Source organism: Neolamprologus brichardi, chromosome 15 (genome assembly GCF_056152115.1).
Source record: "Neolamprologus brichardi isolate AB-2024 chromosome 15, ASM5615211v1, whole genome shotgun sequence".
In the NCBI taxonomy this organism is placed as follows: Eukaryota; Metazoa; Chordata; class Actinopteri; order Cichliformes; family Cichlidae; genus Neolamprologus; species Neolamprologus brichardi.
This window is the reverse complement of record NC_142118.1, coordinates 30,980,999-31,125,177: the sequence shown is the minus strand read 5'-3', so window position 1 is coordinate 31,125,177 and position 144,179 is coordinate 30,980,999. Positions and strand designations below refer to the sequence as shown.

Sequence of the window (144,179 nt, the reverse complement as noted above, 5' to 3'; positions counted from 1 at the left end):
CAACACGATGAGGGTCTGTGGCGCAGACATACTAACATCACCGTTTGGCTCATAACACAGCCGCTTTAGTGATTCAGTTACTGTGAGCGTGTTACTGCACTTTTAGTTAGACGGAGCCGATTATGCGAAACATCGCCGTACTACCTCCCATCCAGCAGGCCTGTTGATGTTCATGTTACACAGTGACGGCTCGTAAACACACTGTCCGTGAAATGAAAACACCGGGGTGTGACGTTAGCTCAACCTTGTAAACAGAGTGGGGTATCTGCTGCACGCAGCAGGTTCGTGTCATGTGAAACGGACAGATACACCTACAGACACGAGGTGCTTCTAGGAACTAAATGATTACCGTTATTCCTGTTAACCAATGAGCTTTAAAATATCTGTGCTCTCTAATACTCGACTTGTTCCCATGTGTGTATGTAGATCCCGTGTCTCTGTGGCAGCGCCCCCTGTCTGCTATGTCGATGCTGCCCCAGTGGAAATAATTCCACAGTGACTCGCCTCATCTATGCCTTCTTCTTGCTTCTGGGAGTGGCTGTTGCCTGTATCATGTTGATGCCTGGCATGGAGGGCCAGCTCAAGAAGGTACGCAGTGTTCCTGACGTAAAACTAGCCTTGGAATAATGCCTGCATATCTCCTGCAGCACAGAGATGTCACAAGTTATGAAAACACTCTCATGGATATTTTAGTTTGCTAAGGCTTTAACAGGATTCTGCAGTGAGAGTAAATATAGTTTGGTTCATTGCTCCTAATTAAGACACATAGTCCTTGTTTGCTGTTAAGTAGCTTACCAGTTGTTAATCACCTTATTCTCCTAATGAGCCATACCTGCCCGTTCCAACTCTTAAATACTTAAATATGTGTGATATTCACACCAAGAGAACTGTACACGGCTGTGAATGTACTGTGATCTTTCCTCTCATGTGGTAACTGTTTTTATGTTGATCCCTGCAGTGGCCTCAATCCCCTTTTTTCTGTTTGTGCAGTTTTGTTGTATAATATTGGCTACATTATTATAACAAAATAATCTGGTGGGATGTTTGGAAAAAAGTTTTAACTGTGTTCAATCGGCCGTGTTTGGAAGCTGCAGTGCTGTGAAAAACCTCATTCTTTGGGTTTTTTGTTTGTTTGCGTTTTGCGTATTTGATTTGATTTTTTTTTTTTTTTTAAGGCATGTTTCTCAACTAAGCAAGTGAGACAACACTCTAATACTAGAATAAAGTCAGAAACACTAAGATAATATGTTACATTTGAGAACAGTTTAGTGGAAAATGTCAAAAACGAATAAAAAGGCATTTCAAACCATTAATCCGATTCTTCAGTGCTGTTTAGATGGGCGCCACCTCTTGTCATTCATCATCAACACGTTATACTCAAAATAGACACCAAAGAGGAAAAACCCTTCCGATAAACCAATGTTAAATATGTTATGGAAACATGTTCACGAATTATTAAAATAGGACAAATGAACATCTGAAAAACTCAAACTGTAACTGAACAGTGTGGCACTGCACCATGAACGATGCACACTCTTTGAAAATTCATGACAATGACTTCAATAAAAGTTCAAATCTAAAATAAGAAAACAACAATTTTTTCCGTTTATTGAAGTCTGGTCGCGGGGGCAGCAGCAGGGGAGCCCAGACCTCCTTCTCATTACCTCCTCGAGGTTATCCGGGGAAACATCCAGCCATTGGTGTGTCCTGGGTCTGTGCTGCGGCCTCCTCCGATAGGACGCGCCCAGCTTAGACACCTTACCCAGGAGGTGACAGCTTTAGCCATCTCCTTTTTGTGTAGAGCTGCAGCTACTCGACTCTGAACCCCTACATAATGATCCAACTCCTCAGCCTCGCAAAGGGAGAGACCATCCGCCCTTCGAAGAAAGCCAATGTCTGCCGTTTGTATAGCTGTCTCAGTCCAGGCCTTCACTATTAGAATAACAGATTTTTGGTGTTTTTCAACAGTGCTCCATCTAGTGGCAGATGGCTGCATAACATTTATGACCCAACAATTTACCAGCATTAGGCATTAAATCTGGTACCAAATAGTGACAACGATTAGTCGGCTAGTCGCAAACATCACTAATTTTTCACATTTGAACATTGACAAAGATGATCCAAGTAAATGTAATTTTTTTTAAATGATAATTTGATTTAATGGAAAAGCTACAAATGCTCTAATGGAAAAGTTATTGCCCCTCAAACGTAATAACTGATTGTATCCTCCTTGTTTTGTGATAACTGACGGTGAATGTACCACATCACTGTGGAGGAATTTTTGCCCCCTCTTTGCAGAATTGTTTTAATTCAGTGACAAAGGAGGATTTTTTTTTTAAAAAGTTCATGACCTTGGTTAAATTTAAGTCCAGGCTTTGACTAGTCAAATGGTCATTGGACTGGTTCTTATGTAGCACTTTTGTACTCTACCTGAGCACTCGGTGCTTTATTCAACTTGTCTCTTTCACCCAAGCACTTTTTTCTACGTTTTTCTATGCTGGATCTATCTAGTTCTATTTTTTTCCATTTAGCATTTACACACATGCATCCAATGAATGCGGCGGAGAAAAGATTGGGACTGGGCCCAAGGATATTTGGCATGCAGACTGGAGAGATGGAACCACCACTTGCTGTTGTGCTTTGGGTCATTGTCCTGCTGCATAACCCAAGTGTGCTCAAGCACTTTGACCGCTCTATAAGAACCAGACCAATTTCCATTTTCAAGATAGGTTTGTATGGCCTTGTGCAAGCAGTTGTGTTAGTGACATTAAGCAACACTAATTGTCTTAAAACTAAAGCAACTAAAACAGATTCAGTTCAGATAACTTTTCTCTTAATAAATGAAATCATCATTTTAAATTGCTCTCTATTGACTCAGGTTATCTTTGTCTAACACTGAAATGTGTTTGCTCTAAAATATCTAAGTGTGACATATCTGACCAAAAAAAAAGTTAGAAAAGAGGCAAATATTAGCTTTGATGTATCCAGTGGTGGTGTATGACCGACATGTCGTTTGAGTACAAAATGCAACATGTTAAAGGATAATTTTGGCTAGCTCATGTCCAGCCTGCACTTGACAGGTGGATAATTGACCTGTGGGATCTCTGTGGATTTCCTTTGGCTCGCAGTACAGTGCCTCTGTTGCATGCAGTGGCTCCTTTGCCCCTTCGTGGCGGGTGCTGCACTACGACACACTTGTATACATTGTCTCTTTTTATGTTGCTCTAGATTCCAGGTTTCTGTGAAGGAGGGATGGGTTCGTCTATTCCTGGTGTGGAGGGACATGTGAACTGTGATGTGCTGGTTGGCTACAAGGCCGTGTACCGTGTTTGCTTCGGAATGGCTATGTTCTTCCTGCTTTTCTCTCTGCTCATGATCAAAGTCAAGAGCAGTAAAGACCCCCGTGCTGCACTCCACAACGGGTGAGTCAGCATGTCCATCTTCCACATCATGTCTGCTATGACACAAAGTCAGGTTTTATTGAGATTTGATGGATTGATTACCTGCTTTAAACATGCCAAACATATCGTGTTATTAGAACATGTGACAAGCTGGAACGTGTTCTTGTTATAGATCACATCAAAACCAGCAGCAGGGAGTGAAAGGCCATCTTTACTGCGGAACGTCCCACTTAGGACTGCAGCTAGTGATTATTTTCATGAATATAAGAAGTATCTTCAATAAAATTCAGTTTTATTTAAATAGCACAGCACCAGATGTGTTGCTCACAGTTTCCTGATGTCCATCATTGCACATTTAAAACATGTTACCATTAATGTACTTGAATGATAACATCTGCAAACGTTTTCAGCAGTAATCTGATTGTTAATTTCTTTATGTTCTGTTTGTCAGGTTTTGGTTCTTCAAGTTTGCAGCAGCTGTTGCCATCACTGTTGGATCCTTCTTTATCTCAGAAGGGCCCTTCACTACTGGTAACTGTTTTTGATTCACTCTCACTTAGTCCAATTGATTACATTGATAAACAATACATTGATCATTGATTGCACACACACACCTTGTTTCATTTTACAGTGCACATTAAGGGACAAGAATAAAGAAATGTGAATGTGCCAGATTAAGGCTCTCTACTCGTCTAACACTAAACTGGAGATTTCATTATATTAGTGTCCTTTGTGTGACGTTCTTTCTCTCACTCTGATCCACAGTGTGGTTCTACATCGGTATGGCGGGGGCCTTCTGTTTCATCCTTATCCAGCTTGTTTTACTCATCGACTTTGCCCATTCTTGGAACGAGTCCTGGGTGGAGAAGATGGAGGAGGGCAACTCTCGCTGTTGGTATGCAGGTATGATGACAAGTGACAGAGGATACTCGTGGAGATGACTAAAGAGCTCTGTCTTTGATCTAATAGATTTGAAGTGCAGACAAAAATGTTTTGGTCATAGCTGGAAAAATAGGATTTACTTAAGACTTATTTTTATGTTATTAATTACAACAGTCACAAGAAATAATTAGGTGTACACTTGGGTGTATTTGTTTTATATGACAAGTAAACAACTGAAGGTGGTGTTTCCATCAGCTGGAAAAGCTTAACACAACTCTATGTTAATGAGGTTTCTTTGTTTTTGTATGTTCACAGCTCTGCTGTCAGTCACCACAGTCAGTTACTTGCTGTCTCTGGTGTCTCTGGTCATGTTCTATGTCTACTACACCCACTCTGATGGCTGCACTGAAAACAAGGTCTTCATAAGCATCAACATGCTCCTCTGCATCGCTGCCTCCGTCATGTCCATCCTGCCACAGATCCAGGTTCACACCACTTCTCTTTCATTCATACAGACGCACATTTTGTGTACATTAGATGACCCGACATGTTCAGCTTTTATATGTAGTAGTAAGATGCATTAATCATATTAACATGACAGGATATGTAGTGCTTTATTATGAAGTGATGTTATGCAATGTAACACTAAAAGGATAATGGCATGAATTATAGCAAGATGAGTCAGACATGAGATGATGGAGTCATGGGGGTGTCGCCTAATATAATTCAGAATGTGTCATTTATGGAAGTTGTTGTTAGAAAATAGAGATAACTGATGTGTGGTGTGTCATGTACAGGAGTCCCAGCCCAGGTCTGGCCTGTTGCAGTCTTCTCTGGTGACACTGTACACCATGTACCTGACCTGGTCTGCTATGACCAATGAGCCTGGTAAGAAAACAAAAGCTTTTCAGCCTGCTATGGTTTGCAGTGTGTACTGGTATGTGCCCATAACTGACCCCCAGACCCAGGCCTAGCCCCACACACACAGATACACATCCGTCCACATCTACCCCATGCTCTGACGTGAACAGACAGGTGCCCGCCCAAAGCCAGCAGTGATCCCGGAACGCTGCTTTGAGAATCAGTTTGACACCAGCGGATTTCAACTTTATTCTCAAACTGATCAATAATAGTTTTTATCTAATGTGGGCCTAATACTATCCAGAAATGTTTTTTCCTTTTCTTTGGGTCCAGTAGGTGTCGTTCTTGATTGACGCACCAACACAGTGTTGACACAGTAAGGCCAATGTTGCCACACACTCCGTGTGAGGAGGATAAGTGTAAATTAGTTGGGAAAATGCCCTCAGCACTGCACTGGTAATGTTTAAATGTGTATTTTTGGGATGCTTCATGCTGCATCGATCTATTGTGTGATTTATCAGTTCCATTCTCTCCACATGGTCACACTCTACTTGTGAATATGGGTGTTTCTATTGGTCCAGATAGATCTCACAAAGAAAACTGTTGTGTTAGAGCAGCTGGACAAAGAATAAAAATACTGCAGTGTACAATAAACAGAGTGCCACAGGTGCCTAGTGCGGACGCTAATAAATGCACATGCAAAGATTTACAAATACAACAGGGATTTTTAAAAAAGTAAAAACAAAGTTGGTTTAAAAAAAACAGTAAAATTAAGACTGAGGTTTTGCAGAGTAGTGCAAATTGTTTTGATAAATATGTCCACTATTAATCTAAGAAACTGCTGCATGAAGGTATAATACAAAAATATGTGTGGGATGGTTTGGTTAATAGGTGTGATCTGCTGTCATAGAACAAGTAGTTACTGTACTGTTCTCTATAACAGTAGGAATGATTTTCTGAAGTGTTGTTTGAGGCAGCAGGGTTGAATCACACTGAGGAAGAATGAAGGAAGGAGCTTTGCTGCCTTCGAAGTGTGGAGTGATGCTGGCTTGTCCATGATGGAGAGCAGTTTGTCCCTCACCAACTCAAAGCCTATGGACTCTGGCGCTGATGCTTTCTGCCAGCAGACAACAGCAAATTAGATGGCCAGACTGGTAGATCACCCCCAACACATTAAAGGATCTGAGCTTCCCCTTTTTATAAACAGCATCAATGTAAACTACCAGTAGCTCTCCACTGTTTCCACCTCCTCACCCATGATGTTGATGGGCCTAGCTGAAGACTTTTTCTTTTGGAAGTCAACTGCCATCTCTGTTGTCTTGATTACATTCAGAACGAGGGGATTTCTTCCTCACCAGCTCTCTGTACTCTGACTCCTGCCCACCCTTAGTACATCCAACCAGTGTAGTGCCGATGGTGATCCAGTGCTTGTTGTTAGGAAAACTGCATACAGTCCTGGTTGGGACGATCCTCACAGAAATGTATACAGTCAGTGATGCTATAGCTGTCATTTCTATTTGGATCAAAGAACATGTCTGTAGTGTCGAGAGCATTCCTGCAGGGCATTGCTGTCTTCTACCTCTTCACTGGGATGGTGGCAACAGGAAGGAAAGGAAGTACAGGAGCACACTAAGAATATAGATGGATAGAACACCTTCCTAAATGCTAAACGCTACTGATATCACTGACATGTAGTGCATTTGAATAGACTTCAGTGGCTGTGCCGATGACGGTAATTAGATAATTAAAGAATCTCTTCTTGTCTCTCAGACAGGAAATGTAACCCAAGCCTTCTGGGCATTATTGGGCTAAACACCACAAGTCCTGGCAGTCAGGACCATGTGGTTCAGTGGTGGGATGCCCAAGGGATTGTGGGATTGATCCTTTTCCTCATGTGTGTCCTTTACTCCAGGTAAGGAACTCCTTAATTATCTTTGTAATTCTAAACTTGCAAACACCCAGACAACTAAATGGTTCATTTACTAACCTGCAGGCTGTCTCTTTGTGGATAGCACAATTCTAACTGTAGCCCTCTGTTTATTCGTCAGCATCCGCAATTCATCCAATGCCCAAGTCAACAAGCTGACTCTGACCAGTGATGAGTCTGCTCTCATTGAAGATGGGCCTCAGACGGACAGCTTTGAGGAGGGAAACGGCCCCAACAGAGCTGTGGATAATGAGAAAGATGGTGTCACGTATTCTTACTCTTTCTTCCACTTCATGTTGTTCCTTGCATCGCTCTACATCATGATGACACTCACCAACTGGTATAGGTAGGTTTCACGGTGTAGGAGACCTGTATAAGTCTATCTTTGTACTTTATATTTGTTATTTCATGGGTTTTGTCCACAATAAGTTTAAAGTTGCGCAGTCTTCAATAGTCGGAGACGTTACCTTTGCTTTGCTGTGGATTTCTCACCTCATATGTGGGGTTTAGGTCCAAATAAGACGCGTTTTGTGTTTCTGCTAAGGTATATTATCTGGATAGAAGCAACTAGTCCACTTTGTTTGTGTGTATCCGCAGCCCTGACCTCAAGTATGAGGCCATCACCAGCAAGTGGCCGTCTGTGTGGGTGAAGATCTCCTCCAGCTGGATCTGCATCGCACTCTATGTGTGGACATTGGTGGCTCCACTGGTCCTGGTCAATAGGGACTTTGACTGAAACTGCACACTGTCCCACTGTTCCTCCAAATATTGAAGCTTTCACCTGTGTTTTGTTACTGCAAATTAAGAAACTTAGTAGTTAAATAACATTGCATGAGTCAGTGCTGAAGGATTGTTGTTTATTGGCTCTGGTGACTCGCTTGTATTGCTGAGTGTAGCTACATAACCAGAAGGTGATGAACTAGTCAGGACATTCATGTGTTTTGTTTTGTTTTTTCCAGCTGTGACTTCAGCCCATTCTCATGAATCCTTAACAGTTCGTTGCAGTCGTTAGTATATCCTGTTAAACCCAGTGACGACTTGCACGTTTTTCTTTGAAAACTCGACGTCATGTTAACAGTAGTTGTATCTGAAAAGGTTCCTATGATCCTGCGTGCACATCAACTCTGCACTGTAATGTTCTGTATGCCGTTTCCTGTTTAAAAAAGGGAAAAAATGTTTTTATTCTTTTGAGTTGTGCATGAGCAGCTGTGACATTTAGAAGCAAGAGTAGGTTCCCACTGGCTCCATCACCCTGCGTGAGCAGTGTTGTGCATACGTGTTGGTGTAGATAGTTCTTCTTTATATTGCACATGTCTGCACACGCTCAGCTAATTGAGTAACAAGATGCATTCTTGTTTTTGTTGCTTCTGACTTGCTTTTTGATAACATTTGTGGTTTTGACTGCTTGACAAGCTTCCTGATAAGTTCTTGCGTAGCGCATTAGCTTGTTTCAGACATATTGTGGATGTGTTTGACTCTCATCTGTGATATTTTTTGTTTTCTTCTTGACCTAACAGTATATTGTAACTGATTTAATAAAAGAAATATGGGCGGGGGGAGTCAAGTCTAATTTGTTGTTTGTTGTTTAGCTGGGTTGTACACAGTTGTCAGCTTCACCATTATTTGGTAGGTCCACCAAAACACTCATTGAGCTCTGAACCTAAAGGTATCCTGTGCTAATGTGTCACACAGTGTTCAGTCATTTGTTTCCTGAAAGGAAATCTCATCTCATCATGCTTAATACCATTAAATCCAAGCTGAAATCACAAGATGAGATGGCAGTAACATGAAAAACCACCAGGGTAGTGGCAGGAAACTCTAAAGTTCTTTTTCTATTTACAGAAGTTTACATTTATCTTCAATCTTGCTCACTTCTTTGTAGTTTGCTTCCAGGCAGCTAGACCTTCCTGTATTTTTTTTTTTTAAGTGCTCATCAACAACAGTTTTCCACTTTCTGGATATCTTGCAGTGTTCTTTCAGTTTATGCAGGCCGTGTACCAAAAGATTCGGGTGGAAATCTTTTGTACCAAATATAATCTTCATCTTAATACAGTACTGCGCTCTGCAGATAATATTAATTTTAACTGCTGTAATAAACGAATGTATCAAATAGAGGACAAATAAAGTTCATCTCTTCTCAGTGCTTGTATGTCAACATTTGCAAAGGATTTCTTTTGTTGCAGTGAGGTGTAGGGTTCATCAAGTAATTATCGAGTATTCCACCAATTAATCAGATAAATCATTTTCTTATTAATGAACAATAATAAATATTCAAAAGGTGAAAATTTCCATTTTAGATACATCTGTCAAAAGAAACAACCCACGTCTATCTACGTGCCCTAGTTAAATGTAACTTCAATGCAAAAATATATAAATACTTGAGTACATTCAGAGGTCAAATAAAATAAGCAATAAACACAAGCATAAAGGCATAAAAATATAACCTGTCTCTGACGGGTTTCTGACATTAATGGGGGCAAAGAGTAGATACGTACAGTGGTTGGGATTTGGCTATTCCCCTGCCGCTCCTCGCTTCAACTATTTCCACTGCAGATCCCACAGATCAGTCACCCGTCCACTCACCAGCTTGAAACAAGGAATAATCACAGTTTGCCTTCTCTGCTCAGCACTTTTATACTTCCACATAACTGCATCCAAGCATGTTCCTGGCATGCTCGGACACTTTATTTCACATGTTACATTTTCTCATGTGGTTTAAACCTAAATTATTTTTCTATGATTAATCTTTAGCTTAACAACTTACAACTATTTTTCACACAGGACCAGTAGGATTGGATATTTTTATTCCTCAACAAATAAAGTCATTTAAATTGCTATTTGTATTTACTTCAGTTCAATTAAATTTTTTTTACAGCACCAAGTCACAATAACAGTCATCTCAAGGTGCTTTATACTGTAAGGTACCCCCACAATAATACATACAGAGAAAAACCGAACAGTCATGTGGCCCCCTATGATTAAGCACTTTGGTGACAGTAGGAAGGAAAAACTCCCTTTTAACAGGAAGAAACCTCCAGCAGAACCAGGCACAGGGAGGGGCGGCCATCTGGGGTGAGACAAGGAAGACAGGATAAAAAACATGCTGTGAAAGAGAGCCAGAGATTAATAACAAGTATGACTCAATGCAGAGACTATTAACACATAGTGAGTGAAGAAGAAACACCCTCCTCCACAATGGGTTTCATTTAATATGAGTGACTCAGTTTCATGTAGTAACGCAACATATTATTAAAAATGTCAGTCAGTATTCAGTATTATGTCTGTATTATTGTTTCTACTGAGTAAGTGCATTTCAGAAATAGTTTTCTAATTATTTTTAGGCAATTTGGGATGTGAAAAATAGAATTACAAACACCAACAAATGGACATCTTTTATATTTTATTATTTGAAATGAATCATCTGTCATGTACACCACTAGAGTACACTGAAAAAAATAACCTGTGGGATTAACATAAAAAAACATGTAGATTGGTTGCACGCAATTAAGTTATGTTTTGTCAACCTTAGTTTTTTATGTTCCAATTGCATACAATTATTTATACATAAAAACCGTATCCAATAAATAAAATTCAGTTAAGGTTGATCTCACTGTATGTACTGTACTTTTTTTTTTTTTCAATCAAAGCAACCAACAAAAACATTTTGAACAATGACGTGTATTTTTCAAAACAGTATACAGCTGTAACAGCAGTCCAGATGATACATGACTCATCTGAATGCATCTCTTGAAAAACATTCCAAAATGTACCTCACAAACATCTGCTGAATCCTGAATTCAACATTCTAGGGCCTATGACAAATTTAACATTGAATTTGAAATCTCTTTCACGCCTCACTAATACTTACACTGTGGAAAACAGGGCGTTAGAATATAGTTATCCTTCTTTCAGCCTGCAAACAATCAGATCCTACAGAGAATCCTTCTTATTATATACAATGTGCACTTATTTTTGTAAATTTATTGAACTTCTTTCTTTGAAATAAGAGCAATATTGGGCAGACAATAGTTTACATCCATACAGTATCCTCTTGCAAATATTAGAAGAAATACGTGATAACATAAAAATGACAATACCATCTCTTTACATCATCTACTACTACATCTAGCTACTATAGTCTATGCACAGTCTTTGATGACCGTGAACTCAACTCACATTGCTATGTGTTTAAATTACATTCTGGTCAGTCATTTCTCAGTACATACAATATGTAGCTAAATGAATTTATGTTAACTTGATTACTGTGAGCATGGAGACATTTCTCCATTCAGACCATAAAATGAATATCTTGACTTACCTGGGTGATCCCAGCTATCCTGCTTACCAGATTGGGCAAAGCCTAGCACTATTCATTTGTATACAAGGGAAACCTGGGGGTTGCACCTGACTCACAAGTTTATCAGGCTAATGCACTTAACTCTGTCCCAGTTCTTAGGCTACTTTAACAGGAAACTCGTCTTCTTGCTCAGGGCTCAGGGTAGTGTAGATGACAGTGGGCTCCAAGACTCTAGGGCAAAGTGGAGGTGGTTCATATGGTGTTTGATTGTCTTTGTTTCTGAATTGCTTGTAGACTCGTGGGTCCTGGACCACATAGGTTGACGAGGAGGAGTAAAAAACCAGGCCCAAGATAATGATGAAGAATGACAACAGATAGAGGCCCGAGAACTGAAACACAGAGACAGAGCTATCATGTGACGTTCAATATATGCATACATGCAATATTTTATTTTCAACCTATTCTAAAACTAATGTAAAGATGCACATTTCTTTTAGGATAATACTGATTAATAACAGTTCATCAGGATTGGTTGTCCTGACTTGTCTTTTATTTAAATCTTATTTAAAGTCTCATAAAAATCTATTATATCTGTTTTTATTTGATAGTGCATGGTAGAAAATGTAGGGAATCAGTATTATCCAAGAAAGCAGTGTCAAAGTGAGATCTCTGCTGTTGGTATTAACACTATATTGCCAAAAGTATTCACTCACCAATCCAAATCACCAAATTCAAGTGTCCCACTTACTTTTATGGCCACTGCTTCTACAAACATTTGTGAGAGAATGGGTCACGCTCAGGAACTCAGTGAATTCCAGTGTGGTGCCATGGTAGGATGCTACCTATGCAACAAGTCTAGTTCTGAAATCTCCTTGCTACTAAATATTCCAAAGTCAAGTGTAAGTGGTATTAAAACAACTTGGAAGTGACTGGGGAAGACGGTAACTTATTCACAAATTGGTGGTGTCAGCAGATGCTGATGCATATAGTGAGAGGTCACCAAATTCTGCACAGTCAATCACTACAGACCTCCAAACTTCACGTGATCTTCAGATTAGCTCAAGAACAGATTTCTGTGCAGCTGCATCCAGCCTTACACCACCAAACGCAATGCAAAACCTGCATGCAGTTGTGTAAAGCATGCTGGACAACTGGACTTCAGTGCAGACAGTGAAAAAGGCCTGTTCTCTGGAGTGAAGGCATTTTCTCTGGAGTGACGAATCTCGCTTTGCTATCTGACAATTGGATAGATGAATTTGGGTTGGTGGTTACCAGGAGAAAGATCTGACTGTACTGTGCCAAGGTTTGGTCGAGGGTGGTGGCACTCTCACTCGGTGTTGGTCCAGTGTTGGGAACAGTATCACTTCCTGTTCCTGTTACAACACGGTGTAGCTTATCTGTGTAGCCCATTTAAGTAAAAACTCTTGGAAAATGACTTATTTCCTAGTGTCCCAAAGCTTTATTCAAAGCACACTCTTTGTTGAATAATTATATTTACAGTATTCATTCACCGTGTCTTTAGGGATTCATTACATTAGCTTAGCTTTTAGCCAACTTACTAGCAGTACAGTGTCTTCAACTGTCCCTCCTGCACCTTAGTCCTAGTAGTTCCTACACAGAAACCCCTAGTACACCAACCATTCACATCTAAAATCTTTCCCCACTCTGTGGCACACCCGCCAAGGAACAAACTGTGGTTTGGGTCATTCTGTTTTGAGAAACGTGCCGTTAGAAACACCATGTCTTCCAAAGGCCAGAACAGGGACATTCAATGAACCCTGAAACTGCTGGCTAAAGATAAACAGATTTGGTAAAATTCTAATTCACATTGGCAGCAATTAAAACCTGGATACATCAATCGGAGGTCAGTAAAATTAATATTGAACCAGTGTGTAACTTTACCAAAACAATGTCAGACTCTGTAGTTTTCTCTCGTCCCCTCCTCAGTCGAACCAGGAGTGACATGTTTAGTCACATATTTTCCTTAAATCGCTGGCTGTCTGAGTGGTGTCCAAAAAATGATGTGAGCTTTATAGATAATTGGGAAACTTTCTGGGGAAAACCTGATCTTAGCATGGAAGACAGCATCCATCCCACTTTGGATGGAGCAGCTCTCATTTCTAGAAATGTATTAAAGCCCCCAAAAGATGACTATCCAGAGCTGGGACCAGGAAGCAGAGTTGCAGTGCTAAAAGCCTCTATGCAGCTTCTCTCCTCCTGTTATCTTCCCAAAAACCCATCCCCTTAGAGACTGTATCTGCTCCCAGTCCAAGAAAAAACAAACCAAAAATCAGCAAAAGACAATTTAAACATAAACAAATCACAAAGAAAGACCAATTTAGTATCTATAACTGCACCAACGAGTAAAACTGTTAAATGTGGATCATTAAGCATTAGGTCTCTCTTTCTGAGCCCAGGCTAGAAAACAATTTAATAATTGATCAGCATATTGATGTACCCTGTGTTACAGAAAACTGGTTAAATGAATCAACAACCCTGAGTTATACTAGCTCAGAATCCTCAAAGCACAGGACGAGGAGGAGCAGCAGCCGCAGCCGCAGCCGCAATATTCCACTCCTTCTTATTAATCAACCAAAGACCCAGACAGAGTTTTAATTCATTTAAAAGCCTGATGCTTAGCCTTCTTCACCCTAACTGGAAAACTCAAAAACCAGTTTTATTTGTTATCTATTGTCCACCCTAGCCCTTACTGATTTAGTTTTCAGTTCAGATAAAATAATTATATTGTAGGTGATTTTAACATCCATGTAGATACTGAAAATAACAGCATAAACATTGCATTTAATCTGTTATTAGACTCAATTGGCTTCTCTCAAAATTTAAAAGAACCCACCCACCACTTTAATGGTAAATGGTAAATGGACTGGTTCTTGTATAGCGCTTTTCTACTCATCTGAGCACTCAAAGCGCTTTACACAACTTGTGCATTCACCCATTTGCACAAGCACATTTTTCTAAGTGCTTTATAGCTAACATTCACACACATTCATACTCCGATGGATGCATCGGAGAGCAATTTGGTGTTAGTATCTTGCCCAAGGATATTTGGCATGCAGACTAGGGGAAGCCAGGAATCGAACCACCAACCTTCCGATGAGTAGATGACCTGCTCTACCACCTGCTCTACCGTGACCTGCTGCAGCCACCCCCGGTGGCTCACACTCTAGATCACACTCTAGATCTTGTTTTAATATATTGCATAGAAACTTTACGTTTAAAAGTGTTTCCAGAAAACCCTCTCTTGTCTGATCATTTCCTAATAACATTTAAATTTAGATTAATGGATTACACAGCAGTAGGGGAATATCAGAGTAGATGTCTTTTTAAAAGTCTGGTAAGTACGGAAAGAATTCCTCCACCGTTCTCTTCAATGTTATATACCAACACAGAGAGCAGCTAGCTAAATTCTACTCCCACAGTGATTGATTATCTCGTTAATAATGTTACATCTTTGGTCAGTATGACCCTGGATACTCTGGCTCCTCTGAAAAAGAAAACTTGGCTCTGTTGAGCTTTAACATTAACTAGTAATAACTAGTAGAATCTTCCCATTGAATTTTTTTTGTGTCTTCCTTCCTCTGGGGAACTAAAAGTGCCCACCAAAAAACACATGACATATCAATGGAAAGCATAGGATGTCCTCTATTTAGTACATCAGTACTTAGTAAGGTACACTACAGGTCAAAAGGTTCAGAACACCCCAATTTTTCCAGTTATTTCTTACAATTCAAGTCGTTCAAGTCTAATGAATAGCTTGAATTGGTACAAAGGTAAGTGGTGAACTGCCAGAGGTTAAAAAAAGGTAAGGTTACCAAAAACTGAAAGATAATGTTTATTTCAGAATTATACAAAAAGGCCTTTTTCAGGGAACACAAAATGGGTTAACAATTTAAAGCTGTTCTGCAGCAATAGAGGTTCATCAAGCCTTGAAAGCTGTTCATACTAATTCCTACAGCTGTTCCAACCTTTCACTCTGAACACTCTGACAGGAAGAGGTCTGACAGACCCAAAGCCACAACTGATAAACCACAACAGAAAAAAGAACAAGATGGTAAGCTTGAAAACATGGAATGACCAGCACAGTCTCCAGACTTAAACCCCATCAAGCTGGACAAAAGAGTGAAAGCAAAGTAACCTACAAGTGCCACACATTTATGGGAACTTGTGCAACAGATATGGGAAGAACTTTCTGACAAATATTTGATTGTATTGTAGAAAGAATGCCACGAGTGTGTTCAGCTGTTATATCTGCAAGGGTGGCTACTTTGATGAGTCAACAGTTTAGAATACTTATTTGTACTGTGCTTTCCTTTCAATTCAATTCAATTCAATTCAATTCAATTTTATTTATATAGCGCCAAATCACAACAAATGTCGCCTCAAGGCGCTTCATAGATACAGAGAAAAGCCCAACAATCATATGACCCCCTATGAGCAAGCACTTTGGCGACAATGGGAAGGAAAAACTCCCTTTTAACAGGAAGAAACCTCCGGCAGAACCAGGCTCAGGGAGGGGCGGCCATCTGCTGCGACTGGTTGGGGTGAGAAAAGGAAGACAGGATAAAAGACATGCTGTGGAAGAGAGACAGAGATTAATAACAGATATGATTCAATACAGAGAGGTCTATTAACACATAGTGAGTGAGAAAGGTGACTGGAAAGGAAAAACTCAATGCATCATGGGAATCCCCCGGCAGCCTACATCTATTGCAGCATAACTAAGGGAGGATTCAGGGTCACCTGGTCCAGCCATAACTATATGCTTTAGCAAAAAGGAAAGTTTTAAGCCTAATCTTAAAAGTAGAGATAGTGTCTGTCTCCCGAATCCAAACTGGAAGCTGGTTCCACAGAAGAGGGGCCTGAAAACTGAAGGCTCTCCCTCCCATTCTACTTTTAAATACTCTAGGAACAACAAGTAGGCCTGCAGAGTGGGAGTGAAGTGCTCTAATAGGGTAATATGGTACTACAAGGTCATTAAGATAAGATGGGGCCTGATTATTTAAGACCTTGTATGTGAGGAGCAGGATTTTGAATTCAATTCTGGATTTAACAGGAAGCCAATGAAGGGAAGCCAAAACAGGAGAAATATGCTCTCTCTTTCTAGTCCCTGTCAGTACTCTTGCTGCAGCATTTTGGATTAACTGAAGGCTTTTCAGTGAGTTTTTTGGACATCCTGATAATAATGAATTGCAGTAGTCCAGCCTGGAAGTAATAAATGCATGAACTAGTTTTTCAGCATCACTCTGAGACAGGATATTTCTAATTTTAGAGATGTTGCGCAAATGGAAGAACGCAGTCTTACATATTTGTTTAATATGTGCGTTGAAGGACATATCCTGGTCAAAAATGACTCCAAGGTTCCTCACAGTGTTACTGGAGGCCAAGGTAATGCCATCCAGAGTAAGAATCTGGTTAGATACCATATTTCTAAGCTTTTCAGCGCCGAGTACAATGACCTCAGTTTTATCTGAGTTAAGAAGCAGAAAGTTAGTGGCCATCCAAGTCTTTATGTCTTTAAGACATTCCTGCAGTTTAACTAATTGGTGTGTGTTATCTGGCTTTATGGACAGATAGAGCTGGGTGTCATCTGCATAGCAGTGAAAATGTATGCTATGTCTTCTAATGATGCTGCCTAGGGGAAGCATGTATAATGTAAACAGAATTGGTCCTAGCACTGAACCCTGTGGAACTCCATAATTAACCTCAGTGTGTGAAGAGGACTCTCCATTTACATGCACAAATTGGAGTCTATTAGATAGATATGATACAAACCACTGCAGTGCAATACCTGTAATACCTACAGCATGTTCTAATCGCTCTAACAGGATATTATGGTCAACAGTATCGAATGCTGCACTAAGGTCAAGAAGGACAAGCACAGAGATGAGTCCACTGTCAGAGGCCATAAGAAGATCATTTGTAACCTTCACTAAAGCTGTTTCTGTGCTGTGATGAACTCTGAAACCTGACTGAAACTCTTCAAATAAACCATTCCTCTGCAGATGATCTGTTAGCTGTTTGACAACTACTCTTTCAAGGATTTTTGATATGAAAGGAAGGTTGGAGATTGGCCTATAATTAGCTAAGACTGCTGGGTCTAGAGATGGCTTTTTGAGTAAAGGTTTAACTACAGCCACCTTGAAGGCCTGTGGTACATAGCCGATTATTAGAGCTAGGTTGATCATATATAAGATCGAAGAATTAATCAATGGCAGGACTTCTTTGAGCAGTTTTGTAGGAATGGGGTCTAAAAGACACGTTGATGGTTTGGAGGAAGTAATTATTGAAGTTAACTCAGAAAGATCGATTGGAGAAAAAGAGTCTAACTTAACATCAATGGAACTAAGAGTAGCTGTAGATAATATTACATCTGTGGGATGATTATTGGTAATTTTTTCTCTAATGATAAAAATTTTATTTGTGAAGAAGTTCATGAAGTCATCACTAGTTAACGTTAAAGGGATGGTTGGCTCAAAAGAGCTCTGACTTTTTGTCAGCCTGGCTACAGTGCTGAAGAGAAACCTGGGGTTGTTCTTATTTTCTTCAATCAGTGATGAGTAGTAAGCTGTTCTGGCTTTGCGGAGGGCTTTCTTATAAAGCAACAAACTATTTCTCCAGGCTAAATGATGATCCTCTAAATTTGTGACACGCCATTTCCTCTCCAGATTACGAGTCATCTGCTTTAGGGTACGTGTTTGAGAATTATACCACGGGGTCAGGTACTTCTGATTAGAGACCTTAGTTTTCACTGGAGCTACAGTATCCAGAGTCGTACGTAGTGAGGAGGTGAAATTATTAACAAGATAATCGACCTCTGTTGGGGTAGCGTTCAGATAGCTGCTCTGCTCTGTGTTGGTACAGGGCATTGACGATGATAACAGTGGCTGGATTATATTCTTCAGAGTTCAATCAGACATTAAACTGGATAATTTTCAATAACAAACTGGACAAATTGACTGGTAGTGTAGCTCAAATAAGTCAAAAGATTTTGACCAAAATCAGACCCCATGTTATCTTAAATGGTATGGTACCTCATAGTACCATATCACCCCAACAACCCCAATCACTCTCACACTGGAAACTTACTTGTTGTTCCTAAGGTATTTAAACGTAGAATGGGAGGCAGAGCCTTCTTTCAGGCCCCTCTTCTGTGAAACTATCTCCCAGCTTGGATTTGGAAGACAGACGCTATCTCTAATTTAAGATTAGGCTAAATACTTTCCTTTTTGACAAAGCTTATAGTTATGGCTGGGCCAGGTATCCCTGAATCCTCCCTTAGTGATTGCGCCATAGGCCCAGTATTTCTCCTTCTCTCAACCCTTGTCACTCACTATGTGTTTATACACCACTCTGCATTTAATTAAGCATTATTATTCATCTCTGGCTCCCTTCCACAGCATTTTTTGTCCTGTCTTTCTCACCTCTATAAGTTGCAGCAGATGACCTTCCTGAGCTTGCTTCTGGTGGAAGTTTCTTTCTGGAGGTTAAAAGCTTTTCTTTCCACTGCCACCAAAGTGCTTGCTCATAGGAGGTCATCTGATTGTTGGGATTTTCTCTACATTATTGTAGGGTCTTTACTTTAAAATATTAAGCACCTCGAGGCAACTGCTGTTGTATTTGGTGCTATATAAATAATATTGAATTGAATTGAAATATGGTGTGGGGTTGTTTTTCAGAAAGTGAGCTTAGCCCCTTAGTTCCCAGGAACTCTTAATAGTTCAGCATACCAAGACATTTTGGACATTTTCATGCTCCACACTTTGTGTATTTGCGATCATTCTCTTGCTTATACATCCACCTTCATTTTATCATCATCATCCTGGTAGATGGCAGCAGCTTTTTATCAAGATCGTCTCAGTACATGTTTTCTTCAATTATATGAAGCATACCAATGATCTATGCTGAAAAACAGCCCCACATCATGAGGTTCCCACCTCCAAACTTCGGTGTTGGGATGGCGTTTTTGAGGTCATATGCAATGTCTTGACTTCTTTTCATGTGTGGATTGTATGGGTTGTTATCGACATCTAGTGATATTTCATGTCAATAGCACCATTAAAAATATATTTACTAAGAACATAGATGAAGCTTTCAATACTTATTTTACCCCCTGTACTGTGCTAAAACAATCATCTGACAAATAAACTCTCTAAAGGCATTATTTAAGCATTTCAGCTTCCAGTTTTGGGATTACCTGTTTTCCCTTCTAGTGGGCATGGTTAATGGCAACTAAGCTATTGATAGTTTCTTATATGCTACAACTAAGCTACAACTTAAATAAATGTTGCATAAAGACCGTCAGTTACGAGACTTCCGATAAAAATTTACTATAAAAAATGTTTGTTTGTTTTTTTCTAAGGTTGTAAGAAAGCAGTTTCCAGAAAAGTTTCCATTTTAAAATATGCTTTAACACATTTTTACAACACATCTCAAGTTCTCAGCTTTGAAGATACATTTCTCATTATAGCAACACCGAATACAGTAAAGATAAACTCCGTTTTCCTTGTATTACTTCTGGAACCTGTGTGAATGTCCTGCTGCCCATGTCACCAAACCCACTGACCCTCCACTATCAGACCTGTGCCACCTGCCTGCCAGCATAGCTCTTGCCTTTTTTGTGTTCACCTCATCCATTCTTAACTTTATATCACTTTTTATGAGCAAAAAAAGATTTCTAAGTGTGACAAGTATCATTAGCATTTTCATAAGTCACAACAGTGTACATCATTTATACCACAATGCAGTTTAGTTATTTTAGTTTTAATCAACTAAATCAATTAGTCTAGTCAAACTAAATAGTGCTTTACTGTATATATATATCTTTTAAACTGCACATCATCACATAAATGATTCCTGGCAGTTGATTACCTTGTAGTGAAAGAGAAAGAGGCCACAGAAGAGACTGTAAAGGTCAGCTGTGAGCAGAGACAGATTGACTGAGGTGGCACTAGTCCTCTTCATCACAACAGGCATGAAGCTGTAAAGGCCAAACATGAAGGCACTGAAACCAACATAAAGAAGACCTGTGAACACACAAAGAAGTATCGTTTTTAATAGGATTTATTTTCATTTCATTATAAAGTGCTCAAATACAGTAGAGAAACTCTATGTAAGAACCAGTCTATGTACCATTTACCATAAAAGTGGTTATTGTGATCTTATGGATCATGCTATGACTTATTGCTAACTCTTCATTCCCAACCTACACTGTAGAGATGCAGGAAAACACATTTGTGTACCAAAATTTTTACATACTGAGGCGTAGTCACAAGCCCTTTTCTCCAGACAAACCAAGGCAAAAAACTTTTATGGGATTTCCTAACACATTTTGTGTCTTTTAAGTGAACAGGGTACTTCTCCAATACTTTTCATTTTAGTTCAGTTGTATTTATATTGAACCAAATCACAACAACAGGTGCCTCAATGTGATCTATATTTATGTTCTAGCCTGATTCTACCAGAGGTTTTTTTCTATTACAAGGGAGTTTTTTCTTCCCAGAGTCTCCAAGTGCTTGCTCATAGGGGGTTGTCGGATTCCAATACTATGTGGTATTTATTTTACAATGAAGTGCCTTAAGGGACTGTTGTAAATAGTCTCTATACACATATACAGTTGAACTGAACTAACTTGAATGTGATTCCTGCCACTTTGACCAAGATCCATGTGAGCAGATCTGAGAATGAGAGGTTTCAGGGTGTTTTGCCTCCTCTTTTATGGCTGATGTACCTACCATCAAAATGCCATCTTGTGTGACTGGCAGCAGCCACTAGAAAGGGCTACCTTATAATGCAAGCATGTAGCTTGAACATTTCTTCTCAGAAGCCCATCCCTTGATAAAGCACACTAGTTCCATCTCTGACTCTGTCACTTACAGAGGGGAACTGAAGAGCGTGCAAATCTTTGAAGTCTTATTTGTGAGAAAGCTTGAGAAAGTCTGATAAAGTTTGAGAAACAAATGCTTTGACTTTTTATCCTTGAGTGATGGTTTCCCATGTTTTCCTAAGTGATGAGCTTCATTACATACTTCAATACGAGGACCCATGCGCTTGGAAGTGTGAGTAAATGCATCAACTGCATTTTCTTTGACCTCTAGGTCAATACAGAGATGCTGTAGGTCAGCATCTCTGCAAAAAGCCACATCATCTGCAAAAAGCAGAGATGAGATCCTGAGACCACCAAAGTGAAAGCCTTCCGCCACTTGGCTACGCCTAGAAATTCTGTCCATAAAAACTGTGAACAGAATCGGTGACAAAGGGCAGCCCTGGCGGAGCCCATCACCCACCAGGAACAAGTCCGACTTATTGCCGGCTATGCAGACCAAGCTCTTCGAAAGCGGTCGTATAAGGACTGAATGGCCCGTAGCAATGGGCCAGACACCCCATACTCCCGGAGCACTCCCCGCAGGACATCCCGAGGTACACGGTCGAATGCCTTCTTCAAGTCCACAAAACACATGTAGACTGGTTGGGCAAACTCCCATGCGCCCTCGAGTATCCTCGAGAGGATAAAGAGCTGGTCCAGTGTTCCATGACCAGGACGAAAACTGCATTGTTCCTCCTGTATCCGAGGGTCAACAAACACACACACAACTGTGTGTGTGTGTGTGTGTGTGTGTGTGTGTGTGTGTGTGTGTGTGTGTGTGTTCAGGGTCACCTATCTGCCAGTTCCAGGATACTCTTAGAAGCTCTTTGTGTTCCATGATAGCCCTGCAACAAAGCATACACAGAGATTTAATAGCACTGGCTTATTTTTACAGAACCAGAGTTCCTTTAGGGTCTTGGCGCTTGGTGCACAGTGGACAAAGAATGTTTATTCTAGTTTAGTATGGCCAAACCCACTTTCAGTGCTCCCAAAAAAGTTGATTCTGTTTATCTGGACGTAACATAACAATTTGCATATTAATGATCAAGAAACTGACCTCATGGCCCATTGTTTGCCAGTGGTGCTAGTTTCAGTCATTATACAAATGTACTCATTATACACTTGGAGAAACCTGCAGTCAGCAGAGACTGAAGAAGTCACTTGGATGAGTGACAAAACGTTTCTCCCACTGAAAACACTATGTTCAAATGAACAGAATCAACCTTTTGGGATTTCCTTACCTGGATGATTGAGCATGCATCAAGACACTTTCAGTGGTGTTTCGCTTTTTGTGTAAAGGTTCAAATTGCAGATAAATGGGGTGGTTGTAGCTCAGGAGGGAGAGCAGGTCATCTGCATACCAACTGGAAGGTTTGGTGGTTTGATTCCTGGCTGCTCTATTGTGCATGCCATATATACTTGGGAAGATGCTAACCCCAAGTTGCTCTCTCCAATGCATATACTGGAGTATGAATGTTAGATAGAAAGCACTTACTTAGAAAACACATAAAAAAAGTGCTTGTGTGAATGGGTGAATAAGTTAAGTTGTATAAACTGGTTTGAGTGCTCAGGAGGAGTAAAAGAAGTTCTATATAAGAACTAGTCCATGTGCCTTAAAGTTTTAGATTTAATTTCCTTGTGAAAATGTGTCTAAAATACCTGATAGGAATGAGTGGAAAGGCCAAAGTTACATTCAGAAAGTGTTGTTCTTACATCCTCTCACCATTTGTACCTGTAATGTACCTGTATTATCATTATGCATTAATACTTAATTTTTTTAAGGTTAAAATGTATTCTCTTAAAGGCTAATAACAAATGCTGTAAAATACACATAGTTCAGTTAAAAGTACAATATGTCTAAAATTTGATTAAATTTAAAATTCAACTTAGAAATTAAAGAAAAATACATCAAAACTGTGCTAATTATACCTAGCTTGTTACTTATTAAATTTTGACCACTTGCATTTATGAAGCATGTTTCTCCTCCACACAAACTCACAGCTGAATGCCGCTGAAGAAGGATCCAAATAGTCCCAACATGCCCAGGAATTCAACACGACTCAAGTTCTTTACAATAAACTCTTCGCATACATTGGATATTCCGTACAGCATAGCTCCTCCCAGAACTAGCAGATTCCCAAACAGCTTCTGCTCTCCTGGAAAGATTCAGGAAGAAAGAGAGGAGGAATCAACACTCACAAATGACCAAGAGGCCCCAACAAACTCATAGCACCCACACATGCATTGTTTATCATATCAAATTACCAGTGGATCTGTGCCTTGATGAGCTGCTTGCAATCAAATGTAAATTTGTTGAGTGTCATTTTTTAAGTATTTATGTGTACTTGACAGTGTGTACTTGGTACTTGCCAAAGCCTTGCTGTCCACCAAGAAGAATGTCAGCTCCTACCATGCAGCCAATGCCAAGCAAACATAGACCTGTCCCGACAAAATGGACAGTCTTGTATCTCACTAGGAGAAAGAACCAGGACAGCAGCAATACCACTGGGATGACAAAACAGTCTAAGAGCTGAGAGAAAGAATTGTGCACAGAGAAAAAAATAAACAGGTTGATGATTTCTTTTTCGTTCACACCGGAAATGTTGTTTCATTCTAATCAGACTTATCTTTTTGTTACTGTTGACTAGTGACTCCATTACTGTGTATTCTAAACAATGCAATAGGTGATTTCAGTAGAGTTCCTAGTGGTCTGTCAATGCAGATTAGATCTACATCATTGTCAGAGGATACCAATTTAATGTTTAAGAGACCCAAAGAATAATAATCAAAGAGAATAGAACAGAATAGCCCTTTATTGTTATTGTAGATGTACAATGAAATTGTGGGTGACCCACACAAACTGTGCAGGAATATAATATAAATAGTAAGACTGCAGGAATAATTATTCATCCATCTATCCATCCATCTTCTTCTGCTTATCCGGATCTGGGTCGCGGGAGCAGCAGCCTAAGCAGAGAAGTGTCCATTTGATCAGGTGGGTGTAGCTGGTGTGGATCCCTGCCTCCTGTAACCACCTTGGGGCGGGCCTACCATTCTCTCAACTGGACAGCACACCTAGAGTTAGATCTGGACAATCAATGGAGGCTATTTATGACCAACTTCACTGTCACCTCACCGGCAGTTCGGCAACCCACCTAAGCTGGTAACAGGCTCAAAGGCCGTTAAAGTTTCCATTTATGACACCCCATACTCCTGAAGCACCTCCCACAGGACACTACAAGGGACATAGTCAAATGCCTTCCACAAGTCCACAAAGTAGCTCGTCCAGTGTTCCACGACCAGGATGAAAGCTGCATTGTTCCTCCTGTATCCGAGGTTCAACTACGGTCTCTCCTTCACATCACCCTGGCATTGACAAGCCTTCTGGAACTCAGGGCAAACCTCATCCACTCCAGGGGCCCTGACACCAAGGAGCTGTTTAACTGCCTCAGGGACCTCACCCCCAAAGATAGACAAGTTGTCCCTCTCGTCCCCAGACTCTGTTTCCTCCGCAGAAGATGTAGCAGTGGTATTAAGGAGGTCCTCAAAATATTCCTTCCACTCCCCGAGAATGTTCTCAGTTGAAGTCATGAATGCAATGAGTATTTCTTATTCAGTCACCTTTCTCACTCATTATGTGTTAATAGACCTCTCTGCATTGAATCATACTTTTATTATCTCTGGCTCTCTTCTGCAGCATATGATTTTTCTTGTCTTCTTTCCCTCTCCAGAACCAGTCTCGGCAGATGGCCGCCCCTCCCTGAGCTTGGTTCTGCTGGAGGTGTCTTCCTGTTAAAAGGGAGTTTTTCCCTCTCACTGTCGCCAAAGTGCTTGCTCATAGGAGGTCATATGATTGTTGGGTTTTTCCCTGTATGCATTATTGTAGGATCTACCTTACAATATAAAGCACCTTGAAGCAACTGTTGTTGTGATTTGGTGCTGTATAAATAAAATTGAATTCAACTGAATTCAACTGAAGTCGGCAGTGCTCCACTCGCACTATACACAGTGCAGGTAGAGCACCACTTTCCCCTCCTGAGTCGCGTAAACATATCGCAATATATATCGTGTATCATGAGAGGGCCAAAAAATATCTTGATATTAGATTTTCCTCTCATCACCCAGCCCTACTTTATTCTATACACTTTAAGCACTTTGCATACCTTGCATCCTGTGCTAATTTAAATTCACTTATTACATTTCAAAGACATGCATGTCTTTGAAATGTGGGAGGAAGCCAGAGTAACTAAATTCTGAACTGCAAATCCCACATATCCAACCAAGGACCTGCTTGCTCCGATGCAGCAACATCTAGCATGGCACCACCATGCCACACTGGCGAAGCAGAAGTCAAGGTATCCTGATTCTTCACTGATTTTCCATAATGGAACCCAAGGGCTTTTTTATTTAAAAAAAAAAAAAAAACTTAAACAAGCTTTGTACCATAAACATCAACATTATTTTGTCAGACTTCACAAAAACTCTATGGGTACTATGAGGACAGCTGGCTTTAATGTAATGTCTGCAAACATGCACAGAAGCACTCACGCATACCAACCTGTACACTAGACAGTGTAGTGTACTGGTAAGCCCTAAGGACCAAATAGTTGGCCTCAATGTCTATGACACCCAGAATCATGTATTTCCACCAGCGCTGCATTAGAATGGCCAGCAAGTTCCCTTCCCCTGGTGAGAAACATAGAAAGGGACAAAAGGAAAGAATCTCACAACAGTATTCCAAACATAGGGACAAGATAATTTACTCCATTACAGCACATGTGCACACACACACACTCACACACAAAATCGTGTTTTCATATCTTAGTGGGGACATCTAATTGACATAATGCTTTCCCAGCATCTTACCCTAACCATCACAAATGAAGGAATAACCCTAACTGCTTAGCCTAAACCTAACCATAAACATATTGTAACCCTGACACTAAAACCACATTTTGAGTGTCAAAAAGACTTCATACTCTTGGGGACAGGCATTTTGTCCCCATAAGGGCTACTGGTCCCCACAAGTTTAGTAATATTCAAATTTTTGGTCCCCACAAATATATGTAAACATTGTACACACACACACACACAGTCACAAATGTCCTATTTAGTCAGTCAGCCAAAAATATTATTTTCTGTTTATATTTTGTGAAGATGTTGCAAGTAGTTTATACCATAAGATCACATATGAAAGTCATTTCCACAACTTTGTCATTATCAAATAAAGTTAGTATCTTGCAACACAGAAGTTTGCAATAAGTGACAGTGAGTCTTTCACATCAATGTGAAAGATCAACAGGACCCTAAGAGTCTTCATCAGGGACTCAATGGGGACGTGGCAGACAACACTGGAGGCCAACTTCAAAGTCATGGCACAAGTCGCCATCAAGTGCGGGATGTACCAAGGAGATGCTCTGTCCCCACTGCTATTCTGCATAGGCCTGAACCCCCTCAGTGAGTTCATTAACAACACTGGCTATGGATACCGACTATGGAATGGAGCAGTTGTCAGTCACCTCCTCTACATGGATGACATTAAGCTGTATGCCAAGAGTGAACAAGACATCGATTCACTGATCCACACCACCAGGATATACAGCAGTGACATCGGAATGTAGTTCAGACTGGAGAAGTGTAGTCAGATGATAACAAAAAGAGGGGAAGGTAGTCAGAACTGAGTGGATCAAACTACCAGAAGGCAACATTGCAGACAGAGGACAGGTACAAGTACTTGGGGATCCCACAGGCAAATGGAGCCATGAGTTTCAGCACCACAGTCCAGGATGAGACAACGAACATCCACGAATACATCAGCAAGACGGCCCCAACCGACAGCGTGCTTAGTGAATACCTCAAGCAGCAGAAACCCAAGGAAGAGGAGGAACCATCATGAAGGACAGGCCCCTGCACGTTATGCACAACTGCAAATAGTGGAGGTGGCTGACATCCAGAAATCCTGCCAGTGACTGGACAAAGCTGGACTAAAAGACAGCACAGAGGTACTAATCATGACAGCACAGGAAGAAGCTCTGAGCACAAGATCCATAGAGGCTGGGGTCTATCACACCAGGCAAGACCCAAGGCGCAGACTGTGTAAAGATGTCCCCGAGACAATCCAGCACATAACAGCAGGGTGCAAGATGCTAGCAGACAGGGTATACATGGAACACCATAACCAAGTGGTCGGCATAGTATACAGAAACATCTGTGCCGAATATGGCCTGGAAGTCCTGAGGTCAAAATGGCAAACTCCCCCAAGGGTGGTGGAGAATGACCGAGGGACTTCCAGATACAGACGGACAAAATGGTGGTGGCTAACCAACCAGACATAGTGTTAGACAAGCAGAAGAAGACGGCCTTAGTGATAGATGTAGCAATACAGAAGGAAGGCATGAAGGTACATGAGAAGCTTGAGAAGTAACAAGGGCTCAGAGAAGAGCTCGAGAAGATGTGGAGGGTGAAGGTAACAGTGATCCCAGGGTAATCAAAGCGCTCGGTGAAGTGACTCCCAAGCTAAATGAGTGGCTCTCATCAAAATAACTAATGTCCACTCTTATTGGAGTGGACTCTGACCACTAACCTCTAACTCAGCATCCTCATCCTCCTGGACCTTTCTCTAGCCTTCAAAACCAGTTTCTCATCTAACCGGTGCTTTACCCTCTTGCTTTCAGTTCTATCTCTCCAACACACAATAGTTTGTGAACAGTAAATGGACATAAAGCACTTTTCTACTCTATCTCACACTCAAAGCACTTTATACAAGTGCTTTCTAACTAACATTAGCACACATTCATACTCCAGTGGATGCATCAGAGTGCAACTTGGGGTTAGTATCTTGCCCAAGGATATTTAGGATTCAGACTGGAGGGTTTGAACAACCAATTAGCAGATGACCTGCTCTACCACCTGAGCTACAGCCACCCAGTCTGTTACACGTCTACTCCAGTTAACCAAGATGTGCCTCAAGGTTCTGTGCTTGGATCCCCTGCTCTTCATTTTGGTATTTATTTGCAAATCTAGTTTCATTTCAGCTTATCTGGTTAAATTCTGTCATGCCTAGGTTACAGTGTAAGTTCATGGCTTATCACGTTCCCCTTGTGTCCCACCCCTGTGTTTAAGTCTCCCCTATTGGTTAGTGTGTCTGTCTGTCGTGTCTCATGTCTGCGTGGTTCATGTTGTCAAGCTCATGTCACGTCTGTGTCCTATTTATAGTTCCTGTTGTATTTTGAAGGGGTCTTGTGTTCCATGATGTCATTAGGTTCATTCTAGTCAGCTGTTTCCTCGTGTGTCTCCACTTCCATTGATCACCTCGTTTGTGTATTTAAGCCCTCTGTCTTCTTGAGTTCAGTGTCTTGTGTCTGTGCTACCCATATCATGTCACAGTTATCATAGTCGTTATCTTGTTAAAATCATAGTGAGAATCATAGTTCAAGTCATAGTTTAAAGTCATAGTTAAAATTTGCCCAGTGTATATTTAGGTTTTCTCTCATTTTGCCTTGTCTTATGTTTGTGAGTTTCAGCCCCAAAATAAAGGCTTGCTTTTTGTTCAAGTTTAGTTTTGGTTCCTCATCTGTGTCTCCACCTGGGTCCTCCTCACACACTCCACACAGTCTGCCTCCGCAGGCCGTGACAATATTAACATAAAAACAAAACATAAAACAAGCCTGATGGTACTCAAACTGAACTTGAATTAAAAGTCAACACAAAAAAGACTGTATAGACTCTGATATTCATTGACATAGACAGTTGCCTCATCTTCATTATTATCATTCTTATTACAATTAGATAGCTAGATAGAATATTGATATTGATTTATGCACTCACACATCTTAGCTTGTGGCTTTACCTTGCTTGACTGCCAACGTGGTAGTGTACACCAGAAACAGCAGGATGTAGTTGAGGAAGCTCTGAAAGACTGGAGTGTTAGCGTGAAAGTCATTCGCCAGGTATTTGCTTGTCAGACTTAAAGCGCAAATTAACAAGGACAGGACCTGACCCAGGGCCAAGGTCACCAGCAGGTCCCTGTGGAGGACAGCACACACGGACAAAAAGTCAGATTTATCACTGAGCATGAATGGCAAGGATTATTATAATCATAAGGCAATAATATACTCTGACATTCTCTGCTTGTTACATCATTCTCTGTCATATGAGAAGACTTATAAAATGAAATACCTGAAATCATACTTACTAATGCAATAACAGTTTTTGGCCACCAGGAGTACTTGACTGTACCAAGAAGCACACATTGACCCACAATATTTTGTCAAAAGTATACGCTTGTCCACCTTCACAAGTATGTGAACTTTTTTTAAAAAAGAAAACCTGTCCTGCAGTCAGTATTGTGATCTGAGTGCACAGTGGTGCCAAACACATTTTGCTTTTGCAAGAACAGCTATACAGAATCTCTATAGGCTCCTCTTGTTCATGTGAATCTTTTATCTGTTTATTTGTTTGTTTGTTTTTGTTTTATTTCAGACATTACATTATATGTGGAATAGTACAACGGCGTCTAAGGCAAGACAGGCAAGACACCAAAACAATAAAAAATACAACAGCTGGGGAGGTAGAAACAAATAGACAAAAACAGAAAAAATAGTTTGTTTAAAACAAACAAGAATTCCTTTCGCTGGAGCTTGTAAAAACAACCCCAGACCATAATCCCCAGTTTACACCAACCACTGCATCCAATGCTTTATATTGTACTTAGTGATGTAATGCTTAAATGTAGCTGCTTGGCCATGGAAACCAAAAATGATCATCACTTGATATCTTACTGTTTGTGTCTGATAAGGTTGTCCACTGTTGGAATGACAGAGAGTGAATCAAAACAGTACAAGGAAGGCAGCTAAAAATTAGAAGTAGAATAGAACAGAATTAGAATTGAACTTAACTTAAGCCTTTCTGTAGGTTACTACAAGTGACTCTTTCACTTTGTCACGTTGTTTTCACAGCTGAAACGTTGATGTGTTGCACATATAAATTCGAGCTAGTTTAAGCTAATAGACGACACCAATATAGGAGAAATATGCTTTCTCTTTCTAGTCCCTGTCAGTACTCTCGCTGCAGCAGTTTGGATTAACTGAAGGCTTTCCAGTGAGTTTTTAGGACATTCTAATAATAACGAATTACAGTAATCATGCCTAAAAATAATAAATCCATCTACTAGTTTTTCAGCATCACTGTGCACAGGGATATTTATAATTTTGGAGATGTTTCGAAAATGGAAGCGAGCAGTCCTACATATTGGTATTGGTAGGCATGTAGTAGGCAAATACAAAGGGAGTTTGAAGGATGCAGTGAGTGAGGCCAGTGAGTAGAGGTGACGGAGGCTTTAGCAGACACGGGGACTGGACAGCAGCAATTTAGCGGAAAGATAAACGCAGCACGGCAGCAGACACCGACCCAACACAACTTGTCTAGCCCTGGACAACGAAAACGACAATAAAACGAAATGCATTATAAATGTATTAACGCTCCTTCTCGAATGCTTTACCCTCCACACACAGCTCTTTGCATGATGCTACGATGACATCTGTTGCTCAGTATGCAGCAGAATCTGACGGGTGTGATGGCCAGCTTGTGTTTGGAGCGCAGAGTGAATGTAAATTGTTCAGCGCCATCACGATCATCTTACCTCGTCAAGACCTTTCTGATCCGCTGGTAAAGGCTTGCGGTGCCCGTATCTCTGGGAACACCCTCTACTGTCGACACAAAAGAAATCATTCTTTTACCGAGCGTGCGGATATCAGCGCATTGTGCTCGGAGGAGTACCGGAGGAGAAGGAGGGGCGTCGGCAGAGAAGCTGCGGAGCTACTGGTCTCTGTCCCGCGGGCAGCAGTGCACAGGTTGCAATGCACATCGCAGGTGATACAAAGCAACGACGCTGTTTCTACTTCTGAATTTAGAAGTAGAAAATTAGAGATCATCCCGGAGCTGACCTCTAATTTGATGACCTCTAACTGCACAAACCTTTTAAGATTTATTAAAAACTTATTGGTGTGTGTCATCTGTCTTTGTGGACAGACAGAGCTCTTTATCTGCACAGTAATGAAAATATGCCTTCTAATAAGGGAAGCGTGTATAATGTAAACTGAATTGGTCCTGATATGGGACCCTGTGGAATTCCATAATTAGTCTTAGTGTGTGAAGAGGACTCTCCATCTCCGTGATCATATTAGATCTATTAAATGATTCAAACGAGTATAGCCCGGTACCTTTTAATGTCTACAGCATGCGCTAATCGCTGTAATAAAATGTGATCAACTTTCGATCACTGCACAGAGGTCTAGCATGACAGGCAGAGATGAGTCCACAAGATCATTTGTAACCTTCACTAAAGCTGTTTCTATATTGAATGTAACCCTGGAGAGTTACTAAGGGTTTCAGTGTATTATGAGCAGAGATGGGCAGTAATGCATAATCTGATTACTTTTTTAAAGTAATGGGATTACTTTCTTGGAGAAGTAATAGTAACGAATTACTATTTAAAAATAACAACCAATAATTATGAGTGAGGTTAGTAAAACGTGATAATGAATGCAACATTCTAAGTAAAATTACTGTGATGAGAAATAATGAAATAGCAGGTGTCTATGATCTCCAGATGGTATGTGAAGCATTCATTGATGACATAGGCCAAGCCACCCCTCCAGGATTCTTTGAAATGATTGGTCTGGGAAGAAAATTGTGTAGTTTGGCATTGCTCCGCTTCCTTAAGAATGGCTTCTTGGCAGCAACCATTTAATATGAGGCTTCGAAAACATATGGATCACCTGAAGGGTCAGATCCATCTCGCAGGTCTTGTGCCAATTCCTTGCAGGATTTTTTCTGTTTCTATATGTATATCTCAAGGACATGGCAGTAAGCACCTTGAGATGACTGTTGTGATTTGGTGAAATAATAAAACTAAAATGCAAAGAATGCTAATATGCCAAGTTTTCAGTTAAAAGCTTTGATGCAAAAATACTATTTGATGCCCATCAGAATGTCACCTTTGGCATTTTTCATAGCTGGATTTATGCTTGATTCAACGATCTATGCTAAGTGACTTTGTACCTAACCATTTTCAGACTAATGTCCAAAGAAAAACTTCAGACAAACTATTACTCAAGACCACCTTAAAAATGACAAACAAGTCTCGCTGCACTGAAGCAAAATATAAAGAACTGAGTCGTGTCCAAGCACACAGTGAGTCGAGGTTAAATCATAATAGAAAGAGTTCATTCTGTCATAAAAGGAGCTTTCTTTTCCTCTAAGAGTGTTAACAGACACAAAAACACATTCAAATACACACAGTGCATTTCTTTATTTCAGACCAAAAACAATGTTGAACAACCGTCTGTATGTGCATGAAACAACACTACACATGAACGTGACTGCAAGCTGGAGGCCACAGAGACAAACAGAGCTACAGGAATTTCTCATATTTACACATTAGCCACTCTGCTGTTCAGCTCCTGTGCTGCATGACCTTAAACTGCTGCTATATTTCCTTGTGATGCAGTTTGCACACAAAGATTTGTTTTTTCTTTATAGTCTATGTGAAGGCAATTTTTCCATCAGCAGTAAATGACAGCTGGAGAAAGAATGAAACAAACAAGGGTGTTAGGACCACTGAGTCTGTGGAGACAGTCTTACGTCAGTGCCATTTTTTCTTGTTTTACCGAGCATGTTCCATGAGTCCTGGAATGTGAATTCATTAGAAGACAAGCTGGTGGTAAAGATTGGCTGGCTATGTTTCCTGGTTTCCATATATTTGAAATGTCTTGTTGTATTAGAGGTCCAGCAGATGGGCATAGCTGAGCCGACGAGTAATGAGGGACGGTAGTCATTACCTGTCCGGGATGTCCTGGCTGTGTAAAGCCCACACTTGTTTATTTAATAATCTCTTTGCTGCCTCACTGTCCAAGCCGCTGCTGACAAGCCCCGTACCGCTGCAGGGCACCCAACAAGTCCTCATACGAGACATTTCTGTGGGATGGCAGGGAGCTGAGGGCACAGAGTAGGTTACACATTGAACATAGTGCGCTTCAAAGTGAATTCAGTTAATGACATCAATTTCAAAATTCAAACAAACTTTCATACTTCATCGTCATTATTAAAAGTGGTCCATCTAAACATGCAAATTCTGAGACGTAAAGAAGCTTACATGAACTCTGTGAGCCTGATGTGCCAGGGAAGGAAGCCCAGTGTGCTGTTTACAGGACCAAACTTCACCACCAACTCAGGGTCTGGAATATTTTTTGATTCTGAAACAAGCACAAAGAAAGCGAACATGTTATCAAGACAATCTTTTGTCTCCTATTTACTGAGAATCTGCAAGTTCTGACTATAGAATGAACTCAAATCTGAGAGTGGCTCCCATTCAGCAGTACTCATGTAGCTGTCACTCAAGATCCACAGCCACACAGGTTAAAGAAAATTTAGGTAATATACATCCACTCTCACTGGATAATAAACTTCTCCACAGTTATGGTCATTTTTGGTGCCATAAATGTGTCCAATCCCTGGAATTTTAGAAAACTTGAGTCATTATTTAAGTTAAATTGATTTTCTAGAGGTTGTTTGTTTTGCATTTATTTGTCTCCAATTGACTGAACTGTGGCATTGGATAGTCTAATTAAATACAGAAGCCTAACCAGTGGACTGGGATTCTACTGTGGCAATATGTTGTGTAATACCTCTGTTACAAGATGATTTATTTCTTAAAATAGCTTATTGTTTTTTGGATATTATTTTGTGTCAAATAACAAAAAGACATTTTGACTGCTACATCTGTGCTTCTTTGTCCTTTCCAACACTCATATATTACATGGCACACATTCACTTTTCTCCTCTTAGTATTTTGTTGGACATATTCATACGACACTTTTCCTAGGCCTCTTTACCCAAGAGGTTCAACAGTGGGGAAAAATGCCCAGGAGAAACATTTTACAGCACTTCAATGTCATGTCCATCTCTTGCATGTAAAAGTACAATCCCATGACATGGCCCAGCTAACCTGGATCCTCTACAGGTTACGCTCCCTCTTTAAGCTGTCCAATAATGATTAAATTCTATTCAGTTTTATTTATACAGCACCAACAACAGTTGCCTCATGGCACTTATATTGTAAGGTGACCCTACAATTATGCAATAATGCAATGCAATAATAAATAAAGATAAAGAAAACCAAAAACGCCAACAATCAAGACACGTCTTAATTACTTTTAAAACACACAGTGCACACATCCACTGGATCTTGAAATTCTTTTGCTTTCAACAGTAATGAGTTAATGAACTCCATGACACACTTCTAATGATTAGGGAAAAGAAGCCTTCTAAGACTCTTTCTTAATAAGCACACACAGCTTCAGTAACCCCCTCTAGCTTTATTAAGGGCTACCAAGGTGTTCACAGGTTGGTGAGCAACAATCTCTCTAGTGTGTTCTGAAAAACATCAAAGTATGTTTACACATGCACACAGGCATAAAGTGTTACCTCTGAGAAGCAGGTCTAGCATGGAAACATTAATGTCTTTGAAGCTCCTTTCCTTGTTTTCCACAGAGCGGCAGAGCTGCTGTGCTACATGGACAATGCTCTGCTTCCCATCGTCAGGAGACAGCACCCTCACTGTGGGCCTGCAGGACACAACTGCAACAAAGGACACATAAAAACACATTAAATTAAATATGACTACTAATGGTATTCTTCTGCAAATACACACCCAAATTTTCAACTTTGTAAATATTTTTTTAATACTGTAACCTCACTAGCACACCTGATGTAGACTACTGGAGCACACTGGTGAAGTATGGATTCAGGGATTTTAGGATTACACCTGGGAAACATATTGTTGGGTAAACTGAAAAACTGCTGGGTCAATATAATGATGCTTCGGCTTCAGTCAGACATTACCTCAGTGGAACAAGCCAATTAGTGACATTATTTATTTATGTTACCATCTATGTTCATTTCGTTGACTAATAATTTTTCCACAAAGGAACTACTTAAAGAAAACTAAAATATGTGGATAAATACTACGATGAAATGAACTGACACTTTCTGACTCACCTATTCATAATGCAGCCACTCACACCGACCATGTAACTTCACTGGATTAATTTGTGGCATTTATTACCAATCCAAGTCTGAATAAAAAGCTCTGACCAGCCAGACCAGTGGACTCGTAGCTCAAAACTTGACTGGGTCAACTGGGTGTCTGAAATTATTTCTCTTCCTCAGATGTGACAGCAACTTTACCAAGAACAGCTGAAACTGCCCCATGAAATTTTACCTGCTACTACTATCTGTAGAGAATCTGATGAACCCAGAATTTCCATTATTTTATTGTCTTAATTTGAAACTGCAGGACCAGCTCATCATGGCTTAACATTGACTTCATTTTTTTTTCTTGACACTGTGTGAGGACAAAAAGTTCAGCCTGTACATACATTACATGAAAAGTTTGAACTTGAGAGTAAGTGGCTCAGGTGTGTGTTTTTGCACAATTACGTAACTACTCATTTAATTGTCTTTCTTTTTTTTCTTTTTTTTTTGCTGTGTTCGGTGGTTGTAGAAATGGTTTATATTAGCATTTAGCGGAGATTCTGAGGTTTCTGTGGATATCAGACATGTTGATATTTGCATCAAAGAATTGACGTTAAACTGCAGTTTAACCCCTTAGCCCCCAGTACCGGGGGCTTTGGGGCTCTCCAAGGTAAAGGGTGTCTGAAGTTTTATAAGTGGATTCTATCTAACCTAATGAAGAACAATACAGAAAACAAAAATGAGGTTGTGGGCACTTCCAACAAGTGGACACAGAAATTTTGGAATATAACTACTTATATGTAACAGAGTCACAGAATTTAATTACAAGAAAAACATTGATCTGGAAATATACAATTAAAATACAGTTACTAATCAAAATGTTGGTATTACAAGTTTAAAAGTTCTTGTTGGTAAAAAAGCTTCCAAGTACGCCCGAGTATGTAATTGTATGAACTTAAAATCAAAGATATCATGCCAGGTTCTTACCATTGTGCTGGTGTTGGTCACTACCACCGCTCAGGAACTCCACACTGTGCATAGAGCCATCAACACCCAGCAGATCCTGTTGCTGCCTTTTTATTTCCTCGAGAAGACGAGAGTTGTTCTTCTGAAAAACACCTGGGTTGAGGAAAAGTACATCATTCAGTTCAGATTGATGAAAATCAGAGTTAATTCACTTCACCAAGTAGACCTAAGACAGAAACAGTAATTGTGAAGAAACATGACTTTTGGATTGATAGAATCTATTTTCTTTAAAACAAAGCAAATAAATCCAAAATTAGGGGCAACTGTGGCTCAGTCAGTAGGGTGCGTGGTCTACCACTTGGATGGTCAATAGATAGATTGGAGAAACCAGGTATCAATCTGCAAAATACTGAATCCCCTAATGCATTCATCTACATGTGTTTAAATTTAAATATGATCAACCTATCTCTAATAATCGGCTATGTACCACAGGCTTTCAAGCTGGCTGTAGTTAAACCTTTACTAAAAAAGCCATCTCTAGACCCAGCCGTCTTAGCTAATTATAGGCCAATCTCTAAACCTTCCATTCATATCAAAAATTCTTGAAAGAGTAGTTGTCAAACAGCTAACAGATCATTTGCAGAGGAATGGTTTATTTGAAGAGTTTCAGTCAGGTGTCAGAGCTCATCACAGCACAGAAACAGCTTTAGTGAAGGTTACAAATCATGTTCTTATGGCCTCTGACAGTGGACTCATCTCAGTCCTGCTAGACCTCAGTGCAGCGTTTGATACTGTTGACCATAATATCCTGTTAGAGCAATTAGAACATGCTGTAGGTATTACAGGTACTGCACTGCAGTGGTTTGTATCATATCTATCTAGTAGACTCCAATTTGTTCAGGTAAATGGAGAGTCTTCTTCACATGGTGAGGTTAATTATGGAGTTACACGGGGTTCAGTGCTAGGACCAATTCTGTTTACATTACACATGCTTACCTTAGGCAGTATCATCAGAACACATAGTGTACATTTTCACTGCTATGATGATAACACCCAGCTCTATCTATCTATGAAGCCAGATAACACACACCAAATAGTTCAACTGCAGGAATGTCTTAAAGACATAAAGACCTGGATGGCCGCTAACTTTCTGCTTCTTAATTCAGATAAAACTGAGGTTATTGTACTCGGCCCTGAAAATCTTAGAAATATGGTCTCTAACCAGATTCTTACTCTGGATGGCATTACCTTGGCCTCCAGTAACACTGTAAGGCACTTTGGAGTGATTTTTCACCAGGGTATGTCCTTCAATGCACATATTAAACAAATATGTGGGACTGCTTTCTTCTATTTGCGCAACATCTCTAAAATTAGAAATATCCTGTCTCATAGTGACGCTGAAAAACTAGTTCATGCATTTATTACTTCCAGGCTGGACTACTGCAATTCATTATTATCAGGATGTCCAAAAAACTCCATGAAAAGCCTTCAGTTAGTCCAAAATGCTGCAGCAAGAGTGCTGACAGGGACTAGAAAGAGAGAGCATATTTCTCCTGTATTGGCTTCCTGTTAAATCCAGAATTGAATTCAAAATCCTGCCATTAGAGCATTTCACTCTCACACTCCCGGCTTACTTGTTGTTCCTAGAGTATTTAAAAGTAGAATGGGAGGGAGAGCCTTCAGTTTCCAGGCCCCTCTTCTGTGCAACCAGCTTCCAGTTTGGATTTGGGAGACAGACACTATCTGTACTTTTAAGATTTAATATAAAGCATATAGTTAGGGCTGGATCAGGTGACCCTGAATCCTCCCTTAGTTATGCTGCAATAGGCATAAGCTGCTAGGGGACTCCCATGATGCATTGGGTTTTTCCTTTCCAGTCACCTTTCTCACTCACTATGTGTTAATAGACCTCTCTGTATTGAATCATATCTGTTATTAACCTCTGTCTCTCTTCCACAGCATGTCTTTTATCCTGTCTTCCTTCTCTCACCCCAACCGGTCGCGGCAGATGGCCCGCCCCTCCCTGAACCTGGTTCTGCCGGAGGTTTCTTCCTGTTAAAAGGGAGCTTTTCCTTCCCACTGTCGCCAAAGTGCTTGCTCATAGGGGGTCATATGATTGTTGGGTTTTTCTCTATATGTATTATTGTAAGGATCTACCTTACAATATAAAGTGCCTTGAGGCGACTGCTATTGTGATAAAATTGAATTGAAAATTGAATGTGTGTGAAAGTTAGATAAAAGTACTGTATTTACGTCTGTGTGATTTAGTAATCAGACAGACACAATGTGGCATGTTGTATGAAGTGCTATAACTGAGGGACAGGTAGAAAACCGCTAAATAAGAAACAGTCATCATAGTGGAGACTTTACATTATTTGGCAATGACAAAAACTACAATCTGTGAGAGACCCTAAGGTGAGGAGCTTGGTCATTAGAGAGGGATGGAATAGAGCCGCTGCTCCTCCATATCAAAAGGGGCCAACTGAGGTAGTTTGGGAATGTAAAATAACTTCAGTTAGAAGGCACTCTCCCTAATTCAGTCAAAACGTTAATATCTGTTAGCTTTACGAGATTTGTCATTTAGCGAGAAGGGGACAATAATTTCAACAATTTGAGGCTAAAATGCTCAGCTGCAGTATAACCTCCGCTTAAAGTTAAAAAGCAGAAACATAACTGGAACTGGGGAAAAAAAGTAACAAAATGAAGTCTTAATGCATGTTCAATCATCCAGGTAAGTGAATCCCAAAAGTTGATTCTGTTCATTTGGATGTAGCGTTTTCACTCAGAGAAACGTTTCGTCACTCATCCAAGTGACTTCTTCAGTCTCAGCTGACTGCATGTTTCCCCAATCTTATAAACAGTACATTTGCACAATAACTTTTTATAAGGTTAGTGAAAATCTGCAGTCAGCTGAGGTCACTGTCACTGTCAAGTTACTTGGATGAGTGATGAAACGTTTCTCCTACTGAAAATGTGACGGCCAAATGAACAGAATCACCCAAAAAAATGAAAAGATGAATACAAGTTTAATAGTTAAATATTGCGCAGTTGTTTTAACGTTTGAATAGTGTCTGTAGCTGAAAGTATGTTGAAACAAAATTAGGACTTGGAAGTGGTGGAAAAAAATACAGATTTTAATACTAAGCGCATTAATACTCTCTAAGACTGGAATTATGATTTTTTTCACTTAAGAATCTGTGTGTGTGTGTGTGTGTGTGTGTAAGAGAGAGATATGAAGATATAAAATATGGGTTCAGTAACATCTGCAAATCATTGCATTCATATCGGATGAACTTGTCCAAATAATATCCAAACTACACTAAACTACGTGTATAGTTTTTTAAAAACAACAATTTTAAAGCTATTTTTGATTAAACTGATTTATTATTTTATGAACTTCACTGTATAAAAGCACAAGCAGCAAACTCAGCTGATAGGAGTAACATGCTTACCGTGATTATCATACACGCTAACATAGGATATGCCGACAGCCATACACCACACCACCACGTTTGCTATGTCCGGATAACTGGGCTCTTCTTCCGCAACCAACAGGCCGATATGGACCGGTATTTTCTTCAGGAACTTTCCGTCAGACAGACACCGTGACCGGCCACCGCCGGTGCGCTTTTCAGTTATCGGTTTAACATTAGCATCTGGGCCATGATTCAGATTATTCTGAAAGTCTGGAAATCCAACTAGAGATATCGGCAACAGCAGGACGGTCGCTGCTCGCTCCCACAGCCGGCCCTTCCAGCTCTGGATGCGGACGTGGAGCCAAGAGAAGAGCGCTCTGTTGACGTGAACAAGAATCAGTAATAGCCGCCATAACAAACTGTACATAAGCGCCATTCGTGTTCGCATTTCGTGTAGGGGGAAAACCCCGGATAAAGTACAAGAACACGACCACTTTATTCTGTTATATTATCCGCGTAAATGAGCTCAGCAGTGCTTATGGCTCATCATGACTGCAGCCATCTTGTTTTCTGGTTGGCAACCTCTGAACTCCGAACCCCGCGTGTGATACACGTAGCTCTCGGATTGGACAAGGTAAGCGAGACGCTGCTGCGTATGCGTTTGACTACAGAGAACCTATGGAGTAGTGATGTGTCGGTCGCGAACGAAATGGCTCTTAGAGCCGGATGTTTGATGTGAACGACGTACTTTATATTTAATTGTATTGTGGTTTGCAGTGTTTTGTGTTGTTTCACTTTAAATTTGTAAAAAGAAAAAGCTGAAAATTTAAATAGTTAAAAGTCGAAATGTGAATAGTTGGTTTTTGTATTATATGATTTATTTATTACATTTTATGTGGAGTGAATAAATAAAAGTATATTTACGGTGGCCCCTAGAGACAAAGCATGTAAAAACTGCAAAACACGTAAAAACTCCAAAACATGTACAAACTCAGAAGCACATAAAAACTCAAAACACGTACAAAATACAACAGAAGTGTGCCAGGATGCTAGGGCGCAGTGTTGAGCTTTGTTACCTAGTGGCTACACAAGCCAGCAAGTACCAACGACCGGATTTGGTGTGTGGTAGTAACAGGTAAATGAACTTTTTTTTTTTTTAAATTATTTGAATATATATGAGTGCTTGTGTATAAATACACAAACAATACACACATGCTTTCAATTGTGTCATTTAAGTGATCTAGGTAGCTCTGTTTTGGAAGTTCAGTTAATGCTAGAAATGCTGTCTCTAGGGGCCACCGCATATATTTATATGTGTTTATATATAAATATATGCGGTTTATATTTATATATAAACATATATAAATAAAACAACTTCTTTTTTTTACATTAGTAATTCCTTTTGTGCATAATTTTATATTATTGTTAATAATAAATTAATTAAAGCAACAAAACAACCTGAAGAGCCGGTTCGGAGCCGAAAGAGCCGGCTCTTTTTAGTGAGCCGAGCCAAAAGAGCAGGTTCTCTAAAAAGAGATGGAAATCCCATCACTACAGTGTGGTCTGTTGTTCATTAATGTAAGTCATGGAATTTAAATTGTGTCGACTGGACTCAGTTTTCAACTCATGCAAGTTTAGATAATAAACAGCGTCTATTTTTCAAAGTCACGCTATTCAAAAATTGGATAACTTCAGGATCAGCTTTGAAGTTATCTGGATAAGTCAAAAATCCTGTTTCATGGGCCTCTATACTGTGAAGAAAGGCTTTAAGCTTATGTGGGTAACCGCAGGGTTGACCCTGGGTTTTACTTTACAATCACTGTACATTTTCTATACACACGAAGAAACAGTGATATTTCTATATGATTCTTTAATGTCTTTCACTGTACTTACAGAGAGAACTTTGTACCCACACTGCGCTACTACTGGCTACCCTCACATATTCAGTTTTTTCACCAAATACATCGTCTAGTACAGCGGTCCCCAACCCCCGGGCCTCGGACCGGTACCGGTCCATGAGTCGTTTGGTACCGGGCCGCGAGAGTTGAGGCTCAGGTGTGAAATGTATGGTTTTCAGGGTTTTTATCGGTTTTCAGCGTTATTTTGTTATCGTTTTTATCGTTAACTCGGTTTTCCTGGGTCTTTTCACGTGTGTTCCCATCCCTCGTTTTATGTATTCTCCTTTGAACTTGTACAGTATCTTAACTCAATTAAGAATTCTACTAACCCAAAAGCTATAAAAACTATTGGTGTTTGTGAAAAAATCAAGATCTTTCAATCACTTTATTCTTTGGCTTGATCAGTTAGTTTCCCCCAGCATATTTATATTGTTGTTTCTGAATACTGTTCTCGTATTTGTTTATCTATGCATACAATTCTTTTGTAAGTACAACACCATTATTGTGGTACTGTTTAATTCCATTTTGTATTGTACTGATGTTTAAATAAAGGTTTGAGAAAAAAACCCCACGCTTGATATTTGGGGAAATCGACGGTGCATTTGGAGTATGCATTTGAAGTACACTTCGAATTGGGACAGCCGTCGTCGCGTGGCGGTGACGTAATCACACTTAAAATACTTCAAGCGTGCAGACCCTGAATTGGGTCACAGCCTATGTACCCTCCGGATTTGTTGTTGACATCGCGAAAAAAGTTCCAAGCGACATAAAAGGGGATTATTTGAAAGTTTTTCAGTTCAGCTAACTAATGAACTTTACCTGCGGGGCGCGCGATAACGGTGAGAGCAGCCAATGCGGCAGCCTTCAGTCTGCTGCTGAAAAACTCGTTTTAACGGCGTTAGTAACGGAGGCTTCCTCAGCACCTCCTCCTTTTAAACGCCTTTCAGCGTTTTCATTACAAGAAAGTAGATCATATTAAACATAAAATGTTCTTGTATAGTGTCAGTGGGGTTTCCCAACCAAGCCTGCTTCAAACTGCGTATGGGCATGATGTTGTCCAACCAGGGGAAAGCATCAAAATTATATATATATTAAAACAAAAGGCAAACAAACAAAAAAAACGTATCAGAAGTATAGAGAGTGGCTGCAATGGTTAATTCTCATTTTTTAAACACTCGGTTTCACTCAGTACCTGTACAAACCTGATGGACCGTGATTGCTATTTATTCAGAGCCAGTCTGCACAGTAGTGATTTCTTGGGCTAGAGTCCACCACGAGCACGCCCCCTGCACTTTTTAAATCGCTCGAGAAATCTTTATACCCAAGGTTGAGCATAAAAAAATCGAAAATAAATAATAAACACAATTACTAAAATATCTAAAATGACACAATATGTGAAGGATAAGAAAACTCCTTAGCTATATCACAGAAAAGGTGGGGTGACGTTAACAAAAACTAAAATAATTGAACAGTGCCGCTAATTTGAGGGCTTGCTTGTCATTTCCATGTTTCAGTGACTTTTTAGAATTTTTAGAACATGTTCAGCGCCATCTTCTGCCTGTACAGAACCTGACATCATTGGGTTGGTTGGTACTAATAGACTTACATTAGTTTATGTTAGCTAACTAGTAACAGAACCAATATTCCAGTGTAAAAGAAGGAGACTAAAACTAAAAAGCCATCTAAGGGGTCACTGTTGTACCTTCTCTGGCTGCAACTATAAGTTTTATGTTTAAAAACCAAAGATATATATTTGCACATTTATTGCACATTTTGCACATTTAATATGCACATGCATATTTGCATATATTTCCTCTGCTGCCACTTGTTTGAAATTGACTAACACTTTTCTATATTATCACATATATTACTGCTTTATGTTAGTAACATTACAATGCCCAAATATTTCACATCTTTTTTCTTTTGTATATTACATATCAACTACAGTGACACTACAGAACTAGTATCTCACTTTTATTCAGCTGTAGACCCTGTGCTTTGGAGAAGTGGCCTAAAGGGATCTGGTCCTTATTTTCTGAAACAGGTTGGTATCATCTGCCAGTTGACTTATTTTTGCCCATCACATTTAACACTTCAGTTTGACTGTTTTTAATCAGAATAGACAACAATTCTGCAACAATGATGAAACAAAGTGGTGAGCTACTAGAGCCTTGCTGTTAACCTCAAAACTTGGACTAATGCCGTGTCTTAGCAAAAAAGAGCTATTGATTCCATTATATAACATCCTATAACATTAATATATTTGTAGTGGGTCTATGAACCAAGTGTTTCTATGTTTCTCATGTTCTCATTTGGTAAATGTTAGTTTCCTTGTACTTCCAAATGTAATCATTTGTATAAACATTTTTATTTCTAGTTCTGAGTTTCATTCATTTAGTCTATTCCCTTTTGTGCCTCTCTGCGTCATCTGTCACGTCTACCATGAGTTTTAAAATCTGTCTCTGTGTTTAGTCATCTGTTTCCTAGTCGTGCCTCTTGCTCCCTCTGTTCCCTATATTCAGTCTGACTCTCGGTGTGTATCTCGTTTTATTTTGATCGTACCTTGTCCTGAGTTTAGTGTGTTTAGTTTTCCTGCACAGGCTCCCTGTTCCACCAAACCCTGGTTGGACCCTAGTGGATGTTAGGTGTGTGCATGTGGGGATACACAAATATCCCATAATGCCCCTACAAATAAAATATAAGGGCAAAACACATAGAGTCAAGTCAGTGGTTAGTTTCTGCCTAACGCATCCCTTAAATCTGGGAATAGGTTGCCCGGGGTTTAATAACCAGTGTGTGGAGATGCATTCATGACTGATATGGGCATGTAGTGTCTGCACTGCGCTCAGCAGTGACATAAGGTCGTCTAACACTGACTCTGTGGAGGAGGAGAATCAGGACTGGCTCCAATAATTAACACCACGAGCAGTCACGTGATGACATTCTACCCTTCAGTCTACACTACACTTGGTCAGCTTTTGATGGTTAAATGGTGCACCCTGTACTGGGTGACAGATGGATTTTGTGTTGATTAGAGGCAGACTGTATCAAGTGAGTTGTGACACTTGCACCAAAGAGGAACACACTCAGTTGTTGGTGCTAAAAAGCTCAAGGGAAATTATTTTCTAGGAGACTCATTGTAACCGCATGGCAGGGCATATGAGGTATGACAAAACTCTGGAGCGAGTAATGGCACAATTCTTTTGGCTTGGCATCCAGGCAGATGTACACCAGTGGTGCGTATCCTGCCCAGAACATCAGCTGATGAACCAGCCAGTCATTCCAAAAATGCCTTTGTGCCCGTTACCACATTCATGTTCATGTTTTGCACACTAAAAGAGCCAAATGAATTACTGGGCATTAGATCTGTTCCTACCCCCCACAGCTTCTTTCCGCTGTTTGGAAAGAAGCTGAGGAGGGTATTAGACCTAACTAATGTACTCCCTCAGAGCCGAATCTGCTGCTGGGTTCTCCTGATCTGACTCTTTCTGTTTCTGGATCATTCAAAGACTTAAATTCTGAACAGATCTGCAGTTTAAAACCTGTTATACCTGCCCTGGATTAAACTGTAAATCATAAGATTATGGAAACTATGCTAGTCTGAATGACTGAGGATAATATAATGGACTACATATCAACGGTAACAAAGTCTGACAAATATAGTATTTTTGCACCAACACTATGAATCCTAAAGAGCTATTGGCTGAAAACCTATCTCAGCATAGTTTGCATTATGTTCTTAAAATTTTAGGAAAACTGGACAAGTAAAGGACACAAGAGCCTCAGGCCTAAAAGACTATCCAGAGCAGATGAACAGTATCTGAAAGTCATATCCCTAAGAAATGGGGAAAAATTCCAGCAAAGATTTGATTTAGTCCCTCTAGTTGATTCATCTACTGTTTGCTGAATCCTATTGAAAAATGGTCTCAGTGGAAGGGGCTGTAAGGCAAAAAATTATTTAGAAAGGGAAATGGGGAGAAAAGGCCAACATATACAAAATTACATAACAACTGGAGTGAAAATTTTAAATATTATCAGTTTGTATGGAAGACTGGAGACCATGAAATACAATCTGGAAAGCATTTGATTGGTTTTAATTTTTGGAATAACAACGATGCTAAAGACACTGGCAATGCAGTAAATGCATAGATAGAAAAACACGAAATGGAAGACTATCAGGCATGGATTGGCCATCAGTATTACTGAAACAGTGTGGGATCATTCATCAGGAACCCTGGAAAACGATGCTTAAGGAAATTACAAGAAACCTTGCCTTAGTCAGTTCAGGTTGTGTTGAAGGTGGCCATATTAAATGTATATAATGTATATAATATAAATGTTGACCTTTTTTGGCAATCAGAATTATAATCTCAGTGTAATGTTGTGCCAAACACATTCATCTTTTCTAAGATGAGCTCTGTAAATTTTCTATAGGGTCCTCTTGTTTATTTATTAATTTCCATTAGCGTTATATCAGTTATTACATTACACGTGTTGCATGTCAAAATGACAGGCAGCAGCGAACAGCAACATCACGGAGCGCGAAATTTCGGCATCCGACTGAGGTAAGTGAACGAACCAAGAGTGGAGTGACACCGCATTTTCCCATCATTCAGCGGGGCGTCATGGCGGACACTAGAGAAAAAGCGCTGCAGGACTACAGGAAGAAATTGCTGGAACACAAAGAAGTTGATGGGCGACTAAAAGAATGTAAAGGAACATTTAACACTGATATTTGCATTCGTGCTAGAAATTCGTGTTGTTTAGTTGACTGGTTACTTGTAGATGGACAGGCAGCATTGACTAGCATACCAGCTAGCTAGTGCTTTGTCATGCAGTTAGCTTCTTGGTGGAAATGTATGGAGGCTACCGGGTCTCGCTACCAGCGTAGGAGCATAAACACGACAGTGATACAGTTCGTCCGTTCATTGGATAATTCATATTTTAAGGCCGGTTAATCTAAGAATGTGAGGTCATTATTTGTTAATGTTATCAAGAGCTATAAGTAGAGCTAACGTCTGACTTTTCACGTTGATGCAAGCATTAGCTATAACAAACTGTTCCAGTTAGCTCTTAGTGTGTGTGTATGAAACATGTTGACTGTCCGTTGTTTTCCAGTGAGAGAGCAGCTGCGAGAACAGACCAAACAGTACGAGAAATCGGAGAATGATCTCAAGGCTCTCCAAAGCGTCGGTCAGGTAAATATACCGTGTGGAAATTAATCATTTGGCTTCAACTAAAGACTGAAGGTTAACGTTGTACATCAGTGCATTCACACTCAAGCAATGCAAAGAGAAGACTGTTCACTTGTTATCTGATGACAGAAATCTGAAGCCAGTGACAGTAATTAGATGTGCGATATTTCTGGCTGTTGTAAGTCAACAGACAGAAACAAGCAGTTTCCACCAATGCGCTAGAGTGCTAAACACTTTCAGCTGACTAAGCTGCTTTGTGCTACAGGTGAGAAACTAACAGCAGACAATATCAAAAGAGTGATTTTTCTTTTCTCCTTTTCCCCTTTGTGTCCCAGTTAAATAACTAATAGTGAGGCTATAGTACATGAAGCTAATTTCAACACAAACAGAAGGGACCTGATGTATTTTTTTTTATTAGCTAACTATTTGTCTTCCCTGCAGATTGTTGGAGAAGTGCTCAAACAACTCACTGAGGAGAAATGTAAGTCTTAAATTCCCATATATTATAGCAGAGGTAGAAAAGGCTGATTTGATTTTATACTTCTCTTTAGTCTTCTACTGTCAGGCTCATTATGCAACACCTATGTTGAAGCCTGGTAATCAATGGAAATAACAAATGTGAATCTGTGACATGTGTTACAGTGTTAAACTCAGGTGTGTGGTTCGTTTGTTTTTTGACTGAAGTCATCTGTGTTTTGCTCCTAAATTACAGTCATTGTAAAGGCTACCAATGGACCCCGATATGTGGTTGGATGTCGCAGGCAGGTAAGGGTTGATCACATTCTAGTGTTTGTGCTGTCTTGTAATGCAGAATTTTCTTCAGGGTTTGGAAGCCCTCTGTAGTCACATCTGAGAGCTTTGAGTGCTAAGTCATTTGATTTTCATCATTTATCAATGATGAGGAAATAAAAATAGGTTTACAAAAGACTCTGTACCAATGACCAGTCTGTTTCTTTGTGTACAATGTTGTAAATCAGCTGGAAGTACTCCATTATTCAGCACTGAGTTATGTAATTTTTTGAATCAGCAGTGGCAGTCTAACTTTATTCTTGTATATTGGGTTAATACAGCTAAAGAAGAAACACACTTCACAATGTTTACATTGTGACATATTAAAAATGATTTATTGTTTAATTTTCACTAATCAAACTTTCTCAACAAATGCTGACTTGACTGTATAAAATGGAAACTCTTCCAGTTGGACAAATCCCAGCTGAAGCCGGGGACCAGAGTGGCTCTGGACATGACTACGCTTACTATCATGAGGTAAGGTGGATATGATTATTATTTTGAATTGGTTCACCAGAATCGTGTCTCACAGCACTAAGAAAAAGGTTTATAGAGGCTGGGGTCTAACACACCAGGTAAGACCCCAGGTGCAGGCTGTGTAAAGAAGCAGTGAGATCCAGCACATAACAGCAGGGTGCAAGATGCTAGCAGGCAGGGCATACATGGAACACCATAACCAAGTGGCTGGAATAGTATACAGAAACATCTGTGCCAAGTGTGACCTGGAAGTCCAGAGGTCAAAACGGAATACAACCTAGAGGATGGTGATGGCTGGTGGTGGCTAACCAACAGTATTACTATTACCATAGTAGTGGACAAGCAGAGGAAGGAGGCCATAGTGATAACAACACCAGGAAGAAGGAACACAACAAGCTCAAGAAGTAATAAGGGCTGAGAGAGGTGCTCAAGAAGATGTGGAGGGTGAAGGCAACAGTGGTCCTAGAGCACGTGGTAATCGGAGCACTCAAGCTAGCGACCCCCAAACCTGGCGAGTGGCTCGAGCAGATCCCAGGAAATGTGGAGCTTCCTAAAAACCCAAATTAGGAACACAGCATCTTTTATCAGGTTGTTATTCAAAATAAGCTACCATAGTAATTCAGCCAGGAAAAAAGAGAGCTGCTTTGATGACACAGGAAAGCTCTGACTGAAAGTTCAACAAAGTGCTCTCCTGCTTTGCAGTACGGCCCTCAGCACTGATTAATAAACAATAGATTTATCACAGCACACAGGTTTGTTTACTTTTACATCTCTGAATTAATAAGTCTGCTGCAGTGGGGAAACTCCAAATGGGTTTGCTTTATTGTCATTATATGACATAATGAAATCACAGTTGCAGCTCCCTTTAAATATCAGTATAAATTAAATAATTTTCATACTAGTTGTGGGGGCTTTCATCGACCTGTAGGGCTTGACTGAAGGCATTAAGCTGAACAGATGATGAGCTGGGTGGGAGGAGTCAGGATGTTTTTGGCTCTTCTGCATCTGGAATTGGCGATCTCCTCCAGGAAGGGCCAGAGAGCATCTGACGATCCTCTGTGCTGTGTTTATGACGCTCTGCTGCTTCCACTGTACCACACTGAGATGCAGTAAGTAAGGACAAGCAGCTTCTGATTCAGTCTCTTTTTACTGAGGATTGGCACAAAGTGCTGACCCTGCATCGCCTTCACTGCCATTGCCCGTGTACTCTTCAACCGTGAGAGATAATTTATGATTGCAACTCCCAGAAATCGTCTCTACCCAGTCTCCATAGAGGGTATAATCCCCTGCAGTCTTACGGAAGGCAACGAGGACCTTCCTGGTTTTTGAGGTGTTTAGAAGCAGGTTGTTGGCTTCACACCACTCTGTCAGCAGCCTCATTCCCCTTTGTGATTAGGGATGGGCACTGGTATCCGGTGCCATTATATCGGTGCTTTCATTTTTCCTGCGATGGAAAGAATTTTTTGGGATTCTAGCCGATCATTTTACCTTTCCAAGGACAGTAGGCGGGCTGAGGTACGTACATTCTTTTAGAGCAGAGCTACGGATTAAAAATGCCCAAGGCAAAGTGGTCAAAAGTCTTGCTGTACTTCACAGCAAAAGATGCAAACTCAGCAGCCTGCAACAAGTGCTTTAAGGTGATGCTGTGCAAAGGAGGTAACACCTCAAATCCCATGAAACACCTGGCGACGCATAGGGATTTTTTAAAAGCCGAGAAACGCACCGTATTTGATAGCTTGCTGCGAGACCTCACACCGAGCACATCTACTGTGGGTGTGGTGTCTGTTATCGGACCCGGAGTCAGCAACATCCCCCAAGAACCAAAAGAGGAGAGTCCTGGACCCTAGCCCTGCCAGTGTAGCAGAAATGATGACGGATGATGATAGCAGCAGCAGCCGTTCTTCTCTGGGCGAGTAGCTTAATGTTGTTCGTGTGTAATTTACGTTTAGTAGGTTAACCACGTTATTAAATTAATGCACGTAAGGTGAACTAGCAAACAGCGTTGTAGTTACATGCGGCTGTCTTCTTGTTTGATGGCAGATACTCCCTTCACCCTGGCCAAAAAGGCTAAAATGACCAAAGAAAAAGTGGAAAACAGCTAAACACGAGAGGTTTTTGGACAAAGTTTGTGTTTTTTCCATTGTTTAAGCACTGCTTCCAGCCAAGAGTGATACCATATATGCCCTATACCTGCAGAAAAAGTTAACATTGTTATCTTTTTACAAAAAAACAGCTAAACATGAGAGGTTTTTGGACAAAGTTTGTGTTAAGCACCGGCACCGTTTCAAAAGTACCGGGTTGGCACCGGTATCGGATAAAACCTAAACGATACCCATCTCTATTTGTGCTGAAGCCCATCGGGGTGGTGTCGTCTGCAAACTTAATAAAAAGGAAGCTTCCTGAACTTGGCTTATGTGATGATGCCAGTGTATGTGTGGCCTGTTTTTTCACAGGTACCTGCCCAGGGAGGTGGACCCTCTGGTGTACAACATGTCCCATGAGGACCCTGGCAGCGTCTCCTATTCTGAGATCGGAGGCTTGTCTGAACAGATCCGTGAGCTGAGAGAGGTACAACAAAAATGAAGTCCTCCTCAACTCTCGTGTGCTCTGCATTATTGATCTCAGTGTGACTGGCTCCAGTGTTATATTACGTTCTGTTTGTATGATTTCACCTTCACCAGTCATTGTTTTACATTATATATTTAAATGAGTCTACAATAATGGGGCTGCTGCTGTTTTCCTGCAGGTTATTGAGCTCCCACTGACCAACCCAGAGCTTTTCCAGAGAGTTGGCATCATTCCTCCTAAAGGCTGTCTGCTGTATGGGCCCCCAGGTAACTGTCATTTCCTGGTGTTTTCACATTACAGCGCCAAATCACAGCAATAATTGCCTCAAGGTGCTTTATGTTGTAAGGTAGACCCTACAATACAATGCTTTATTCTCTTGAAAACATTCATAAACCTATGAATATTTCTTCCTAATGCCCAATGGCATGAGGAAGAGTACATCTAACAGCTAGGATCAAGTTAGAATACAATGTTTTCACAGCTTGCCTAGAAATCCTGTGATTTCACTCACTTTAGTCCAAAGAGTCTTCTGTTTCTTCTTGTCTTTGTGTTAAAGTGAGGCTGAATAAGCTGAATTTTACTCATTTGTCACTGTAGTGTTTCAAGTGCACCTGATTTTAATCACAATTAGAGTTCTTCATTGTTTTTCATATGTGAAAAGTGACTTTGAACCTACAGCTCTAGTTAGCCTTGGGTTGTCAGTGCAAGCCAAAGTGCTGTACACATTAAAGGCTACACGCTCTAATCACACCTCGATGCAGTGTGGAGCAAATTGTTGCCTAAGCTGAAAATGTCAGCCTTGTCTTGGTTTCAATACACCTTCTTGAACTGATTTAATCACACCAATTTTCACTTAACGCATGGTTTGAATACGCCAATAGGCTTCATCATACATCCATGATATGTTTGTTTTATGGGTGCAACAATTTTTTCCCCCACTGATTCTTTGTTGGGAGCATAATGTAATCAGCCGTAAAAGCCTGGTGGGGGTGTTGTTGTCAGGAAGACAGGCGGGTGGCATGGACACCCAAGTCTGTGAATGTGATAAATCGAGTAGAACACGATGTAGTATCTTTGAAATCCTACCACCAGTACTTCTAATGGTCAGTGATGATTTGTTGTGAAACAGGCACTGGAAAAACTCTTCTTGCTAGAGCTGTGGCCAGTCAACTGGACTGCAATTTCCTGAAGGTGAGTCCCAGCAGCTCCATCAAAGTGTACTGCCACACTTGGACACAGTCACTCAGCTTATTGTGTGTCTGTGTGGCTGCTGTAGGTGGTGTCCAGCTCCATTGTGGACAAGTACATTGGTGAGAGTGCCAGGCTGATCAGAGAAATGTTCAACTATGCCAGGGACCACCAGCCATGCATCATCTTCATGGATGAGATTGATGCCATTGGTAAGTCAGTGTCAGCTCTACAGAGAAGGATAGGAAATGCTTTATGCCATATTTGGGAAATTCTTTTGTTAAAGTAGTAAAGCCGTATTTCCAAAATTCAGATCATACTTAAAGTTAAGACGTACTGAAAACAGGAGCTGTCTTTTTATTTGCTTGCTTGTCTCCAGTTTGAATTAAATTGAAGTACTTTGTAAAGCCATGTCACAGGTGTGAGCTTCAATACTGACACAGCAAGCACAAAGTTCATTCAAAAAAGAGTTGTGTACTGAGTATTTATTTACAGGGAAATTGTTAGAAGGGTGCTTGAGATACTTGTGTTATTCCCTGTAGGTGGCCGACGTTTCTCAGAGGGAACCTCAGCTGACAGAGAGATTCAGAGGACTTTGATGGAGGTAACAGAAGCACCAAAACACCACTCAGCAGCACTCTTTGTTGTTTGAATATAAACAGCAAATATGGAACAGTGTGATCGCCTGTTTTGCATCATGCTTTCATGTTGCAGCCAGAAGGTGCTCAATCCACCCAATACCCCAAGTGTCCAGCTTAGGTGCCTTTATAAAAACTAAAAAACATTTTATTGGACTTCATTTTCCATTCTACAGAATTATATTGTACTTGGAGGGTGTCCTTAGTTGTATCAGTCCCTGCCAATAATAACTGCCAGTTATCAGTTTATTGTAACTCTGCAGTCACATAGTGACTATCTACAGTAAGAAACATACTAAACCAAATGAATTTGAAAGCAAAGTACAAATGAAAGTATAATTGACCCTTAGTGAGTAAGGATGCACGTTTTTACCCTGCACGAGAAATAAGCTCACACACAAAATCTCCATCAAATTGATGCAAAGCTTTTAAAATGGACTTGTTCTTATGCAGCGTGCCTCATTCGCCCATACGTACAAGCACTTTCTATGTTTAAGTACTTTCTATATTCCATATACTGGAGCTAGTGTCTCGCCTGCTTTCCCCCCTGAGCTACAGCATCTCCACTTATGTTCTGCCATGTGTGACATGAATCAGAAGTACTCCAAATTTCTGGGCTGGTACTCACTATGCTATCCACAAACCACACATTCCCATTTTTCTATACAGGAGACAAGTTTACCTGAAAGTAAAATTGTGTGGTTACAGTGTTGTAAGAGAGAACGTCTGTGATCCTAACATGAGCAATAAAAGCGTCCCGATACTCCGAGTCTGTGAGATTAAAAATGCTTTTGGCTGCTCACAAGCAGCACATCAACTCACCCTAGATGCCCTTCCTGACGCAGCCACCCAACCCACCCCACCCATCTGTTGTTATTATAACAGATGTTAACACAAAGACATTAACAGCACAACACGCTTTTCAGTCGTCTGTACTGGGTCTGTTTAGGCAATAAGACATCACGTCAGTATGTCGGTTGTTAATTTGAAGCAGACCTTTCCAAACATTTGTTGTTTTTAACTTGACTCTTGTAGTCACCAGTAACATGGTTACCGTTGCAGTGGACAGGTGCTTAATCACACAGAATACATGACATGTCTGTGTGTTTTCAGCTGTTGAATCAGATGGACGGCTTCGACACATTGCACAGAGTCAAGATGATCATGGCCACCAACAGACCTGACACTCTCGACCCTGCCCTGCTGCGGCCTGGCAGACTGGACCGCAAAATTCGTAAGAACTTCTCCTGTTCAGCTTCTCTGTCAGCTCTATGTGAGCCCACGCAAGAAAACCACTTTCCTTTGTCTCTTCCTCAGACATTGAACTGCCCAATGAGCAGGCTCGTCTTGACATCCTTAAGATTCACTCCAGTCCTATCACCAAGCACGGAGAAATAGGTGAGTAGACGAGCATCACCTCAGTCCTGCTGCACTTATCCAATTGTCAAACGGACTCTGTGTTACTTTGGTAGTTTGCTCATTTAAGGTGCTCTGCCTGGAAGTTAACTTGACAAAAATCCCTCAGATGAACAACAGGTTGCTTTCCTCTTTGCTGCCTACTCATGACTACTGATATCTCTGTTCTTTGAAGGCTTTTGTTAATGTATTTGTTGCAGAATAATCGACACATGACCTCCGTTTTCACGGATCTAACTGTATGATTACTTTCAGATTTTGAAGCCATTGTGAAGCTGTCAGATGGTTTCAATGGAGCTGACCTGAGAAACGTGTGCACAGAAGCAGGTCAGATGATCATTCCATATCAGATCTATGATGAGTTCTGAGAAGCTCTTCTCTCACATGGCTCTGTGTATATTTTCAGGGTTATTTGCCATCCGCTCAGATCGTGAGTACGTAACTCAGGAGGACTTTATGAAGGCCGTCAGGAAGGTGGCGGACTCAAAGAAGCTCGAGTCTAAGCTGGACTACAAACCTGTATAACTTGTCTGTCCTTTTCTTTATTTTTTATTCCTCTGTCATGGATTTGCTGTGTTAAAGTTTGTTTGTTGGGAAGCGGTATTAAAAGAAAAAGGAAAAAAAATCCCTCCACCTTCAAGATTGCCAAAAGTGACTTTCATAGTGATGTTACCTGCTGTTTCCACTTATTAGTCGAACCCGCCTCAGTGTTTACACCACATGAAAGAGGCTCTGTCTTATAATCCACACTTGTATAAAACGGCTTTATGTCCACAAATACAACTGTTGCCGAAGCTGTGTTTTATTTCCATCGTTCAGTTTTCTTCTTAATTATTCACAACTGAAATGGAAATTTGACAAAAACATGCTCCTGTTAACTAATCACATCCACAGATGACCACAGAGGTGTTCAGTTTATGTTTTAGTCTGCTTTTAAACTTTTTCAACCAGTCTCTGATTTTTATCTAGAAGGGTGATATTAACCTTTGAAATGCATATTTTAAGATGGCAGCAACTGGGACTGAATAATATGGACTAAACTTTATGGATCCATGATGAAGGTCCTACTTGATTTAATTTAGTGTTATTTGTATAGCGCCAAAGCACAACAACAGTTGGCTCTTTAATATTGATTATAAAGACCTCACAATAATACAAAAAACCCAACAGTCAGATGACCCCCTATGAACAAGCACATGGTGAAAATAGGAAGGAACAACTCCCTTTTAACAGGAAGAGACCTCCAGCAGACCATCTAATGCAGAGTGTTGTATAAACACACAGTAATTGAAGAAGAAATACTTGGTGCATCGTGGGAAGCCCCCAGCAGCTGAGACCTATTGGAGTGTAAATGGATCCAGTCCTAACTCTATGCTTTATTTCTAAAAGTAGAGAGGGTGTCTATGGAGGGCCAGGAGGGACAATTCATGAATTAATTTTAACAGTCAGCCTCACCAATCACAGTCAGGGGGCGAGGTTAACGCTGGTCGAGTCAATACCATTGCTTTGGCCTTTCAAACTAACTAAACTATCGAGTCTTTCTCTCATGATGTTCGTATGTGTCATGCTCATTTCAGTCACCAATTCTGAATTATAGCTAACATTAAAAACATGTTCAAGAAGGAGAGAGCAAATAAATCTGATTAACATCTGATCTTTGAGTTTTTGTTCAGTAATCAGCATGACCTGTGTATACACACATAAACTTTATTAAAATGGATAACATTGGTGTCCGTCATGTAGTAACTGTTTGGTTTAACTGTACCAGGCTTGTTAGTGAAACACAAACGGACTAATATTTTATTGTGAATAATAATCATGAGGCTAAACAGGCAGTCCAGCTGCTGCCTCAGAGCCCTGTACACCATGGAGCGAGGACAGCATCTTCAGGATATCTTTCCATTATCTGGAATCGCTGACCCCAACACTGGGACCAGGATGAGCAGTCAGGAGCTCTAAGTTAACCCAGGGTTTCCCAGCATGGGCACATGAAAGCATCAAAGTAATCTAATGGTCATATCTGTGTTCATCAACATAAACTTATCCTTATTACTGCCAACTATTCCAGAGATGGGAAAACCTGCATCGTAAAGAACATAAAAATATAGCAGTCAAACGCAACACTTGTAAAAGAGATGAATGCTTCAGTTTGTTGCAGGTCAAAGTCAAATGAATGCGATTGGTTGAACGAGTGTTCGTGATGTGTGTTCTTTGTTATCTGCATTATTTTCATCAGCGTAAGAGACTCAGCAGCAGATTAGAATCAAGTACAACATTCATACATTTAATAAATCACCAAATTAATACACGCATGTTCCTGTGACCATGCAACGCACGGATTTTAGTACAGCAGGCTGCACACTGCTCATATAAAACATATTCCCCCATTATATTGTCACTTAAAACATGCTGTAAATAAAAGACTGAGTGAAAATATAAAAACAAACATCAAACATGGGCTCAGTCTACGTTTGATATGATAATGCCATCCAGAGTAAGCAAACAAGAAATTAGAGGTCATCAAGGTCTTTGATGATTTAATTATCATGGAAAGATAAAGTCGGGTATTATCATAGAAGTGAAAATGTATGCTGTTCCTTCTAATGCATCAAAGTTTTGCTGTGTAGTTTGACACAGAACTCAGAAGATGGAGCTGGACAATGTTCCAGAGTTTAGTTAATGAGCATCAACAGTGAAACTAAACTCTGGCAAGCAGTGATGTAACAAGTTACTGTAACCAGTTTCCATGTTTTTAGTCATCATGTTTAGTAATTAATTACAATTATGTTATTATTTAAATTACAATGGCTCTCAGTTTTTTTTTTTACCCTGCATGCTCACACTAGTCAGCTGAATCAGCTCGTTTCTGGGAGGTGGAAAATGAAGAGATTGACAGCTTTGATGAGTGCAGGTCTGGACAATCTTTTTATTGAATTAAAGGACAAGAAAAACAAAGCCAACAATAACCTTGTAGCTTCCACTTCCACCTTTTTCTACCATAGAATCACCCCGGCCATCACTCTGGGCTGTTTTTCTGTTCATATGTCAAAAGTACAACACAGCTTGTATGCATGTTGTGCAGAACTGCAGCTTTAAATTATTAACTGGTAACTATAAGACAATTATGGAATAATATAATGTATTACTTTTAGGAAGATTATCAAGTAATATCTAATCCATTACTTTTGTGAGTAACAACCACAACATAAGCGGTCACAGTGATGCCACTTTCAGCAAGAGGAGCGAGAAAACATCACAATATTACTGTGAACACTCCTGTTTGCTGAAGAACTGAGTGAACGTAAGGAACTGTTTAATGTAACAAAAGTACTGCAGAACAACCCGAGAACATCCTTCCATGTATGGTGGAGGCAGTGTCACTCTCCTAGAAAGGAAACTATCCCAGAGGCTAGCTGAAGCACTGCAGAAGTTGGGTAACGCCGTAAAGTCCTGGAGAATGTTTTAAAGAAAGCCACCAGACCTTAAAGGAGCACAGACAGGTCTGATCTGCTGCTAACCAAAACACCTGTCACACAGGCGACAGATCCTTGTAGTCATCTCTTCTATCGTGTTCACCAGTTCACTGACAGTCATTGCTCTGTGTCAGTGCAAACGACTCCTGGACAAAGGCTCTACAGATGGGGCAGTGCTGGAAAAAGGACACGCAGCTGTCACACATGCAGGCGTGTCTGCAGGGCAGCAGCACCCTGTTCACTGCTGCATTCTGACACACCACACAGTCTCTGCCCTCCGTCCCCTCTGACCAGTCCTCCTCCTCCATCACTGGGATCTGATCCTCACTCTGAGTGTCACTGGGTGTGAAAGTGTGCCCCGAATCAGCAGACCCAGACATCCCCCCGCTGTCAGCAGACATGAAAAGAGGCTGCAGGAGACAAGAGATAGGGCCTTGTTACAGCAGTTTAAGAAAAACCCAAGTGCTTGGCAAACTGGAGATTTTCACACGTGTATTGACACTGACAGAGACGACACAAAATATGTAACATTTTGCTAGTCTAAAGCCACAAGATCTGCCTGATAGGCATCTGCAGTAATCTGCATCAGGATGAGAACTGCAAGAAGAGTCAGTGAATTCATCTGAGTGTTCATCCTGCAAGTGACGGGAAAGAGAGCCTGCTCTTTTGGTTTCTAAGCAGCTCGTCAGAGGTTTTGTTAGTTAATTTATTACCTAAACTTAAGTAAAATGATGTCTCTAATTAATGACTAATGTTTATTATATATAATGACTTATTAAAGTACAAAAACAAACATTCATCTCAGTTTGCCAAAAACATACAATCCCTGATTATAAACTTTGAATTATTTACAGTGAAACAATAAAAGACAATCAAACAACTAAATAAATGTAACTGCTTAAAACAAAAAGAAAAAAGCTCTTAGTCCCATTGTTGACTTCAAAGAGACACATTTTGTTCATGACTGACACACCACTACATCATGATACATTTTCCTTCAAAGCACACATTACAGAAGGCAGGAAGCACTGCATTAATGAAACCTAATTTACCACATGGAGCCTTGCTCTAAAAAACTGTCACATTTAAGACCGTCCTTGAAATAACTGTTTAAACCCAAAATTTTTAGAGCCATAATGTGGCACTACAGAATAGTAACCAACCTCCTGATGTTTGTATTGTCGGTAAAATAAAAAAGCTGCTTTTTTGTTGTGCTGGCCATGGCTGCAGCAATGACTCTAATGGTGAAAACCAAGGAAAGACTGTCCACTTTCACTCTTGGCCTTTAAACAAGTGCTTCTTGATTGCTGGCTGGCTGCACTGACACAGGAGAATCCAGGAGTCACTGGGATTTATGCTTCAGTGGGAAATGAAGTCATAACTGCAAACCCCTCTGAAACCATGGGTGAAAAATAACTGAACAAAGCCAACAACTATTCCGTTTTGTTCTTCTCATGCATTTCTGGCTAATTTTTCACCTCAGTTTTTGAATTTTTCAGTGACAGAATAACAATGGTCTCAGTATAAGGAATAATAAGAATAAGAATAATAGCATCAACCTAGAAATAACAGCAAAGTCCTGACAGTTTGATGAAACTTACATCAGAATGTACAAAAAAGTGGACCTTTTATGTTATTTTTGACATTTAATGGTGTCCTTGAAATCAAATGCATTATTATTATTATTATTATTATTATTATTATTGAGCAGCAATGCACGCAGAAAAAGATGTGACCAACCTTTAACTCGTACATGCTCCTTTGTGAGGTGAGGAGGTACTGGAAGAGAATCCGTGCAGAAAGCTTGTATTTGTCATCAGGAACATGAATAACTATGACACTAGCCACCTGAAAGAGAAAACATTTACAATCACTTCTACCAGTTCACCATGTAAATCTGCATTTTTTTTACCTCACTGTGAGTGTTGCTGTTCTCTGACTGACGGCTGCTCCCACTTTGACAGACTTTAAGTTTTCTTATTAGATAAAACTCATCGTTAGGGTTGGATCAGACTGCTCTGCCCACTTTCTCTACCCCCACTCCCCTCTTCATTTTGACCACACTGTTACCCTGAGTGAAGGCAAGAGGGTATCGTGTTGCTTCACAGCAAGAAGTTTCCTGGTTCAAATCCCAGTTGGGGCCTTCCTGTGTGGGTTTCCTCCTCACAGTATAAAGATCCTTAAGACAAACTGGAGATGTTTATAAAATAAATAAATTAAATGATTAAACTCACAATGTCGTTCACGTGTCTGTCTTGTGCCTCTTCCAGGGTCAGCACAGCCACGAGAGGGTAGCGCTGTCTTGGCAGTGGTCCAAAATCAGTGATGCCCTGATCAGCGGGGATCTGTGTGTGCCGCTCCGCTCTATCTTCACTGCTGATACTGAGAGAAGGTCAAAGACACTAACGGCAGGAGGCATGAATACATGCTTCATGTCTTCCTTCACAAGGCAGACATGAAGCATGAAGCTCAATGAGTCAAAGAGCGGAAATATTAGAAATGATTGCTTTGACTGATGACTAATAACACAAACTTTGCTGCCACTGGCACAAGAATGTGAACAGACCACATGTAACAATTAGTCCAGTGCCAATCACCTGAATGGACCTCAAAGGTTCCTACAAGCGGAAACAAGCCACATCTCCACTGTGTGATCCCAGGGACTATGCTGTTGGGGGGCTTTTGTTACCGTGTCCCAAGGCAAATTGGCCAGATGAAGAGAAATTCAGTGAACTCCTATGAAGGGAACTAAACCAGGGGACCAGTCTACCCTGCCCAGAATAGGATTACTAGAGCTACACCCTGCCAGGCCTGGAGAAAGAGCTTGAAGGAGAGTGTCTGATGACCGGACCCTAGCCCACTTGGTCCAGCTGGGCGGAAAGGAGCCCCAAAAACACAACATGGGCACGCCCACCCCCTCCAGGACACAGCGTTGGGGTCAGGTGCAATGTGTTTCAAGGGGAGGGCAGGGGCACAGGCCCTAGCAATTGGATGCCCGGCTATCAAGGCTGGCTGCTGTGACATGGAACAGCCTGAGCTAGTGCGTAAGGTTGAGTGATACTGGCTAGATATAGTCGGGCTCACTTCAATGCATATTCAGGTGCCGGAAGGCTTCCACTTTGGTAGCCTGGGCCTCATCTCTGCTTTTTTTAGATGATGTGGTTCTGTTGGCTTCATTAGGTGGTGGTTGCCACGAGCTTGCACTAGAGTGGTTCACAGCAGAGTTTGAAATAGCGGGAATAAAAATCTCCCATTCTAAATCTGAGGCCAGAAAAGGGTGGAGAGCCCACCCTGGGTCAAGGACGAGTTGACGCCCCAAGTAGGGGAGTTTAGGTGTCTCTGGGTTTCGTTCAGGAGTGAGGGAAAAGGGGAGTGACAGACTGACAGACAGTGTGAAAAAAGAAAGAAGAAATTTCTACACTCCAGCTCGACTGAACAACACAATTTTAGATCTCACAGGTCAAAGATCAAGTCTAAACTGTTTGGCAGAGGCATACCACTGAGATACTTGGTTAGCAACAAATAGGATACTGGAATTTCTGGCAATAATAGTAGTGGAGGTTCAGGGCTTCCTGGAAATGCTGGTGGGTGCTGAGCATCATGCCATGCTGGTGGGCATGTAGCACTCCTTGTAGGGTACTGACCTCACAGCCCCAGAAACAGCTCAGGACACAGGACTCCAGACAACAAGGTCTCACCAGCACACCGTCTGAACAGAGGCAAAACAGAAAAAGGTTCAGTGTTCCACAGCATCACCATTTAGAGTTATTTCCATTGAACAGCACACCGCAAATCAAATTGATAATTATATAGACTACACAGAAACATTCTCTTGGCAGTCAATAGATTTACAGTTTTTTCTATTTAGTACATCCAGCTGGACACCATCCTCTGGAAACACACTAGAATAGGAGGGTTAACAGATGTTTCTGGATGCAGGCATGGAAGTTTCACATCCCCAAATACTTTTGGGCCAAAAAATACCTTTTCCCAGTAACAGCATTATTTCATTCCTCGTCTGTTCTCACCGGTAACACTTGCTGATCCAGAACCCAACTCCAGGGCGAAGGGATTGGTCACCTGAACCATCTGTTTCTCAGCGGCTGGTAAGCTGGGCTCTTGCTCATCATAGCTGCGAAGTATAACTGGAACGTCAAAGCCAAACCTACAGAAAAGAGGCGAGAGTAAGCAGAGTCTCTCTGTCTGGTGGTGTTCTCGCTTAAATCTAAACCGATTCGGTTAAATGCAGAGGGGTGCACACACTGGCTGGCTGTGTAGAAACATGCTCTTCTGAATTAACTGCTACTATGTTGACTGTAGTCTAGAACATGACACAGTTATGCCTGGAAATGTTTCTACAAGCAATTATCAACAATCAAAAATCCAACTCAAGTGCAGATTCTGAACTTTATTGTAAAAGGATTGAACAAAAATAATGCATTGAGGAATTACAGTCCTTTATACAGAGACCCAAATTTTTAGAGCTTCAAATGCAGGTCATATGAGCAATTTGTTATTTCTTCATCAGCTAACCAGATACAACGTCTGAATTGTTTCTAAGTGTTGCATGTCCATTTCACAGAATAACATATTCAAGAATAACAGGCAATTATTAGGTTGCAAAATGAAAGAAATTCAGGTAATGAGCAAAAACTTCAGAGGAAGAAAAACCAATTGTCAAGGAGAAAAAATGACAGATGGCAGAGTTCCTCAGTGTAAATGCCAGCCATTCACCATTATTATCACTGCCATTGTGTACACTGCTCCCAGTGCTAAGGCTATTTCTAATTAGGCACTTGGAGGACTACACGACAGCAACATTGGGCTTCTACCTAAACACTTTAGCAGCTTTGAAGTGATTGGAGGGGATTTTAACCACTGCGCTCCCCAAGTTCAAGCAATACAACTTTAAAACCAGAGGGGTGAACATGCTGGACTCTTGGTGTACACAAACCACCAACACGCATACAAGGCAACCCCCTGACCCCACCTGATCATCTTTCCATTATGCTTGTACCTGCTTACAAACGTCACTGAAGCACAGAAAGCCAATAACAAACAGAGGATGCAGCCTTAGCACTTCTACTTTAGGCACACTGAGTGAAGCCTCTCGGAGAGACCACATAAACATCCAAGAGTATGCGAAGACAGTAACGAGCAACACTGCACAGTGTACAGAGGATGTCACTGTACGTAAGAACTTCACTACATGTGGCAATCAGAAAACCTGGAAGACCACAGAGGTGTGCTCCCTGCTGACACATCACTGCTCACAGCACTCGGTATTAACCCACTTGGACAGTAAAGACAACCACGCCAGACTCCTGTACATTGATTTTATTTATTTTTTCTCCTTTGGGCGGGGGCTCAGAAAAGAATTAAATGGTGAGCCGCGCTACTAGAGTCACATGTCATATTTACTATCATCTACAGGTCAAGGCCTCTGACAACGAATATTATTTTGAAACATCACTAGCCCATTATTTTTTTCACCTCGTTGTTTGTGTGTGTGTGTGCACACATTTGTGAGGTTGTTCTAGTAATCTTCATAATACCCACAGCCCTAAAGTGCACCCCGATGAGACCCAGAAACCAAACTTAAACAATGGTGAGTACACTAGCGTAGATAACTCCAGGTAGTGTGGTAAGAACATTTTCACACCCATCAAGCTCACCCACATCACCGGAACACAAACATCATAACAAAGCCCAGAAGTCCCAGATTGATCGCTCAGTGCAGAAGCTATGATTGTCTGGCAGCATCACCGAGGAAAACAAATCATCAAATTTGTTATTGCCCGTTAGTTCCAGTCTTAAGGCAGTCATTAGTGACTGTAAACATTATGATTAAAGTATCAATGTGAACGATACTAAACTCAGATTTTTAATTATGATAGTTTCTCCAGTTAGTTCTGAAACCGTGAAAATTAATGGACTGTAAAAAATAGTTTGGATTATTTTAATTAAAGGTCAATGCAGTATTTTGTTCAACACAAAATAAACAAGATGATTGATAGACATGTTACAGCACGCTGCGTCTGACCTACATGCTATGTTATATTATGAAGGCCACATTCAAGTCGTTAATATATAAAGTCGAAGGGTACCTGTGTGGTGACAACGAATGTAAATTATATATCAAAGTGTGGCTAACTATATTAGCTAAATACAACTTACCAGCCGAGGACCATAGCAGCGGTTACAACGAAACAAAGCGACACCACACTAATATAAAAGAGCGGAGAGTACTCGTAGAGTGTGGCTAGAAACACCCCTGCCATTTCACATCAGCTTCAAGAATAAGCGTGTTTATTTAAAAAACCTCATATAACACCTTGGGTTCATTCCAATAATCCATCTTGCTTAGCAAGGTTCTCACTGAGACGTAACCCGGAAATAGCTTCTTCTTCTTTTTTGTTTATAGTATGTATTGGTGGTTGTCAAACAGCAAAATGGTGCATTACCGCCACCAACTGGTGTGGAGTGAAATATCACAAAAAATTGAGAAAATGCCTGAAAAAAGAAATTTGAGAAAAAAGGCAGAAACCTAGCTTTTTTTCTCAGAATTCTGGAAAAAAAGATGTGCCCACTTTCATTTTTCCCCCAGTGACTTTAATCCACTTCCATAATTTTAAACAGTCTGATAACTTTCATTCCCGGAAGTATCTCTGTGGCTGTCATAGTAAGAAAGAGCTGTTCATATTCTCCAAATACTAAGGAAAGAAGCATCAGCACTTCCTTTAGCAGAGGATACACTGGACCACCCTTTATGAAAGGGGAGGAGAAAACGCCACCCCATAATTCATTGTGACGGATCATCCGACCATTCACGAAAATAACAACAAAGTAGCAAGAAAGTTGCGCATATCATGTAAATGTTAACTGCATTTTCCATTCATGCTAAGGAGGGATAAGAGTACTTTTAGAAAGTGAGTTCTGGCCCTGTGATTTATGACCGCAGAAGCAAAAAAAATCATAATGGAATACTGCATTTTGTGTTTACTTGTGTTATCCTTCTCTAATATTTAAATTCGTTTGATCATCTAAAACTTTTAAATGTGGAAAATACACCAAAAAATATGAGATCAGAAAGGGGGTGAAAACCTTTTCACACCAACTCACAAACCTCAAGTCCACACCTGACGATACTGGCTGTCTGGGAGCTCCTCCCTGAATCACCAATAAAGCAATATGGGATAGGCAGGCTCTCGCTTAGACCAACAAGAGAGCGGGGAGAATGGCTTTGAGCTGACCAGTGGGAAACGTAACTGATTTTACGGCCTTCTGAGGATGAGGTTTTATGTTCCAAATCAGTCAGACAAACGGGGATTTCAGAAGGTCACGCTGGGAGATAAGCCTCTGTGATGACCAAAGCCAATTCAGAGCTGATTAAAACAGATGGTGGTGTCCTGCTGTGCTTATGATAAGGCAGGGTGTTAATTTTACCTGGCCAAAGATTTGTTATTTTTCATGCCTCTTTTGTCAGCGTTTTGATAACAGGGGAATTATAGCACCTTAATACAGTTTTACATATGTACAAAGCTGAAGACTAAGAAACGGTAGCTGATACATTTGATATCGTAGCTTCCTCTGACATGGTGTAGCCTTTCTTTACGTGTTTGAAATGTTTTTCACTGTGTTTACTCTTTCAGACTCTGATTTCCCCATTCAAAATACAGATGAATGTGTAATTGATTTTTTTACTGATGATTGTGTTTTAGACAACATTAAAGAAACAAAAATGAGACCATCTCTCAATCTGTCATATAACAGCTGGTCCAGGACAGCAATGTGTGTCTTTATTATGCTGCACAACGTGTTTGGTGACTTAAACAATGTTAATATTAAAGAAAGAATACCGTTCTATGTATGTGTATTTTTAGAAATAGTTTTATTTTACATTTGAATGTGGAGATAGATCAGTCGGAAACTGCCTTTTTACTAAACATTTCTGCTGACACCCAGAAACAAGGCTCTCGAAGACTTGCGATTAGAATCTGAGATTCAAATACCAGATGAGCTCTTAAGTGAGGTAAATATACTAAGGAAAAATTCGGAAGTCCAGTGCTTCCCACATTTTTGTCACTGTCAACCCTTAGGTAAGCTTATACCAAAACAATGTAGATAGTGCATCGGATTAGGACCTCAGCTGCAAAGTTTGCATTAAACCAGCAATGTGATTATTCATTACAACAACCAGGAGGAAATGCAGAACAGAGTACCACATCCTGCTGTATTTTTGAGAAGTACATTCAATAACATGGTGATTAGACGCATTTTGAATTTTCCACTTCCAGATAATACTCCAAATTATGCTGACTATTATGGGAAGTGTGCCTGAGATGTAGTTAAGTTAGAATTGCGAGGTCATCGGCTGCAAAATAGTGTTTCTGCGACTGTACTGTAATAATGATCTGTCTGAATTTGACTGACTGTAATGTTCTCGCTGGAAGTTGGAGCTCCATTGTTACCATCAGAGCTCCTTCACATATTGATAGTTACTGAACAATGAAGTAATCAAAAAAGAAAAGCTGGCATAGTGCATAACCTGAGTCACCATTTATGTTTCGCAATAAGTGTCCCTCAAGAGTTTAGCAACCAACAAAGAGTACGTCCACACACCATACTGCAAAAACCCTGTTTTTATTTCTATTTGAGAACCATTATTACACCAATTAACATTTTAAAGCATTTCTGGGCACAAATGTTGTATGTGACCACAGTTATACACGTTATACAAATGCCACAGGTCATTGTTCTGTCTGTTTGCAGTCATCTTGTAGTCACGAAGCTGCCAAGCCTGTTGTCTGCCCCGATGCAACCAAGCATCGTTGTCGACCCTGATACACATGGATATGAGTGAATCAGGTGAATCAGGCGAGTCTTCACACAGTCGACCGAAGCATCAGATATGCATCAAACTGTGACACCTCATTCACCTTGTGATAGATCCATGTTTCCTTACTACAAGAACTACGGGGCTACACCAGGCACTGTGTGACTCTATTACTCACATTTTTAGCATTTCAGACGATTTCTTTGAACAAATTGTCCCTAATGCTCAGGTAACCTGTAGGGTAACCGTCTCCAAATGGTGCTCCAGGAGATTGGTACAGCCGAATAAGGGGAGAATACATCTGCAAAACGCTGTTGTTATGCAGCAACATCCACCCTCTACACCCCTAACATGTGAAGCTTTGCCTTCAGAGTGTCCAGAATGTATTAAATCTAATTTTAGTTGGGCTTGGACCTTGCTTCCAGTTTTTTTCTTTAGGTCTAACACCATGACTTTCTCAAAGGTAATTCCCAATAATTCACGCAGTTCTTTTAGTGTGCGAGACATACACGATGTGTCCTGGTCAGTCAGTATTTCTTTCAGGATGCCAACTCAGAAAATGGCCTGAAACTGCACCTGTGCAACACTCTTTGTAAAAAAAAGGTGCACAGTAGCACTGCTTTGGGATTTCTTGTTGCACAATCCATCAGAACTAATACAAAGTGATATCCGCATGCACTAGGGTGAAATTATTGTCCCTTCTCACTCCTATTATCAACTATATTTTGTGCAGCAGTTGACCATACAGCATGCTTTTCTGTCTTTTTATTATATTTAATCCCATTCCTTTTTGCCCTGACGACAGACAGTGGCTGCGGTGCACACTTTTCATATTTTTTAACTCTCGCTTTCAGATCTTTAAATGTTATAACTTCATTCTTCTCTGTAGCTGGTGGACTGACCAACAACAATGCAAGCAAGAGTGGCCCAAATCTTGGAGTGCAGCAGACAGCATAAAACGGAGGAGCATAAGACCAGCTTCAGTCTGCAGCTTTAAATCTTCAGATCTTTAGGATGGATGGAAACCCATTTGACTCCACAGCTTTGGTCCACATTTCAGTCTTTGCTTGCTCAGATTAGTTCTCGAAGCTCTCAGCTTCCCCTGGTGCTGTGCACTGCCAGCAACACTCCTGGTTTGCCCCATGTTCTCCACATCTAAACAGCTTAATATTCCATCTGCAACCTGAAATCTACTTGCCACTACGTTAATTATAACAGGCGACTAACTATTATTAGTTAAAGAGCTTATATTAATGTGTGTGCCAGCCAGGTTCACACCCATGTTCATGAAAACTGTTTAATATTCCAAAGCTGTTGAAAAGCACCTTTACTGACCTCTTTAAATTCCTCTTAAAGTACTGTTCAGTGTTACAAACCTGTTACTGATAGGAGGAGCTGTGTGCTTGTCTATCTGTAGCAGTGCAAAGCTCTGTGACAGTCTGGAGGTGGACATAGCAAAGATGACACTGTTGTAAATGAATATTGTAGCTGTGTAAGCATCCATTAATAACTGAGGGGTTTTGTTTGTTTGTTTGTTTGTTTACCCAGTGTCAAAGCAGAATATTCAATTAATATTAATTTCAGGACTTTATGCGTGACATTATGAACAGGGGCTGAGTCACCTAAAGATTTGATCCTAGAATTGCCCCTGAATCTGAAACTGCATGCCATGTGCTGTTCGGCTGATAAACTTTCCTCATGGATGTAATATTGTGTGTGACTGGGGCATGATGTTTGACTGTTTGAGACTGGAGTTTAGGTTCCGTTTATTTCACATGGCCTCTCTGTTTATGAGATATTTGCATACTCGAAAAATTGTTGTGAGCACTGTTAACAAATAGGTCAGCTTGGCCAACTCTAGGAAGAGTCCATTTATGGATGATAGAGAGGTCACTGCGCAAACGTTTTTCACTTTGTCATGAATCCATTTCGGAATAAGGCTGTAACATTACAAAATTTGGTACGAGTGAAGCGCTGTAAATACTTTCTGGATGGTCGAGCGATCCTTGAGGCGACTGTTGTTGTGATTTGGCGCTGTATAAATAAAACTTAATTGAACTGGATGCACCGTGGGATTCCTGCTATTACAAACAATTGTAGTTTGGAATTTAATTTTGACACGACGACAAATTAATAGTCAGTTTAGCAAAATTCTACACAGTATAAGATGAAATGTCAGACGATTGTTTGACCTGATTTTGAATAAACGAGTCAAAAAACAGACTGATCTTCAAATTAAAGGTCTGTAGATGGATGTGTAAGTTCACCGCGCGCAGGACGCACGCGCGTTGTGCGCGCCCTGCTCGCACGCGTTATTTGGGTTTACAATATTCGTCTTATTGTGAAAAATCTGTTTATTTTGAACGTTTGAACAGGAAGTTGCACTTTTCGTATTTTACCTAACACTAGGGAGCGACTGCGAATCCCATCATAGCTTATTGTGCTTATTCCAGCCATTATCAGAGAAAGGGGGATGCAAATGGGGTCAGGAAAGCAGGGATTTATCTTTACTTTGTTCAGCTTTAATGTGTAGCTATAATGGCAAGAAAGACAGTGAGTATAGGTGCAGAAAAGTAAACCGTTAATCGGGTCCACTGGTCTGGTGGGAGGACATCATTGTGAGTTTTCCTGTGGACTCTAAAAATGAGCAGTATAAAGGAAAAGGGGACTATTCGGCAGCAGAGCTCCGAGAATAACTCTGTGAGCAGCAGTGAGTGGGACATGGCAAACGATGTGTTTGTGTCCGGTTTTGACGACAGCGTGTTATCGGACAGCATCGGTGATGGGGACCAGGAGTCGGCACAGTCCAGCTTACTGGACACGCGTCTGCCCTTGGATGGGATGATGTTGGGCCTGGATCGGGTTGAATATTCTGCCTCATCCTATCTGGATTTCGAGCCAAACTACACCGAAAGCGATGGCAACCTTACAACCAAAAAGCGCATCCGGTCCAACAGCTCCCGGCACCGCGGTGACATCGTTACAGAGCTGGGACCAGAGGAGGTCCGCTGGTTTTACAAAGAGGACAAACGGACGTGGAAGCCTTTCGTCGGACACGATTCTTTAAAAATCGAGATCATCTACCGGCGGCTCGTTGACCAGAACCAGGATAAGGCCGTGGATCCCAATGAAGCCGACGAAAAGGAGACAACCGGGTCCTCTGAGCTGCAGCCGGAAAGCTCGGCCGTGGACAGTACAAGTTTCAGGGCGGAACCGGCAGTGCAACAGCTCTCAGTGTCAGAGCAAATCACAGAGCCGGTCCACAACGGCGGCACCAGCGTGGAGGCAGTGTGTGTCAGAGGGGGCCTTTATGAAGTGGATATCAAAGAAAAGGAATGCTACCCTGTTTATTGGAACCGTGAGCATCTCAGTAATAACATAGCTGTTGTTAGGACTGTTAGCACGTGTTCTGCTGTCAGTATCTTTGACCACTTCTAAGAAAATTAAACCTCTGTCACCTCTGTACTGTTAGACTGAGCTCTGATGACTGCGCTAATAGGCTGCTGCAAAAACGTCCTCTGTTACTGACATCGTCATGGTCTTACTGACCACCCAAAGTGCTTTAGACCAAAAGCCACACTGAGCCATGCATTCACACAGCGCTTTATTCTGTACACATTAAGTATTTTATCTGCCTCACATTCGTGGCCACGTTCCAACTACCAGTTCACTTAACAAGCATGTTTTTTGACATGCTCTTTGAAACGAGACAATAATACAGTTGTTTCCGCACAATTAGTCGTATATTAGAAGGAGACTTCTCAAGACTTTGTCCAACACAACAGCAATACTTTACAGGGATGTAGAGCAGAGAGCAGGAATACATATATACACACTACTGGTCAAAAGGTTTGGAACACTGCAATTTTTCTAGTTTTTTATTGAAAGTTATGCACTTTATTCTCCTATTACACTCTGAAATGAAAGCATAGTACAAATAAGCAATTAGAGTTAAAAAAGAAACCATGGAATTAATTTATAGACCAACATTTATTCTAAACTTCTGACTCATCAAAGTAGCCCCCTTTGGCAGATATAACAGCTGACCAACCCGGGACATTCTTTCTACAATAGACATAAAATATTTTTCCACAAAGTTCCCATATCTGTTGCACAAGTTCCCATAATGTGTGGTACTTGTAGGTTGCTTTGCTTTCAGTCTTCTGTCCAGTTCATCCCAAACCAGTTCGATGGAGTTTAGGTCTGGACTGTGCCACTCCATATTTTCAAGCTTACTATCTTGTTCTTTTTTCTGAGGTAGGTCTGGCCTGGTCTGGTCTTGGACTTATGTTTTATCTTGCTGTGGGATGAACCCCTGACCAACTAGGCACATACCAGTGGATATTACATGGTGCTGCAGAATGCTGTGGTAGCCGTGTTGGTTCAGGGTGCCTCTTATTCTGTACAAGTCACCAGTCTGGATCCAGCAAAACAGCCCCAGACCATCACACTTCCTCTTCCACATCAGTCCATAATACCATCTTCCAGTGTTCAGTAGTCCAATGGCTGTGTTTCATGGCCTCTTTGTCTTATTCTGACTTCTTAGCAATGGCTTTCTTGCTGCAACACGTCCTGTCAAACTGGCAGCTCGAAGTCTTCTCTTCACAGTTGAAAGTGATACTTGCTTACTATGACCACTATTAAGCTGTGCTTGAAGCTGTTGTCCCATGAGCCGACTATCACACAAGCCGTTAACTCTCAGAAACTTGTCCTCTGATTCAGTTGTGGCTATAGGTCTGCCAGACCTCTTCCTGTCAGCGTTTGCCCCAGTTTCTGAGTGCCTTTTGTTGGTGAAGGAAACTGTACTGTACACCTTGACTTTCTTTGCAATTTCTCTGTAGGGATGTTCTAAAACCTTTTAATGATAGTGTATATATTAATATATTAATGAACTAATTGGGGTCAATTCTAAATTGAACCTATAATTACACATTTGTTTAGTATTCCTAGATTACACACACACACACACACACACACACACACACGCACACTTAAAATTTTGTGTTTGATGTTTTCAAAATTAGTTCCTCTTTACTGTTACTGGGATCCAACATTCTGTCTTAGATTACAATTTTTGTTTTCTTCACATGTTGTTCCATAGAGCAAGACCGAATTCCTGTGATGAGGGGCCAGTGGTTCATTGATGGAACTTGGCTTCCACTGGAGGAGGATGAGAGTGATCTGATTGAGCAGGAACACCTTTTACGCTTCCGGGGGCAACAGATGAGGGACACCTATGAGATCGAGGCAGTGACCACCACAGTGGACAGCAAGGACGGTAGGGAATTTAAAACAGACAGGAAAGACAGAGAGATGCCATTGTGTGTGTGTCAGGCAAAGAAGATGAGTGTTTGCAACCATGTCTGTAGATGTGTGTCTCTGTTGGCCAGAATTGTCTTTTATAGCAAGTTCACAAAACAAGTCAAGTGATGCTATAATGCATGAGTTTATTGATTATAAAATCTGTAGTAAAATAAGATATTTCCAGATTTGGGAAATTCTGTTTTCACAGCAGTTATACCTGTCCATGGGAATAAGAATATATAACAAGTCAAATATTTTCATAATCAACAAAAAGTAACACATTTTAAAATGCAGTGATCCCATTAACTCCAATTCTGCATACTGTCATGGGAGTTGGTGAATTAATTATTCTGCATGAATTATGTCAGTTGCTCTTAATTACAGTGTGACTTCTCACAGCTATCCACAGTCTGAAGCTGAACAGGAGTCATGTGGACTGGCACAGTGTGGATGAGGTGTATCTGTACAGCGATGCCACCACCTCGAAGATTGCACGTACTGTAACTCAGAAACTGGGCTTCTCTAAAGGTATATAGGATGATTAACACTTTCTGTCCATTCCAAGAATTCTATCCATCCTCTTCTGCTTATCCAATTCAGGGTCATCTGACCCTGGAGCCTATCCCAGCTGTCACTGGGTGAGAAATGGGGTGCACCCCACGAAGCTGACCTGGTGAGTAGTGCTGATATTCAATATCAGGGAAACAGGACAGTAGTAGTCACCAAGGAACTCCAGCTGTTGCAAAGACGAGGAGAATGTTTTAGTGTCCTTCTGAGCTGAAATATGTCATGGAACTAAACAAAATTTCAACAAAAACTCTGAATTTTGATTAGGCCACTCCAAAACCTTAATTTTGTTTTTGTTTTTTTCAGCCATTCAGAGGTGGACTTGCTGGTACCCTTCTGAGACTGGTAGATGTCGGTGACTTTGTTTCTCAGCTGATTCTTTAGCTGTTTTGATATTCAAAATAGTTTTTTTTTTGCCTAGTTCACTTTGTCAGAGAGATTCTATTTAAGTGATTTAAATGATTAGGTAAGTGATATTTAAGCAATTAAGTATATCTGGTATTAACCAGACCTGTGTGTTGCTTGTGATATTGAGCTGATTTTTTATTAACTCAGGTTATATTTTAGAATTTGTTTTATGTTCTTAAACATTTGTGCAGCAAACTTAAACAATTCTGGCTACCGAGGCTGGTGATCACGACATGGAATGTCACCTGTCTGGTGGAATGAGCCTGAGCTAGTGTATGAGGTTGAGAGCAACTGGCAAGATATAATCGGGCTCACCTCAATTGAATCTTTTGGGTTTTGGAACTAGTCTCCCTGAGAGGGACTGGACTCTGCCCCAGTTTAGAGTTGCCATTGGTGAGAGGGAGTGGGCTGGGTATCTTGGTATCTCATTGGCTTGCTGCCTGTATGTTGGATTTTTCCCTTGTGGGTGCAAGTGTTTGTTCTCTATGCCTTTGCGTCAGGGAACGGATGAAGACTGTTGTTTGTGCTTATGTGGCAAACAACAGTTCAGAATACTTGGCCTTTTTGGAGTTCCTGGGTGGGGTTCTTAAGGGTGCTCCAGCTAAGGACTCTGTTGTGCTACTGGGAGACTTCAACGCTGATGTGGGATTTTCAGCACCCACCTTTGACAGAGCTTCGACAGCATTCCGAGGGAGACTGGGGACATTGAGTCAGAACGGACCATGTTCCGCACCTTCATTGGTGAGGAATTCTACTCGGCTTGGTTAGCCTGTGGGACTTTGGAGACAGCCGATGGGTCCCAGCAGGACAAGTGGAATGTGGCAGTGGCTAAATCAAAAACTCGGGTGAGGGAGGAGTTTAGTAAGGCCATGAAAAAAGACTTTTGGACTGCCTTGAAGTGGTTCTGGCAAACCGAGCTCTACCGAACAGTGCTCTACCCACATGGTGAATAATGGGGTGGTGTGCTGACTTCAACCGAGGATATTGTTAGGCAGTGGAAGGAATACTTTGAGGACCTGCTTAATCACACTGGAAGGTCTTCCATAGAGGAAGATGAGGGGCATGACTCATTCATCATTGGGGGTGAGGCTACTGAGCTCCTTGGTGGCAGAGCCCCTGGGACGGATGAGGTTCACCCTGAGGCCCTGAAGGCTCTGGATGTTGTAAGGCTGTCTTGGTTGACATGCCTCTACAATGTCATGTGGCGATTTCAAGTGGTACCATTGTATTGGCAGACCAGAGTGGTTCTCCAACTATGGGTGTGTGTGTGTGTGTGTGTGTGTGTGTGTGTGTGTGTGTGTGTGTGTGTGTGTGTGTGTGTGTGTGTGTGTGCAGTTTTCGTCCTGGTCACGTAACACTGGACTAGCTCCCTATCCTTTTGAGGATATTTGAGGTTGCATGGGAGTTTGACAACCAGTATACATGTGAAGAAGGCATTCAATTGCGTCCCCCGCGACCTGGCCCTGGATAAGCAGAAGAAAATGGATGAATGGCTGGATGGACTAAAAAAAACAGGAAGAGAGCAAATACTTTTTTCACAGCCCTGTACCTGTCTCTCACGTACGCAGCCTCCAGCAGTGGGACACGTCTCCATCGAGGGTACGTGGAAGAGGCTGCACCTGAAGACACCCCACCTGAAACCACACACATTGTATTTGTGGTGCATGGCATTGGCCAGAAGATGGACCAGGGTCGCATTATCAGGAACACCAGCATGTGAGAAATTATGGTGTTTCCATTGCAAGAACAGATAACAAATTAAAATTAGAGTAATTTTGGAAGTAACAGTTTATTTATTTATTTATTTTTAATTGCTGGATAGGATGAGAGATGCTGCCAGAAAGATGGAGGAAAAACACTTCTCAGATCGCACCACAGAGCATGTAGAGTTCCTTCCTGTGGAGTGGAGGTCCAAACTGTGTCTCGATGGAGGTATGTTTTACAACACTTTCGTTTTGAATTGCTCGCAAGCTTATTATGCAGATTTTTTTTCCTGCTACGGCACGTGTTTGTTTTTTGTTTGATTTTCTTTTAACAGTCATACGATACCAAATATCTGGAAAGTGTCAGTAACTGTTCCTGTTCCAAAGTTCCCTAGACCTTTGGGTCCAAAAGACTTCAGATCAGTTGCACCCACATCTCTGGTCATAAAATGTTTTGAACATGTGGTGAAGAGGTACATGGTATCGAAAACTCAAGGTCTTATAGACCTCATGCAATTTTCTTATCAACCCTAGAGAGGGGTGGAAGATGCTGTATTAATTTTGCTGCTTACTACATGCTCATCTGAAAAAGCAAAGACTCATGCCAAGATTTTATTTGTGGACTTTTCCTCTGCTTTTAACACAAGCTTACTGATTATTTTAGCAGATAAATTGGGAAAATAATTTTTGCTTATTGATTTTCTTTGGAGTAGAACACAGCTGGTCAGAATGGTAACTCAACTTTCTGACAAACTGACCATTTCAACAGGTTCCCCTCAGGGCTTTGTTTTATCTCCATTGTTGTTTACCAAGTCTTGTAATAGCACCTTTCAAAACAGACTTTTTATTAATTATGCAGATGATACAGCTTTAGAGAGCCTCGTGTATGATGGGGAGGATGGGCCAGTTCTTGAATATTTTATTAAATGGTGTGAGAGGGCAAATCTTGTCCTCAACACCACAAAGACCAAATACCAGTAGATTTTAGGAGGAATCCATTATCCCAGCTTAAATTCATAAATGGAGAGCTGATCCAGTGTGTGTCTGAATACAAATGTCTTGGTGTTATGCTCGACCATAAAACATAACTAAAATGCTTCATATGTTTTGTTGGGCTTTTATTAAAAGTGTGTTTAGTTCTTGTATTATTTGTTGGTTTGGAAAATGTCTCTGAGGCACAGAAAAAGGCGACTAGAAAGACAGTGATACTAGCTGGTAAGTTGCTTGGAACTGCATTGCTATTGCATTTCTAAACTGCAAGTTTAGAAAGCATTTTTAGGGACTGGGTATGGAGTAAAGCAAATAATATTGTGAGTGATGTAAGGCATCCACGTACCTTTTCTATTATTGGACTATTATCATCTGCACAGCGCTATTGTCCCACTTTGTTCACAGAAAATACGTCCAAATGATCTTTTTTTCCTCAAGCCATCAACATTCTGAACATGAGCAACACATAGGCTGCCAAATTGGTGTGGTATAAAATCATCCCTAAGATGTAAGGAAAGCCAAAGTGTCTACATATTGTGTGCTTATGTTTTTTAAGGAGTTGTGTTTGTTTTTTATGTGGTGTTTTTGAATGTCAGGTGTCTTCTGCTGTAAGTCAATTTCCCCATGGGCATCAATAAAAGTATCTTATCTATCTATAAATTAAGTAGTTAATGTGTAATAATGAGAAATGACACCAAAAAAAGGTATTGAACATGCTTACCGAAATGCAATTACCACTTTGTACAAAAGTTTTTGCTGGTGATGACGGCTTCAAGATGCCTCCTGTATGGAGAAACTAGTCGCGTGCAGTGTGATGCTTGATTTTCACCCCAACCGGTCGCAGCAGATGGCCGCCCCTCCCTGAGCCTGGTTCTGCCGGAGGTTTCTTCCTGTTAAAAGGGAGTTTTTCCTTCCCACTGTTGCCAAAGTGCTTGCTCATAGGGGGTCATATGATTGTTGGGTTTTTCTCTGTATCTATGAAGCGCCTTGAGGCGACTTTTGTTGTGATTTGGCGCTATATAAATAAAATTGAATTGAATTGGATTGAATTGATCATTCTTCCACACAATTAGTTTTCAAGTTCTGAGGTTCTGTGGGCCCCTTTTATGGACTCAGAGCTTTAGTACTCTCCATAGATTCTAAATGCGATTGAGGTCAACTGATTGGCTGAGCCATTATTTTCTTTCTCTGAAAACAGTTGAGAGTTTCCTGTTTTCAGTATCACACATCCACCGGCGTTTTATCTTCATCATCCTAGTAGATGCATGCATACAGTCCATGGCGGTTGAGTGCATCACTTACTGTTTTCTTCAAAACAATTGTACCTGCTGATTCCAGTGGTCTTTGGCTCTTGAACAACTCTTCTGATATCCACATTAGGTAATGCAGTGAAAGACTTTCAAAATTTCTCTATACCACACCAAAGGCAGACTAAATTACAACAATGTTTTTCTGAGGAGTGGAAATATGGACTTTACTTTTATTTTAATTGCACAAAAAGGCAAAAGTACGCTGGTAGAGTGCAAACTGCATCTGGGACAAAACCAATACAACTCTTGCTCTTTGCATACGTCTACACAAACAGCATGCTGACATAAAGCTACAGACGAATCCAGAGTGATGTTAAAGCTGAGCATATGCTGAAACATGATGTAGCCAGAGCCTGAACCTTAACAGTCAACAAAAGTGGTGATGAGCAGTCAGGCCTGCAGCATTGCAGACTTCATTTCTGTCCGTATATATTCTAAAGTTCATTCACTGAGGGAATTCCTTTGAGCTGGTTTTCAGCTGCTTTGTGATGTCATTTTTGTGGTTTTATGTAAAGACTAAGAAAAAGAGCACATGTATGTCCTGATTAGGATAGTGATTTGTGTCGGCATGGGAGACTATAGCTCAGGTTTATATTGTTAACTGGTCATTGTGTCAGAGTGCACTTCAGGGCATATTACTGAGTAATCCAAAAGTAATATAACAAGAAATGCGGCAAATTATTTTTTACAGGGAGTGATTTAGTGCCATGCTGGATTACTTTTAAGAAAAGAAATCTACCATCATCCTCGTGTTTTGTTCTGTATTCTGATCTTTAACTGAATTTCTATTAAGATTTTTAAATACTAGTGCAAAAACTAAATAAAGAATTACAATATTGTGAAAAGAAATTCATCAGATGTAAATATAAATATATTTAGCTTTTTCCTTTTTTTATTTTGATGATTAGCTTACAGCCCATGATGACCTTATAGCTCATGAAATATCCTTTATGGCGTCGATGCAGCGTGGCATAGAGGTGATCAGCCCAGATTGCTTTGATGGCTGTGTTTTTGATTCTTTCTGGGGTTCAGGTCAGACAAGCTGCCTTGCCCATCAACTTCAGTAAGAACGTAGTTAGCAAACCATTTGGTATTTCCCATTTTGGCACTGTAGGCAGCAGCTAAGTCCTGCTAGTAAAGGAAATCAGCATCACCATGAAGCTAGTCAGCAGATGGAAACATGAAGTGCTCTAAAACCTCCTGGCAGATGGCTTTGTTGATTTTGGACTTCATAAGTAGACCTAATCAGAAAAGCATTTAACTATAGGTCATACAAGTGTATGTTAAGTGTAGGCCTATGGTTGGAGTCTGACAGACAGAGTCATTATAATGGAAACAGGCTTCAGGCTCCAGCAGAGGACTGTAAGCTATGTGACAATATTTTTACATGGCGTTCTGTAATGTTCTTGCATGAAGACAACTTACATTACTGTAAGGGATCAAATGAACTAGAAAAAGTGCATTTAGCTGAATTTATCTAGGTCCTTCACTAAAAAGTTTTAGAGCACAGCTCATGAGTTTGTGGTGAAAATTGTGTGAGCTGTCTATGGCCAAATATGGAGCTCCACAGGGTTCAATGCTAGGATCAATTTCTATTTACATGATACATGCCTTCCTTAGGCAATATCATCAGAGGCATAGCGTACCGGCACCCAACTCTGCCTAGCCAGATAACGCACACCAATTAGTTAAACTGCAGGAATGTCTTAAAGACATAAATAGCTCTAATTCTCTAATTCAGTGGTTCCCAAACTTTTTTTGCTGCCCCCCTCCCCCCCCCAACACTGCTTCGTCCACACCTCCATGGGTATTTTTGAAAACACAGCTGTTTCTATGCGTTTGGGCCTTTCGTCCACACGTACACGGCATTTCGAATCACCGAAAACAGATTTTTAAAAACTCCTTTTTTGCATTTACGTGTGGACGAGGAGTACAGAGTTCGGCACGCAACGTCAAAAGTATGTGCCTTTTTTCACGTCACGCTGTGCACCACGTTATTGTTTACATGAGATGAATTCACTTGGCCTTAAACAGCTTACAAATATGGATATGAAACCACATTCTTACTCTGGATGGCATTACCTTGGCCTCCAGTAACACTGTGAGGAACCTTTTTTTGACCAGGATATGTCCTTCAATGTACATATTAAACAAATATGTACGACTGTTTTCTTCCATTTGCACAACATCTTTGAAACTAGAAACGTCCTTTCTCAGAGTGACACTGAAAAACTATCCATCTATCATCCTTATACTTCCTCCTCATACTTATTTTTCCCCAAAATCAACTTTTAACTACAGAAATGAATGCAGCAAACGAAAGGGACCAAAAGAGGAGAAGGGGGTAGTACTGTTGAATGCTACAAAACAAGGAGGATAAAGTCAGTAGCACTGGTGAGAAAAATGTTCCTGACACTTGCTGATGATGGTACTATCCTCTCTTCACCTGTCAGTGGTTTCATTGTTGTGGTTTACTCGCTAATATTCATGTTGGACAGGAGGACAATACTACTGGGTTTTGCCATATCTATACATTGCAAGCCAGAATCATAATGCCTACTCAAGAATATGCAGAAGCATTAAAAAGTAATTCATTTTGCTCTGGGAACTTCTGACAACTATGTCTTATGTATTTGGATGTTCTTCCTACAGACACGGTGGACTCCATCACTCCAGACAAGGTTAGAGGTCTAAGAGACATGTTGAACAGCAGTGCCATGGACATCATGTACTACACAAGTCCTCTGTACAGAGATGAGGTGAGTGAAAAAGCTCCACCATTTCAACATTCAGGGTAGCTGTAGCTCAGGTGGTAGAGCAGCCTACTAATCAGAAAGTTGGTTGTTCGATCCTTGTCTTCTCCAATATCCTTGGGCAAGACACTAACCCCAAGGAGTTCTCTAAATGTTAGATAGAAAGAACTTACAGAGAAATCTGGGGAAGCACTTTTGGAGGTCGGTGGATCCTGGGAGTCTGGCAGTCATCTCTGCACCTGAATGTGATCACTGATCCTAATGCACATTCAGGTATCAATAAATCAAGTACACATTAGAAAGTCTTTGGCAGCGAATTCACTTCTGAGATTTTTACTTCATCCATGTAAAAATTAGGGTCTTTCTCTTCCCAGCCTGCCTCCTCAGTTAAGATTTAGAAGTCTACATAATAATCAGCAACAGTCTGCTTACCTTGGCGAAGGTATTTTTCCCAGTCAGAAATCTCTGACTTATCAAATGTCTTTGAACTTTTACAATATATATATATATATATATATATATATATATATACATATATATATATATATATATCAAAGAACAAGGATAGTTACACACTGTCAGTGGTAGCAGTCAAATTGCCCTTTGGTTTAAAGCAAATACAAATGCATATGCATGTTCTCGGAAGAGGTTTAGTTCATACTTCTTCTCTTGTATCTTCTTCATGGCACCTGTTAATGGGTGGGATATAATAGTGAGCAATTGAACATTTTGTCCTCACAGCTGAAAATGGGCATCTCCAAAACTGCTGTTCTTGTGAGGTGTTCCTAGTTTGCAGTGGTCAGTATCAATCAAAAGTGGTCAAAAGGAAGGAATGGTGGTGATCCAGCGACTTGGTCATGAGGAGGCAAGTCTCACTGATGCACGTGGTGAGCAAAGATTGCCCATTGTGGGCTGATCCAACTGATGAGCTATTGAGGTTAAAGTGTAAGTCAAAGTTGTTACACTTACACTTAAAAAGAAATGACCATTCTCTTATTTTGATGGTAGGTTCGTTTAATGAAAAAAGACAGGATATCAACAAAAAATCCTACGCCAACCAAAAAAACATAAATTTGGTCCCCAAGCAAAACATGACTTAGTACTTCATGGAGAAATCCTTCGTGACTGTCGTCCCGACTGCCTTCATATCATCAACAAGCTCCTCTTGTGTAGTTTTGGGCTGATCCACCACCTTTCTCATGATTTGCTTACAGAGTGTGTCACTTACATGTGGCAGTTAATTTTCCCTTTAGTGCAGGGAGTTAATGGATTTCCCAGATGCTTAATTGATATCAGATTTAATAGTTTAATAATTTAGTTAATTGTTTTCAGTTTCCCTTTGCACTTTGTTTCACATGCATTTTTGCAATCGGCCAAATAAAACACCTTACTTTTAGTTTACCTCAGTAAGTCTCTGCATGTCTGCATTTGGATCCTCACTTTTCTCACACTCAACACATGACAACGATAAAACTTTTATATTTTAACCTTTTATTTCAATGTGCTAATAAATGATAAACAATAACAATAAATAAATATTCTTACTACAAACCGTGTTCCTAAGGGCTAGCCTTTGTCCCCTCACTGATATGGTGCTGCAGGGAGCTGGTGCAGTGGTTTGTGATGTGAAGCCTGGTCTTTCTGTGGTGTGTGTGGCTGTGTGGCTTTCCTCCAGGTACTCCAGCTTCATGACATGCATGTTGGATTAATTGGTGATTCTAAATTGTGATCAGTGTGTTAAATAAATTGCTTCCCTGCTGGCACTCAGCATTACTCCTATTAGGCTAAACCAAACTTTGTGACACTTAAAATCTGGTTAAGATTTTGTAATCCAGATTGGCTATGCAGCACTGGTCTACCGGCCGATCAAAATGACCCTAAAAAAACAACAACAAATATAATCATAAAATATAAATATAAACTTATATCTCATGGTGTTGTGCATACATGCTGTTGTTTTGTTTGTGTAGATTACCAGGGGATTGACTCTGGAACTGAATCGTCTGTACTCACTCTTCTGCTCACGGAACCCAGACTTTGAGAAAAATGGGAAGGTGTCCATAGTGTCTCACTCACTGGGCTGCGTCATCACCTTTGACATAATGACGGGCTGGGATCCAGTTCGCTTTCATCATCCAGAAGCCCTAGACCCAGAGGATCCACAGATCCACTGGCCTACTGATGAAAAGCACCACCTTCAGGAGCAACTGAGACTAACGCGCCTCAGGTACTCCTCTGGCTTTTGTCTGAAACAGGTAAGGAGTCAGAGTCCCCATCTGTTTCAGCAAAAAGTGTACCTAATGACACAAAGGAGTTTGAGGAGAGACCTTCTTTATTCTTCCACATTTTTTCATTATATAGGAAGGGACAGAGAAATATTTAATCACTTGTGTAATATAATTGTATAATACTTGTGTGTTAATACAATACAAAGGTTAACTCTTTGTTTAAGTGGCCTTCACCAGCAGAATGGCTTGGAGCCGCTCAAAATGTAGGGAACAAATATCTTTATAAGGATCAATGCTCAATAAAATATAGCTTGAGAGTTTGATAATCTCTGTCAGAGATATCACTATTGTTTTGTCATTGACTTGGAGAAACAGTTTTATTTTATTCAGTTTCAGATTTTTCACACATTTTTCGGGTCGCAATTTTCACATCAGCCTTTGTTTTTTCATTATGTATTAGAATGTTTTTGGCTGAAAGTCATGTCAACTGCTTTACACTGGCATAATAAATGGTATCTGTCATCCTGTCCAGGTTGAGGGACTTAGAGGATCAGTTCCAGGGTCTGCAGACTTCGTCTTGTGTTCCAGTGCCCGCCTTGAAATTCAAGGTAAAGATGGTGTAGCAGTTTCTCCTCAAACAGAGCAGATTTGCACACACAGATCTTTATTATAAAACTTTCTGGGAATATACTCTCATGGATAGAGAGTGTTCATTCCCACTGCTTTAGTTTGTCCACCACTGCGTTCCTCCAGCCCCACAGTGCAGTCAAAAAGTATTTGCCCCCTTCCTTATTGCTTATTGTGCTCAACATGTACTATATAGGGAAAAAAAACTAATTTGCACACACACACCCTATGTGTCTTTCTGCAACTGATGCAGGAACCCTCGGTCATCCTGCCCTACCTTTCCCTGCTACTGCAAAGCCACAAACCATAACCCACAGCCCAACTTAAGGCGGGGAGTTATTTGCTCTAACCCCTTCCCCAGTGAAAAAGAAGTTAACCACAGTCATCATCGAGTGATCTGGACATTGGCATCCTTTATGTAGTGGAGCAACTGCAGTGAGGCATGGTCCAAACTTGGTATGCTATACTAAGTTACTAAGTTTCTCTCCGAGAGCACTGAGAGTTAACCTCACACACCAACTGGAAAAAAATAAGCCCCCAACCCTCTGTTCAACACATCAATGTGCGAAATAAAAGGGACAGAGAAGTTAGGGGTGTTGATCAGGGGGTTCCACCAGTGGGCTATTTTCACCCTATAAAATGCCATCTGGCACCAATCGGTCCACCAGACCCAAGACGGACCACCATTCTCGGTGTGTTTAGTTATGGGCTATTCACATCCGTGAAATGTGGGATGAACTTCCGATAGTAACAAGCCAATCCCATCTTGTCCACATGAGAGGATATTCGCCCACTGCCCAAGGGGAATCCCAGATTGTGCACCTGCCTCTGTCCAATCCTGCACTTCTTCAGGCTGGGAGTAAGTCCAGCTTGCTTCAAGGGCTCCAGCACTGTCCTTACCCACTGTACATGCTATGCTCAGGTTTTTCTGTGGCTGATCATTTAATCTTCGTAGAAAGCAGCATTTGTAGTATTGGGATGCAACAGGCCGGGGCACCAAACCAAGGCATTTTTCCTTGGACTCTGGAGATAAGAAAATCTGCCAGTAAGGCCTTGGTTAAATCCAGTGTCATGAAAAATTGAGCGGTGCCCAATTGAGCTCATCAATCCAGGGCATGAGGTAGGCAGCAAACTGTAAACCAGCATTCACCTTGGGATAGTCAACACAGAACTTTATAGACCCATCCCTCTTCATGACAATAACAATAGGACTACACCAGGCACCATTACTCCTACTACCTTCATTTCCAGATTTTGTTTAAATTCTTTCAGAACTACATTTTGTGTTCTGGCAATCTATAAAGTCTTGACCAAACCGTCACCATTGGGAAGTCTTAACATGATGCTGTATGAAATTATTGTAACCTGGAAGATGCAACTTGGCAACACATGCCTTCTGGGCTGATTAAAAAAGGTCATTAGAAAGGACTCATCTCAGCTCTGTCATTCATCTGGCTCGCCAGAGAGACAGACTCCCCCTCCCTCCATGCTTCAAGGAGAATGAGGTGGTACATTTTTGTTGCTCCGAATTCTGTCTGTTTGCACCATATCATAGTCAACATCTCCCAATCGTTTCGTGATCTCAAAGGGGTCTTACCACTTGTTGAGTAATTTTAGTGCTGGAAGAAAGGAGTAGTACAAACACTTTATGCCCCACTGAAAATTATAAATTGTCTTTCCCCCCCCTGTGTTGTACAGGTGGTGTTGATGTTCTTGGGCCTGGAGCAAGTTTTCAACCAACCCAAAGCGTGATGTTTTGCTCTCAGGTCCATAATGTATTGAATTTAAGTTTTACACTTTGAACTTTCCTCGTAGTTTTCTGTAGGTAATTATGAAATCCTGGTTTAAAGGTTTTCAATTGAACAGCAGTTCAAAGGGACAAAAATCCTGGGGAGACCTGGGTAAGCTCACACAAACAACAGGGAATACATCCATTATTCCCATTTGTTTTCCTTGTTACAAAATGAATTAACAAATCATGAGTTTTAGAGTCTTAATCAGTCACTCCATTAGACCGTCAGTAGGCAGATGATACTCATAAAATAGCCTTAATACACATACTTATGAAGTTCTTCTTTCAACGTTGCATGACATGAACTCTGTGCCCTAATATGTCAGAATCTCTTTCAGCATTCCAACCTGGGAGATGCCCTAAAACTGTACCCATGCCACATGTCTTGCAGAAATATTATGGTGCTCTGCTTTGTAATATCGAATTGCACAGTCCACCTGAACTTATCACAAATGGCTTGATGAAACGACCCAGTGAAATCCATGCCAGTTTGTTCAAACATGACCTCCATAAGTGGTAAAGGGCACAAAGGTGCTTTTGGAATGTGAGCTGGATTTATGTGGTTAAGTGTGCACATGCACCCAAATATGTGGCCAATGGGATCGGGCTACTGGCATTTTACCTTTGTACCTATTTTACATTGATGCTACTGCATATCAGTAAACATCCCCATTTACACACTTAAAATGTGTGAACCAGGTCCCTTTGAGTCAGGGACTGAATGTAGTCTGAATCTATCATGTCACAATGTATATCCCCTTTGCATTTTGATCAGAACACTGTTTGGTGCCCCCCTGACTGGGAAAAGGTGTTGGAAGTGACCTGTACCACCACCACCTATGAGCACCACCATCACCTATGAGGGCACTTATTTTTAGAAGTGACAGGGTCACTCCATGCTTGCAGCACTCCTGCCCAAGGCAAGCTGGGTGCAGTTCCAGCAGGCAACTGGACTAATGGCAGTAAAGCAGGGACAGTGACTTTAGGTCCAGTCCATGGTATTAGATGGGTAGCCTGGTTTGCTTCAGTGTGTTCCCCTATATGCACAGCAAGGTGGTTCTTAGCCAAAGTGACGACCTGCTAAGAACCACCTGCCTTCGAGCTCACTGGCCTGTGACATCTCATTTACTCATCTCAGTCCCTCACAAACTGTTCCGTGATGACCAGCTCCTGTAGCTGTTGTTCCCCAGCTACCACATAGTCGCATCTTTCAGCTGCTGGACGTAGGCAGAAGGGTGGTCGGCAGGCCCCAGCTCATGAAGTGATGATTTTCAAACATGTCCAAAAAGGACTATGGATCATCTGTGACAGTCATTTTGTGTTGCAAATTTACATTCAGATGTCTTTAGTTGGTAGAAAAATACTCTTATGTATGGCAAACTGGCTGTCACACTGAATTGTGTCACATTTGTATACAAGACAAAGGTAAATCAAGTAAATGCAAAATGCAGTTTTATATGATGATTTCATTTATTAAGGGAAAAAACTATCCAAAGCTACCTGGCACTGTGTGAAAAAGTATTCCCCCTCAATAAATCACAAATTAACTGTGAATAACAACATTTTATGGAAAGACAACTTCAATGTAACTTATAGAAGCCCATTTCCGCCACAAAAAAAGTATCCATAACTCGAAATTTTGAGTTGTTAATTCAAAATTTCGACTTGTTTTCTTAAAGTTTCGACTGATTAACTTGAAATTTTGACTTATTAACTTGAAATTTTGAGAAAAGTTTCGAGTTAGCTCTGCCAATCAGTAATCTACATGGAATGTGTACTCAAAACCGGATCGCAACAAATTGGTGCTTTCGAGAGTACGTTTGCTGATAGTAACGCCATGTGATTCAGCTAATAACACAAGGATTTCATCATTTGTGAAGCCACGCTGAAAATAATCAGCAATCTGTGCATTCATGACTAGCTGCAATACTGGTAGCTTAGCTGTAGCATTTGTAGCTGTGGGCTTCAGCTTCTGGGTAACAAGGAAATGACGTCATTCACTCAGATTACTGATTGGCAGCACTAACTTGAAATTTCGAGTTATTGAGTCAAAATTTTGAGAAAGATAACTCGAAATTTTGAATTACAGGCTTCCATAGTGACTAGTGACACCCAGGCCCGATTATTGTCAGACCCACTGAATCACAAAGTCACTTAAATAGGACCTGTCTGACAAAGTGAAGTCGGTAGAAAGAGCCCAAAAAAGGACACATCATTTCAAGATCTAAACAGAAAAGAAACAAAAACATCTATCAGTCTGGAAAGTACTACACATTAATTTATGGTTAAAATTTTATTTGTGAAGAAGTTTATGACGTCGTTACTACTTAACGTTAAAGAAATGGTTGGCTCAACAGAGCTCTGACTTTTTGTCGGCCTGGCTACAGTGCTGAAGAGAAACCTAGGGTTGTTCTTATTTTCTTCAATCAGTCATGAATAGTAAGATGTTCTAGCTTTACAGAGGGCTTTCTTATAAAGCAGCAAAGTATTTCTCCAGGCTAAACGATTATCTTCTAAATTTGTGACAGCTTAAGAGTTATCTGCTTTAGCTACGTGTTTGAGAATTATTCAAGGGAGTCAAGTACTTCTGATTTGAGGCTCTATTTTTCGCAGGAGCTACAGTAACCAGTGTCATATGTAGTGAGGAGGTAAAATTATTGACAAGATAATTGACCTCTGTGGATGTAGCGTTCAGGTACTCTTTGTGATTCTAAGTAATTTTTTTCCTGATTTTTAGGGGTTTTTTTTGTTTGGGAGCTGACACAGTCTCTAAGGGGATGGGGTTTTGGGGGGATAACAAGAGGAGAGGAGCCACAAAGAGTTGTGTAGGACTGCAACTCTGCTTCCTGGTGCCGAATGAAATCATCATTTAAAAAATTTATATTTACTGAAATGAACTTTGTCTAATACTAACATTGTTTGATGATCTGAAACATTAAAATGTGCCATTCTATTCATCTTTTGTCATAGATCTGATTGCAGATATAGTCTCCCTGTATTTCAGCCTAAAAAACATTGTTGTATATATCGACCTTCATATTTAAAGTAAAAACATTCCTAGCATGTCAAATGCTCACAGAATCACAATCTGAGGGAGCTTCACTTGAAGTGTAGACCTGGCCACTAAATGCCTGTTAGGAGCAATAACTATATCTCTAAGATCTCTAATGATACCCTGTTCTCTGTATTGCAGGTAGAGAATTTCTTCTGCATGGGGTCTCCTCTGGCTGTATTCTTAGCATTGCGAGGAATCCGTCCTGGAAACAATGGCATGCAAGACCACATCCTTCCAAAATCTATCTGCAATCGCCTCTTTAACATATTCCACCCTACGGACCCTGTGGTGAGTCATTCATTTCAGTTCAGTTTTATTTATACAGCGACAAATCACAACAACAGTCGCCTAAAAGCAGTTTATATTGTAAGTAAAGACCCAAAAACAATACAGAGAAACCTCAACAATCAGATGACCTCCTATGATCAAACACTTTGGTGACAGTGGGCAGAAAAAACGCCCTTTGAACACAGAAAGAAAACGGCAGCAGAACAAGGCTCAGGGAGGGGCGGCCATCTGCTTCACCAGTTGGGGTGAGTGTAAGAAGACAAGTTGAAGACAGGCCATGGAAGAATGCCACAGATTAAAAATTAAAAGTCACACCCATTTCTTTTCTCATCAAGGTGCCCTGGTTCCTCAACACCTGACGTGGACCATGTCAGGCAAATGATATATACATATACATTAGGGGTGCAACAATACACAAAATTCACGGTTCGGTTCGGTTTGATACTTTGGTGTCACGGTTCGATATTTTTTCTATACAAAAAAAATGTTCATGCCTTTTTAATTTGTCATTTATTAAAATTATAAATATATATTTTAACTCAAAAGTACAGTTTTTAAATTTAATGTTGCTGAAACAACAAAATAATAAAAAATAAATAAATCTATCTGATTGAGAAATCACTCATCTTTGGAAAAGAGAGTTTATTACAGAGAAATGTCTCTTTCCAAAATAAAAGCTATACTATACGCTTCTTCTGGGCTATATTCTTAGCAGCATATTAAACATATCAGGTCCCCATAAGGAGAATCATGTGCTAACGGCTGTCTAAATGACTCGGGTAAAGTTTGTAGCATGCGTGCTTGTTGTTTTTGTCTGCTTCCACTTGTCTTTGCACTAGGATGATGTCGTAGTAAATGTGCACTCATATTTGTTATGTTTCCACTAGTGCTGTCAGCGTTAATCTCGTTAAAATGACATTAACGCCATAACGCGGCAAATGTCCGTTAACGAGTTACCGCGGATCGCCCCTGCGTGGGGCTGGACGGCGTCAACGTTAACAAGCTAACTGCGCTAATGCACTAGTTCCCACCAATGTAATTGAGCATTGCGTGGCACATCCGACATACTGTTTTACTTTTGTCCATGATACGCTTACCATCAGGGTCATACGTCACATGAAAACCAAAATAGTTCCAAACGCCAGATCTGAATGAGGGTGGGAGAGGTTCAATTTCAGGTAGCGTTGAGGCAGTTGCCATGTTGCAATGGGCTTAGCTTCTGTCTCGCTAGCTCGCTAGATCCACTGAGCGTTCAACACAGACAGCATCGTCAGAAGAAAAGTTGATAAAATAAATTAAACATTTTGTATTGTTCGATACATATGCGTACCAAACCGAAAGCACTGTATCGAACGGTTCAATATCGATACGAATATTGTTGCCCCCCTAATGTATATATATCCTCCTAAGACCTGAACTCTTCCACGGCATGCATTTTTAATTTCTCTTTGATATTTGGGCTGATTAGGACCTGATGAATGTAGAAACAAAGAATTACCAATTTTTTATTTTTTTTTTACCTAATTTTTGTTTCTAAGAAAAATAAGAGTGAGGATATTCATTTAAAATTTCGATAGAACAGTTGCAGCATAATGTCCTCGTAAGTGGATATCAGGCCCTTCTAGAGCAAGATTTATATATATATATATATATATATATATATATATATATATATATATATATATGTATATATTTATATATATATGTATATATATATATATATATGTATATATTTATATATATATGTATATATATATATATATATGTATATATTTATATATATATATATATATATATATTTACACACACAATTTATTTTATTTTTTATTCTGTCTTTAATGTTAAGCAGTTAAACATATAAATCAGCACTTGCTGTTTTAAAGCACTTTATAAATAATGTTGGGTTGGTTTGGCCAGAGATTAATAATAACTAATAATTAAATGCAGACTGGTGAGTGAAAAAGAAACTATTGCAGCACAACTAAAGGAAGATTCAGGGTCATCTGATCCAACCCTAACTATATCAGCTTTTTCCATAAAGGCTTGCCATCTGTGGAACACACTTCCAAACGAAATCAAATTGATTACAGACATCAGATCCTTTACATTGAAGGTTAAAATTTTGTTAAAGGGAAATCAGAGATGTAGTAATTTTAACTAATGTTAACTAACTAATTATTATTATTAATTAATTAATTATCTATGTTGATTGTAATCCCAACAAGGGGCAATTGTTGAAAAGTATTGTAACGCACATAACATGAAACTTATACATCAGTTTCATGTTTTGTACTTGGACTATGTTAAACTGCACTGTCCCTTTTAAATAAATAAATTCAAATTCAAATATGCTTTAGCAAAAAGCAACGTTTGAAGCCAAATATTAAAAGTAGAGAGGATGTCTGTATCATGGGTCCAAAGTGGGAGCTGTTGTGGCTGAAGCTCCACAGTTATGTATCTTATTAACCTGCTGAGATACTAAGTACCTATTTTAATGATCAAGCTATTCATATCTTGTTCAATGAATACTGACAAAGATAATGTTACAAAAGGTTATGGTAGTATTACACTAATATAAATTTTAAAAATTTAAAGACAAGCTTACAGTCATGATTAAATTGTGTCTTTAAAATACCTAATGAGTTTAAACATTTGTTTGTTTTAGGCGTACAGACTGGAGCCTCTAATCTTAAAGCACTACAGTAACATTGCACCTGTTCAGATCCACTGGTAAGAAATGTCAAGTGTCTTGTATATAAAAGATGTTTTCTAGCTGTAAAGGCTGGAATGAAATAAACTTTTTGGTTTTGTGTGTAGTAATAACTATCATGTCATTTAAGTAAGGACGAAATGTTTCATTGAGCAGAGGTTGATGTAATGTACAGGTACAACACTACCAACCCGGCACCGTATGATCTGATCCGGCCCACGCTGCTCAATCCCCTGAAGGAGACTGTGTCTGTCTCAGATTCAGAGAGCATCCCTAGCCCTTGCACGTCTCCCCCCCAGCCCCGACGGCACTATGGAGAGTCAATCACCAGCCTGGGCAAGGCCAGCATCATGGGTGAGGATTTCGGCAATAGAGTCATAGATGATAGGAGAACATTATATATATGTGATTTTTTTAACTTCTCGTGTTTAAAAATCAGTTTAGTGAAATAATAATATCTGAAATGGATATGAACGCCAAGTAAAAGCAGCTGATGTAAGCTGAGAGAAACAGAAGATGCTTGAGCTGCTGATATTGTAGCAGACCCAGCACTGGGCAGTAAACAGTTTCTAAACAAATCAATAGAAGCAATTAGCTCTGGAGAGTAACTTTAACTGGATAAAAGACATTTGATATTACACAGCAGATATAGAGGTACTGCTTCTAATACTATTAGAACTTCACTCCACTAAGCTCCCAAAAATTTAAGATGAGCGTTTTTAGGTCATGAAATTTGTAGAGCACTAGAACGATAAAAACAAACATTTCAAGGTGACATTTTGCTGCCACAGTTGTGATCCACAGACAAGGGTCTTGAACCTGTTGCCCTTTTGCCCCCTTCGAGTGACTCCCTGAGGCTTTGAAAAACATGAGAATTAATATGGTTGGTGCATCAATCCAGCTTTTTCCATTACTGCCCAATACCTTGGTTGTGGGTATCTGGAAGACCCCAAAAGGGAGCAGTTGAAAGAAGAAAAGGGCAGAAGACACACGACTTTTTTTGAACACAGTAAATATTGTTAATGAAGAACTTTAGATTAGGAATACAAAATAAGATGATCTAATGCATAAATCTAATTACCCCTAAGGTGCTGCAAGTCTCGGAAAGGGAATTGGAGGAATCCTATTTTCCCGCTTTTCCCGTTCCAGCGGCCAGGTGGGTGGAGTGGAGGAGGAGCCATCAGATTCTGAGAGTGGGACCTCTGACGTAAAAAATGTGGGAACAGGAGAGGAAGAAGTAGCAATGGCAGAGAAAGAAGACAAAGACAAACAAATAATGGAGGAAAGAAGGGAGGTGGAGCCTGCCATGTCCCAGTCCACCTCAGCTGTCATGGACATCACCTCATGTAAGTGCTGTAAAGTAAAGCATCTATGATTTGCTGTGGTTATTGAGATCTTAAACCAACGTGGCTGCTCTTCAGGCCGTTGGTCTTCAAGAACTCTGAGTTGCTCCTGATGCATTCATCAGAATGTGTGTGTCACACAGAATCTGTGTGAATGATAATTAGAAAGTACTATAATCTCTACAAGTAGAGAGTAGTAAATGGGTGAATGAGACATGTATAAAGTGCTTGAGTAAAAGAGTACTATATAAGAACCAGCCCATTTACCATTTCTTTTATCTCCCTGTAATCATTTTTCAGAAACTTTTTTGTGAGTCAAAATCATGTTTGTTCTGTTAAGTCAGTTCAGTTCAGTTCTATGTATATAGTGCCATTTCATAACAACAGTTGCTTCAAGGTGTTTTATATTGTAAAGATCCTCCAGTATCAGAAAGAAACCTCAACAATCACATAACCCACCTACGAGCAAGCAACAGTGGGTAGAAAAACCTCATAACAGGAGGAAACCTCCAGTGATGTGAGCTGTGAAGGATTATACTTCTTGTATCCTTCACCGCAGACAGTAACTCTGTGGATAAAACATAAAGTTCACCAGGGAAGACACAAATGATAACAGGTTGCCATTCCTGGACTGTGCCGTGCACATTGAAGAGAATGGAAACCTCAACACTGAAGTTTACTGGAAACCCACACACATGGACCAATACCTTGTCTTTGACTCCCACCACCCTCTGGAACACAAACTACCCTACAACCCTACAACACCTGGCGGAAAATGTCCCCTCTGAGCCTGAAGGGAAAAAGAGGGAACACACACATGTAAAGGAAGCTCTTAAAACATGTGGTTATCCTAATTGGACTTTCATCAAGTCAAATTCAAATTCAAATTCAAATTTTATTTGTCACACACACACAACCATACACAGTATGACATGGGGGTGAAATGCTTGTAGCTGTGCAATGCCCAACCATTAAATGAGAGAAAAAAGTTTTACAGTATTTACAATTTACAGGTTACTACAAAAATTTACAAATTAACTTAGAAATTTACAGTAAAAAAATGTGCAAATAGCAGAAAGAGATTATAAAGATTATAAATTATAGGAAGTGTGCATAAAGAAAAACCAGAGTGCATGTGGTGATGTGATGTGTGTGAGAGTCCAGTCTTATAGTGATGGGTGTGGGAGAGTCCAGTCCTACACCTGGTTCAGGGCCCGAATAGCCTGGGGGAAGAAGCTCCTCCTCATTCTCTCTGTTTTGGCCTTAAGGGAGCGGAAGCGCTTCCCAGACCTCAACAGTGAGAAGAGTCCATTGTTGGGATGGGAGAGGCCCATCATAATCTTCCTAGCTTTGGACTTGCACCGCTTGGTGTAGATGGACAGCAGGTCAGGGAGCTCTGATTAAATGATGCGTTCGGCCGAGCGCACCACTCTTTGCAGATCTCGTCTGTCGTGCTTGGTGCTGTTCCCAAACCAGGTGCAGATGTTTGCCGTCAGGACGCTCTCGATGGTGCAGGAGTAAAAGTCCTTGAGCACCTTCAGTGGCAGATGGAAGTCTCTAAGGAAGAAGAGACGCTGACGGGCTTTCTTAACCAGGGTGTTGATGTGACAGGACCATGACAGGTCCTGAGTGATGTGGACACCCAGGTATCGGAAACTGTCCACTCTCTCCACTGGCGTGCCACTGATGATGAGGGGCTTGTAATTCCTCGCCTGCTTTGTAGTGAAGTCCACAATCAGCTCCTTAGTCTTGCTGATGTTTAGGAGGAGGTTATTCTCCTGGCACCAGTTCTCCAGGTGCCTAATCTCCTCCAGGTAGGCCGTCTCGATGTTGTCGGAGATCAGGCCCACAACAACAGTGTTGTCAGCAAACTTGACAATGGAGGTGGTGTCTGATGTGGTTACACAGTCATAAGTGTACAGTGAGTACAGCAGGGGGCTTAAAACACAGCCCTGAGGCACTCCAGTGCTGAGTGAGATGGAGACTTTTTTTCCCACCCTCACTGATTGGGGTCTGTCTGTGAGGAAGTTGAGGATCCACTGACACAGTGATGAGCTGAGTCCTAGATCCGTCAACTTGGTGAAAAGCTTAGAGGGAATTATTGTGTTCAGCATCCTAACATAATTCCCTCTGCCAGTGTCCAGGTGACTCAGGGATGTGTGGAGCAGGTGAGATATGGCATCGTCTGTGGAACGATTAGTCCGGTAAGCAAACTGAAGTGAGTCGATGGTGGCAGGAAGTGAAGAAGTGATGTGATCTCTCATCAGTCTTTCAAAACACTTCATCACAATTGAAGTCAGTGCTACTGGACGGTAGTCATTGTGGCAATCGGGCTGTTGTTTCTTTGGAACAGGAACAATAATGGACTGTTTGAAGCACGTGGGAACCACTGCGTGGGCCAGGGAGAGGTTGAAGATCTCCGTGAACACCGGTGCTAGCTGGTCAGTGCAGGCTCTCAGGACCCGGCCAGGGATTGCATCTGGTCCTGCTGCCTTCCTGGTGTTCACCCTCCTGAAGGTGTTCCTCACGGCATGCTCTGTGATGATGAATGCATTGTCTTCACTGGTGCACTACAAGCGCGCGCAGCCGTTTGTTGTTTTAATTGCTGCGGCGTCGAAGCGAGCATAAAACTGTTCAGCTTATCAGCCAGTGAAGCATCGGCATTCATCACTGAAGAAGCTGGTCGTTTATAGTCCGTTATAGTCTGCAGTTCTTTCCACAGGCTCCTAGAGTCACACTGTCGTAGCTGTGACTCTAGTTTTTCCCCTTAGCTCCGCTTTGCCTTTCTGACCGCGCTGCGCATGTTGTAGGACGCAGCCTTGTATAGGTCCATATTACTGGAGACGAGCCCTTCATTGTAGGCAGTGGTGCGTGATCTCAGAGCATCGCGGATGTTTTTATCCACCCACGGCGTCTGGTTGGGAAACGTTCGGATGATAGTTCTTTCTGCTGTTGCCGCTAGTTTCCCGATAAATCCCACAACCCGGCTCACAATGCACCCGACATGTTGATGTCATCAGAGCTGCGCCGAAACATGTCCCAGTCTGCATCATCCAGTGCGTCATCCAGTGCGTCATCCAGTGCGTCCTGCAGCGCGGCCACTGATTGGTCCGTCCAGCGAGCGACCTCCCTCCTGATTGGTGGTTGCTGCTTTAGCCTTTGTTTGTAAGCAGGCATGAGGAAGATGGTGGCATGGTCCGATATTCCAAATGCCAGCAGGGGCTGAGCCTTGTAACAGTTCTTGAACGGGGTGTAGCAGTGGTCTAATGTCCTAGTGCCCTGGGTGGGGCAGTTGATGTGCTGGTGAAGGTTGTGAAATGTCCGTTTGAGATTCACTCTGTAAAGACGCACAGAAAAGAAGATCAGACACCACCTAGGGAGGATCAGAAAGGCAAAGTCAACAACATTGTTATCCCCTATGTAGCCGGTTTATCAGAAAAACTCAGAGACTTCTCCAAGCACGACATCCCAGTGTACTCCAGGCCCAGCCACACACTCAGACACAAACTGGTTCATTCCAAAGACAAAACTCTTAAACATAAACTTAACAACGTGGTATATGCTATACAGTGCAGTGAGGAATGCTAGGACCTCTACATTGGAGAGACCAAACAGCCACTGGATAAACACATGGCACAACATAGAAGAGCCACCACCAGGGTACAAGACTCGGCTGTCCATCTGCATCTAAAGGACACAGGTCACTCTTTTGAGGATGCCAGTGTTCACATTTAGGACAGATAAGACAGATGATTTGAAAGAGGAGTGAAAGAAGCCATCTATGTCCACTTTGAATGACCATTATTGAACAGAGGGTGGGGCTTAGGACACCAACTGTCAGCCCTCTGTAATCCAGTTTTGAGATCCTTCCCAGACGCCTTAAAGCCCACTCACATCCTGGGTCATTTGACCTCAGTAAATCACATGATAGGGTGAGGCAAGGTCTTACAATTTGTTCACCCACAGCCGTTTTCACACCTTGGCTCATGTGATTAGGTAGAGGAACAATAGGGGGTCCATGACCCTCTTGTGGACACTCCACAGGGCATAAAACCGGGACTCTCCACCAATTGCTCTTAGAACTGAAGAAGCTTCTTGGATGAGATGTAAAATGTCTTCAAGAAAACTTAAAGAACTCCCGACACTTAGACTAGACCTTGGTTAGTTTTTCCCCACTTTAGATTTTTAGTTTAGTTTATCTCCATGTTCTTTTGCCTTTGTTTCGCATGTGTTTTGGCCTTCAATAAACAGCTTGTTTTTTGTTAAACCTGATTCCTGCCTTGAGCGTCTGCGTTTGGGTCCTCTTAAATAAATACAGGGTCTGCCACTGCACTGCAATGAAGTGTTTTGAGCAGATAGTGTCTCAGCACATCAAAGACTGCCTACCTCCCTCTCTTGACCCCCACCAGTTTGCTTACAGAGCAAATCGGCCTACAGAGTATTCCATTACCATCACTAGGAAGAGCTGCGAGAGGAAGCTCTTTGTGGACTCAGCATTCAACACCATAATCCCAGACATCCTTTCCCACCAAACTGGACCACCTCCACATCCCCCCTGCCACCTGCTCCTGCATCAAAGATTTCTTAACCAACCGGCCTCAATCAGTCCGACTTGACCCCCACCTCTCCACTCTACTCTCACTCAGCATCGGGTCCCCAGAGGGTTGCATTCTCAGCCCCTACTGTATGTCCTCTACACCTATGACTGTACACCAACCCACACAACCAATGTCATCATCAAGTATGCCAATTGCACTGTGATTGAGCTCATCTTTGATGAACATGAGACAGCATGCAGGGTGGAGGTAAAGAGTTTGTCCAACTGGCGCTCAGAAAATAACCTGAACCTCAAAAGAACTCATCATGGACTTCAGGAGGCACAGACAGGTCCAATTCCCTCCCACCCATCCATCCATCCATCCTTCCTTCCTTCCTATTATCCGGTGCCAGGTTGCAGGGGCAGCAGCCCAAGCAGAGAAGCCCAGACTTCCCTCTCCCCAGCCACCTCCTCCTCGACCAGGTGTCCGGGGAGACAAGCGTTCCAAGGCCAGCTGAGAAATATAATCTCTCCAGCGTTTCCCGGGTCTGCCCCGGGGCCTCCACCCGGTGGGACATGCCCGGACTACCTCACCCAGGAGGCTCCCATCCTTTTCAGATGCCCGGACCACCTCAACTGGCTCCTTTCGATGTGAATGAGCAGCGGCTCTACTCTGAGCTCCTCTTGGATGGCCGAACTTCTCACCGTATCTCTAAGGGAGAGGCCAGCCACCCTTCGGAGGAAGCCCATTTCCGCCACTTGTATCCACGGTCTCGTTCTTTCAGTCATGACCCACAGCTCATGACCATAGGTACACCGGTACAGTGTCTGCATCACTGCAGCCACAGCACAAATCAGTCTGTCAATCTCTTGCTCCTGCTCCCGTCACTCGTGAACAACACCCCGAGATACTGAAACTCTTCCACTTGGGGCAAGAACTCATCGCTGACCTGAAGTGGGCACTCCACCCTTTTCTGGCTGAGGACCATGGCCTCAGATTTGGAGGTGCTGATTCTCATTCCCACCGCTTCACACTCGGCTGCAAACGATTCCAAAGCGAGCTGGAGGCCATCACCCGATGAAGCCAACAGAACCACATCATCTGCGAAAAGCAGATACCCCAAAGCAGACACACCCAGGGCCTGCGCTCCTCGCTGCCGCCCGGCTCACAATGCACCCGACCCCTACGGTGCCTTGTGCGGGTGGTGGGCCTGCAGGAAGATGGGTTCATGTCCCTTTTTCTGCCCGATGCAGAAGGTTGCCCTCGGGCACCCTCCCCGGGCCTGGGTCCAGGGCGGAGCCCCGGTAACCCTATCCCGGGCAGGGTGAACTGTTCCCTCGATGGTCTTCTTATAAGGGTCTTCTGAATTGCTCTTTGATCCTGGGGGAGGGACCAGACAATGTGTCACCCCCTACCAGGGGGCAAAAAAAACCCAGACAACATAGCCCCGGGGATCCCTGGGACACACAAATCCCTCCAACATGATAAGGTAGCGATTCGCGGAGGTCCAATTCCCTTGCATCATAAATGGATTATAGGTGTAATCTATATTCCATTTATATAGATTATTTGTAATCTGTCTCCACCTTCTCCACCTTCGGCATCTCCACCGATCTCACCTGGACCAACAACACAATCGCCCTGGTAAACAAGGCCAAGCAGCAGCTGCACTGCCTCTGTGTCCCGAGGAAGAGTAACCTGGACCAGAAGCTGCTGCTGGCCTTCTACCACTCCTTAGTGGAGATTGTGCTCTGCATGGGTGTCTGGTATGCAGGGGCCACAACTGAGAAAAAAAAGGCTGCACAGAGGTTAATTAACACTGCCCAAAAAATCATTGGCTGCCCTTTGCCACCCCTGGAGGCCATCGCCAGCTCCTCCTGTCTCAAGAAAACTTGGGCCATCACAGGTGATCCCTTGCACCCCGCCCACTACCTGTTCGACCTGCCGCCCTCTGGTTGGCACCTAAAGTCAGTCAGGTCCCACACCTCAAGACTCACAAACAGCTCCTTCTCCTTGGCTCCCCCACACCCCACCCACCTCACTAATCTGAGCCATAGTCTGAGTAACCCCCATCAGTCAGGCCACACACACACACGGACTGTCTTCAGAAGTATTTTTTCTTTGCAGTACTTCCAAGCACTCTATTGCTTTTTATATATTCCTCTTGATTGTATATATTTCTCCTCTTTGTTATTTATTCCTGCTGTCTGCTATTTATATTTTACTCCTGCACAGCTGGTTTTGTGCACCCACAATTTTGTTGTAAATGTACAATGACAATAATGGGCTATTCTATTCAATTTTGTGATGAGAAAGAAAGGTTGGTGGTTACAAATGTATGCGTACATTCAGTATTTATAAATATGTTTTATGATCTACTGTAGTTTACTAATGCATACCTACAAAATATTCAATGTCTGGTTAATAGTAAGAGTTTAGGCCAAAAGTAGAAATTTTATTGCTCCAGTAAACTGAAATGGAAACCACATGTTGCATAGTGAAAATGAACTTCTTCAGTATGAGTATTCAGCACCAGCCTGGCTCACATGATCTTAGATCCTAATATGGCATTTCTTCTGTTGCAGTGGAATTGGAGAGACGCATTGACTTCGAGCTGCGGGAGGGATTAGTAGAAAGCCGCTATTGGTCAGCTGTGACTTCACATACAGCCTATTGGTGCTCATATGATGTGGCTCTGTTTCTCCTCACCTTTATGTACAGACAACATGAGCTTCCTGAACCTGCTGAAGACAACTTAGACGCTACATAAGTGCAAAGTGAGAGTGGGACCTGTACACCTGAGTCAATTTACTTTCTTTTTCCAACTTTTGAAATCCAAATTCAATTTCAAAAATGTTGGGATGCTGTATAAAATGTAAATGAAAACAGAATTTTCAAATTTCAAATTCCGTTTTATTCACAATGCAACAAAGAAAACATATCAGATGTTAACACTGAGAAAATTTACCATAAAAAAACCAAGGCCTTTTTAATTTTATTGTAACCAAGTCTCAAAAAAGTTTGCACAGTTTCACGTTTACCACTGTGCACCACTACCTTTTCTGCAAAGGTTTGTTGTAGCTAGACTTCTGCAAGAGGAATGCTGCCTCCTTCTTTTCTGATAAATCTATGTTGTGTTGCTCTAAAACCTATACATTTCAGCATTGATGGTGCCTTCCCAGATACATAGGTTGCCAATTACATAGGCACAAATGAACCCCTGTACCATCAGAAATGCAGGCTTTTAACTGGGTGCTGATAACAAGCTGGGTGATGCCTCTTATCATTAGTCCTGAGGATAAGGTATTCATGTTTTCCAAAAACAATTAAAAAATTTCTGTTGTGTGTTCACAGAACGTTTTTCTATTTTGTCCATTCTGAGACAAAGAATGGACTGAGACTGTCTTCTCTGAGCTTTGACCCAGAGAAAAGTGATCATGTTCACATATGGCTTCTTTTTTGCATAATAGAGCTTTAATCTGCATATGTAGATGGCACAACAAACTGTGTTCAGACAGTGATTTCTGGAAGTGTTCCTGAACCATGCAGGGATTTCCATGACAGAATTATGCTTGGGGACCTAAAGACCACCAATCTCATAAATCCTTGAGGAGACTGCTGTTGTAATTTGGTACTATATAAATTAAAATTAAAATAACATCACTCTAAAACCCTAACCACTAACTCTCTGATGGCGGCTTGTTGTTGGTTCACTGCTGTATAGTTCTACCTCCTTTGCACCGAATATATATGTGCAGCATGGCTTCTTTAATGGTTCCTCCTCCTTTTGTAATAGCGATGCTAAATTTAGCCTGTTTGTAGTTTTGGAGACCCAGCACTGCACCCTTGAAAAACCTGTACCTAGCCAGGCCCCTGTAGTTGGTGTAGGAGAAGGTAGTTTTACAAATGTGTGCCTTAAAGCAGATATCCTATAAACTGGAGAGGAAATGGTGTTTCGACACTGTGTCAAGCTTGTGAAGTGCAGATGTTTTGAAACACTGCTCCGAAGCATGGTTCAAAACACCTGGGTCACATGACCACAACTAAACAAGGTTTTGGTGCACTTCACCCCAATTTCAACCGGTGCCAAACCTGCTCCTTCTAGGCATTACAAAGCACCAGGATTCCAATGTTTCAAGAATCTGAGTCATTTGTAATTACTGAATTAATGTTTATGATACTACTACTTCAATTAAACACTGGAATCTATAGTGTAATCAATCCAATATTATATAGATATATACATAATATGTAAGGACCTCTTTTGAATGATTACTAGCATTAAGACAGAGACTGGGGGCTTCTAGCACGAAGCTGACACTAACACCTGGAAAGCTTCAAAATCAACTGAAGACGTCCAAAGTTTGAAGGCTTTGAGGAAAAAACGAGACAGACTGAGCTCCAGACAGCTGGAAACCTCTGTGGTTATTCCAGTAAACACAGCGGCCTTTTCTAAGAATGATTTACTTTGTAAATTAAGTTGCTGAAAGCAATATGACTATTAACAGAGGAAGAATTTTGCTGAAGTACACCGATCACTATAGTCACAGGCTGCCACCCATCTTTAACGGTCCCAATATTTTTCTGGCCTCCAAAATATGTGTTGATCATAATTATTAACAGTCTGGTATAATAAGAAGCTTTGTTTGGAATTGTGCAGAGCTTGTCTGTGCCAGTGTAGTGTACTGGTGTAGTGAAAGTTGGCCAGCAGATGTCATCATGGAGACGGGTTTCAGATTGTTTCAAAGCCTCAATACATCTCTGGCACAAATGCTTTGAGTGTTTCAGTGTTTCACAAAGTCTTACTTTGCCCATCTATAGGTTTGATTTACCCCGTTATAACTGCCCTAACACACAACAAACACAGGGGACATAACTACTGGCTGATCAGTCCAGACACATAAGGTAATAACAAATACTAACAAATTATGTAACACCAAACAAAACAAAATAACTGTTAGTTTAATAACCTCTTCAAATCACTAATACTCAACAGAATACAAAGTAAATAGACAACTCATAAGTCAAAGGAAATGTACAACTTAAAATTAATTATATATTCTCCCCCATGTAAAAGGTACACTTGGTATGGCCCAATCAGCTCTTCCTGTATATAAGTATCCCAGAATGCATATTGTTTTGCCCAACTTCAGCTGTGTTGCTGCACATGCAGCTGTCACAAGCCTAGGAAAGTTTGTTCTGTTGTCTTATGTGGAAAATTGTGAGATGCACATGTTTTTGTTCTTTTGTGCTGGCCTACATCACCATCATTTGATGCGTCAAGTTTAGATTAACCATGGCAGAATTGCTACTGTAAAAGGAGCCACAATTAAAAGGACTTCGTGGTCAATATGGGCAGGAGAAATAACTGCAGCCACAAAAGTTTGCCCTTTATTATTTAAGAAAAAAAATTTAATGTAATTTAATGTTATAGCAGCCTGGGTGTTTTATTATCATGTTGAAATTGAATACTGTTTGTGTCACTAATGGCGTAACTGGCTGCAAAATATTTGTGAGTTGCCTTGGAGGTGATACAGCTTGTAATCCTCACTGTAATCAGTATTATTGCATAAAATATAATAAATAAAAACATGAAAATATATATTTATAAAATAAAAATGAAATTATAATATACAAAAATGACCCTTCTATCAGAACAGAGGCAAAAAGGCAAAATATAACAGTGAATGCCTAGTGTGAGTCTATATATTAGTAAAAACTAAAACCTGTTTGTAGATTCTGTGTTACCCAGAGAATAGCTTTGTGCGCCAATTCAATTTTAAACAATTTTCTTAAAGGCCACTTTACCTAACTCAAAGCATTCAATGGAGATGTGCCATGTACATTAGCTGAACTGTAAAGACACAAGCTTGCAGAGAAGCTGACACTAACACCTGCCACTAAATTTGCTAATGTACTATGCGTACATTAGAATTCAGAGAAAAGTTTAACCTGCCAGTTAAATGTTTTAAACTTGTTTTCACTGATCCCTTGTAATATGTGTTTGCACTTTTGTTTTTTAGTTGAAACCCATTATATGTGATGTCCTATATATGCATCGGTGTAGAGAATTTGGGGGCCAACAAAAATGAGGAGAAAGCTAACAACAACAACAAAAAACAGTTTCAACCAAGAGAGGTCTAAGTTCTGCACAGTAAGGATACATTATATATCCTTTCTGTGTGTAGAACAGTTCTGAATTTGAGAATAGGTTGTTGTTCGTTTGTTTTTGCATTTTTAGCTTGTACCTTAAAAAGTCCAGTCAGCTTGTCAATTTTTTTGAATACCAAAACCTATAAAAAGTACCCTTGGATTCAAATGTACTATTATTTTAAATGTTTGTAAAAATATAGTGATGTTTTCAGCATCAGTTTAATATTGAATAAAATCAGATCTAATATCAAATATGTTGGACATGAAATATTATGTTTTCTAAAAATTGCTAGGAAAAGGCCCTAAATGTCTGATGATGTGGGGTGGCCAAATACTCTGCATTGCTGTAAAAGGTAGCATAGCAAGGATACATGGTAAATGAAGACGGTTTTCATGAATGATGCATGATGATACATACTGTATGACTTTAAATCATAGAATCATTAGATTGCATTATTAACAGTACTGGGTGGCAGACTGCCCTTTAACTATCACTGGTGCTGATGGTGGTCCCCTCTGCTGCGGGTATCTTTTGCGTTGGAATGTGACTGGAGGCTTTTCTCCTTTTCTGCATCACCCTGTGATAGGTTTGTAGCTTAAACCCATTCGCTGGAACGTTCAAGACAATTCAACTACACAGCAAAAGCAAGACACGAGTAGGCAAAGTTCTTTGTGTTACTCATGCATGAGGGAGGCCTGCCTGGAGCCAAGTGTCGTTCCACCCACTTGACCTCCGTCAGCCTCTCAGCCAGGTTCCCTGTAGCACTCCTTTTATTGTGGTCACATGAATACGCATAGGTTCATTAACATATGACGTTTCATATAGGTATACATGTGGACAAAGAATAACTTGTCTGTGTGTGTGTGTGTGTGTGTGTGTGTGTGTGTGTGTGTGTGTGTGTGTGTGGTCAGAGTGTGACCCCATAAACGACTTCCCTAAACCTGTTGGTCTGGATGTCCAGCAGTTCATCTAAACAAAAGGAACTTAGAGTAAGACAGATATGCGTGTGTTTGCCATATATCAGTAAGAGCAGATATAACCTCTCTCCTGACCTTAAGTTGTGTGTGCATGCCAGAGTGCTCTGGGAGGCACACAGAGTCTCCACAGACTACTAAGGATCAACCCTCTACCAACATGACATTGATTATGCAACTCTAAGCATATATGAGTAGATATTTCTAAGCATAAATGACAATCCACTATATAAACCTGACACCCTGGAAGCAAAATGAAAACACTAACAATATTGAGAAATAAAAGGTTTCTCCTCACCTTCATATCACATTGAGAAACAGAATATGTCTTTTGGACCCATCAACGATGCTGTTTACATTTTGTACAGTGACAACTTTTTCAGTCTTTTTTTTTTTTTTTTAAATAAATGTAGTTATGTCAAATGTTACTTTGCAACTGATGAAATGAGAAGTCTGGCTAACACCATGTTTCTGTCTAGCTACCCACTTCTGCCTACATTGTACAGTTCCTTCATGATTGATGTGGCTCTTATTAGATTCTTGTTTTGTTTTGTTTTTTCCATTTTATGATTAAAAAACCAGGAACATACACTTCTTTCTCTGGTCTTCATTTTACATTGTGAAAGATTTAATTTGCATATACAGAACACACTTCTGATTTAGCACATACTATTATGGGTATAATAAAAGATAAAGGAGAATTTTTAAATAAAAATTATATTAATCTGCTTGAAATGTTTAACCCTGTTCAAACCATTTTTGGACAGAAACAACAACAACAAAAACAACTTTAGTTATTACTAATCTATGTTATATGTCCAACACAATATGTCTCGCTCACCATATCAAAAACGTTTTACACATATAGCAGCAAAGATGAACAGGCACATGGCTAAAAAAATGAGCAGGACACATAAAGGAATTGGTAGGAATACTAGAGCGAAACACCAGCTAGTGCTGTCAACCCAGGTACAGCAAGGCCTATGACTCAATGCCCCGCATGTAGATCCTGGAATGCCTCAAACTATACAAGGTCAACAGGACCTTTAGATCCTTCATCGGGAACTCAATGAGGATGTGGTGAACAACACTAGAGTCCAACTTCAAGAAAATAGCACAAGTCACCATCAAATGCAGGATTGGCCAAGGACATACTCTGTCCTCACTGCTACATAGCATTAGTGAGATCATTGATGAGCATGGCTATGGATCCCGACTGGAGCAATTGTCAGCCACCTCCTCTACGTGGATGGCATCAAGCTGTACGCCAAGAGTGAATGGGACATTGATTCACTGATCCACACCACCAGGATATACAGCAATGAAATCGGAATCTCATTCAGACTCATTCTTCTATGGAACCAGCTTCCAGTTTGGATTCGGGAGACAGACACTATCCCAGGGTATAGGTTTGGTTTTGGCATTGGTGGGGACAGATGATTTAACCACCGAACCCTGCCCTGTTTCCTTTTTTTTCTTTTTTGTCTTTGCTTCTCGATAAAAAAAGGAGAAATATACTTGACTACATATGCTATTCTACATGCTTTTAAACCATTTAAACTTACAATTCAGTTTTACATGTGAATTATATAATGTTTAATTACTATTAAACAAATGACTGACTAAGCATTTTAGACTTTAGTTTACTTCAGCCATATTCCATATAAATCAGGTATCATACAAAAATTAAAATAGCTTAAAATACAGTCATGACAACAAAAGAATATGACTGTAAGGACAACATTACTTCAGTTATAGTACACCAACATCTCTTATACATCAGCACTAAGGGAACACTGAATGACCTGGTGGCTTTTGTCCATAAAAATACTCATCTAAGATTTCCACAAAGTAAAAGATCTCTCAGCAAAATTATGCAACATTTTAGGCACACTACACTATTGCCCCTATCAATTCAGTGAGCTGGGATTTTTTATTCTAAACATGAACTACTGTTACAGCAACAGACATGGACTACATGCCCCACACAACAACTCAATGTAATTGTTGACCTCGGTCATGTTTTTAGTCTTCTGAGAGCACTGAAGGTTCTTTCATCCTCAGCCGAGGATACTGGGATGATGGGATGATGATAATAAATACTAGTTAATCTATAGCACCAAATCCTCAGTCAGTCACCTGTGACCTTGCCTCTTCACCTCTGTCCGAGCTACAATATGGCAGAGCTGCCTCTGTCACCTGATGAAATACATGCAGTCACACATGTGCTTCAAATACAGTAATGAACCACCAAGTCATCATCCAATTTCACCTGTGATCTTGCACTGGAGTTCCACAAGGTTGTGTCCTCAGCCCCATCCTCTACACCCTGTACACTCACAACTGTGTCACCTCCAACAAAGAGAACATCATACTGAAGTTCACAGATGGCACTGCAGTGATCGGTCGCATCACTGGAGGGGACGAAGCGGCTTATATTCAAATTCAAATTTTATTTGTCACACACACACAACCATACACAGTATGACATGGGGGTGAAATGCTTGTAGCTGTACAATGCCCGACCATTAAATGACAGAAAAAAGTTTTACAGTATTTACAATTTACAGCTTACTACAAAATTTACAAATTAACTTAGAAATTTACAGTAAAAAATGTGCAAATAGCAGAAAGAGATTATAAAGATTATAAATTATAGGAAATGTACGGTGGTGCGTGTGGTGATGTGATGTGTGTGGGAGAGGCCCATCATAATCTTCCTAGCTTTGGACTTGCACCGCTTGGTGTAGATGGACAGCAGGTCAGGGAGCTCTGATTGAATGATGCGTTCGGCTGAGCGCACCACTCTTTGCAGATCTCGTCTGTCCTGCTTGGTGCTGTTCCCAAACCAGGTGCAGATGTTTGCCGTCAGGAAGCTCTCGATGGTGCTGGAGTAAAAGTTCTTGAGCACCTTCAGTGGCAGATGGAAGTCTCTAGGTCTTCTGAGGAAGAAGAGACGCTGACGGGCTTTCTTAACCAGGGTGTTGATGTGACAGGACCATGACAGGTCCTGAGTGATGTGGACACCCAGGTATCGGAAACATATATTATTATATTATAGGAGAGAGGTGGATGGTCTGGTGGCATGGTGTGAGGGGTGGCTGTGGCTCAGGAGGTAGGGCGGGTCACCTACTGATTGGAAGTTTGGTGGTTCAATCCCTGGATCCTCCAGTCTGCATGTCAAGTATCCTTGGGCAAGATACTAACCCCAAGTTGCTCTCCGATTCATCCATCGGAGTATGAATGTGTGTGAATGTAGTTAGAAAGCACTAAGTATACAGACAGTGCTTGTGAGAATTGGTGTGATTGGGTGAATGTGGCATGTTGTGTAGAGCACTTTGAGTACTACGGGAGAGTAGAAAAGCACTATACAGGGTGGGCCATTTATATGGATACACCATAATAAAATGGGAATGGTTGGTGATGTTAAAGTCCTGTTTGTGGCACATTAGTATATGTGAGGGGGCAAGCTCCTCAAGATGGGTGGTGACCATGGTGGCCATGGCCATTTAGAAGTCGGCCATCTTGGATACAACTTTTGTTTTTTCAATAGGAAGAGGGCCATGTGACACATCAAACTTATTGGTAATGTCACAAGAACAACAATGGTGTGCTTGGTTTCAATGTAACTGCATGGCAAATATTAAAAAGGCATAGAAGATAGTGCTCGTGTGATTGGGTGAATGTGGCATGTTGTATAGAGCACTTTGAGTACTCCAGGAGAGGAAAAAAAGCGCTATATAAGAATCAGTCCATTTCCCATTACAATGTTGTGTGGCTGTTAGGGTACCTGGGTGGTCAACTCAGTGTTTTATGTCTATGGTTTTTGAGTCTTGTTTATTCATTACAGTTTTCGCTGTTTGACTTGTTCCTAATTTAGTTAACTGTGTTTCTAGTCTAGGTTGTTTGGTGTTTGGTCTTGTTCATGCCTGGTCTCATCTCTGTGTCGTGTTTGTCTTGGTCTTGCCTCTATGTGTTGTCCCCTCTGTTGCCCTCGTCATGTCTCTGTGTGTTGCTCTCTCGCCCTCTGTTTATGTTGTCAGGTTGTCCTAGTTTTCTTATCTAGTCTTTAGGATTCCCTTGTCTTGCCTCCCTGCTGTGTCATGATGCACATATAGTCTTGTCTCTATGTTTATTCCCTTGTTTCTCAGTTGTGTCTCTGTCGCTCTTGCCTTTTGGCATGTTCACTTCCTATTTTACTATATAGTCTCCTGTTACTGTTTTGTTTTTCCCCCTGCCTCATATGTTTGATTAGTTGCCAGTTATTTTTCCCAGGTGTTTCCTCTTTGTCCTGTTCCCCTCTTGTATTTAGTGTGTGTCACCCTCTGTTCAGCGTCACATTCTCCCTCATTAGCTGTCTGTTCTGCCTGTGCTTTAGTTTCTAGTTTCTCCCAGTTTAGTTTCTGTATTTATTCATGCAACAATAAAGCTGGTTTTGAGTTACGTTCTGTCTTTGAGTCTGCATTTTGGTCCTCCAATCCTGCCTGCCCACCTGTGCACAGAGAAATCCATGACAGAGGCAGCCATTTTACAACTTTCTGTACATAGTACTTATGGTCATGAAATTGACCTTTTGGCCCATTGTTACTCAATAGTGCCAGTTTCCATCATTATGCAAATGTACTGTTCATAAGGTCGGGAAAACCTGCAGTCAGTCTCTTGGATGGGTGATGAAACTTTTGTAGCACAGCATACGTGACACTTCACCCGTTGCCTACTGGTGGTGGTCAGAGGGCCTGGTGGCGCCAGTGTTCGGCAGCCTCGCCTCTGTTAGTGCGCCCCAGGGTGGCTGTGGCTACAATGTAGCTTGCCATCACCAGTGTGTGAATGTGTGTGTGAATGGGTGGATGACTGGATATGTAAAGCGCTTTGGGGTCCTTAGGGACTAGTAAAGTGCTATACAAATACAGGCCATTTACCATTTTTACCATTTTACCTTTTTCTCTTAATGATTAATATTTACTGTAAAAATAGAAGTCTTCTAACATCTAGAAATCTGTATGTTTTTCATAGCTTCTAACAAGCCCTTTACAGTTTACCTTAACAGTTACTTGAAGTCTAAGTCTTCAGTCTAAAAAAAAAAACTTAAAATGCTTTAAAAAACAAATTAACAAACAGGCCCCCACAACCTAAAACACAATTACACCAATTTAAATCACAGTTGTGCAGTTTTTAAAGTTATACTGACAAAAAGTGAATAAACTACTGATCAAGACTGCATCATGACATTTAAATACACCTCTTAATGGAGGTGTTTGACTGTTAATATAAAATTCACACAAAGGCTACTACAAGTCTATTTAATTAAGCAAGTTTTCATCGTTCTCTCTCCCTTGTGTCTTTTGTTCTAAAAGCTAAACGCCATTGCACCAACACATGGCTGTGTGTTTTTATTTCTTCTAAGGACTGAAAGCTATTATACCTACAACTGTTTGTGTCTTTGTTTTAGGGCTGAAAAGCCAAAGGATATGGGGCATTTGTTAGTGCTAGACCTCCATCACCCCCAGTCTCTCAGGAAGCTAAAATATTCTCTCTGTATTATCTGTGTTTTGGTGCCCCGGGGTCAGTGTGTAATGGACCGTGGTGAAGGACTTCTGTTTCAAAGCTCTGGTCATCAGGGGTCTTAACACCCATTGTTTTGTTTTTTTACAGCGGTGAGATAAAGAATCTGAGTTTTTTTTCCCCTTGTTCTGTGAATCAACCTGTCATAGCAAGCCATCCTTCTGTTAACTACAAGTCACAGCCCTATATAAATTGGTGTGTGGAGACTTGATACATTTCACCAATGGCCCAGAGGAGCTACAGCATCTCACAAGACATTTCTTTTTAATATAGATGGCACAAATGGTAAGAAACACAATGACTAGGCCCTATATAAATGTACAACTGCATGCTTTATTCATAATGCCTTTCTTTAAAAAAAAAAAAAAAGTCAAAAAAAGGTTGTTTTGTTTTTTTTCTTAAAAAACAAAACAAGACAAGACAACAAAAGTCTCATTTTGGGGGTTGCCCTGAGAACAAATATGGTGTGAGTGTCTCAAATGGTTAGTGTTTTAACATATTTTGTCATCTACAGGTTTTTTCCTTGTATTCACACCCAGTGTGGTGTTGGGGCTGATGGGGCTGTATACCAGAGATGAAAATCCACATCAGAGACTACCTAACAATGGACACATCTGTTTGACCTTGTTGGACAGTTTATTAAATCTTTGGTATGGCAAACTGATGGTCAGAAAAAAAGCTGAAACAGACGAGACACATGCACACACACACACACACACACACACACATATATCCTCTACCAGAGGCCTGGGAGCTTGAGGGTCCTGCGTAGTATCTTAGCTGTTCCTAGGACTGCGCTCTTCTGGACAGAGATCTCCGATGTTTTTCCCGGGAGCTGCTGGAGCCACTCGCCTAGCTTGGGAGTCACTGCACCTAGTGCTCTGATTACCACTGGGACCACTGGTTACCTTCACCCTCCACATCTTCTCGAGCTCTTCTCTGAGCCCTTAGTATTTCTCGACCTTCTCGTGTTCCTTCTTCTTGATGTTGCTGTAATTTAGGACCGCTACATTGATCACTACGGCTATCTTCTTCTGATTGTCTATCATCACTATGTCCAGTTGGATAGCCACCACCATTTTGACCGTCTGTCTGGACTTCCAGGTTATACTCGGCACAGATGTTCCTGTACACTATGGCGGCCACTTGGTTATGGCGTTCCATGTATGCCTTGCCTGCTAGCATCTTCTGCTGTTATGTGCTGGATTGTCTCAGGGGCATCTTTACACAGCCTGCACCTGGAGTCTTGCCTGGTGTGATAGACCCCAGCCTCAATGGATCTTGCACTCTCTCTCGCTCTCTCTCTCTGCTCTCTCTCTCTCTATATATATATATAGGTTTTTGAGGAGGTCTCTGTGTGTCATTAGCGTGTGTGTGTGTGTGTGTGTGTGTGTGTGTGTGTGAAACATGAAATAAAGGTGAAACAGATGTTGAATTGTGGGAGGCGTATGATGCATGTATGAATGCCACAGGCCTACCCCTTTCTGAACCGTGTTCTGCCCCAACGGTCCTTGACATAATAGCTAATAAATTACAGCTGACTGAGGACAGGCTAGACCAACAGAAATCTGTGCTTGAAAACTTAAAAGAGATTGGCAGTGCTTTTGCAACAGTTAATCTACTTATAAACTAGGGAGGGGGAACGCCATCGAGCAGTTGGGTTTTTAATGGCAAACATTAATTTATGGAATGGCCACTCCCACTAAATTATTCGAGCACAGTGATGGTTTCGGTTGTCTGTTAATAACAACAATAACATTCCAGCTGAACAGCAGGTGACCAACAACAGTAGGATTTAGAGGCACCAGCCTCTGACTAACCTGCTATACAGTAACTGTTGGCCTCCTGCCAGGCCACCTCCCGGGTCACGCCTCCTCAGTCGCCTGCCTATCGCGTGGCCTCCAAATCTGTTCTGCTGCTGGGCATGCAGCTGGTCTCCAGAACTGCTTTGTCACCTCCGCTAGCCCCACTGATGAACTCCTGAACTACTCTCTGTTTGGCAATTGGACTACACCTAAAACGTCTGATGGATTCAGTGATCCAAGTAGAAAACAGGTTATCACAAAAAAAAAAAAAAAAAAACTCCCAAGAAAGACTTCAGTCCAAAATGCTGCAGTGAAAGTGGTGACAGGGACTAGAAAGACCATATTTCTGCTATGCTGGCTTCTGTTTGGTCCATGTTAAAAGACTAGAAAAGACTGAATACATTACAGCTATGATGTTGACACCATTTAGTAAGCCCTTTTAAACTCAGTTGTTGCTGTACTGATTTAGAAAATGTTTGCATTGTTATATATCACATCATTTCTAGTGGTAGGAGATGGTGTAAAATTGCACTCTAAAGATATTTGAAGGCATCCTGAATAACTCTGCTCAGCCACTTTAAATACAACAGTAACATCAGTACTCCTCTCTCTCTGTTGGAAAAAAATAAAATAAAATTTACAGAATAAATTCAGAGATATAGAAAATCATTCGCACCCACAACCATCAGGCTTTAATAGATGAGCTATGTCAGACATATGAATTTCCCTATGGGATTATGTCATTTCAATTTAAGCTTATTTAAATTTTCTTATTTATTTTTTTTAATTGGTTTTAACTTTATTATATTTTTGGCATATTGTATTCTTGTTTTTAAAATTATTTTTTAGTTACATAGCATTATTTAAGCTATTCATTGTATGTTAATTGTTATGTATAGAAAAGTTCAGAAAACTTTGGGGTTGTAGTGGCTTTTGTCTCATATATTCATGGAGTGATGCAGTGTCTTCAGTAGGAAACAGAGAGAATAATCGTATTAATAATAAACAATACAAGTAAATAAATATCATATTTAAATAATATGATAGCTAATCAGTAAAACTGCAGCTAGCTCTTCTCCTTTGGAGTATTACTTTAGGTTTAAAGAGTTTTATATATATACACATCTATATATAGATATATACAGTTATTAAAATTAAATAATTTCACAATATTCTAATTGGCTGATAAAGATTTGCACATGTGTAATAATGAAGACTTCCACGGGCAGCTCAGTTTTTGAGACAGCAACTGTCTGTTCTCTGGCTCATACCATGTGCCTGTCAGCCTTTTGAAATGGGATGGACTATGGTTGCTGTGTGCCTTCACAGCAAGGCACGCCACTTAGTGTGCCTGGGTATAAATTCAGGACTGAAGCCTTAGAAGTATTTGATCAATTTAACCACGTACTAACTGAACATCTGTACTAACACAAGAGTCTCACTGGAGTAGAAACAAAGACCAGTCCAGGATTTGGATAGAGAAGAAAACAAGAACAGGTAGGATAACATTTAGACTTACGTTTGGTAAATGAGTGAAAAACGTAGATTAAGGAATAAAAATGTCAAAACACAATTAGCCATGTTTGACTTAACTGTTTCATGCAATTTTGGGTTGGTTGTCTTAAGATGTAATTTATTTGAAGCGTAGCTGAAGACAATAACATTGTTTATAACTATGGCAATGAACGTCTTTGTTTGGTAAATGCATGGTGGTACTCTACTGAAGACAAAGATCTGAATACTTTGTCATTTCACTGTTGTTCATTGTGTTTAATTGTCAACCCTCCCCCCCGAAAAAACCCCCAAAAAAACAAAAAAACAAAAAAAAACAGAACACATCCCGTCAAACATGAAGCATTAGAATAAAATAGGATTCGGATGGGGGCAAACCTGCATGCCAAATTAAAGTATGAATGCTAGATTGAAAGCACCTTTGTTGGAAAAAGTATAGAAAACAGTGCTTGTGTGAATGGTTGAATGACACATGTTGTATAAAGAGCTTTGAGTGGGGGTTATATAAGGACCGTTCCATTTATCATTAAAATGAGCATTTATAAGTCAGTGATAACAACAATATTATAATATTGTTGATAATATGCAGCTGTTGAAATGACTCACCAGAGAAAATCTTTCTTTCAGAAATTGTTTCCCAAAACATGTACATTTTGGATGATAAGAAAAACTGCCAATGTCCAGTGATTCACACATAGATTACTGAGTGATGAACAATAATGTAAAACAATCCTGTGAGGGATGAGTCCCTCACAGCCCCTCAAAAACAAGATGGGTACAAAGAAGGAAAGAAACAGGGCCATAATTAATTTCACAATCACTGAGTCATTTTCATAATTTCCAAACTCGATATATATATAAGTTGTTGCTATCTTATGGAAATACAAATAATAGCAAAATGCTTTCTCAAATGTTGCAGAGCAACTAAAGGTGTCTCAAAGATAGAAACACCTGTAACTGTAGTGTCTGATGTTGTCTGCTATTAGTGAAGATTGACAGAAAAAAATATTTTAAAAAAGCAGAAATAGCAGAAATGTTTTAAACTGTGTTTAGAGTTAACTGATTCACATTTAACTAAATAATGAAGGGCAGCCTTCTAAATCTTTAAAGAATATATAAAGTTGTGTTAGTAAAAGCAAACATATTGTTGTTTTGAGACAAAATGGACGCAGGCCTGACCTGGTTTAAGTCTGTGATCCTTGTGATCTATGATGATCCAGCCCATCATGCAAGTGGATTCCAATCTGAACCTGATTTGGTGTCATTTTGCTATTTGGATAGAATAACTGAGAATCATTTATAGCTGATTTTCAGTAAAAATTATAGAGGTTCTGAACCTGAAGAGCTGGAATGTGATTTTTAGTCTTGAGTGCCATAAATGATAAGTAAGACTAGAAAAGTGCTTAACAAATGCAAATACATTACACTAAATTTTAAGACACTGGATTTATTTCTGTTTTCACTCAGTAATAACCATATTCACAAAATATATTTATATTCACATAATCTCTAAGATGCCACTTGTAACTGAGATTTTTCTATCAGTGTGACGGATTATGACACGACAAATGGTTTTGCGCTTTTTGTAATAAGTAAGAATTAGGTTTTTATTAGCTTTTTTTTAAATTTTTTTTACTTTTTTCATCCTGTTCTGTCGGGCAGCTTTTGCAGTCAGAATTATGATCTGAACACACTGTCGTGCCAAACACATTTTGCTTTTCCAAGATCAGCTCTATAAATTCTCTATAGGCTCCTCTTATTCGTGTTGTTTCATTTATTACATTATACGTGGTATACAGTAAGACAGTGTCTAGGGCAGGACAGGCAGGTGAAGAAAAAAACGATAGAGCACAAATAGAAATGCACAGAAACATGCATGTATCACCAACTGCTGCACCTGTAAGAAAAAACAAACATGCAACAAACATACAAAAATCACCTGGAACAGAAAAATTCAAAAATGCATGTAAATCAACAATGTTTTTGTGGATGCATGTGTGTGTGCATGTGTGTACCATGTTTACATATCTTTGTGAGGAAAGAAAATTGGCATGCCACTATACTTGTGGGGACCAACAGTTACTTATGGGGACAAAATGCTTGTCCCCACGAGTTTGAAGACATTCCTGAGGCTCTTTTAGGTTTTACTATTAGGTAATGGTTAGGTTTAGGCTAAGGGTTAAGATTAGGAATTCATTTTTAATGGTTAGGGTGAGCAGCTAGGGAATTATGTCAATGTCAATTAGATATCCTCAATAAAATGGTAAATGGACTGATTCTTATATAGCGCTTCTCTACTCTCCTGGTGTACTCAAAGTGCTCTATGCAACATGTCATATTCACACAAGCACTTTTCTTCTATGTCTTTAGTGCTTCCTAACGAACATTCATACGAGCAACTTGGGGTTAGTATGTTGCCCAACGTTACTGGGCATGCAGACTCGAGGAGCCAATGATCCACTAACCTTGAAGTCAGTAGGTGACCTGCTCTACCTCCTGAACTACAGCAACCCACAATAAGATAGGAAAATGAGGGGGTCATTTCAGTAGACCGCTGAACTAGCACATCTGGATATAAAAAAAAACCCAAACCCCTGCCCCATATAGACTTTGTGTGGTCTCAAACCACCTAAAGCTAAGGAAAATACCAGTAAAAACACTTTGATTATAGCATTTTACAAAAGAAGAAAGATATAACTATTTCAACTGCAGGCCCCTATTCCAAGCAGCAGGTTTAGATAAGGACTATTAGTTTTTTAACCTTGAACTGAGGAAAACTGGATTTTTCTGTCCTAGAAAGATAGTTAACTTAACTATCTTTCTAGTTAAGTTGTTTTTTGTTTCCATGGTTAAACAATCATCTGGACATTTTTCTCAAGGCAGGCGTTGCCGATTTGCAACAGTTAAAAACTAACAACCTGATTACCTTACATACATATTTTATGAGTTTTTTTCACTCAGAAGTACCACTGCAGGACTTGGTTGTGCATTAGCAACAAAAAGTTTAATTTGAGCCTGAGAGGGTTAAACAGTCACTGGGGTAACAGACTCTCTGAGCTTAACATAGTCCGCCTATTCTATTTGTGGACGTATCCCAAAAACATGCTTTTCCAAAGAAAAGCTCTCTGAACCTTACTTACACATTAAGTTTTGTTTTACATGGCTGACCAATGACAAAAAATGAGATTGAAATAAGTTTTGAGACTTTTAAAATTAAGAAACTGTATTTTAAAGTGATTTATTAAATGTAGGCTATACACAGTCAGGTTGTGACCCGAATACATTTCATGTCAAAATGTGTTCACAGATTGATATTCTGTCATTAAACCATGTCAAGCAACATTATGAAAGGTGCAGTGAAAATTACAGTGTGAATCTTTGCCCTGTCCTCAGGCAGGCACATGCTAGGCTCCATTCTGGAAACCATGGAGACCACTTGTATAGCATGTCAGGTTCCAGCTGAATAATGAGATATAAAAGAAACAAATGTAAATCAATGTATGACAGCAGACATTAAATATTACATATTTTGTATCAAACTTTTATTCTGCCTATAATGATGACAAAGTGACCCTAGCAAATTAAATAACTCCCCCTTCTTTTTTTTTTTTTTAAATTTAAATATCATGGTCAGGACTGACTCAGGTTTATATTCCGTGGTCCACTGGATAGATGCTCTTTAATTACCTGCTGCTATGGTGAATCCTGGTATTGGAGGTCCTTTGAGAGTGGCTTTGTTGATCTTCAACCAGGCACACGCAATCCTGAATCTCTATATAAAAGCACTAATCTCTGATCCTATGAGTATTACCCAGTAAGCAAACAGATGGAGCAGGGGGGGAGACTCACCCAGCTCTGACTGCTACTCAGTTCCTCTGGATGTCGATCCTCCTCCCTCTGAAAGCGTGCTTGCCAGGGTGGCCCTCTGGTCAAGGTTTCACCTCAGTCAGATCCATTATCAGCAGCAATCTATTAAATATGTGAACTCAGTGACTAAATCTAATTAACCTAAACTGATTTAATTCTGATCCTCGAGGACAAAGAGATTGGAGCGAATGAGCAAGCCTTGGCAACAACGCACCTATCTCTGTGGGAATATACAGGAAAGGAGCCCAGTTCTTGTAGTTGTAATCCATTAGGAAACGATGGAAATCTAAATCCTCCTGAACTTATAATCCACAGAAAAAATGCGAAGAGAATAAGTCTAAATTACAATTAGACCCAATTAGTGGGTCCACGGTGTTTGGGCAGTGGTTGCTCATCTGGCATATCTATGGACTCTCAGAGCCAAATCTTCAGATGATGCCTTCTGGCCATCACAAGAACTAGTGTTAGTTTTTATATGTGTTCTCCCCTTCGCTCTCCTCCCTCTTTTTCTCTCTGGACATCTAATCATCGGTGTTAAAATCTAGTCACCAGATGTCCAGCCAGACCCTATTTATAGAACCTATTAGTGTGACCTTAATTTAACATGATTTAAAATGTAGTTTAAAGATTCTTTTCCATGTTTTACTTTAATATGATTTATTATTAAATCCATCACTCAGTTTTTCAATTACAATATACTAAATGTAATTTCTCTTATTCAGCTAAACATGTTAAAGTCAGACATTCAGTGAATATTTGCTTAGACATCCAGACCAAGCACTAAAGGCCTGAGGCAAAATCTAGGCTGTGTGGTAAGTTTGCATTTCCTGTTGGTACAAACAGTCCCAGCACAGAAGCACACACACATCAAATCACAGTTAAAGGCCAGGAAGTCAGAACTCAAGTATTAGAAAGATTTCATTATTCAAATTGCATTTCTCATTAATCATATTAATCAGACTTATACTTTAATTATATTTCATTAAGAATTAAAGATGATTTATTATTAGCAAAAACACATATACATAAACTCCGCTCTGTATGACTTCAAACATAAAAGGCTGGATGTTAAGTCCGTTTGCCCTCTCTCAGATGTAATAATAGGATGGTAATTATTCCTAACCAGGGATAACAAGAACAGTCATGTATATCATTTATTTGTGTAGGTTTCTGGACAACAATGAACATTCAGTCTGCCATTAACAAAGAGATCTTCATCCCTCGTGATGAGCGGATGCTGGTGGCGGTGGAGGTGAGGAGGAGGAAAAAAAAGAGGATGGCTTTCCTGCCTACTGGACCTAAAGGGGATTATGCCACATTCATCTGTATATCAGGTAAAAGTCTATATTAGGCACTCTATGTTTCTGATTAAAAAAATAAAACTGTAGGTTGAAGTTCTAGTGAGGCCAGATCATAAAAAATCAGACAGGGCACATTCATATTTTTGTGACTCAAATCTAAGAAATTATCATCTCAAAATATTGTTTTTTTTGTTGTTGTTGTTTTTGTTTAAAACCCCATTAATATCAGAGAATATGTCATACAACTTTAATACTGTGAGATCTCAATCATGATCCTATTCCATCATTTTTGGAGACAAGGAAAAATAAAATTTCTTTTTAGGAAAAAAATGAAACATAAATAATTTGTGATATATGTGAATTAAAACAGGTATTAATGTATATTAAGAAAAGTCCAACACTGCTCATCACTTTTGCAAGCTTGTTTTTTTAATATATGTTAATGGAAATAGCAAGCATAGTCAATTGACATAGTCTCTGCATGCGTTAGGAACTTAATATAACAAAGTCATGTGTGTGACATGTACCTGCACGCAGTATTTGTCAACGCTGGCTGTGTGGCAGGTAAAGGCTGGACCCAAATGCAGGACTTAAACATAAGGGATAAACTAAGGAAGGCAGCTTTTATTGCTGTAGGAAACTCAAACACTACAAACAAGAAAACAGAACCTGAACTAGGAGTAGCGCGAAAACCACAGTGACACAAACAGCAACGAGGGATGACTTGACAACAGGCAGGGGAATACCGAGTACTAAATACAAGGAGGATAATGAGAGAAGGGGAAACACAGCTGGAACTAATCAGACTAACAGGACAGGGAAATAAAGCTGAACATAATGCACTATCAAAATAAAATAGCACACTATCAAAATAAAACAGGAAGCATGAGACACACTATCATGGTACTGGGTCTGTGACAATTAACCTCTGTGTATTTAGTCCTCAGTCTTCCTCTGCCTGTTGAGAGTGAGCGAGTGAGAGAGTGCATGTGTGAGTGAGTGAGTGAGTCAGTGTGTCTGTTTCACAAAATATCTTTGAAAATGAGGGTGGTAAGCCACGATAACATCCCCCAGGAGCCAAAGACAGAACGAGATGGATCCGGGAGAACCACAGCCCCAAAGAGTACTGAAGACCTGAGGCCACACATTTCGCCGATATCTGCGCACCCATCCAGCAGGAGATAGAGGGAGGCCCTAGATGGGGCACAAACGACCAGGGGGTGAGAATCCCATGGGCATTGGACAGCCAACCCCATAGAGACCAACCACCCTGGTGTGAACCAAGATCAGGGTCACTGGGCTGACCCAAGAAACACCCGCTACTCGGAAGATCTTCTTCCCATGGCCTCTGAGAGTGGACTCATCTTTGTGCTTGTCCTGCTAGACCTCAGTGCAGCGTTCAATACTGTCGACCATTATATTCTATTAGAACAATTAGAGCATGCTGCAGGTATTACAGGTACTGCACTACAGTAGTTTGTATCATATCTAGCTAATAGACTCCAATTTGTTCATGTAAATGGAATCTTCACACACTAAGGTCAATTATGGTGTTCCACAGGGTTCAGTGCTAGGACCAATTCTGTTTACATTATACATGCTTCCCTTAGGCAGTGTCATCAGACGGCATAGCATATATTTTCACTGCTATGCAGATGACACCCAACTTTATCTATCCATGAAACCAGATAACACACACACACCAATTAGTTAAACTGCACTAATGTCTTAAAGACATAAAGACCTGGATGGCCTCTAATTTTCTGCTTCTAAATTCAGATAAAACTGAGGTTATTATCAGGATTTCCTAAAAAAAAAAAAAAAAACACACTGAAAAGCCTTCAGTTAATACAAAATGCTGCAGCAACCATAATGACAGGGGCTAGAAACAGAGAGCATGTTTCTCCAATATTGGCTTCTGTACTGTTCTCTCTATGTGTTGAACTCTCTGAATGTGAGCATAGATAAACAGCCAGCCAAACTCTGTTTCAAGAGCCAGGAAGACAAGCGTACTTGCGCCTTTAATGACTTTGTACATAGCAATCACGTTGAACTGACATCAATGAACTGGAGTGATGAAAAACACATACAAAACACAAAAACACAAAGGACTGTCATATAATCAGCATGTAAGTATAGTTAGGCACTAACATAGGAGACTACAAAATAAGTATCCTGTATGATATACAGTCTGACATTAATACAACAAAAAATGAGCAGGTAGTTGGTGAGTGTACGCTTTTATCATTAGCTCAGAGGCTACGACCTATAACTACTGCACTTCAAAGAAGGTACAAAATAATGTCACAAAACACCCTATTACTAATTACCTAATATACAAAGAACTGAAAGAACTTACAACCATTGCTTTCTGAAGGACTCCTCTGAAGGATTGTTTTGGATTCAACACAAATGATTACAAAGGGGTAGCCATTTCCACTGTTCTCTGCACTTCCTGCTTCCTGTCTATAGACATGTCAAAATAAAAGCTTCCCTGTCTATCCAGGTGTCAAAATAAAGGCTTCACAATTTTCTGATGTATAACAATCAAAATACAATATTCATGGATACTTATTTGTCCCATTAGCATATTATCATATTCAAGACAGTATAGAATCCCTTTATTGGCACCCTGTTAAATCTAGGTTTGAATTCAAATTCCTACTCAGGCCCCATCTTATCTTAATGACCTTATAGTACCATATCACCCCATTAGAGCTCCTTGGTCTCAGACTGCAGGCTTACTTGTTGTTTCAAAGTAGAATGGGAGGCATAGCCTTCAGTTTTCAGGCCCCTCTTTTATGAAACCAGCTTCCAGGTTGAATTCAGGAGACAGACACTATCTCTACTTTTAAGATGAGGCTTCAAACTTTCCTTTTTGCTAAAGCATATAGTTAGGGCTGGATCAGGTGACCCTTATGGAGCCCCGCAAGGGACATGGGAGAAGAAAAAAAATTAAGACAGACTTTTGCGAGATCTTGCAAAACAAACTCGGGATCTCGCAAAAGTTTTGCGAGATTTCGCAAAACAAACTCGGGATCTCACAAAAGTTTTGTGAGATCTCGCAAAAGTTTTAGCCGCATTCTGCGGAGACCGCCAGCTCGAAGCCGACCGGGAGGTCGAGGCACGATGTGCTGGGAGAGTGGTGTTCCTCCCGCCTGTAGTAGGTCTTGACCTCCCGTTAGCTTCGAGATGGTGGGTGTCAGATCTCCGAAAACGTCGGAGCACTTTTGCAAATATGTGATGTCTTGTAAATTGAGCAGATATTTGATGTTTACGCAGCTACATTCACGCCTCAAAATATCTTAAAAGTTTATTTTGTGACCCAGAAAGAGTAATATTACAACTAAGTAGCTGCCGACATTGTTGGAATTCAACTTTAGCGAGATCTCGCAAAAGTTTTGCGAGATCCCGAGTTAGTTTTGCAAGATCTCGTAAAAAAAATTTTCTCCCATGTCCCTTGCGGGGCTCCGTAGACCCTGAATCCACCCCTTAGGTGTAAGAAATATGGAATCTGCTGGGAGATTCCATAATGGGAATCCCCCAGCAGATTCCATATTTCTTCTTCAGTCACCTTTCTCACTCACTATGTGTTAATAGACCTCTCTGCACTGAATCATACTTGTTATTAATCTCTGACTCTCTTCCACAACATGTCTTTTATCCTGTCTTCCTTCTCTCACCCCAACCGGTCGCTGCAGATGGCCGCCCCTCCCTGAGCCTGGTTCTGCTGGAGGTTTCTTCCTGTTAAAAGGGAGTTTTTCCTTCCCACTGTTGCCAAAGTGCTCGCTCATAGGGGGTCATATGATTGTTGGGCTTTTCCTCTGTATGTATTATTGTAGGGTCTTTACTTACTTTACTTACAATATAATGCTCCTTGAGGTGACTTGTTGTGATTTGGAGCTGTATAGATAAAACTGAATTGAACATCCAGCCACACACTCTGGAACGAACAACCATCCCAGCAGGGTGCAGTGAACCCCTCCCATCATGACCATGTCCATTCACTCACACACATACACACACACACACACACACACACACACACACACACACACACACACACACACACACACACACACACACACACGCTAATGGCACACAGAGACCTCCTCAAAAACCTATTAATTTGTGCAACTCTTAAGCCATTTATAATTATCCATTGCGTATAATAGTAAACTTGAGTGATTGACTTTATCTGGACTGTTACTGCCATTGCTTCTCTGCCCCCCAATGTCAACATTATAAAAATCTGATGCAAGGTGTGGCCAGTTTGTTCAGTAGGATAAAAAATTAGACCCCAGATTGGGTGTTTGGGAGTACCATTTGCAGCTCCCAGCATATAACTTTAATGTTCTTTGTTTTGTTCAGATCATTTTATTTATTTTATTTGGTTCTAACTGATGAAAAGACTAAAATATTATTTTAATAAACTTGCTGTTGGGTTTATCTAGGCACAAACCCCGCTGGAACACGACACCAATAACTACATGACAAAACAAGACAAGACAGAGCTCTTTGTCTTTGTGGCTCGCGGGGGAAGTCAGCCCAGGCCTTCACCTGTCCTTAGCCAACTTCGACTTATTCCTTCGCTACAGCCCTTTTTATTGTCAGCAAGCAATCATTCATGAATATGCAATTGCAAATACACGTGACATTCTTAAGCAGGCATATCTGAACAACATCAGTGTCTGTATTCTGTGTGTGTGGGTGTGTGTAGGTGCATGTGTGTGTGTTCTTCCGGCCATACTATACATAGACATATGACTTTACAATGAACTTAAACTGTGTGTATGAGGTATGCAGAAAAACACAAGTAAGCGTCTTGCTAAACTATAAAAACAGAAACTTGCAATAGGTCATATCTCAAATGCACATTTAAAGGTGTGAAGTCTTGCACCTCAAGAAACAGAACAGTCTGGTTTCAAAAGCTATAATGGAATTATAACGTCGAGGCTGCTTCTTCTCATCTCATGGTACACAAATGCACACAGAATCTTATCAGACCTAATAAGGTTATGATTCTTATCAGCATACAAATGATTATATGTTTCTAAGCACAAATGCCAATATAAGAAATATCAATTCCAACACTTGCTCTTGCTAGAAAGTCTGCAAAAGACATTGAAGGAGAACTTACGTTGACATTGACAGTGGTCAACTATTTTTCAACAAACACAACACCACCAGCCAGAGGTTATGCTGTACCAAAAAGCATTCTTGAAAGGTGCTGCAGTAACTCAAACTACTTTAACATTTTATGAAGGTGACGTTGATTTGAACAAATCAAAAAAACGAACAAACAAACTAAAAAGGTGAAACAGTAAATGAGTGTTAAGTGATTTTTGAGGCCTATGACCTCCAGGAGCATAAACGGAAGATGCATTGTTGGGTTTGCTTCTATTGATTTAATTTAAAACTGAACACTTGCAAATAATCTGCTGGTGATGATGTGCTTATAAATTCAGATAAAACTGAAGTTATTGTACTCAGTCCTCAGTCAAATATTCAAAATATGATATCTAGCTAGATGCTTGGATGGCATTACCTTGGCCTCCAGTAACACTGTGCCCAAGCTCTTTTTGCAAATTGCAAAGCTTCTAATGAATGTATTATCTTTGTAGCCTTCAAGGGCAGGCAATTTATTACCATCTAAATGAAAAGAAATCTACTCTAAATGTTCAGTTCTTTGGTTATCAAGTATCTTATGTTAAAAAATTTAGTTTAAAATGATCAGAACAAAATCTCTGGTGTTAGTAAAATTATTATTACAAGCTTTAAATTCTGATATTGTGGTTTGCATTTATTTCCTAGTCACCAACACCAGACCTCCTCAGCTTCTCATCACCAAGGTGAAGCGGTTTGGAGGCTCCTCCTCCTTCATCAGGAGGTCCCAGTGGACAGTTGAACAACTCAAACAGGTCAACGGGATTAACCCCAACAAGGTCAACAGCAGTACCTGTTGTATCCTTACATTACATTTCATATGCATTCAGTTGTTTGCCAGCTTTGTTTGTTTTCCTGTGTCCTCCTCTTCAGGACAGCCCAGAGTTTGATTTGGTTTTTGACAATGCTGTGGACCAGTGGGTGGCTAGCTCCTCAGCAGACAAGTGTATTTTTGTCCAGATCCTATACCACGCCTGTCAAACCCACTGGGAGGGGAAAGCAGGTGGTCTGGGAAAGTCAAGGAAAGTGGGAAAGGCAAGCCAGCAGGGACGAGTTGATAAATGTGATCAAGAACTGGCAGGAGCTGGTCACCCAGATACCTATGAATCCAAAAACCTAAAGGCACGACGGAAGAGCTTTGTTCTTCCCAAACACACAGAATTCATTAACTGCCAGTCCAAACTAACACAAGGTAGTGTCTCATGGTTACTGAGGTTATGATAAAAGTTATTTCTTAACAGATTTTTTGTTAAAATTTTGTTTTGTTGTAATGTGTTATGTTTGTTCATTTAGATGCCTGCACCATGAATCTGGTCATCTATCGCTGCAAAGCCTTCTTGAATCGTGTAAAAAACTTGATGGTTTCAAACCAAAGTCCCTCACCAGGTCAAGGTAAGGTAGTGACTAAAAGAACATATAGAGGTTTAGTGAAAAGAGGGTTTTGTCTGTATTATGGGAAACATGACATCCAAAGATTTCTTAATCTATACTGGTCTTCCCTTAGTACCCAGACTGAAGGTAGTTATATATCAAATTGCAGTTAATCTTTAAATCTGTCAATACTGCTAACCTGTAATACTTACAGCATGCTCTAATCTCTGTAATAAAATACTATAGTCAACAGTATCAAATGTTGCAGGGAGGTCTAGCAGAAAAAGTACAGAGATGAGTCCACTGTCATAAGAAGTTTATGTGTTCACTAAAGCTGTTTCTGTTCTGTGATGAGCTCTGAAACTTGACTGAAACAGACTCAAATAAACCACTGCCCACACTGCAGATGATCAGTAAGCTGTTTTACAACTAGTCTTATAAGAAAACCCTAACCCTTTGAGATAAAAAGAAGGTTGGAGATTAGCCTATAATTTTGCTAAAAAGCAAAATTTTGCTCTTCTAAATTAGTGAGACGTCATTTCCTCCCCAGCTTACGAGTTATCTGCTTTAAGGTACATGTTTGAGAGTTATACCAGGGAGTCAAGTACTTCTGATTTGATACTTTCTTTTTTTTAGAGCAACCCCAGTATCCAGAGTTGTACTCAGCCAAGATGTAAAATTATTAACAAGATAATCAAGTTCTGTGTAGCTGCTCTGCACTGTGTTGGCACAGTTGCCAAATTTTATTAGACTTTCAAATGAATTAAAACTTGGTCTGCCTGTTTCACTATAAACTGGCCTTGACCAGGTGCTCGCCCCAAGATTTCAGATAGAGGAGTGAAAAAAATTAAAGAAGAGTTGTCCAAGAGCCATAGACCACTTACGGAGCACTACAGAAAGAACAGGAACAGGCAGGTACAATTCCCTTTGCCTGTGTGCATGCTCACCAAGCCAGACATCATTGCGGAAGCGTGTTGAAGTCTTTGGATGCCATAATACACACCATGTTTGACGGTCAAAAGGCACTGCATATCAACCCAAAAAACACAACCCTTTGTAGCAATATATATCAACACCTTCATATAATTGAAGGAAGGATGAATTAAAAAATGTACTGAGACATTCTTGATAAAATCTGATGCCATCTACCCGGATGATGAAGATGAAATGAGGGTAGACACTTCAGCAAGACAATGATCCCAAACACACAGCCATGGATACTCTCAACTGGATTCAGAGAAAGGAAATAAAGCTGTGAGTGGCCTAGCCAATCACCTGACTTAAATCCAAGTGAAAATCTATGGAAAGAACTAAAGCTCAGAGTTCATTAAAGAGCCCACTGAATCTTCCAGATTTGAAGACTGTGTGGAAGAATGGGCCAAAATCACACCTGAGCAATGCATGTGACTAGTTACTCCACACATGAGGCGTCTTGAAGCTATCATCATCAACAAAGGATCTTGAACAAAGTATTAAATAAATTTCAGTAAGGGTGTTCAATAATTTTTCCCTGTGTCATTTCTCATTATTAGACATAATTTATGGACATCTATAGTTTGATTTCTTCGCATGTGTGGATTAGAATTGAATTTCATGCCAACAGTACCTTTAAATATATTTATTTAGATAGACCCTAAAATAATACATGCAAGCTGCAGGTGTTCAATACCTGTTTTACCTGCTATAAATTTAGCATAAAAGTGTTAACAATATGTCCCTATTGCCAGTCTTGGCATCCGGGGGTCAGTCCGCCAGGGCCTCCGCTCCTGGCCGCCACCCGGCACTGCACCGGTCCGTCGTGGTGAAGAGGGAGCTGAGTGTAAAAGCGAAGCTCTCAATTTACCGGTCGATCTACGTCCCTACCCTCAACTATGGCCACAAGCTGTGGGTAGTGACCGAAAAAACGAGATCGCGGATACAAGTGGCGGAAATGAGCTTCCTCCGAAGGGTGGCTGGCATCTCCCTTAGAGATAGGGTGAGATGTTCGGCCATCCGGGAGGGGCTCAGAGTAGAGCCGCTGCTGCTCCACATCGAAAGGAGCCAGCTGAGGTGGTTCGGGCATCTGACAAGGATGCCTCCTGGGCGCCTCCTGGGTGAGGTGTTCCGGGCATGTCCCACCGGGAGGAGGCCCCGGGGCAGACCCAGGACATGCTGGAGAGATTATATCTCTCGGCTGGCCTGGAAACGCCTTGGTGTTCCCCCGAATAAGCTGGAGGAGGTGGCTGGGGAGAGGGAGGTCTGGGCCTCTTTGCTTAGGCTGCTGCCCCCGCGACCCGGCCTCGGATAAAGCAGATGAAGATGGATGGATGGATGGATGGTGTTAACAATATCAATATCCTGTGAGAAGCAGCTCTGTAATTATGATGAAGGAACTGTCCTCCCAGCCCATTGTTGCCTCAGTGGTGCTAGTTTCAGTCATTATACAAATGTACTGTTTATAAGATTGGGGAAACCTGCAGTCAGCTGAGACTGAAGAAGTCACTTGGATGAGTGACAAAACGTTTCTCCCACTGAAAACACTACGTCCAGATGAACAGAATCAACCTTTGGAGAGCTCTGTAATAAGTAATGTGCTCCATATCCTTTTTTATTTAACACAATTTCTTCTCACTTTGACGAGGCTGCTGCCATTTTGAAGAGTCAATGAGACCACTCAAATGCTGTGTAAATGCTAGTCCATTTTTTGCTGATAGTGAAAAAATGAAACTCAAATTGGAGGCATTAAATGGATAGTAAATGATAGCTCAAGTTAGGTAAATTAAATGTCAATCTAACACTAGTGGTATTCTAACTGAAGTGGTATGGTGGTGGAATAGGTTGCAGGTCCAAACCCTGAATGGGGTTTCTCTGTGGAGTTTCTATAATCTATATGTGTAGGTTTTCTTCAGGGTATTTTGGCTTCCTCCCACAGTCCAAAGACATGCTTGATAACTGATTCTAAATTGCCTGTGACATAGATAAGGTGTATGGAATAAAACACTGTATGAATGTACGGTTAAATGTGCCTTGTATACTAAAGTCTTGTGAATGGTCAGTAACTAGAAAAACACTTGTATCCTATTGTACACCCCCCCAGCATGCACTAAACAAATCATGAGTTTGTCTGATGCTGATATGAGATCTTTTTTACATTTTATTCACAGGAACTCCCAATATTTCAATCCACGAAATTCCTCCAAATGATTCTAATAGATCTAATGAAATGGCGATCCTTTTCTGAAATTGGTACTAGGTCTAGAGGATTTCAAAAACGTCTATTGCATGGCTCAAAAAACACACTTTGATTCATAGATTTCCTCCTGTCTTAATGGGACTCCTCAGCTCATTGTATCCTCAGCATGCCTCAGAGTCATTTTCCCTTCTGTCTTTTTGTCTATTGTTCTTGCTGAGCTGCACCTTTCTGTTGCCAGAGAAAGGCCTCTTTGTAATGAGATCCTGACATGAAAGGAGACTTTGTTTGTTTCAGGGAGGTTCATACAATAGCTGGCATTAGTTCTGTGACTAAGAGTGAGCACAGCATTCCACTGAAACCAGTAATAGGGCCAGTGTAATGGATGGGACACATGCCAAGCTGCACCACAATTAAAAGTAAACAGTTCCACAGCAATAGCTTAACAATGTGTTGCTATTGATAATGCTAGCAGAGGATGATGGTAATAGTATGAATTTGTTTGTATCAGTAGACTTGCATTTCAAAATGTTATCAGCATATTGGTAAGTTGAACTTAGCTTGGAAAGAAAAAAAGCGTCTGGACTTCTTTAAGTTGCTTGAAGATGTTTCATCTCTCACCTCTCATCCAAGAAGCTTCTTCAGTTCTAGGGTCAAATGGTGAAGAGTCCCATATTTAAGCCCTGTTTGAGTGTCCCGGGGGGGACAATGGACCCCCTAATGATCCTTTACCTAATCACATGAGCCAAAGTGTGAAAAGCGGTGTGGGTCACAATCAGCCAAGGTTTCAGGTGAGCTCATGGTGAAATCTAGCCCCACCCTATCATGTGATTTCCCAGAATGTGAGTGGGCGTTAAGGTGCCTGTTAAGAGATCTCAAAGCTGGATTATAGATGGCAGACAGTTGGTGTCGTAAACCACCGCCTCTGATCAAAGATGGCCGTTCAAAGTGGACCTAGATATCTTCTTTCACTCCTATTTCAAACCATCTTCTCTGTCCAAAATGTGAACAGAGTGACCTTTGCAGATGCAGATGGATAGCCGAATATTGTCCCATGGAGGTGGGTCTTCTATGTTGTGCAATGTGTTTATGAAGTGGCTGTTTGGTCTCTCCAATGTAGAGGTCTGTGCATTCCTTGCTACACTACAGAATACACTACATTGTTAGATTTGTGTGTTTTGTCTTTGGGATGAACCAGTTTCTGTCTGAAGTAAACTGAGATGTCGTTCCTGGAGAAGACTCTCCTGAGTTTTTCGGATACACCGGCTACATATTGTCAGGGTTCCTGGGTCGTTGACCCAGCAACTTCAGTTTGTTCATGTTCAGTTTATTTTCTACATGCTCGTGTTTCACTGTGCCAACTTTCTGTCTCTGTGCATTATGTTCTAGTTCCTCTATATGTGTCATTAGCCACATTATGTTCAGCTGTGTACTCACCGGTCTCTCATTATCATCCTCATCAGTCTGTGTATTTAAGTCGTCAGTTTCCACCAGTTCATTGTCTAGTCATTAACGTTGTCTACCCCGCATGTATGTTCCAGTTCGGTTCAGTTCAGTCAGTCTTTCAGTCAGTCAATCAGCCAGTCATCCGTCTCATGTTCTGTTCATCCATTCTGTATAATAAACACCATCTTCATTCCACACTAGCCCGTGAGTCCTGCATTTGGGTCCGTTCTTCCTCACCTCCACACAGCGAAGCCTTGACACATAGGGGATGACAATGTTGTTGCGTTTGTCTTTCTTATCCTCCCCAGCTGGTGTCTGATCTTCTTTTCTGTGCATCTTTGCTGACTTGATGAAAGCCCAATTAGGATAACTACATGTTTTTGAGAGCTTCCTTTACATGTGTGTGTTCCCTCTATTTCCCTCCAGGCTTAGAGGGAACATTTTCTCTCCGGTGTTGTAAGGTCCTGATTACTCCACGTTTGTGTTCCAGAGGGTGGTGGGAGTCAAAGAGGAGGTACTGGTCTGTGTGTGGGGGCTTCTAGTAAACTTCAGTGTTGATGTTCCCAGTCTCTTCAATGCGCACGGCGCAGTCCAGGAAGGCAGACAATTATCCTTTGTTTCTTCCGTGGTGAACTTTATGTTTTATCCACAGAGTTAATGTGGGGATAAAGTATCTCCTTGGCAAATCCTGCACTTGATGGTGACATATGAAATTGGTTTGAACTTGGCCTCTATTGTTATTCATCACCTTCCTCAGCAAATTCCAGATAAACGCTCTTAGGGTCCATGTGTGAGGCATTGAGTCATAGAGGCTTTCTTTTATTCAGTCCAGGCAATACACAGGTTGGTCAGTCTGGTCTTACTGGTGTTTACTGGTGTCCTGCTGATGTATTGAGCTATGTGCCAGTTCATCATGGCCACTATGATGCCTGACAAGACATTCCATGTTGTGCTGAGGCAGGTTATTGGCTGGTATTTGGATAAGACTGGCCCTTAGCGGAGATCCTTGAGGATCAGGGCTGTTCTTTCTTTGGTTAGCCATTCTGGGTGCATCTTATCCAGTAGGCATGAATTATGCTAGGGCCTGATGTTGTCCAACTCTTCATGCTTGAGACTCTTTCTTGGATGTCTGGTTACCAAAGCCTGTTCAGGGAAGCTGTGGCTGCTCTTAGCTCCTTGCCACTGAGCATTGTAGTTAACCTTCTGGAACCCATTCTCGTACCTTTCTACAGCTAGGATAGTTAACTAGTTTCTGTTCATGCTGCCTTGATCTTGGTCTCTAGTCTCCTTCTTCTTGTGGCTGTTTAACTTGTAGCGAAGCATCTCAAGGATCACTGTTGCTGTGGTGTACATCAGCTGCTTGTTCTTACTGATGGTCCCAGTTGGTTGATTCTCCATACTATCTTCTAGTAGACCTTTAGAGGGTACTTCACATAGTCTCGGTAAAAAGCCTTGGATGGTCCAGTTCCCAGTTTAGCTATGACCCTCTCTTTCAGGTCAGCTGCTTTCAGTTTCAATACCTTCAAGTGTAAAGTTTGGTGAAGGGTGGTTTATGGTGTGAGTTTTTTTCTTTTTAGGAGTTGGGGTCAAGCCTTCACAGAGGCGTTGAAGCTGTAATAGCTACAAATTTGGGCAAGCATAATATTATACATCTTTTCACCTTCGTATGTTACCATATCCCCTTTCTTTTTAAGAATGCTTATTAATGGTCATTATTTGACTTTGGTGTTGCTGTGTACTGTGCGTACAGTGATGTCAAAAAGTGTATTTTACATTGTGATAGAGTTGAGACTGCAGAAACCAATACATCCAAAAATATGGCGTTATTATTCCAATTTGCAAGTGTGAATGTTGCATGTTGAGGAGAAAATTATTATGAGGTAACAAAAGTTTAATTTGAGCGAACAAAATTCATTGCTGCTTGCAAGAAATGTATTTCAGTTTTTGCTATTATCTATATACACGCACAATAACAGCCCCTCTCGCTCAGTTGTTGGCATTTGCTCTTGCTCAGATCTCTCCTCTGTGTGCTGACAGACATCTGCTGACCTGCTCTCAGTCTGTCGTTCGCACTCACAACATCTCTGCTCCGTGCGCATACAACTCTCTGTACACCATTATAAGTGTGCCACAAAACCAACCAATCAAAGACTTGGATGCAAAAATTCTGATTGGCTGTTACGGTCTCCAATCTTGCTAGCTTGCTAGCTAGTGCATTCTGGAGACATGGTCCAGAATGTAGCTAAATCCATTTTCGCTGAGCATGTTTAATTATTTTTATTTTAATATATGTATATATATATATAAAAAAAAAACAAACACCCAGCACGCCCCTGCGGGCGGTTTATCCTTCAAGCTCGGGTCCTCTACCAAAGGCCTGGGAGCTTGAGGGTCCTGCGCAGTATCTTAGCTGTTCCCAGGACTGCGCTCTTCTGGACAGAGATCTCCGATGTTATTCCCGGGATCTGCTGGAGCCACTTGCCTAGCTTGGGAGTCACCACACCTAGTGCTCCGATTACCACGGGGACCACCATTACCTTCACCCTCCACATCCTCTCGAGCTCTTCTCTGAGCCCTTGGTATTTCTCCAGCTTCTCGTGTTCCTTCTTCCTGATATTGCTGTCATTCAGAACCGCTACATCGATCACTATGGCTGTCTTCTTTTGTTTGTCTACCACCACTATGTCCGGTTGGTTAGCCACCACCATTTTGTCCGTCTGTATCTGGAAGTCCCACAGGATCTTAGCTCAGTCATTCTCCACCACCCTTGGGGGCATTTCCCATTTTGACCTCGGGACTTCCAGGTTATACTCGGCACAGATGTTCCTGTACACTATGCCGGCCACTTGGTTATGGCGTTCCATGTATGCCTTGCCTGCTAGCATCTTGCACCCTGCTGTTATGTGCTGGATTGAGTCTGGGGTATGTTTACACAGCCTGCACCTGGGGTCTTGCCTGGTGTGATAGACCCCAGCCTCTATGGATCTTGTACTCAGAGCTTGTTCTTGTGCTGCCACGATTAGTGCCTCTGTGCTATCTTTCAGTCCAGCTTTGTCCAGCCACTGGTAGGATTTCTGGATATCAGCCACCTCCTCTATCTGCCGGTGGTACATACTGTGCAGGGGCCTGTCCTTCCATGATGGTTCCTCGTCTCCCTCCTCTTTCTTGGGTTTCTGCTGCCTGAGGTATTCACTGAGCACGCTGTCAGTTGGGGCCATCTTCGTGATGTATTCTTGGATGTTCGTTGTCTCATCCTGGACTGTGGTGCTGACACTCACCAGTCCCCGGCCCCCTTCCTTCCGCTTAGCGTACAGCCTCAGGGTGCTGGACTTGGGGTGAAACGCTCCATGCATGGTAAGGAGCTTTCTTGTCTTTATGTCAGTGGCTTCTATCTCCTCCTTTGGCCAGCCTATTACCCCAGCAGGGTACCTGATCACGGGCAGGGCGTACATGTTGATGGCCCCGATCTTGTTCTTACCGTTCAACTGACTCCTCAGGACTTGCCTGACCCTCTGCAGGTACTTGGTGGTTGCAGCTTTTCTAGCGGCCTCTTCATGGTTCCCATTCGCCTGCGGGATCCCCAGGTACTTGTAACTGTCCTCTATGTCTGCAATGTTGCCTTCTGGTAGTTCAATCCCCTAAGTTCTGACTACCTTCCCTCTCTTTGTTACCATCCGACTACACTTCTCCAGCCCGAACGACATTCCAATGTCATTGCTGTATAGCCTGGTAGTGTGGATCAGTGAATTGATGTCTCGTTCACTCTTGGCATACAGCTTGATGTCATCCATGTACAGGAGGTGGCTGACAACTGCTCCGTTCCGTAGTCGGTATCCGTAGCCAGTCTTGTTAATGATCTCACTGAGGGGGTTCAGGCCTATGCAGAACAGCAGTGGGGACAGAGCATCTCCTTGGTAGATCCCGCACTTGATGGTGACTTGTGCTATGGGCTTGGAGTTGGCCTGTAGTGTTGTACGCCACATCCCCATTGAGTTCCTGATGAAGGCTCTTAGGGTCCCATTGATCTTGTACAATTCTAGGCATTCCAGTATCCAGGTGTGGGGCAATGAGTCATAGGCCTTCTTGTAATCAATCCAGGCAGTGCACAGGTTGGTCAGTCTGGTCTTGCAGTCTCGGCTGACTGTTCTGTCTACAGTAGCTGGTGTTTTGCACCTCTGGTATTCTTGCCAATTCCTTTCTGTGTCCCGCTCATGTATTGACCCATGTGCCTGTTCATCTTAGCCGATATGATGCCTGACAGGAGCTTCCATGTAGTACTGAGGCAGGTTATTGGTCGGTAGTTGGAGGGGACTGGTCCCTTCTTGGGGTCCTTGGGGATCAGGACCGTCCGACCTTCAGTTAGCCATTCCGGGTGTCCCTCGTTTACTAGCAGCTGGTTCATTTGTGCTGCCAGACGCTCATGGAGTGCAGTCAGCTTCTTTAGCCAGTAGGCGTGAACCATGTCGGGCCCTGGTGCTGTCCAACTCTTCATACTGGAGATTCATATGGACAGCTTGCTGTATTTCTTATGCACCTTCTTTGTCACACCTTTCTGCAACTCCGTTAGTTGGCTAACCTCCCTCCGTGCTACTTTGATCTTGCCCTCTAGCCTCCTTCTCCATGGAGGGTACTGCCCCTTGTGGCTGTTCAACTTGTAGCCAAGCATCTCACTGATCACTGCTGCCGTATTGTAGATCAGCTTGTTAGTGTCGGTAATCGTGGTTGTAGGTATTGTCCGTAGTGCTGCATTAACATCCTCTAGCAGACCTTCTGAGGGTACTTCACGTAATCTTGGTAACCGGCTTCGGGGGATCCAGGTTTCAAGCTTGGCCATGATCCTATATTTCAGGTCAGTTCCTCTCGCACTCAACGATCCTTCTCCTGTCGCACTTGGGGCTATGTACCCAATCTCGGGTGGGGGTGATGATATCTCCCCCCTGACCTGGCGTCCTGACTCCTCCTTGCCGTAGCATTTATGTTGTACCTCGTCAATCTCTAGTTTTGAAAGCAGTCCCTTCTTTCGAATGTTGGAACACTGAGCTACTAGTTGTTTCGCCGTCATTGTGGATGTTGGGTATCGAAGAATCCATAGGTCCCTCATCCTATTCATGTAGCCCCTTCCGCCGGGGTTACTTGCGTAGTAGCATTCCAACAATGCCCTGTTTTTGTGTCTTGCCCACCGATGCCTTCTTGTTCCAGTAGCCCACTTCTCGTCAGGGTGCCCTGGTTCCTCAACACCTGACGCGGACCTTGTTGATCCGGGCGACGTCCGAGCCGGCATGCCTTCATATTTATCTGTCTCGCTCATGTCTGCGGTAGGCTCGCTTAGCATAGGGGGTCTAGCCTCATATTGGATGTTACAGGGGATATTTTTGCAAGTGCTGAATGAAACCATGAAAGAGCAGCTCGTCTTTCACGATTAGCCTGCCTCTTTTGCAGTTTCTGGAGTTAGTTTCCCTTTCCCTATGGATTGACAACCGCCTGAAAGAAAAAGAAGCTGAGAAGAACTACAGACCCCACAGGCCTTTGGCTCATGCACTTCCAGTTTCTGTCACTCCTGCTCCCCTTCCAGTACTGTAACTTGCCTCCGTCGCGGTTCTGTCACTTAACCTGTCTCACCTCCGTTTGCCCACCCGAATATGCAGAACCTCATGCCCATAACAACACCACTCCAGATCTCTCTACCATCTCATCTGAGTAGCATGACATATAGGAGGTTTTCAGTAAACAAAGTGCCATCTCACTTTCACCTCACAGACCAAATGATTGCGCGATTGAACTCCTCCCCGGATCTCTCTTCCCACTAGCTGCCTTTACATCTTGTCCTGGCCTGAACGAGCAGCCATGGAAAATATTTTCAGGAATCTCTCGCAGCAGGCATAATCTCCCCGTCCTTGAAGAACCCTCATCTGTGCATAGATTATAGGGGTCTGAATGACATCACAGTCAAAAACAAATACCCACTGCCTTTAATGAACTCTGCTTTCAAACATCTTCATGGTGCCACGATATTTACCAAAATCAACCTCTGCAACACATATAATTTGATTCGCATAAGACAGAGAGATGATGGAAGACTGCATTCAATACACCACTTGGACATTTCGGATATTTGGTAATGCTTTTGGGCTAATCAATGCCCCCAAGTCTTCCAAGCCCTTGTCAATGATATTCTTAGAGACTTTTTGAACAGATTCATTTTTGTATATCTGGATGATGTTCTGATCTACTGAAAACTCGAGGAACACCAAGCTCATGTCCATGCACCTCCTTGAAAGCGAATCCTATGTCAAAGCTTGAAATTGTGAATTTCACTTACCGTTTGTGTCTTTTCTGGGCTACATCCTGGTAGGAGGGCAGGTGAAGGCAGGTCCGGCCAAAGCCCAAGCGGTCAAGGAATGGCCAACTCCCACATCATGGAAGCATCTTCAACGGTTCTTGGGGTTTGCCAATATCTACAGATGGTTTATTTCAACTACAGCCCGATAGCCTCACCCTTAACATGCCTCACGTCCACCAATGTTCCATTCACCTGGTCACCTGAAGCTGACACTGGTTTCATCACTAAAACATCTGTTCACCAGACAAACCATTCATAGTGGAGGTAGACGCCTCCGACACTGGGGTCAGGGCAGTCCTGTCCCAGCGTTCTGGTCACCAAGCTAAACTCCAGCCCTGTGCCTTTTTTTCTCGTCGCCTCACCCCTGTAGAGAGAAATTATGATGTGGGCGACCAGGAGCTGTTAGCAGTTAAACCTCCCTGGAGGAGTGGCGAAACCTGCTGGAGAGAATGGAGCAACCATTCACCATACGGGCTGCTCACAGGAACTTAACTTACCTTAGAATACCTAAGAGACTAAAGGCACACCAGGCACATTTTTTCCATTTCTTTCTGCCCAGGTTCTCGTAATGACAAACATGACACACTTTCTCACCAGTTCGTCCCCAAACTGATCATTTGTATCTCCCAACCATCCTCCCCTCTACATGCAAGATTGGGTACATAGCCGGACATTGCTGGAGACTGAAACTGACCTGGGAACTGGTCCAGCGAATCAACGCTTTGTGCCAGCAGCATCCCGTCCTGGACTGGGTTCATACTGTCCAAATACTGGCCATTCAAGGAACAGTCAGACCACTTCTTTATTCATGAGGTATTTCTGGTGGGATACTCTGGATAAAGATGTCAGGGAGTATGTGAGGGCCTGCACTCCCTGCGCCTGGAACAATACCCACACCCAACGTCACACGGGTTTGCTACAGCCTTTAGTTACGCCATACCGACCTGGGTCACATACAGCATTGGACTTTGTTATGCCAGTCCAATGCTGTTATACAGTTAGGGTATGGTTACAGTAATTATTTGGGCAGTGATTCTTTCTTTTGTCATTTTGCCTCTGTCCACTTCTGTTCATTACATTTTAAACAAACAAACAAACAAACAAAAAACAAATCAAGAAAAGAAAGAAAAAATCCAAATGAGATTAAGTGCAGTTTTGCAAAAGTATGGCTTCTACTTTTTAGAAATTACAACAATTTTTAAAAATAGTCTCTGATTTTCAGAAGCTCAAGAAATATGGACCTAAGTTTAAGATACTGGACATATTGTAAAGGTATTTGGTCCACTATTTTCTTACTAAACGGACAAGTATAAAATTCTCTCAATATCCTTTTGTGTGTGTATATAAACAGGTCAAATGCGGAACCGTGCCAAAGGCAGAAGTGTAGGTAGTTTAGTCCAGAGGGTGAATGTTACTCTGGGCGAGCGTGGAGACAGACTAACTCGTGCTGAGGACAAAACTGTGGAACTGACACACAAAGTCCAGCAGTTTGCAGACACTGCTCATAAGGTAACATATACAGCCTTCTCTGCTAGATTAATCATTCAAAATTGTATATAGTATAGATAGTAGAATAGATAACCCATATTTGCACAATTGTTTGTTTGTCAAAATTTAACTGCCATACATTTTTTATTTCTGTTGTTCTATTTCCTATACAGCTAGCCCTGAAGTATTCAAAGTAGAGTGTATTGGAGAGAGAACCGCTAACTCTGGAAGATGCTAATAAGAAGAATATAAGAAGATTTACTCTTGGGCTCCAGGCTGTCACTAATTTGTTTCTATTATAACTAAATGTATCAAAGACAACTAAATAATATGTCCCTGTGTTCTGGGGCGCCTCTGCCCATAGGTAAATATCCTGTGAACTGTGTTTTGTCTGTTGTCAGATACTTTTATGAAAAGGAAAAAGTTATTTATTTAACATTTGTGTTGTTCTAGAATAGCTTTTGTATTTTAGCTTTTGTACAATAGCCTTGAAATTTATTTGAAAGCCACTCCAGAGAAAAATTAGTACTGCTCTCAGTGAATGGCATTAATTACTCCATTTGATTTAGTTTTGATTTTATGTTGATTTAATGTGCTTTAATTTGTATATTTCATAGTCTTCTTTAGTCTGGCATTATCAGTTGTTGTTATCCTTCTGTCTTTTTGTGTGTGTGTATGTACACTCACTGTCCAGTGTCTTATGTGTTGTCTACTATGTTCACATTATGTTTCCTGAACATCAAAGTGTCACGCTGTATTTATGCTGCTGTGCTGTGTATGTCATTTAGTCCATGTTAGTATTGTCTTAGAAAGTGGAGTGAAGGTAGATACGATGGTTTAGTTTAAGTGATTAGGGTACAGGGTACCTTAAGGATGTTTAAATGCTGTCTTTAGAAGACTCACAGCAGTGAATAGAGGATTAATTAAATCAGACTGACTCATTCTAACCCAACTTCTATTAAATGTTTTCTTTATTGCTTCTAGTGGCATTTTATATATGTGGTAGATGTCTGAAATTTTTCTTCAAACCTATCAACTCTTCTCTGTGATCTAATTAAATAAAAACATGTTGAGCTTATACAGGGTATCAGCTATTCCTCTAATAGTAAAAAATGAGACACTATTTTTTAAAAGGTAAACAACGAACCTCCTGATTTCCATTGGCTGTCTTTTTTTCTCCTTAGGAGTCAGAGGTAGGTCATGATCTATTCATGACCTACAGATGACCTATAGGTCATGATTAGGTGAATGAGGTGCTCTGTGTAGGTTCTCAGTCATCCAAATCTCATAACACTTTGAGTGTTGAGTTAGAGTAAAAGAGCTCTGTAAGTGTCTGTCCATTAAAATTTGTCCAGTTTAATGGACATCAGCCCTATAAGCTAAAAAGGAAGAATAAAAATAAATAAACAAACAAACACCAGGACAGAGAGAAAAAAGGCACCCCCATTCCCATTACGGCCACCCAAATCACAAAGGTCCAAACACCAGCTCTTATGGTGGTGAAAGAAGGCAACACGAATCCAGAAATGCCATGCAGAGTAAAGATAAGGATCGATCCACAATGCACACCAGTGCATAGAACCAGAAAATGTGAAAAAGGGCTTTCACCACAGCCCAAAAGCCCCCACCAACTTCTGAAAGAGGCCAGAAAGCTCATGCCAGACCCACCCTGGTAGCATGAACAGCCAGGATGAGAAGCTTAAAGCACCAGAGGAGCCTATGAACAGCTAACAGACCCAGAGCCCAGGAAGGACACCAGCTGGCACAACCCCAGCTGCACAGTTACCTCACCTTTTAAACAGCTTGGACCTTAGAGAGGTCCAGCAACTTACAATATATAGTATACACTATAATATAACAGAGTGGTTTTCTTTTCTCTGACCAAATAACCACATTTGCTCAGGGCCTTCTTGATACACTGCAAAAATCCACCTCCTTAATACTACAAAAATACACTTATTTTTGGTGAAGATTTGCTTAAAACAAGTGAAATTATCTGCCAGTGGGGTAAGTGTTTTTTTCTTAATAAGATTTCTTGAAATAAGAACAATATCTAGATTTAAATAAAGCTAAAAATAAGTCTTTTACACTTATTCCAGGCAATAAATCAGAACATTGAGCCTTAAAATAAGCTTTAACCACTTATTCTAGGTCATAAATAAAGATAATAAAGCTAAAAATAAGTCTTTTACACTTATTCCAGGCAATAAATCAGAACATTGAGCCTTAAAATAAGCTTTAACCACTTATTCTAGGTCATAAATAAAGATAATAAAGCTAAAAATAAGTCTTTTACACTTATTCCAGGCAATAAATCAGAACATTGAGCCTTAAAATAAGCTTTATCATATATGATGCTTTTCTGCTTCCCTGGACACTCTATCTGTGGGGATGGTGTTGGTCATGGTGGAACACCACCAAGTCGTTGGTTCAGGTATGTGGATGGCATCTGGATGAAGATTAAGTCTCATAATGTACCCCAATTTACTGATCACACATGATGACGGATCCTGATGGATCAGCAAGAGTCTCCATTCTTTCTCTGAGAATTTTTTTTTTTTTGTTTACAGTGACAACCCCCCCCCCTCCCCACAATCCTTCCACTGGGTTTGTAAACTGCCTTTGGGATGTGACAAGCAGTGGACCCATCACTGACTGCAGCTTCATGTGCATGGAGTGATGCAAATGATGACAAATTTCTTCTTCCCTCATCATGCATGTGACGCTAATCGGTGTAACACACAGTGATGGGCATGTCTTAGCACTTGGCTGAGGGGCTGAGCTGCCCCACCGAATCAGTCAGTGGAATCATACTGCTGTCAGGCCACACAGCACTCTCCTCTAGCTTACAGGCCTCTGTTTACCTTTATTGAGCTACAGTGCTTACCTCTCCCTGTTGCAGTTTGTGAGACACTTGAAGGACATAATTTCCATTTGGCATATGATGTGCTTGTCAATGCCATTAAGCTCTTACACATATCAATGTCAAGCAGATGACTGTGCAGTTATTTCTCAAAGTCTTAAAGTCTGATGAAGCATCTGAGTTTAATGCCCTTAACCCAACTTTTATTTATTCAGTTTAACTAAAAGCACATGTGTGCGGTTCCAGTGAGGAAATGCTAAAGTGCCATACTCATATTGTTCCGATATTGAGCAGATTTAACTGACATTTGAGCTACAAATATGTGTATCTGTTGTATTTTTTTAACTAATATTGTAGTTACCTTACAACAATGTAATCATTATCATATTCTGATCATTATCAGAATAATTATTATAATCATAATAATTTGTCACAGTCAGTTATACATGCAGGGTCTATATGTCCAGGATGAACTTTCATTCAGTTTACCTTGTACTTTTATCAGTATCAGAATCAATATGACTTATGGACACAAATATGCTTAAATACCTTCAAAATGACTAAAAGCCCCAACTTACAACTCATACAAAACTCTCCAAAGAACAAAGAGATGTTCCCATTCAGATATGTTCCAAGATGTGCCTTGCAGATTCAAACATATGCACCCACAGCACAGGCAATTCAGTTCTGTAGTGGGAATATCAATTGTATGTGTGTGTGTGTGTGTGTGTGTGTGTGTGTGTGTGTGTGTGTGTGTGTGTGTGTGTGTGTATCCACATATTTTAATCCAAAAAATTGTATAATCATTTATCCTGGTTCTTGTGTAAAAACAAATTACATAATTTATGCAGATTTGACAAGAAGATGTTTCCAGGGTAGCGGGCACAGCTGTGACCCACATCTTCATGGTTCCCTGTTTGACCAGCCTGATTCACCCGAGAGCTATTGTGGACACAGATCAGCGGGGGGCATGGTATGATGGGAAAGCATATTATAATATTTCCTAGATCTGAGAAACCCACAGAGAGGTTATACAAATGAAAGAGCAGAAACTCCTCAAATACTCTGGTTAAGCTTGTTCCATTAAGGTCATGCAGCAAACTCAGATGTTGAATCAATTCATGTTTCTAACAAAGTATGTCAAATAAAACAGTGACACTGACAAGTAAAACTGAATTGAATTTACCTGAACTGAAAATGAGTAATCCTCTACTCTGATAAGGAAAGGGAATACCATTAGGTGTTTGCTTGGTTTCATACTTTTATCACAAGAGGGCAGTAGTATGTCACTGAAAATTGGCCTCAACTGGGTTCACACAGAATAACTATTTATAAAATTATTATTAAGAGGCTACTTTAAATTTGTCCGAGTTAGTTAGTCACAAATAGAATTTTATCAAATATAAAGCTGATTTTCTCCTCAATTTCCAACACTAACCAAATATGACTACAAAAGCCCCCCGCCCCCACCCACACACACACACACACACACACACACACACACACACACACAAAACAACCAAATAACAAATACCAAAAATAAAACAAAACAAAACTTCAATGCTCTGTAAGTTGGAGACTTACTGAGCCCAGACACTGCTCCACTAAATCAACTCGCTCTTGTCCTTCCAATTAATTCTTATCCATGACCAGTTTCATCTCCTGCGACATGGCAGGAGAGGGCTGGCTGTGATGGATGTGACATTAACGGGAAATGAAACCAGGGAGATGCAATGCCCCTGTCCAGTAGTGGCATTTGTCACTGCCCTGGTCAGGCAGATTGGGCCAGCCTTAACCAATGACTAAGATTAATGATGACGGTGGCCCTGTCTTTGTCTCCATGTGTTGTTTCCTAAAGCACATCACAGTCTCAAAAGTCTGCCTCATATTAACCCCACACACATCACAGACACAGCATCCACTTGTAAATAGGGGACTCATTGCGTTCATTTCTTCCAATAATTGTGGTGATATGTATGCCTATTTGATTTAAAAATGACAGTTTGGGCTAAAAAATAAACGTAAACCCAGGAAGACAAAAAGACTGGAAATTATATATTTTTACACTTAAATTTGAGTGTTTTGCAGCTATCTGGACTGGTGCGCAGTGTGGTGGGAATACCAAATCCTTGTTTATAATGAAGTAATAAAATAACCTTAAATGCACAGAAAACGGCCTTCCTCTGACAGATGAACTAGCCAGGCAGACTCAGATGGATGGGGGTTTGGGCCAATGGTATAGGAGTTCAGGGAAGCAGCATATACGCCTGGTCATCCATCATTTGCTGACACATCCAGTTATCTCCACCACATATACATGCAGATGTAATGCTGTGTTTGATCAGTAATCTGGCAATTCCTAGACAACACACATTTAAAGTTATATAACAGCTTGTTTTGATGAAGACTATCTGAATGATCTTGTGGATGATATTCACTAACCACCAAGGTTATTATCGTTAACGAAAACTAACGAAAACTAACGAAAACTAGAAGTGAAAAAACATTTTCGTTAACGGAAATAAAAATAAAAACAAAAAAAGGAAAACTAACTAAAACTGGAATGAGTGTTCACAAAACTAACTAAAATTAACTGAATTTATAGCAAAGATGTGTTTAGTTTTCATTGATGTGTGCGTGTCATACAATAGTCAAGGGTGAAAATGAAGTATAGTTTCCAGATTTTTTTCTTGCTGTGTCTCATTATGCCAGCAGGTGGCAGTACGTTAGTCGAGTCGTCTGTGTTGCTGCTCCATCCACGCGCAGAATCATGTCAGGAAAAGTCGGAAGAAAGCGCCAGAGTCCAATTTGGGATTACTTTGAATATGACTGTGTTTTGGATAAAGCAAGTGTCTTGTAGTGGAAAGAAACAAATTATGAGGGACATTTCTAAAGGGAAAAAATCCCACAAACCTTAAAGTGCACTTGAAAAGCTCACACAAGAAAGCTAACCTAGCTTACCTTGAGAAGGTAAGGGAGCACACTCAACCCTCATCCCCAGAAAACAAGCTAACCCCAGGCAAGGCAGCGTGATGCATCCCGAGACAACAGGACTGGGATATCTACACAACTGTGTGAGTCAATTACCTTTAAGTTAAAAGTTTATCAATTCACTTGAACCAAAATTACGAACACCCGGTGCTGCAAGAGTTAATAGTCTCATTGGGGCCAAGATATACATTTTATAGTTGCCTGGTATCAATGGTTGTTCATCTGCCTTTATTTATTTATTTAAAGAACCCATAGGTGGGAATGTGAGTTGTCTGTCTCTGCATGTTAGCCCTGCGACAGACAGGCGACCTGTCCAGGGTGCAGGGTATGGTAGCTGGAATAGCAACATACCCAAGGATAAGCAGAAGAGAATGACTGATATGATGAAACTGGGATTTTGTTACACTTAATTATTGCAAACACAACTAAAACTATAACTGAAACTAATCAAAACTAAACTGAAACTAAGGATTTTCAAAAAAAAAACTAAACTAAACTAAACTAGCAAACAATTGGTAAAAACTAATTAAAACTGATATAAAATTGAAAATCTGAAGTCAAAACTAAATAAAAATAAAAACTAATGAAAATTGCAAAACTATTAAAACCCTGCTAACCACCAATGTGTGCTAAACTCTGAAGGTACCACAGAGAGCATAATCCACTATTAAGGTCAGTCATATTTCAAGAGTGTAATATGTACCCATATTTAAAAGAGTCTCCATTTTACTCATGCTTGGCCAAGTGCCATCATTACATGTGGCCCAGTAATATCTGTAAAATGTTGCAAACATGCAGTTGATGCACCTGGCATGGTTGTGCATTGGTAGTCTGTAGGTGTAGGCTTTGCATGCCAATATCTTCCTGTAGCTGTATGCTGTTGCCAGGGGTCATGTCATAAATTGGATATAGATAATGTGGAATACCGGCTACTTTTGTCCATGTTTGCAATATAGTTAGTCCTTTATATTTGTCTACCGAAAACATTATCTGTACTTCTGACGCTTTTTTATATTACTATTTTATACCTTTTCATCTATTTGGTGAACTGTGGTGTCACATCTTTACCTGTTCAAACCAGTAGCGGCTCATCAATAGAGGGTGCTAAGCCACTGCCCCCATAAAAATACTGCATGGAAAAAAAATACTGCATGGAAAAAAATCCATCACATTCAATTACAAAAATATGATATACCATAAAAATAAGAATGCATTTTGTGATCAAACTGCATTACATTATGCGTTAGGTTCTTGTGAATAATATAATTATGTTTCGACTTCCTTTTATGGTTGCCAGCTAAATGGGAGTGGGACAGATTAATATACTTTGCTTGTCCTTCCATGATGGCTCCTCCTCTTCCTCCTCTTTCTTGGGTTTCTGCTGCCTGAGGTATTCACTGAGCATCTTCCTGATGTATTCGTGGATGTTCGTTGTTTCATCCTGGACTCTGGTACTGACACTCACTAGTCCCCGGCCTCCTTCCTTCCGCTTAGCGTACAGCCTCAGGGTGCTGGACTTGGGGTGAAACCCTCCGTGCATGGTCAGGAGCTTACTTGTCTTGATGTCAGTGGCTTCTATCTCCTACTTATACTGTCCATCTTATTATCCCAGCAGGGTATCTGATCACGGGCAGGGCGTAGGTGTGGATAGCCTGGATCTTGTTCTTACTGTTCAGCTGACTCCTCAGGACTTGCCTGAACCTCTGCAGATACTTGGTGGGTGCAGCTTTCCTAGTGGCCTCTTCGTGGTTCCCATTTGCCTGTGGGATCCCCAGGTACTTGTAGCTGTCCTATATGTCTGCAATGTTGTCTTCTGGTAGTTTGATCCCCTCAGTTCTGACTACCTTCCCTCCCTTTGTTATCATCTAACTACACTTCTCCAGTCTGAATAACATTCCGATGTCATTGCTGTATATCCTGGTGGTGTGGATCAGTGAATTGATGTCTCGTTCACTCTTGGGATACAGCTTGATGTCATCCATGTACAGGAGGTGGCTGACAACTGCTCCATTCCGTAGTCAGTATCTGTAGCCAGTCTTGTCAATGATCTCACTGAGGGGGTTCATGCCATTCAGTGAGATCATTGTGGGTACAGAGCATCTTACTTGATGGTGACTTGTACTATGGGCTTGAAGAAGGCCTCCAGTGTTGTACACCATATCCTCACTGAGTTCCTGATAAAGGCTCTTAGTGTCCTGTTGACCTTGTATAGTTCTAGGCATTCCAGGATCCAGGTGTGGGGCGCTGAGTAATAGGCCTTCTTGTAGTCAATCCAGGCAGTGCACAGGTTGGTCTTGCAATCTTGGCTGACTGCTCGGTCTGCCAGTAGCTGGTGTTTTGCGCCTCTGGTATTCTAGCCAGACCCCACACACCTGCCCCACCAACCTCCCTGGCACTGACCCTTGAGCT

General features: G+C 40.9%; 7 protein-coding genes, 1 long non-coding RNA gene and 2 pseudogenes across 10 annotated transcripts in view; 5 read left to right on the top strand and 5 right to left on the bottom strand.

The window, feature by feature from the left end:
* The window catches only part of serinc1 (serine incorporator 1), an 8,904-nt gene extending 274 nt beyond the window's left edge, over positions 1–8,630 (top strand). The window contains exons 2-10 of the mRNA XM_006796274.3: positions 427–588; positions 3,229–3,422; positions 3,853–3,932; positions 4,167–4,304; positions 4,599–4,768; positions 5,081–5,171; positions 6,915–7,056; positions 7,193–7,417; positions 7,669–8,630. Of these exons, the coding sequence (XP_006796337.1) occupies positions 427–588; positions 3,229–3,422; positions 3,853–3,932; positions 4,167–4,304; positions 4,599–4,768; positions 5,081–5,171; positions 6,915–7,056; positions 7,193–7,417; positions 7,669–7,807 (1,341 nt within the window). The 3' untranslated portion in view covers positions 7,808–8,630. The remainder of the gene's footprint in view (positions 1–426; positions 589–3,228; positions 3,423–3,852; positions 3,933–4,166; positions 4,305–4,598; positions 4,769–5,080; positions 5,172–6,914; positions 7,057–7,192; positions 7,418–7,668) is intronic.
* Positions 8,631–10,460: 1,830 nt separating this feature from the next.
* On the bottom strand, positions 10,461–31,104 carry slc35f1 (solute carrier family 35 member F1). Its single transcript, XM_006796273.2, has 8 exons — positions 30,892–31,104; positions 29,101–29,276; positions 25,810–25,937; positions 23,622–23,781; positions 23,251–23,407; positions 22,044–22,096; positions 20,258–20,412; positions 10,461–11,757 (listed from the first exon to the last, which is right to left on the bottom strand). The coding sequence occupies exons 1-8, from the start codon at positions 30,978–30,980 to the stop codon at positions 11,524–11,526; spliced, it is 1,152 nt and encodes a 383-aa protein (XP_006796336.1). The 5' UTR covers positions 30,981–31,104; the 3' UTR covers positions 10,461–11,523.
* A 1,439-nt stretch (positions 31,105–32,543) lies between these two features.
* nus1 (NUS1 dehydrodolichyl diphosphate synthase subunit) lies at positions 32,544–40,241 on the bottom strand. Its single transcript, XM_006796272.2, has 5 exons — positions 39,704–40,241; positions 36,273–36,404; positions 34,737–34,889; positions 33,406–33,505; positions 32,544–33,245 (listed from the first exon to the last, which is right to left on the bottom strand). Exons 1-5 carry the CDS (start codon positions 40,113–40,115, stop codon positions 33,155–33,157), a joined length of 888 nt encoding a protein of 295 aa, XP_006796335.1. The 5' UTR covers positions 40,116–40,241; the 3' UTR covers positions 32,544–33,154.
* Positions 40,242–40,276: 35 nt separating this feature from the next.
* On the top strand, positions 40,277–46,104 carry LOC102778149 (uncharacterized). The gene is made up of 3 exons (XR_437123.1): positions 40,277–40,301; positions 43,548–43,609; positions 46,079–46,104. It is a non-coding gene; the product is annotated as an uncharacterized LOC102778149 (long non-coding RNA).
* Positions 46,105–46,141: 37 nt separating this feature from the next.
* psmc6 (proteasome 26S subunit, ATPase 6) lies at positions 46,142–55,490 on the top strand. Its single transcript, XM_006796271.3, has 14 exons — positions 46,142–46,275; positions 46,684–46,763; positions 47,202–47,241; positions 47,473–47,525; positions 47,959–48,026; positions 50,480–50,594; positions 50,773–50,860; positions 51,724–51,785; positions 51,871–51,994; positions 52,325–52,386; positions 53,534–53,654; positions 53,738–53,818; positions 54,092–54,163; positions 54,243–55,490. Exons 1-14 carry the CDS (start codon positions 46,191–46,193, stop codon positions 54,359–54,361), a joined length of 1,170 nt encoding a protein of 389 aa, XP_006796334.1. The 5' UTR covers positions 46,142–46,190; the 3' UTR covers positions 54,362–55,490.
* Positions 55,491–56,748: 1,258 nt separating this feature from the next.
* cgrrf1 (cell growth regulator with ring finger domain 1) lies at positions 56,749–63,712 on the bottom strand. 2 transcript variants are annotated; one of them, XM_087852677.1, is made up of 6 exons: positions 63,644–63,712; positions 61,338–61,474; positions 60,841–61,018; positions 59,544–59,691; positions 59,050–59,157; positions 56,749–57,719 (listed from the first exon to the last, which is right to left on the bottom strand). In XM_087852677.1, the coding sequence occupies exons 1-6, from the start codon at positions 63,652–63,654 to the stop codon at positions 57,417–57,419; spliced, it is 885 nt and encodes a 294-aa protein (XP_087708803.1). In that variant the 5' UTR covers positions 63,655–63,712; the 3' UTR covers positions 56,749–57,416. The 2 variants fall into 2 exon arrangements, with proteins under 2 accessions (XP_087708803.1, XP_087708802.1); XM_087852676.1 differs by having other exon boundaries at positions 63,487–63,711.
* Positions 63,713–68,559: 4,847 nt separating this feature from the next.
* On the top strand, positions 68,560–103,466 carry ddhd1b (DDHD domain containing 1b). Of its 2 annotated transcripts, XM_006796270.3 has the most exons (13): positions 68,560–69,503; positions 71,247–71,423; positions 71,849–71,977; positions 73,993–74,140; positions 74,247–74,356; positions 79,080–79,186; positions 81,151–81,407; positions 81,941–82,016; positions 87,021–87,170; positions 89,836–89,900; positions 90,056–90,234; positions 90,969–91,226; positions 98,347–103,466. In XM_006796270.3, the coding sequence occupies exons 1-13, from the start codon at positions 68,789–68,791 to the stop codon at positions 98,529–98,531; spliced, it is 2,556 nt and encodes an 851-aa protein (XP_006796333.1). In that variant the 5' UTR covers positions 68,560–68,788; the 3' UTR covers positions 98,532–103,466. The 2 variants fall into 2 exon arrangements, with proteins under 2 accessions (XP_006796333.1, XP_035766015.1); XM_035910122.1 differs by lacking the exon at positions 98,347–103,466 and having other exon boundaries at positions 91,030–91,220.
* An 8,057-nt stretch (positions 103,467–111,523) lies between these two features.
* On the top strand, positions 111,524–136,912 carry stxbp6l (syntaxin binding protein 6 (amisyn), like). The gene is made up of 7 exons (XM_006796269.2): positions 111,524–111,753; positions 116,802–116,969; positions 122,751–122,881; positions 122,976–123,294; positions 123,396–123,494; positions 135,780–135,937; positions 136,090–136,912. The coding sequence occupies exons 2-7, from the start codon at positions 116,816–116,818 to the stop codon at positions 136,111–136,113; spliced, it is 885 nt and encodes a 294-aa protein (XP_006796332.1). The 5' UTR covers positions 111,524–111,753; positions 116,802–116,815; the 3' UTR covers positions 136,114–136,912.
* On the bottom strand, positions 129,495–131,441 carry LOC148098577 (uncharacterized; annotated as a pseudogene).
* Positions 136,913–143,067: 6,155 nt separating the features above from the next.
* Positions 143,068–143,752, bottom strand: LOC148098576 (uncharacterized; annotated as a pseudogene).
* Positions 143,753–144,179: the final 427 nt, after the last annotated feature.

Excerpts from the sequence above, each read along its gene's own strand:
- ddhd1b (XM_006796270.3), top strand. The coding sequence starts at position 68,789 with ATGAGCAGTATAAAGGAAAAGGGGACTATTCGGCAGCAGAGCTCCGAG. Across the intron at positions 74,357-79,079 it reads CAAACTGTGTCTCGATGGAG|ACACGGTGGACTCCATCACT; the intron begins GTATGTTTTACA and ends TTCTTCCTACAG. Across the intron at positions 81,408-81,940 it reads CTGAGACTAACGCGCCTCAG|GTTGAGGGACTTAGAGGATC; the intron begins GTACTCCTCTGG and ends CATCCTGTCCAG.
- stxbp6l (XM_006796269.2), top strand. The coding sequence starts at position 116,816 with ATGAACATTCAGTCTGCCATTAACAAAGAGATCTTCATCCCTCGTGAT. Across the intron at positions 122,882-122,975 it reads ACGGGATTAACCCCAACAAG|GACAGCCCAGAGTTTGATTT; the intron begins GTCAACAGCAGT and ends CCTCCTCTTCAG. Across the intron at positions 123,295-123,395 it reads CCAGTCCAAACTAACACAAG|ATGCCTGCACCATGAATCTG; the intron begins GTAGTGTCTCAT and ends TTGTTCATTTAG.
- psmc6 (XM_006796271.3), top strand. The coding sequence starts at position 46,191 with ATGGCGGACACTAGAGAAAAAGCGCTGCAGGACTACAGGAAGAAATTG. Across the intron at positions 53,655-53,737 it reads CAGACTGGACCGCAAAATTC|ACATTGAACTGCCCAATGAG; the intron begins GTAAGAACTTCT and ends TCTCTTCCTCAG. Across the intron at positions 54,164-54,242 it reads AAACGTGTGCACAGAAGCAG|GGTTATTTGCCATCCGCTCA; the intron begins GTCAGATGATCA and ends GTATATTTTCAG.
- slc35f1 (XM_006796273.2), bottom strand. The coding sequence starts at position 30,980 with ATGATTTCTTTTGTGTCGACAGTAGAGGGTGTTCCCAGAGATACGGGC. Across the intron at positions 23,408-23,621 it reads TGGTGGACAGCAAGGCTTTG|GAGAGCAGAAGCTGTTTGGG; the intron begins GCAAGTACCAAG and ends GAATCTTTCCAG. Across the intron at positions 22,097-23,250 it reads TTCTTCAGCGGCATTCAGCT|GGCTATCATGGAACACAAAG; the intron begins GTGAGTTTGTGT and ends GCTTTGTTGCAG.
- cgrrf1 (XM_087852676.1), bottom strand. The coding sequence starts at position 63,590 with ATGGCAGGGGTGTTTCTAGCCACACTCTACGAGTACTCTCCGCTCTTT. Across the intron at positions 61,019-61,337 it reads TGGATCAGCAAGTGTTACCG|ACGGTGTGCTGGTGAGACCT; the intron begins GTGAGAACAGAC and ends GCCTCTGTTCAG. Across the intron at positions 59,692-60,840 it reads TATTATTGCCAGAAATTCCA|TATCAGCAGTGAAGATAGAG; the intron begins GTATCCTATTTG and ends ACCTTCTCTCAG.
- nus1 (XM_006796272.2), bottom strand. The coding sequence starts at position 40,115 with ATGCGAACACGAATGGCGCTTATGTACAGTTTGTTATGGCGGCTATTA. Across the intron at positions 36,405-39,703 it reads TAGCGTGTATGATAATCACG|GTGTTTTTCAGAAGAACAAC; the intron begins GTAAGCATGTTA and ends TCCTCAACCCAG. Across the intron at positions 33,506-34,736 it reads GCTAGACCTGCTTCTCAGAG|AATCAAAAAATATTCCAGAC; the intron begins GTAACACTTTAT and ends TGCTTGTTTCAG.